This window comes from Mytilus edulis, chromosome 3 (assembly GCF_963676685.1).
Source record: "Mytilus edulis chromosome 3, xbMytEdul2.2, whole genome shotgun sequence".
In the NCBI taxonomy this organism is placed as follows: domain Eukaryota; kingdom Metazoa; phylum Mollusca; class Bivalvia; order Mytilida; family Mytilidae; genus Mytilus; species Mytilus edulis.
In genome coordinates, this window is record NC_092346.1 from 29,860,659 (window position 1) to 29,982,554 (window position 121,896).

The 121,896-nt window shown below is 31.3% G+C and overlaps 7 protein-coding genes across 13 annotated transcripts; 4 read left to right on the top strand and 3 right to left on the bottom strand.

Moving 5' to 3' along the window:
* The first annotated feature begins 7,507 nt into the window (after positions 1-7,507).
* LOC139516193 (uncharacterized) lies at positions 7,508-10,965 on the top strand. 4 transcript variants are annotated; one of them, XM_071306119.1, is made up of 2 exons: positions 7,508-7,616; positions 9,050-10,965. In XM_071306119.1, exon 2 carries the CDS (start codon positions 9,064-9,066, stop codon positions 10,876-10,878), a length of 1,815 nt encoding a protein of 604 aa, XP_071162220.1. In that variant the 5' UTR covers positions 7,508-7,616; positions 9,050-9,063; the 3' UTR covers positions 10,879-10,965. The 4 variants fall into 4 exon arrangements, with proteins under 4 accessions (XP_071162220.1, XP_071162219.1, XP_071162221.1 ...); XM_071306118.1 differs by lacking the exon at positions 7,508-7,616 and adding an exon at positions 7,666-7,771; XM_071306120.1 differs by lacking the exon at positions 7,508-7,616 and adding an exon at positions 7,757-7,836.
* A 217-nt stretch (positions 10,966-11,182) lies between these two features.
* Positions 11,183-22,550, bottom strand: LOC139516198 (probable inactive tRNA-specific adenosine deaminase-like protein 3). 2 transcript variants are annotated; one of them, XM_071306126.1, is made up of 9 exons: positions 22,497-22,550; positions 19,711-19,938; positions 19,443-19,497; positions 18,090-18,154; positions 16,421-16,625; positions 15,541-15,646; positions 14,921-15,077; positions 13,893-14,007; positions 11,183-11,667 (listed from the first exon to the last, which is right to left on the bottom strand). In XM_071306126.1, the coding sequence occupies exons 2-9, from the start codon at positions 19,844-19,846 to the stop codon at positions 11,487-11,489; spliced, it is 1,020 nt and encodes a 339-aa protein (XP_071162227.1). In that variant the 5' UTR covers positions 19,847-19,938; positions 22,497-22,550; the 3' UTR covers positions 11,183-11,486. The 2 variants fall into 2 exon arrangements, with proteins under 2 accessions (XP_071162227.1, XP_071162228.1); XM_071306127.1 differs by having other exon boundaries at positions 22,437-22,548.
* On the top strand, positions 20,554-30,204 carry LOC139516191 (kelch-like protein 21). Of its 2 annotated transcripts, none has more exons than XM_071306113.1 (4): positions 20,554-20,633; positions 25,203-25,350; positions 26,229-26,313; positions 27,809-30,204. In XM_071306113.1, exons 1-4 carry the CDS (start codon positions 20,569-20,571, stop codon positions 29,542-29,544), a joined length of 2,034 nt encoding a protein of 677 aa, XP_071162214.1. In that variant the 5' UTR covers positions 20,554-20,568; the 3' UTR covers positions 29,545-30,204. The 2 variants fall into 2 exon arrangements, with proteins under 2 accessions (XP_071162214.1, XP_071162215.1); XM_071306114.1 differs by lacking the exon at positions 20,554-20,633 and adding an exon at positions 22,621-22,734.
* A 5,516-nt stretch (positions 30,205-35,720) lies between these two features.
* Positions 35,721-45,777, bottom strand: LOC139516204 (calcineurin B homologous protein 1-like). Its single transcript, XM_071306140.1, has 7 exons — positions 45,465-45,777; positions 43,006-43,078; positions 42,383-42,463; positions 41,391-41,503; positions 40,237-40,340; positions 39,766-39,846; positions 35,721-38,989 (listed from the first exon to the last, which is right to left on the bottom strand). Exons 1-7 carry the CDS (start codon positions 45,529-45,531, stop codon positions 38,936-38,938), a joined length of 573 nt encoding a protein of 190 aa, XP_071162241.1. The 5' UTR covers positions 45,532-45,777; the 3' UTR covers positions 35,721-38,935.
* A 19-nt stretch (positions 45,778-45,796) lies between these two features.
* LOC139516200 (uncharacterized) lies at positions 45,797-54,134 on the top strand. Its single transcript, XM_071306130.1, has 4 exons — positions 45,797-46,190; positions 47,440-47,490; positions 49,918-50,706; positions 52,333-54,134. The coding sequence occupies exons 1-4, from the start codon at positions 45,921-45,923 to the stop codon at positions 52,381-52,383; spliced, it is 1,161 nt and encodes a 386-aa protein (XP_071162231.1). The 5' UTR covers positions 45,797-45,920; the 3' UTR covers positions 52,384-54,134.
* Positions 54,135-58,303: 4,169 nt separating this feature from the next.
* Positions 58,304-103,381, bottom strand: LOC139516188 (son of sevenless homolog 2-like). The gene is made up of 24 exons (XM_071306098.1): positions 102,980-103,381; positions 97,233-97,493; positions 95,432-95,515; positions 91,450-91,530; positions 90,060-90,254; positions 89,345-89,485; positions 88,489-88,599; positions 87,752-87,850; positions 87,165-87,292; positions 86,329-86,459; positions 85,458-85,649; positions 84,872-84,995; positions 78,520-78,603; positions 77,835-78,053; positions 75,751-75,876; positions 75,154-75,310; positions 74,263-74,364; positions 73,365-73,520; positions 72,298-72,480; positions 68,053-68,170; positions 66,101-66,273; positions 65,031-65,147; positions 63,974-64,214; positions 58,304-63,009 (listed from the first exon to the last, which is right to left on the bottom strand). The coding sequence occupies exons 1-24, from the start codon at positions 103,079-103,081 to the stop codon at positions 62,588-62,590; spliced, it is 3,747 nt and encodes a 1,248-aa protein (XP_071162199.1). The 5' UTR covers positions 103,082-103,381; the 3' UTR covers positions 58,304-62,587.
* Positions 103,382-103,415: 34 nt separating this feature from the next.
* LOC139516199 (axin interactor, dorsalization-associated protein-like) lies at positions 103,416-119,547 on the top strand. Of its 2 annotated transcripts, none has more exons than XM_071306129.1 (10): positions 103,416-103,684; positions 106,051-106,114; positions 107,131-107,184; positions 109,161-109,215; positions 110,536-110,626; positions 112,051-112,094; positions 112,874-113,002; positions 114,700-114,822; positions 115,837-115,954; positions 117,106-119,547. In XM_071306129.1, exons 1-10 carry the CDS (start codon positions 103,569-103,571, stop codon positions 117,197-117,199), a joined length of 888 nt encoding a protein of 295 aa, XP_071162230.1. In that variant the 5' UTR covers positions 103,416-103,568; the 3' UTR covers positions 117,200-119,547. The 2 variants fall into 2 exon arrangements, with proteins under 2 accessions (XP_071162230.1, XP_071162229.1); XM_071306128.1 differs by having other exon boundaries at positions 103,432-103,684; positions 112,847-113,002.
* Positions 119,548-121,896: the final 2,349 nt, after the last annotated feature.

The window sequence follows — 121,896 nt, forward strand, 5'->3', positions numbered from 1 at the left end:
AAAACAACAACAAAATCTGCCCCACATTATTTCTTCTATATTGAGATGTTTTAATTTGATCAAGATACACGTAAATGTGAGATATTTGGGAAAATGTTGATTACATTTTGGTCATTTACATGCCAGTTATATACATGTATAATTATTATAATTCCATGCAAACATATTTGTATCACAATTCCCATGGTTATTGGTTTATTAACTGTGATAGAAACAATAATTTATACGATGTCATTGCATTATTTAATGCGACAATATAACACTACAGGTACAAGCATTCTGTTCAGTCACCTTAAGTTTATAGCGTGCCATTCGATGGACCAATGGTCCGTGTTGAAGGTCGTACTAGTACTTTGACCTATAATTATTAAGATTTTACCAAGGTTTTGTATAGTAAGACAATACAAATCCTTGTTTTAACACGTTGTGACTTGGATCAAGGAACCATTTAAAATGGGACCAAGGTTAGATGATCACTGTCAGACAGGCATGCACACAGTTTAATAACATGTTTTAAATAGTTGACCTTTTTTCATATGGAGCATAAGAAACAAACTTAAACCAGGAAAAACTAAAGATTTATTAAAAATGCATTGAGCAATGAACCGGCAAGTAAAACATACCAGACATGTACATTTAAAGTATATTCATACACCAACTATAGTTGACCTATTGCACACATTATTAAAACAACAGACCAAAACACAAAAAACGGCTGAATCATGAAAATGAGGTCAGATCAGATCAGAGGACATCTGCCAGATGGCCATATACATACATTTACCTTAAAACCATTCCATACACCAAGTATAAAAGACCTTATACATACCGTATTAGAAAACTAGACCAAAACACTAAAACATAACTGTTCCCACTGAACCATGAAATAAGGTCAAGGTCAGATAAAACTTGCCAGTTGGACATGTAAACCTGACAATTATTTTATACTGTACACCAAATACAGGAGACATATTGCTTATAGCACCGACATATAGTATTTGAGTATTGATTTAAACTTGTTCACTGATCCATGAAATGAGGTCAAGGTCAAGTGAATACTGACTGACGGACACGAGGACTGTGACGTTACGCACGTTATTGCGTCAATACTGTGTAATCAATCAGTCCACACTAATAACAGCTTTTCTATAAAATCATAACCGCTAAGTTATATAAAACTTATATCCATAGACTAGATAGGTAAATACTATTCCGAAAAAAGTACAAATTGTTTCATCATATTTTACTATAGTCTAAAATAAGGACAACATATTGACAAAACGTCAAAAATATGTTTGTCAGACGTAACAGACTTAATACGCATAATAACTTTAGCAGGGGTGTTTGTGTTCTTCAAAACAGTATTATATCCAGGAAAATTCAACTGAATGATATGCTTATGTATAAAGTATTACAATATTACTGAATATGCGTTCCTGTAACGACCAACGCTATTTTTTTGGCAAAAACAAATAGTGTTCATTTATGGTCAGATTTTGTAAAATGTTAAGTTATCAAAATTTATAGGTTTTAACATATAAGATTATATGATATTTCGTTTGTGTAAATTATGCTGACAAAAGTACATATATATAGACCATACCAAGATCGAATTTTTGCAGCACTCACAGTACATATAAAAATGCAACGGCTTCTGGCAAATGTCTTGCAAGATAAAATTGAGAATGGAAATGGGGAATGTGTCAAAGAGACAACAACCCGCCCAAATAAAAAACAACAGCAGAGGGTCACCAACAGGTCTTCAATGTAGCGAGAAATTCCCGCACCCGGAGGCGTCCTTCAGCTGGCCCCTAAACAAATATATACTAGTCCAGTGATAATGAACGCCATACTAATTTCCAAATTGTACACAAGAAACTAAAATTAAAATAATACAAGACTAACAAAGGCCAGAGGCTCCTGACTTGGGACAGGCGCAAAAATGCGGCGGGGTTAAACATGTTTGTGAGATCTCAACCCCCCCCCCCCCCCCTATACCTCTAACCAATGTAGTAAAGTAAACGCATAACAATACGCACATTAAAATTCAGTTCAAGAGAAATCCGAGTCTGATGTCAGAAGATGTAACCAAAGAAAATAAACAAAATCACAATAATACATAAATAACAACAGACTACTAGCAGTTAACTGACATGCCAGCTCCAGACTTCAACTAAACTTCAAGATGTCCATTATCGGATTTCGATGCTTTTTACAAATATATTGTCATTTGCAACGTTATTAATTGAAAATTTAGATTAGTTGCATGCTAAATTGGGCTTTTCCGTAATTGTACTTTAACTTTACAAAACAGCTACATAGTTTTTGATAATTTGCGTAGTCAAAACGACTTCCTTTTCAAAGAAATAAAATGTCTTACAAGTTCACTGTGTATCATCGCCACCGGAAATTGGGTACTAACGAAGCGGAGAGAAATAGAAAAAAAAGTAAACAAGTTAAGAATTCATTCAATTTAGAGCATTTCCACTCATTGGATGAGGGTGCCGCTTAAGAAATGATTTTCTGATATATAATTCTTTAAATTATTAGGCAGATAAGTACAAAATTGATACAAGATTTTGTGTAATACTCCAAAACTTGCCACTTAGTACCGGAAAATTTCGAGGTCGATCGTCCTCTGTCGCCCCATTCTCAAGATATTGAACTGTTTTTCATTATTTTTCCAGACACGTTTTTAGATTATTATAGTGTGGCATCATATTTACTGAAATTTGTTGTCAAAAAGATGTATTTTAAAGAATATAGACCATGAAAAATAAAATCTAGTGTACGGCAACTTGCTCGTGTTGACAAATTTACTGTATGGCAACTTGTTTTTAGCTGTATGGCAACTTGCTAATTTTAGAATAGTTATTTACCGTCCTTTCAAAGAAAATAAAGTATTAAGTTCAAATATCTAAGGGGTGGGGGAGGGGGGGGGGGGTCCTTTTTAATTTAAACTGTTTTTGTCTTTTTCAAGGTTTTAATTTGTTTGAAACTGTTATTTGACTGATAAATTTAAAAACCCTTAACTGTTCGACCCACTGTCTGTAATCTGTTTTGTTAAAATTTGCAATGTTGTTAACTGTTTATTTGAAATTGAGATTCCAGTTATCTGTTACTTAATACTTAAGTGTTCACTGTTTTTGACATTATTTTCTCTGTTAACTGATCTTAACTGTAATTTACAAGAATCACATGCAAATTTGCTGTCCATTCCTTTTTTACGTTGCTTCCTCAAAGTAAAAAATCTTTGAGTATAGTAAATCCTTGATAAAATTGAGAATGGAAATGAGGAAAATGTCGACGAAACAGAAGCCCGACCAAATAGAAGAAACTACTCAACGCAACGAGAAGATTATTCACTAGGATGGGGTGTCAATTCACAGATAGGAAAAAACTTAGAATTGACACTCATAATTTTTAAACACCCTCTTTCACTTCCTTCCTAATAAATAAGGCTTACTATTTGAGTTATGCATGTGTATATTTATGGAAAGAGAATCGTCCATAGATTTAATTTCCAATAGTAATAATTGTGAAATATAATCTTTTTTTGTGTAACCATGGCAACAATCAGCATTTATTTGATACCAAATATTGCAAGATAGGGGGTTGAACATGTCACAAAGATCTCAAAAATTTGGTCCAAAGGAAAATGTCAATCAATAAGAGTGAAACCTTTCCTGAAACCATAGACATATATCTATCAAAAGGTAAAACAAAATATATGCATTTCTGCATTTTTTTCCATAAAATTGAATTGAAAAGATCGAGCGTCAAATCTTTGTTGAAAAACAATACAAATTTTTTAAATTTATGGCGGTACGGATAGGAACGTATGGACGTTCAAACTGTAAAATGGCTTCTAAAACATGTTAAAAACAATCTAAACGTTCATATAAACCCACTAGGAAGGCTATATTATTATTCAACTATCTAAAAATCAATTCAATTGTACAAAAACTTTCATATTTAGAAAATTCACCATGGCTATAATGCGAAACTAAACTTGTAACTGTGTATTGATATACCCGAAGCTGTCTCCTAAGTGAGCAATCATTTAACTACAAAAAGGGGGTAGAAGTTCAATGTTTGTTTCTTGAAACATATAAATGAACCAAAATTTAAAAAATGAAATAAATACAAGACTATATAAAAATGTAACAAAGGTTACAGACTCAAGTTGGGTCATGCAGGTGCAACAAATGCGGCAGTGTTAAACATGTTTAGAGATATATCGTACCCCTCTTTATACGTCTAACCAATGTAGTTATATCTGCCTTCTATTTGTTATGTATCAAAAATGTTAAAAGGAAAGGCCACTTCTTATCCAGCTAAAACCCTGGTCAGTCCTATGAAGAAAATAATTCAGAAGTATGTGGAATGTTTGATAAGTAATATTGACCCTGAGTACCTGGACGGAATCGTGAAATATAAAGTACCTTTACATTTTGCAATTCGTAAAATAACTGAACAGTGTGGCCTGGTAGAAGAGGCCGGAAAATGAGGACTTAGTTCTCAAATTGATGTCAAATTTGCTAGTCTAAGACTTCAGAAATGTAAAGATGGACCAAGGCTTTTTTTTATATCAGTTCAGAGTTCTTAGTTGCATGGGACTTGGAGATGAAAGAGCGCTTCAACTTGTGACACCTTACATGTTACTTTCTGATTTATACACTGGTTTTGATGATTTAAAATAAAAATGAGTAAACCTTCGTAATTCCTTTTAATAAAATCATGTAAGCAATGAGTCGTATGAATACCCTGACTGAGATGTAACCATAATTTAAAAGAGCTACCGCCATAAAAAAAAATTATGTTCACGCCCTATAGTATTCACTCATTCTAACTGTTTGTTACACTTTCCTACGTCATGATGATAACCCAAGTTTACTACGACTGATTGACATAAAACATTTACTCAACAATATACATAACCAGAAGAAGCCTCCCTTTTGCTGTTTGGAGCATTTTCGATTATTCATGACATAGTCCTTTTTCTTGGAGTCGATCACTCCGTCTGCTTTTCCATCCGTTCAATTGTCTGTCCATGTGTCAATAAAAAAAATATGGTACTTGCCACAGGCACTTGTTTCAGAAAAAAAAATTCCTATATACCTTAATACAGGAATTTTTTTTTCTGAGACAAGTGCCTGTGGTACTTGCATGTGATGGATAGTTATCTTATTTGCAATCATACCACATCTCCACTGTTTTTATCTAAAAAAAAAAAAAAGCTAGCACCAACAAAAGAGGAATGGACGGTTTATTTTATTGAACTTATACAATTCAACCTAACAACAAATAAGACAACAGTCGTTAGTAGCATAACGATATATAAATGTATTTAGGATAATATGGTTGAAAAAAACCATTTTGTACAAAATCGAAAAGTGGTACGCAACGAGGCCTTCTGAACTGAATTAACGGCATATATTTAATAATATTTGATAAGTAAGACATTTTGTATATTTGTAAGCCTGTAAAGCTTTGATATCAACAAAATATCGTCACTTGATATTATTTAAACAGTGATTAATTTCCTCTTAAAATTATAATATATTGCAAGACGCCGTACAGACAAAAGTTGTTATTTTGCAATTCGCCGTACAACGTTCTGCAATTCGCCGTACAACAAACAAACAATGTTTTTGTCCATATTCTTTAAAAAACATGTTTTTGACAATAAATTTCAGTAAATATGATGCCACACTATAATAATCTAAAAACGTGTCTGGAAAAATAATGAAAAACAGTTCAATATCTTGAGAATGGGGCGACAGAGGACGATCGACCTCGAAATTTTCCGGTACTAAGTGGCAAGTTTTGGAGTATTACACACAATCTTGTATTAATTTTGTACTTATCTGCCTAATAATTTAAAGAATTATATATCAGAAAATCATTTCTTAAGCGGCACCCTCATCCAATAAGTGGAAATGCTCTAAATTGAATGAATTCTTAACTTGTTTACTTTTTTTTCTATTTCTCTCCGCTTCGTTAGTACCCAATTTCCGGTGGCGATGATACACAGTGAAGTTTGTCCACTGGACGATTTTGATACGTTTTTAACGTTGTCGATTCGGGTACGCTATTTATGGTGGAACATCTGTATATATTTCCTCAGGTAGAATTTTCTTGATAGTTAGATATTATCAACAAGATCACAAAGTATAAAAAAAAATCCGATGACTTGGGTTGTTTGTTTCGATGAGGTTCTTAAGTTGTGAAAAAGTTTTGTATCACGGGAGGATAAAAAAATAATCTTTTTCAAATTTGAGAAGCGTAAAACTGAGATTTGTTTGTTTATTTCTCTGCAATAAGATTGTATAGAACTTGAAAGCGAAAATAAAATTGGGCCTAAAGCGTGGCTATATATATACCTCTCCACATCATACAAAGCTTTTAAACATGCGAGATGAATTATCCCAAATAATCATTAATCGCCGTAAAAGGTACGCACTTACCAAATATATTTATCCTCTTATTCATAAGAAGAAAGAAAATCGGAATATAAAAAATCTTAACTTTTTTCAAGCAGTCACTGAACCATGCATGGAAAAAGGGAAAAAAACAATGGACATCATGATAACAGACGAAAACTTCATAAAATAAGGCATCTATATACAAAGTATGGAGGATACAGATCTTCTGAAATATAAGTTTTGAAGAGGTTAGCTGACACCGCCGCCACCTGAATACTATCTCTATGTCGAGCTTTCTGCGACAAAAGTTGCAGGCTTGACATAATCGTTATCAAAGGGCTACAACACTCATGCCGAGAAGTCGAATTTCGAACATGCAGACTTATTTGAAGAACATGTCTAGCTGATCACGTTTATACAAAGACGTAAATATACGTCCTTGCGTTTACAATTTAAAGTTTCTTTCTATCTATTAAAGTTATCAAGATAATAGGCAAACATGAAGCAAATGGTAAAATGTGTTATTAAGGAAACTTGCCCCTATTAGAAGACGTCTGATAGTTTGACATATAAGGACAATTGATAAAGTTCACTTTCTAAACATTAGCCCGTGTCAAATATTGTCTATTTATACCAGTTTTCAAAATACATTGTGCGTAATAGGCAAAAATTGCATTTTATGATCTATTTTTAGCCAAATCAGCCATCTTAGTTAAGGGGTCATCGAACTGGATACCCCAATGGTGAATGTGGCCAAGTTACATTGAGGACAGTAGTTCGATTAGAACATTTTTGTAAAAGTCGACGACGACGGACGACGGACGCCAAGCGATATGAAAAACTTTTGGTTAGCTATAAAACGTTAAATTTAGAAAATGCTAGCAGAATAAATTGATACAACCGTTTTACCTTGAAACCATGGCAGATTTTTGTATACATAGATGAAGCTTACTAATTATACTATTCGTAATAGAAATACACTCTGATACGTATAGTCGTCTGGCATTTTTTATTACATAACCTGGAACTATTATACTTACTATAATAGTCCCAGACATAACTAAGACAACATGGTTATAACTGGGACACAATATTTTAGTTTAAGATCAGATCATGTTTATTATAGACTCAAAAGATCGATAAAAAATGTACATGACACAAACTATTTTGTTTAAGCAGAAAACAATGGTAAAATATTTACGTGGTTTGAATATAAAGGTTATTTAAAAGCTGAATCACAATTGTCAAAGGGAGATTGTCCTATTTAATTCGATCCACTTCAACGAATTCATGTTATGTGTAATTCATAAGAAAAGGAAAGTAGAATACTTAACATTATAAAGGTAAATATGCTAATGCATGCCAAAGTTGAAACGAAAGCTTATTTGGAAGGAAATAAAATAGCCCGGTAACAAAAAATTTAGTATACATCACATTTAAACAAATTAATGAGAAAAGGAGTTATACGTTAGCATTTTGCCAATATGGCTGTCATATTTATGATTACTGGTATCCAGGTAACAATAGATAGGTCTTCACCGGGGAAGTATGCATTTACCATATTTGTAGTTATTGGTAGGGGCCCATGCTAGTACTGCTTAGTAGGCCCTTATTATCATTTTGTTTTTTTACCTTTTTGTTTATTTTTTGTTGTTTGTTTTACCAGAGACATATATACTCATTAACAAATTTTCACTTGTATTTTTTTTTTAAAATGATGATTTAATCAATAAAATGAAGGTTCATCCAAGGATTTGTATACTAGTAGTACATCTTGGTTCATCCTAACAAAATTAATGAATGAACAAATATGATTGTATATACCTCAAAAGTCACACTCATCCAGATAAACCTGTGCAGATGGGAATATTCTAAACGGTCTACTAGTAGAATTTTTATTTTATTTTGTGAAAGCATTTAATTTCAACGTATGCATCATACGTTGAAATTAAATGCTTTCATAAAATAACAAAAATATTCAGAGGAAAATTCAAAACAGATGTCAATCCTGAAACAAATTGAAATAGCAAAATAAAAAGCTTTATAAACACACCAATTAAATGGATAACAGTTGTCATATTTCTGACTTGGTACAGACAGATATGTCTCTGGTACAGGCATTTTCTTATGTAGAAAATGATGGATTAAACATTGTTTTATAGCTAGCTAAACCTCTCACTTGTATGTCAAGACAATTTTTAGCAACACATTTATGCATTATTATCTATCTGCTGCTCGCTATTAACATTTTTCTGTTGCAAACGTTTGTTAGTATTCAGAGTAATTTTCTTGTTTGAAACAGAAGTTTATATAAAAAGAAGTTGGGTGGTATGATTGACAATTCTCTACAAGAGACCAAAATGACACAGACATTAAGAACTATAGGTCATCGTATGGCCTTCAACAATGAGCAGAGTCCATACCCCATAGTCAACTACAAAAGGCACTGAAATGACAATGTTGAACAATTCAAAGAGAAAACCAACATTGTTGACCAAAGGCCTAATTTATGTCTATTTGTTATGGTGAAACTTCAGATCTAGAACATAAATATGCTGTGTAGGAGTCGTATGTCCCACAATGACAGAAATCTTAAATTTGATATCCTTTATGTTTTGTAGTGACAAGTTACATAATGGCAAGTAATGTACCCCAATGTGAGCCATGTGCTGAAGATGGGTCATACCTTGAAGCAACGCGATGGTGCTGTGATTGTCAACAATGGTTTTGTGACAATTGTGGAAAATATCACAAACGTCTTGCTGTTACAAAAGCACATACTTTGCTATCAAAGTTAGAATATGAAAAACTTCCAAATATGACATCAGCAATCAGCAGAAAATGCCATAAACATTCCGATAAAGATCTTGAATTCTATTGTAATAGTCATGTAACTGCTATCTGCTTTTCTTGCATGAAAGAAGATCATTCATTGTGCAAAAGCGTTAACAAACTTAAAGATGTTGCAACAGGAATCAAATCATCTGCTGCAGTCACGGACGTCATGGCAACACTAGAAGATGTTGTTGATGTCTTTGAAAAGCTACACAAAGATAGAAAGACAAATAAGGACAACCTAAAAACAGCAAAAGATATTATTGATGCAAAAGTCGAGAACCTTCTTGATGAAAACCAAAAATATCTACAACAGCTAGCAGCTGACTTAAAATCAGAAGAACACAAAAAATATACCAAAGAAGCATCAGCTTTAGATTTAGAGATAGACACTTATAAAACAAAAAGGTCTGTTTTAGAAAAGAAATTATCTGATGTAAAAACAATGGTGGAGTATGCATCAAATGAACAGATGGTATTGTCTCTAGAAGACATTAATAGAGATGTTTCGAAACATGAAGAATACCTACAAAGTCTAGACGGACATGTTTTCACAAAAACACTTGCTGTTGATTTTAATTTGAATGCCCTGTGTTTGAAGGATACAGTGCGTTCCTTTGGACAGGTATCAGTTCAATCTGCAAAATGTCCAGTGAGGCTTACTGGTAAAAATAAAGCAATGGTGCCAACAAATATATTGCAAACAACAAAGTTAACAAATAAATCTTCGCTAGCGAAGGGTAACAATCCAGTCCGCAGCTCCTTCTCTCATGTACATGCACAAAAAAAATCTGAAACAAGATCATTTGATGACACTTTTGTTCAAGTACGTCAATTTGCCATTCCGCTACCGAAAGCACAGAAACAGAATGTTATAAGAGATATCAAATGCCTTCCTAATGGATACCTTGCAATGACTGATAGTGAAAATAATCGAGTTCTTATAATTAATCAAAATGGATCGACATTGTCAGAAGAATCTCTTCAAGGAAGCCCAAGATGTCTTACTTTCACAAAAGATGGGAGAATTGCAGTAACGATGTTTGATATGCAGAAAGTGCTCATATGGAACCCATATCAACCATCAAAAAAAGAAAGCATTGATGTCCATGACGAGTGTACTGGGATTGCATGTGTCAATAATATTTTGATCATTAACTGTCAAATGAGGGGTCTTCTGTTGTATAATGTAATAGACTCAAAAAGCAGAAGACTTACAGAGTACACTGGAAAAATGGACATACATGAGTTTGGTGAAGATAATGTTTGTATTTACAAGTCAAAAACTAACGACTTTATAACTTTGAACATAAATTCAGGAGTTGAAAATACATGTAGACGATTTAAAGTTTACTCTAAAATACCATCATGTCTAGCAAAAGATGATTCAGACAACTTCTTCATTATCGATTCTTCAAATGCTGTAAGAAAAATTGATAACAAATCATGTAAAAGTGAAATTGTTCTTGATGTGTCAAGTGGAATTAACAAACCACAGGCAGTAGCAACTTTTGTTGAAAAATCTAGAGGCATGGTGTTTAAAAGTGTCACCAAGTTTTACCTCTTTGTTGTTAACAATGATGGTAGTTCTATTTTAATGTTTCAAAAAAAGTAATAAATTTTGTGTTACATTTTGAATTAATGTTTGCTATCCTAGTCATAGCAAAAAAAAAAAAAGCAATAAAATTATGTTCTAAATGCACCATGGTTGGTAGTTCTATTTTATTGTTTCAAAAAAAGTAATTACTTTTGTCAGTGATATTTTGAATATTTGTTTGCCATCAGTCATAGCAAAAAAACTCATAACTTTATGTTCTAAATGCAACATGTTCGAGAAAACAACATCTTTGCACGCTAAGCTTGGTGTTTGTTTAAACCCTCCTACAGATTCAGGCAAAACTTTTTCTGAGACTATAAGGCATGGTGACCATTTCATTTATTCAAATAAATCTTTGTTCTTTAAATGTCTATTCATAAATAAAATTGTTCTTTACACAGCTGCTAAAACAGGAAACAATTTAATGTTTTTGTGGTTATCCTGAAAATATATTAACAAGCACATCCAAGTACTCTAAAACAACCATGATGTGAAATAATTATCACCCAATGTCAGATGATAAATTCTCACACCTGTGCTTGTGGACATCACTGAATTCCTACTTAGCAGATGACTTGTCGGAATTCCAACATTTAACAATATACTGGTGTAAATATATAAGTAGGTCAAGTTTTGTCACTCATCAGTTTGTGGCAGTGGTCCTGGAGGACACCACAGAATACGTCATAATGATGATTGATACCAGGCTGTACATGAAGTTTATATTTAGATCCTAAAGCACCCTCTGGATGTGGGCTTCCATAGAAAACCCTTGATATTCTGGAATGTACTAAAGCCATTGCACACCTAAAATAAAAATGATTTTGTCAACTATTTTTTAGGCCACACCAATTTAATTTCTTGTTCTACGGATTTTTGGACTCCAAAATTTGGGGTGAGCGAGCGATTTGAACATTTTAATAAAAAAATATTTAATTTGCAAATTTTTGAGGCGAAGCTTGAAAAGTAAAGGCGAGCAATTATAATTTTTTTTTGTAAACATAAAATAGTAGGTTTTGACAATATTAAAGCTTGATTTCTCACTTGTACTTTGACATTTCTTTAATTTCTGAAGTATTTTTTCCCTGTTCACCAAGAAATAATTAAATCTGGTCTATGTATGTGTGACTGACAATGAGACAATTCTCCATCCAAGTCATAATCAGTTTGGGGACAACCCCTTAATGTTATAAATATCCCTTTTACATGTTTTATGAGGGATCAATATAAGTTATAATATATTTGTTTGTACAAAAGGGCTCATATTTTCTCAAAGAACTATATTTCTATCTGGTATTAAATGGTCAAAACATGTCCAAGAATTTTGTAATATTCCTGGACTTGAACCATGTTAACACATTTACTTTAACAGTTTAATATTATTCAAAATAAGTGGACCCCTCTTTTAGAAAAAGTTGTTTAAAATATGATGTAACTCTCCTCTTTTTGAGTACAAAATTCTATGTTTTCCAAGGTTTTGTATAGAAGAACTATACAAATCCTTGGTATTTCTTTTTTCTTTTCTACATCAGTAAAATGACCCCTTGTCTGGGGAGGGTTGTTCTCAACCTGATAATAACAAACACAGGTCAAAGTACGGCCTTTTACACAGGGCTTTGATACAGATCAAACAGCAGGCTATAAAGGACCCCAAAATTATTAGCGTACACAATTCGAACAGGAAAACCAACGATCTAATTTATATATCATGTATATCCAAACGGGAAAATACCAATGAACAACATCAACAAACGATAACTGCTGAACGACAGGCCCCTCAATCAATCAGGACAGGTGCATAAACATGCAGCGGCTATGGATATTTTTGTTTCGCCAGCATACAATATAATTGCAGTTGAGGGCAAATCCTTCAGAAGTTCTTTGTACTTTATTCTAACAACGAACATTTTTTGATTGGGAATATAAGTAAGGGGGAAAGTAACCAATTTTTTGTTCTTTACAGGTATTCCCGCTGATATAAATTTATATCGGAGCACTCCCGCTTTAGATAAATAGGTTTCATGCTGAAACAAATATTCTCACAGATATTTACAAAGTGTGGTGGGGTGCTTTTATGTTTAAAATCGTTATATACAGATTAGACTGTGATTTTAAAAACAAATGTTGATATCTTTTTATAATATTTATAAAAAAACGGTGCGGGAAATGGACATGATTACATTTCCGGATGCGGGAAGCGGGAATATAAAAAAAATAAAAAAATTCTGTTTTGAAAAAAATAGGTGCGGGCGGGTCCGTCGAACAAGGAATCTAATTGGTGTGGCCTTATTGTATTTTGATTTGGACTGTTATTGTTCAATACTGACTTTGCTGTGTTTAATACTACATTTCTTAATTAGTCATCTGAAGGAATGCCCAGAACAATGCATTTAGATTTGAACTATAATTGTACAATACTTGGTTTGCTCTGTTCTTAATTTGACATCCTAAGAAACGCTCAGAGCCAAACAATTGAGTAGCTGAGTTATACCATTTAGGAATAATAAGGATCAACTTAAAAGCAGTTTCAGACTTATTTTTTTTTGTGTTAATCATAAAATTGAGTGATTAGTTGTCAAAATGTTTTTATTTTGGTTTCATAGATTTAAGGTTTAATTCTGCTTTCATGGAAGCATACGTTTGTGGCGTTGACCAATTCTGATTAAAATTGTATATTAAATTTGTATTTCATTTAATAGCATGGTTGTAAACTGAATTTCCCGATTACCCAAGGGCTGAGACCAATGAACATTCCACAGTAAGAAACCACCAAAATTACTAAGGAACATTAGATACCAGCAGTATTGACCCAATGGATGTAAAGCAATACCAAATTGGGCCTTTCAATGATTTTATTTATTAACTTTTATCAAGTCTTAATAAATAAACACAAATTTTGCCTTTATAAATTCAGTTTTAATTGGTGTTCTTTGTCATATAAACATGCATAAAAAATATCCATAGATTAAACATTTTTAAACAACTGGTACCTATATCATGTTCAGGCAACAAATCTATACTGTAACACTTACATAATGCATGGTTCAGCAGTTACATACAAATCATAACCAGTACACAAATAGGGGCCTGTTTTGTCTCCCTTCTCTATACGACAGGAATGTTTTTGCAAATTGTTGGAACTTTTATCTGCAAAGAAAACCAAATATCAGACTAAAAATCAAACAAAATTAGCTGTCAGAAGCCTAACTAGCTATTAGAAGCCTTCATGAAAGGGATGTGTAGACTTGATCATCAACTCCAATGGATGGTCAACTAACAAGCAGTGTGTCTTGTTTTCCAGGAAAATTAGAATACTATCCCATATTCCCATTATGTTTTTAATTTGCAATTCATAGTTATGAGCATGCTTGAATATAACAACGAAAGGATTTATTATATTCATGTATCATGGATTTATTGCTCAATCATAACAACAAAAATTATTTTTAATTTGATCAACCAGTTGAACAATTATCTCCCCTTTATTTTAACACTTGGTTTTTGCATGGACAATTCCTAAGGAACTGCACATTTGTGTCATTAAAATAATTTCAATTTTACTGTATTATTTCCTAAATCCTTATTACCATAACACATTGTTGCAATCATTCATATATAATCAGTGAAATGATTATCTCCCCTTTATTTAACATAAAGGATCAATTCCTTGGGATCTACACGTTTGTGTCATTAAAATAATTTCAATTTTACTATATTTCAAAAATCATTTTTATAAGTAAGTATGTCTATCCCTATTTATACATAATCAGTGCAATCTTTTCCAGCACAGGAATTCAGGGGGAAAAAAAACCAAAATGATTATCTCCCCTTTATTTCAACCCTGGATAGTATGGACGATTACTTAGGAATTGCACATTTTTGTCATTAAAATCATTTCAATTTTAATATATTATCAAATAAATCATTATCACCATAATTAAGTGTTGCAATCTTTATTCATACATAATCAGTGCAATCTTTTCCACCACAGGAATTCTGGGAAAAAATGTTAAGTAATTTGGTAAAACTCTTGAGAAATTCTGTTACTTTTAAAACATACCTGATAATTGCCACATTCCACCACCTTGTACTGTGGCCACCTGATCTATTGCAACCATAACAGCATGCTGAAGAGGGTGTTTTCCTTGTCGTAGGTCACATGACTTTGCTATTATTGTGTCAGACTTGGGATCTACTATCACAGCTCCTATATGTAACTTAAAAAAATAGTATACATGGCTTAAATCCTCATAAATTTGAAATGGAAAGCAGTTAGGAATAGTCCATTAAAATGTATGCGGGAGGGTAGGAAGGGACTTTAAAATATCCCTACAACCAAGAACTATTTTTTAGATAATTTTACATTTAATGGTAATAAGTGCATACAGAAAAAAGATCCATGAACCACATTCAATAATTAAACTTCCCTTCCTACCCTCTCTCATATGTTTAAATGGAATATCCCTAATAATAATATGAAAAATGTTTAATTAACTAAAAGAAAAAAGAACATGGTTAATCAAAAACTCAAACTGATGTACTAATTATTCAAAGGACAAAAATGTCATTGTGATAAATTATTGACGATGCTTTAAAGGTAAATCTGGAGTGACGTTAAAATTTTTGATTTATTTTTGTTTCCTCTCTAGAATCTGCATTGATATTGGTATAACAGTAAACCTTGTAAACTGAAGACTTGGCAACAGAAATAGCTTCTTCCATATTCTTGTGTATAAGATTCACTTCTTCAGTACTGAAAAAACTTCTGTTCAAAAGTCTGGTTATCCTGTAAAAAAAAAATTAATCTATTTAAAATGAATATTCTATTATGGTTCTTAATGATTGACAGATTCTTCATGGAAATATCATTTTAATTACAAATTAAAATTTTTGATTAAGCTCAAAATCAAGGAAAATATGAATTTCACAATATCATCATGATCATGGAAAGGTTAGTATTAATTCTTGTACATGTGTTTTGTCCTTTTTCATCTGTTTTTTTTCTCTTTCAATCATGGATTGTTATTTTGATTTATGATTTTTGAACTTTTCTAGCAAAGAGTGTTTGTGTAAATGAAAAGCTTGGTTTTTTTATTTGTGGGGAAAATTGTTGGTTTATGGATTAAATGTTAAAAGACTTCAATCATTTAATTGGTATCAAAATTCAGTTTTGACAAAAATTTAAAAACTGACAAATCCAAGGCCTTTTAAGGAAGTTTCTTAGGTGACGTCAACTGTAAAAACAATTCCATTATAATATTCTTATTTATTAACCAACTAAGTACATTATTGCCAACAATGACTGTTTATTATAAACCCTAAATGGGCTTAATACAGACAAACTGGGCATCAATACAGGGCCATTACAGAATAACAGGGCCATTACAGAAAAACAAGGCCATTACAGAAAAACAGGGCCATCAGTTACAGAAAAAACAGGGCCATTACAGAAAAACAGTGTTAATATCAAATATAATAAATGTAATATGGCCGTCGATTTCCAAAACGGATCGCCTCATTTAAAAAGTCACCATAATTTTATTCAATAGAAATATTATACCTTTTATCTTCATGGAAACTACATGGCCAATATTGTACTGCATTGTTATACTGTTGTCTGGTCAAGGGAGGTAATTTAGGTACTTTTACCAAATATGGTTTACTAACATGACAATAGACTGGATTCTTTTCACACAAATCAGACCAGGTATTATTCAAGAAATCTTCTTCATAATTCTCAGCAACAATTATCTGCAATTCATTGGCTGAAATATATTTAAACAACATAATCAACAGTTTTTCGCAAATTCCATAACCAATCTGTTCAAAATTGTTTTGAATATTTAGCATTTGTCTTTTCAGTTTCAAAGTAAATTCAACAAATTTCACATACAGGACTGAATATTTCATAAGATTATATGAGCAAGATGTTTTTTCTAAATTTTATTTTTAGGCAATTAAGAAATAAATTATATGAAACCAATATGGGGCCTTGGAGGCCGAATGGTCGCAGTAGTTACTACTGTAATCACTAGCCAGTCACCATTGAGGTTGTGGGTTCCAATCCCGATCGTGAGAGTGCACTTGACTCAAATCTCAATTAACTAGGATTGTCAGTTTTCTTATCAAAGGTCAGAGGCTTTCTCCAGGCACTCTGGCTTCAACCAGCAATAAAACTGGTCACCACAAAATAGCCTAAAGGTTTAAAAGTGGTGTTAAACACCAAAATATCAATCAATCAATATGAAACAAATAAACAATATTTCAGGGCCTTTAATGCTGACTATGCAGTATGTACAGGCCTTTGCTTATTGCTGAGGACTGTACAGTGACCTATAGCTGTTAATTTCTGAGTTATTTGGTCTTTTGTGGAGAGATGTCTCATTGACAATCATCTTCTTTTTTAAATATATATAATTTAATTTTGGATGTAACGCGTCTTCTGATTGGCTGACGTTATTTTGTTATGAGCCCATAGACATAATTTAGTCATGTGACCCTGACGTCATCAACCGTTTTTTCATGGTTTTCTACGGTTTAAAATGGAATTTAGAATTAAATTATAAGAAATGACTGTAATATTTTTTCTGTCTATTCGAAATAACATAAAAAATGTGGTGCACACTGTAAATAACCCGCTACGCGCGTTATTCAGTGTGCACCAAATTTTTTATGTTATTTCTTCATAGAAAGAAAAAATATTACAGTCATTCCTTAAATATACTATTTCTTTTAGTTCTGGGAATTTTCTGTCTCGTTAATATCCAATTTCTGTGTTTTTCCATCAATGAATAAATAAATATATTTATTACATTGGTTGCAACGAATTACATTGATTTCCCAGTCAAATAAAAACTGATAATTTCACATGTGAAATAAACGTGGTTATTTCACTCTCTGACGTCATACAACAATAGGCGTTGTCAAGACGTCGATAATGTCAGATCAAAACATGCGTAGGAAAAACAAATAGTTCCTTACATTTTCTACATTAATTTCATAAAAAAAAGAGCCATTTGCCAATGTAATAAGAAGAATAACTAATCAAAGAATTCAAATATCGAAAAATATTCAACTCGTGACCGAACAACACTGATAATTAACTCATGCACTACGCGCATTCGTGAATTAATGTGTTGTTCGGTAACTCGTTGAATATTTTTCTCTATTTGAATTCTTCGGTTAGTTATTCTATATATAACAATATTATCAATAAAACAATAGGGTACCTTGATTTGATCTGACTCTTTTCAGGTGAGATAACTTGTCCAAAGGTAAATGTTTACAAATGTTTCTGAAAATAAAATAAATACATATTTTTTTTAAAGAATACATAATTGTACCACCACTAAAAAAATCTACAAATAGAAAAACAGAAAGATAAAACTAACCAAGAATGTGTCCATAGTAGGTAAATGGATACGTCCCCATTTGTACTTCCATTTTCTTTGTTCAGTGAAGCGAGAAACTTGGATCAAAACTCAAATTTTGCATTAAAATTAAAAAGATCATATAGAGAAAATGTGTACTAATTTTCAAGTTGATTGGATTTAAACTTCATCATAAAACTTCCTTGACCAAAAACTTTAACCAAAAACTTAAACCTTTAGAGATACAGACAGAAGAACGAGCAATCAACGGACAAACAGACAAACAAATAGAAGCACAGACCAAAAAACATAACGCCCCCCAAAATGGGTTATTACAAATGGCTAAATGATAGTAATTTTCTAAAATATAGGAAACTATATGTGCTATTTCATCACTGAAAGAAAACACATTATAAACACTAACATACAACATATAGATATCCTGACATTGTTTAAGCAAAAAATGTGGTGGAGTTTTATTTTCATCAAAATAAAATCTAAATCCCATAATTAAAAGCATTTATTTTCAAAACTTCCCAGAATTTTGTTACTTTTTGATACATTGACATCAGCTGATTGACATGGTCTGTCCTACCTTCCACACCAAAAAAAGTAAAGTGTTTTTGAGATGCAAGTACATGATGGGTGCCACATGTGGAGCAGTATCTGCTTACCCTTCGCATAAGCATAGATCACCCCCAGACTTATTTTGGGTAAATGTTGCTTAGTCTTTAGTTTTCTATGTTGTGTTTAGTGTACTTTAGTTTGTCTGTTGGTTCTTTTCTTTTTTAGCTATGGCGTTATCAGTTTATTTTCAACTTCTGAGTTTTAATGTCTCTCTGGTATCTATCTCCTATCTTTTTGTATATTTAAAATTATTAAGTAACATTTCTTATAAGGAGGTGGTCTGTTAACTATTTCTCCCATGAAGATATATTTCTAGTAACACTTTCTGAGCTGTTAAATGAAACAGTGATATGAAAAATATTTCAATTTAATTGGCTTATCCATCATCATGAAATGATATTGTGACATTTTCATTGGCTATTTGTTAGGTCATTAATAAATTTCAAAGGTCAAATGATGTACATTTTCTCCATGGCAACAGATATATGTGATGTCTTCCATCATTCAATAAAACTGACACTTTTCACCTGAAATCATATCTTTAATCCTAATGTTCTACTTAATTTTTGGTTAAGTGCAACTTACTTCACTATTTCTGAGGTCTTCTTTTTGTCTTTTATTGTACACACAAATATGTCAACTGCAAAATTAATAAAGTTTCTTGGTGTCATATACAACTGTTTTTACATATATATATTTGTGTTGCACTTTTAAATCAGATGTTGTTTTTCTTTAAATAAAAAGTTATTTTTCCTAGAATATATATATACAAAAGAAAATCAAATCAAAATTATAAATTCTTTCCAAGGATGTTATCCATGAAAGAACAAAATGAGAATTTATTCATACTGACCTAACTCAAGTGAACGATAATAAACATCATCTAAAACTGCTTCAGGTTGTTTCATTAAAGTTGGTTCTCCAGTGAACTGTTTCTTTGAGCAGCTGGAACTTATATCATAATCATAGCAATTGCTCACTTCTTCCATGTTCTTGATCCAAAGTTCATCCCGTTAAGCCTTGACCTTTCATCTTAATCTACATCAGGATAGCGCACCTACTTTTGGTACTGAGTGCAGATCTAATAAAGAAAAGGTATAAGTATTACAGATTCTATTGAATAATAAAACATATTTCAATTTTGGTTAAATAATTCCCTTTGTCAAAAATATTAAGTTCTGTGCTTCTCCTTAAAACTTGAAAAGGTAATTACCTATTTGCATGACCTTGACTTTGAAGCCTATGACCTCAAAATCAGTATTACAGATTATATTTAATGATGAGAGATATTTGAAATTTGGTTAAATAATTCCCCTTGATTAATATGTTGAGTTCTGCACTTCTAAACAATTTTAAAAGATAATTACTTATTTTTATGACCTTGACTTTGAAGCTTATGACCTCAATTTTGTTTTGTTTTGTCAATTAGAGAACCAGACAATTTAAGACTACTGGTAACTCACACCTTACTTGTTTCTTTATTGTTATTAACAAAAGAATATACATGATAACAATTAGTGATTACATAATCAATGGATTAACATGATTACCAACTTAAGGATTATCACAGTTTTACCTGTTACTAGCTTTTATACATGTAATATCACTTAAAAAAACTAAATTCTGCACTTCCTACTTTAGATATGTTTCATTTATATTTCTTTGGTGTATAGAACAATATTTTTTTAGGGCAAGACCTTCAAATTCAGAAATGCTGGTTCATGGACTGGGGCACTGGGGTCCTGGAGACCCTTATAGTCATCTACAATATCATGAGTATGTATATATCTATAAATATATAAAAGTTGGTCTTCACCTATCAGACAGTTCTTCAAGAATTTATTATATATAATTCTAGCAATTCATTAATTTTAGATATTCATTGTGATGTGGAGAAAATTTTTAAAAGGTTCTTTTTATATTTATAGATTTTTTTTTGTATATACATACATTATGTAATTATGTCAGGAATGTTATTTTTAAATAATCAATGTGTCCTGAAACTATTACACTAATATATTAGTCTTACTAGGTGGAAAACTAAATATTCTTCTGAACTAGTTTTGAAACCAAGCATTTATTTCTCATCAGATTTTTGAAATGCATTTTGTGTGTTGGTCACTGATGATATCTGCGGACAGGTCCCAGGCCAAACCATAAATACTGGATATGGGGTTATTTCTCTTGACTCATAATTTTTTAGGGCCTAGTATATATATTCTATAATCTTTTAACCCTCTATTAAGACCCTTTGCCTTCATGGCCATTTAAAGTGCTCTTTTACTATCACTGGTTTTTTCACAAAAGATGAGATGCAATAATTGGAAAATAATCCGGTTATGGAGAACACACACAATTGATTATGATAATATTACATTGTACATGTACTTTTTTTGAATTTTTCAAAATTTAACAAATGTACATCTATACTGAATTAAATTCATGAATATTATGGATTTTTACCCCAACCCATGCATTAGGGTTGTAAATCCTAAAATGTACTTTCTCTGTTAGATGATAAAAATAATCTACTGATTTTGACGAAATAAATGGTAAAGATAATTATTTGAGACCACTGACCAGCTGATGAATCAGGATAAAGATATTTTAACTAATCCAGGTAAAATTTTAAACCAATTTGACATTAAAGGTAGCCGAAAATTACTGTTTGACGACTGACAGTTAAGAGCATTCCTTCCCTCTTACATGAACCTTTACTCTGCTGGCTAATGGTAAAAATTTAAAGTAAATTATATACAAAATATTTCGTGGGGCGCAGCTAGATTTGACAACAGAAGCCCAACCCTTAACTTTTTTTAATTTCAAGTTGCATATGACTTTAACCAAAAATATATTTCCATTTATTATTAAAAAATAGAAGGTAATTTAATCTTAAAAGTCATAATCATTATATTATATACTTATTCTGTATTCTGTATTCTGTAGGTGTCGCTGTTGACACTGGATTGTCTCCCTTGTAATTATTTAAATCTCTCGTGTATTTATATTTCACTCTGGTAAACAACTCACTTGTACTTTAAAATACATACTATTAGGTGGCAACTGTGCTTAACATATTTTTCCAAAAATTAAAAAATATATCTACATTTATTAATTAACATGAAAATTTAACGGAAAAGAAAGAAAAAAAAAAAAAATAAAGAAAAAAAAAATCAAAAAAAATCTAACATTACATTAATCAAACCGGCGCGACTCGCAAATAAAGTCACCCAACAATCGCATTAGTGTTTCATTAGAGACGGAGACATTGTCGTTTTTTTCTATTGACAATAAAAGTTCCAAATCAATATGTAACGATCCTGTGTTGAAGTATATCTCATGTATAAGTTTCTGTCTTGCCTCTTCATAATTTTCACAAAATAGTAAATAATGTTCCACAGTTTCTAATTGACCGCATTCACACTTTGGGTCTATATTTTGATTGATTTTGTTTTGATAATTTTTTAATATATACTTAGCATTAGCCAATATATGGCATAGGGTTTCTTTTTTAAAGAATGGAATATATCTGTCAACTCATGAAATGAAAAAGAATGTCCTTTGAAAGGTTTAACTAACTCTCTAACAGTGAGTATTCCTATACGATTTATAGCTTAGCCTTATGTAAGTTATGGAGACCTGATCAATATGAACTGCTTTAGTCTGTATATTGTAATTCTTAAACGGAAATGATTTCGGTTAGGGTTTGTCTTTTAGAAATTTGGGAGGAAAAAATATTAAACAACGTTCTATTGGCTGAAATTTTAGATTTAACCAATCAAATATTCTGTATTATGCCAATGTAATTGAGATGTGAGACGGGAGAGCTCGATGAGCTGAAGAATAATTTCGCAAATCACACTGTGATTAAACCACTGTAATTATCAAATTATTTATTTATTTGTACTGCCCTTAATTGCGTAAAGTATAGACTCGGAATGAAGCACTTCAATTGTTGATCAAGCCCTGTCAATGGCCTTGGACAGATCTCTTCTAAAGTTCTATTTCTGATCTCGAAATATTGAACAAACACAGACACTCTTCACTTAATGACTTATGTCACTAGTCATGCTAGTGAAGATGTTAACGAATACATACCTATATACCTTTACCAAGGATTTTTATGGTCTACAAATTATTGCCTTCACCTACTGACCTACATGTAGCCCACAAAATCATAATGTCTAGTCACAGGCACTAGACGTTCTGTCAATAGCAAGTCAAGCTAATTTGCAATTCAATTTTTTTTTTGCTTAGTTGCAGGAAGGTGTCAAAGCGAAAAAATAAAGTAGCAAGACAACATCAATGTGGGATAAAAACAGTCACAATAATAAAAAAAAAAAAAAACACGGCATGATATCGCTATTTGTCCGCCATTACTGGATATCACACAGGTTCCCGTATAATTTTGACGTCATAAAACAAAATATCTGAAGCCACAATGGAAAAGTGATTGTTGTTGACCTCAAAAGTTCAAGAGGCCGGGTCTGCCGGGATTAGCGATAAGGTGTATTATCTGGACTACTGTGACAAATGTAGGAAAATGTTTAGCAAAAATAAAAAATGAGCCTCTGTGGTTTTCCCTGAGGCTATTTTCATATTTTCAACGGCCCTGCTACATTTCCCATTGTGTGAAAAAAAATATTAGCTGTGCATATTAATTATTGAAGTTCATAATAACTTGACATAATGCTGGCGAAAGTGTAAAGCAAAATAATGTCCTATGAAATATTGTCCAACAAGACAATATATCATGACTATGTACTATGAAATTCTGTCCTCATCTATAAAATTATGTCTTGAGACGGACAAATTTTCATAGTGGAATTTGGTCTTGTTTGATTACAATAATTCACAGATGAATAGTATGAAATTTTGTCCTGCTAAAGGGAAGTAATCATTTGTTTATATTAAGACAATATTTCATAGACTGATTGTTATGAAATTTTGTCTTATGAAGGGGAGGTTATCATCATATATCATGATGGTTAAAAATATCATTAAAGTGTTTTCTTCAATTGACAATAACAAAAAAGAAAATAATAATAAATAGATACAGGTATAAACATGATAAATAGAAAACTAGTTTTGTAATCATGGATGGCAAGGAGTATAAAATACTTTTTGAGTTTCTCAGTCTAAAAGTTTCACTGGAAGGAATTTCAGAAAATCAGAAGAGAGTAATTAGAAGAAAGTCTAATTACTTTTGTATACAGAACAATGAAATTTATTTCAAAAGTGTTGATAAGAAATCAAATGAAGTTATGAAAAGACTTGTGATTCATAAAGACAAATTATAAAGAGTGATGTATCTATATAAATATATATATTAATAACCAAATTACAAAATATTTTGTTATTATTATTCAAAAATCTGCATGCTGCATGTTTGTGTAATATAACTTGTATTAATTTGAACAAGAATTTTTATTATGGACAGTATTCTATAGGGAAAATTAATATTATGCTGTTGACAAAATTTAATATAAAATATTGTTAGCAGACACGTTTTCATAATGATATATTGTCATCAGAGACATGTATGTGTATATATGTCTCTGTTGTCATTGACAGTATTTTATAGTGAAATATTGTCTTTAAGGCGGTGACAAAATTTCATGGACAAGCACAATATTTCATAATGAAATAGTGTCCTTGACAATATTTCATTATGAAATGGTGTCTTAAGACAATATTTCATGGAGGATAATATTTTATGTTACAAAAGCATGTGATGTGTTCTGAAACGTGACTAACTGGTAATTGTTAATACAATGAAATCGGCTGTTATTGTTTGAATGATAAAATTAGACAGAAGTCAAATCCATTCTGATGCACATCTCCTACATAACTTTCGAAAATCATTCCATTTGAATAATTTCAGTATGAAACTGCGCCAACTCAACACTGGAGATACATTGACATATGACATTGAGATTTAGGTTGATATTAAATATAAAAAAAAATCCCCTGATATTTCAAATATTTCAAAGCAAATATTGTGCTCCATCAGAAACAGTTGAAAAAACAATTAAAATCACAAATTTTGTCATGCTAATCAAAGATATCAATATTTTTTTCAGATTAGCCCATACGTTATGCTATTTTTGTGTTTTTATCAGACACTGTTTATTGATTATGTAAAAGAAAAGTATTACATCACTGATGCAAAGTTGAAATGAGTTATGGAAATTTATGCAATGGACTTTTGCATTGTAATTTTAGTGAAATTTCAGTTACTTGTTATTTGGAAGTGTAATTTGATAGTTTGTAGACCTACAGGAATTGGTTCTGAGTGCTGAATCTTATTATGTGATAGATTAAATTCATTTTTTCTGTTAACAGGTCTACAGCCAGCAAAATGGATTTTCAAGCATACCCCAGAAATATGGGGAATAAAAGTTCCCATGCATTGAAGTTGCAACAACATTTATATGATCAGATGTCATCTCAAACTGAATTCTGTGATGTCACCCTGATGGTTGGAGATATTGTAAGTACATGTAATATATTTAAAAGTTGAAACAAAGTCATCCAAGTAAGGGAGCTACCATTTGATTTTTACGGGGGGCTAAGATGAAATTTGAAAAAAATAGGCAGGACAGGAGTTTTGAGTTAAAAAAAAAGGCAGGATGAGACACTTGCAAAAAAAAAGTCAGGACGACAATTTAGGTAAAATAAAGTCGGGATAAACTAAAGAAAAAAAGGCAGGACCGAACAGAGTGAAAAATAAAAAGGCAGGACAGAGATTACAGCTTAAATAAAAATGTAGGACAAAATTTTTCATCCTAGCCCCCCCCATAAAAATCAAATGGTAGCTCCCTAATAATGTTATTACCCTGAAGTAAGTTCTGGTCCACGAATGTGGACGTGGGTTGAATCCAAAATCTGACACCATGTATCTTTATTCCTACGATATGAGGGCAATAAGAATTAAACACTAGTTTAGAGGGGGGATAGGACCTTTATTGGGACACCGGGATTGGGTGTTTTCATGATTTTCGGGATTGACCTTTTCGTGATGTCAGGATTTATTTTTTTATAATTCAGGACCTCAGGATTTCATGTTTTTAATCCCGGGATTTCGAGATCAAGACCCCTCCTACCCTCCCTCAGTTTAGGCACACAAGTATAATTGTAAACAGTGACATCATCTAAAGTGTACACATCATCAGTGCTTATCTATCGGGCGCATCATAAACATTTAAATATATATCGTTACAAAAGCCTTTCTTATTCATACCATAATTACTTGAACTAGCCATTTAAGTCTTTTATCAAATTAATTTTAAGAGAAAATGCTTGTGAATGTTTTCAAGTAGGTGATGTTTACATATTTGGATTTTTAATTATTAATGATTTTATTTTAAGGAAGTAAAGGCTCACTGGAATGTACTGGTATCATGTCCTTACTTTCAGTCCTTATATGATAGTGGGATGGATGAAAAAGTATCAGGTAAGGAAATTGTCTATATACAAACAGTTAAAACAGGAATAAGCAAAAACATAAATTCCTGTATGTTTAAAGAAATCGACTAACATCCTTTTAACTGCACAAAAAAAAATCAAATTTACAGTATTTTCAGCAGAGTTGTCACAAAATTGAACTCTGCTAACAAATTTGAAATTGTGTTGACAAACAAATTAAATAAATTCTCAACAAGTTAAACATGACTTCTTGTACATGCTTGAAATCTGTTGTTTGAAGATATAATTTAACACACTTTAGATGCACAAAACGAGCAAGGTTATGGTTTTAGCAGAGCTTTTACAAAGTTGAAATATGTTTATGATATGATGAATGTCTCTCTGGAATCTAAAAAAACCCTAATTTATAAGTTGTTATTTTCACAATTTCAATATGTAAACATGTAAATGGGAAGCTGACTTTTGTTGATTTATTATTCATGAATATATCTTGACATCTAAAACATGTTAATGTTTTATGACAATCTTCAACATTGTAAATTAGGACCTCAGGCCACAATTAAAAATATTTTGGTTCGCCCAAACCCTACCCAAAGGTTGAGACAGTGGGTAGGTACATGTAGGTAGGCATTTTCTTTTTTTTTTCTAAAAGAGAAATTGAAGTATCGATGTTTATTAGTCTTCATGCCTATCTGATTAAAAAAAACCTTCTTCAAATCAGGACAATAAAAGAATTTGAGTAGGCAGCTTTTTTCTGGGTAGGTAGGGTTTGGGCAAACAAACCTATTCTTTTTTATGGCCTCACAGAGTATTATAAAAGGCAATAGACAGAAGATAACATAGGGATTCTAAATTCATTTTTTGAATTGACTAAGGCCAAATAAAAATATATGTGTGGTTCCAGTTACCCTACCGTCCCTACTTTTTCGGCTTAAAAATAGCCTACCCTAAAGATTTTATTGTCATTTTTCATTAAGTACTGCTAAAGTCAGAATGTTGCTCCCATAGACTTAATGTAAAACAAAAACATAAAATATGAAAAAATCCCTACCTACCTACCCTAATTTTTTTTCAGATGTAACTGGAACCACACATACTTTTTTATTTGGACTAAGACAAAACCATGGAAAAAATAAAATAAATGAAATAAAAAACAACCTACAAAACACTACCTGGAAAATGAAAGCAACACAAAATCCACCAAAAACAGTAGTCATTGTAGGTGCTTCATGAGGGGTAGGCAGATCCTGCTCCACACATGGCATCTATCATGTCTATGGCATATTTCAGTCTGTCAACTCTTAAGGTTTTGTTTGAACCCAGCTCTTGCTAAGTTGTGTTTGAGCCAAATCTTAATTCACAAGGTTTGACAGAATCTTGGTCAAAGGTTGATGATTCTCTTATTTTCTTCACATATATATGCATATAAAGTGTCTACCATAATACAGCCATGAAGGATGCAGAAAGTGGTTTAAAATAGTTACACCAATTTGTTGGTAATCAATCTTGTTATTTCATTGTAGGTAAAGTGATACTGCATATAGGGAAATTAGCAGCTATTAGGTCAGCTATAGCTTTTCTTTATGTTGGAACTGTAGAAATTTCATATGAAAATGTGAGGGATTTACTAGAAGTGGCAGAATACTTCCAGATAAGTGACTTGAAACAAGCATGTCGTGATTACCTCTTCAGTGTGGAGGTCACTGTTGACAACTGTGTTCAAATATGTCTGCTGTGTAGTCAGTATGACCTTGACATTTACAACAAAACTTATGACTTTCTCAGGGGACATTTACCTGAGGTCATGAAGAAAGATGACATTTTAACACTTACCCATGATTCCATTCTGGCATTTATTATGGATCAGACCTTATCATACATTCCCCAGGAAGAATTCTTTAATTTTATAATCAGATGGGTAAAACATGATGAGGCAAATAGACTTCACTGTTTCAGTGAATTATTTTGTGCGTTAGATCTGATACAAATGTCTAAACAAGTGATAGAAACAATTCTGGAGAAAAACAATTTAGTAAGCAGACAAGAAGACTGTAAAGCTCACATTCTCCGAGCTAAATTGTCGAAAGACTTGACGTACCAAGAAACTGGACAGCGCGATGTTATACTCGTAGCAGGTGGTTGTAGTCACAGTGTGTATGTTAATAACTTTTTTCATCATTTTTCATCGATCATCAATTCCATAGCGGTCAGTAATATCTATGGATATGTGATTCAGGACCAAAGATGGACAGAAATAGCTCCCCTACCTCATCAGATGAGAAGGCCGTTGTTGACCTACGATAATTCAGGACATTTATACGTGTTCGATACAGAGCATACACATGATAGCACAATGTTTTACATTTACAAGTTCAGAATCAGTGACAAGAGTTGGACAAGTTTCAAAATTAATGTACCGGAGGCTTATCTGAATGCCTCACTTCAGAAAATTGTAGCATGTAACAACAAATTGTATGCTGTTATTTCGAGTCAGCAGGCTGCACTGTTAGAAGTGAAAGAGGATGGAAATGAAAGCGAAATAAAATGTCAGCTGTTCCACAGTAATCCTTCAACTCAGGTTAACGTTCATGTGACAAATAACTCGCACATATGTGTATTGGCATGGAAGCATGGCATTAAAGTCAAGAAAAGTCGTCATTATGCCAAATTTATTGTTTATGATGTGCGAAGTCAAAGAAGATTTGATCATTCTAAGGGTTCGATATTCGAAACCCATATGTTTTCCATTGGAAATGATATCACTGTTTGTAGAATGGGAAAGTTCCATGCTAGGAAGTTTAATTTAAATGACAGAAGATGGAAACCTATAGCTGATCAAGTCCTGCCATTCCCACCGGAAGACCCAGCAAGGACAGATTTCGCAAGCATTTCTGATGGAAACAATTTTTTCCTTTTTGGCGGGAAAGACCAATCCACAAAAAAACCTTTGGAAACTGCATACAAATATACATATAGAACAAAATCATGGACAAAATTAGAAGATATGCCACAAGCCTTAATGCAAAGTGCTATTTGTATTGCAAAGTTTCCAGTGACTGATGTTCGGTGCCATATTAAGTGTCCACATTGTTTGTACCATTCCCGACGTAGTCAGGCTTTGTACAATGTTGAGTATCCTCCTGATGAGGACGAGTGTACCGATTACTCAAATGACGATGACTACCTCTCGGACCATTGGGTTGATTACTATGATGACTATGAAGCTTTTGATGATCCTTTCGAACACTACTGGTACTGATTGTTGTCACTTTATGTCGAAAACATGAAAAAATAATTAAAATCTATTAAAACCTATTGCTAAAAGTGTAAATTATGTTTGTGTCCTAAAATGGCTCATCCTTCTGTTGTTATGTTTATGTTAAGTCTACAAAAATAGATTAGCTTGTTTTGCTTTTAGCTGTGCAAATTGTGACATTGAAAAATTTATTTATGGGGAACATTCAAGTTTTAAAAAAACTTACATTTACTTGTTTCGTAACTATCAGATGAAAAACTTGTAACCAATTAACATTATACATGAAGTGAATAGTTGATTTAACATGTTTAAAGTTTAAAAAAAAAAAAAGGTTGGACACAAGTGGGCAATAGAAAAGTATGAAAATGCTTCACAAGTACATGTATCATGTGTATACATTTGTACTACTTTTAATCTGGTGCTGTTTAAAGTATTCAGAAATGTACAGCTACCAGATACAGTTTTTTAGTTGAAAATTAGTATTTATACTAAATTATAGTTCAATTTTATATCAATATTTTGATGAAGGACATCTTTTGATATATTTATTTTTTTGTGCAGCTGTACAAATTTATAGACCAGTTATTGAGTTTATCATGTTTATGTACATTTGAATTGTAGTTAAACATATTTTTTAAGAAGAAGAAACATTCATTTACAAAATAAGTGTTTTGTTTAAATTATTTTGGATTTTTCTTCCGTACAAAACACAGTATCCACATTGCCATGAATGTTGTTCACTTTATAATCCCTTCTACTGGTTACTTTTCAAAGTGTAGAGAGGTGCTTGTTGGCAATTTTCTCTGTATTTTCAATAGATATTATGTAATAGGTTGTCATCAGGATTTATCACTGCATATCACAAAATATCACCATGTTTCAAACTATACTCTTAATTTCAAGTGTGAAGGTTAGCATTTTTGTAAAAAAAAAAATGAAAATTGATTAAATAAAAGGGACTTAAGTTAATTTATCAAATTCATATTCTCTGATTCGACTCAAATTTCATAAATACATTTTATAATGTAAAATTTGGCCTGGTCATGGTTAATTTGAGTAATGTATAACATTGTATTATAAAAGACAAATACAAAAAATGTATGGTGAAACCAAGGGGATAATAAAAAAAAGCAACACTAAGAGAAAAAGAAGTAATCAACAGTTGAGCAACTGAGCAAAAAAACAAAAGATTGAGCAACACACAGGGGCAGATTCAGCCATTTTAAAAGGGGGGGTTCCTAACCCAGAACAAATCGGGGGGGAGGGGGGGGGGTTGTTGTTGTTCCAACAACATGTCCCCATACAAATGCATTGATCGTCCAAAAAAAGGGGGGTTCCAACCCCCCGAACCTCCCCCTCTGGATCGTGCTTGACACAGTTTTCACCTCAAAACTAGTTTAACTGTGTTGGATAAGAGAGTCCACGGTTCCTGCCTCACTAGTGGTGTGAAAATGTTGCACTTGTATCTGATAAATCAAATTTGATTCTAATATAAAAAAAAAAGAAGTGGTATGATTGCCAATGAGACTTCTCTCCACAAAAGACCAAATGACACAGAAATTTACAGCTATAGGTCACCATACTTCCTTCAACAATGAGCAAGGCCCATACTGCATTGTTGGCTATAAAAGACCCCCAAAACCACAAATGTGAAACATTTGAAACGAAAACTTTTCGTTTCAGCCTTATTATTGTAAATAAGAAATAAATGAAAACAAATATGCAATACAGCAACAAATGGCAACCACTTAATTACTTTATAAGATAATGGATTTGGTGCTGTCTCTATTTAATCCTTGAACAAATTTACTTTATTTGTTGACTTTTTGTATTGGTGTTAACCTTTGAAATTGAAATACAGACAGTTTCAGGACTAGTCTGGACTATGCTAGACATGCTAGATAGAACAAGAATGTGTCCAAAGTACACGGATGCCCCACTCCCACTATCCTTTTCCATGTTCCTTGGACCGTGAAATTGGGTAATAATCTAATTTGGTATTAAAATTAGAAAGATTATACTATAGGGAACATATGTACTAAGTTTCGGGTTGATTGGACTTCAATTTTATCAAAAACTACCTTGACCAAAAACTTTAACCTGAAACTCCCACTTTCATTTTCTATGTTTAGTGGACCGTGAAATTGGGGTCAAAAGTCTAATTTGGCTTCAAAATTAAAAAGATTATATCATAAGCAACAAGTTTACTAAGTTTCAAGTTGATTGGACTTCAGTTTCACCAAAAACTACCTTGACCAAAAACTTTAACCTGAAACTCCCACTTTCATTTTCTATGTTCAGTGGACCGTGAAATTGGGGTCAAAAGTCTAATTTGGCTTTAAAATTAGAAAGATCATATCATAAGCAACAAGTCTACTAAGTTTCAAGTTGATTGGACTTCAGCTTCATCAAAAACTACCTTGACCAAAAACTTTAACCTGAACGGACGGACGCACAGACGGACGAACGGACAAACGGAGCCACAGACCAGAAAACATAATGCCATTCTACTATCGTAGGTGGGGCATAAAAACACACTGAATATTAAAATCTACAAAATAAAACACAGATCCAACTCCTCTAAAACAATGGTGGGGACTTTGGCGTTTAGGAAATGTAAGCAGCCTCTCCTCCGCAAGTGTCATCCTTTGTTTTGCTCATGAATCTAGTGATAAATCAAAATGGTAATGTTTCACCTTCTGAAAATTGAGGACATGATTGTTGCTACAACAAATTAAAAAAAAACAATATTAATGACTGGAATTTTCTAATCAGATTTTATTATTTAGGTGACTGTCAGCAGTCATATTTTTATACGACCGCAAACAAATTTTTGCGTCGTATAATGCTGTCAAGTCCTCGTCGTCTGCGCTGTCATCCGAAACACATTTAGTTGGACAATAACTTTAGTTTTAGTGAATGGATCTTTATAAATTTTTACCAGAAGGTTCAATACCACTAAAGGAAGGTTGGGATTGATTTTGGGGGTTATGGTCCTAATAGTTCAGGAATTAGGGGCCCAAATTAAGCATTTTTGTAGTTTTCAAACAATAACTTGTGTTAAGGTGGTACCTAACACTACAGGGAGATAACTCTGTAAAATCAGGTAAACGTTTTAATTACAATGTGTCGTTAATGGAATATTAAGCTTCTAAATGATCAAAACTAGTGTTTGTCAAACTGCTATGTAACCTGTGTAATTTTTCTGATAAAATGGTTGGTTCAAATTTTTTTTAATTTTTATATTTTTTTCAAAGGGTCAAAGTAAATGCTTTGTCAAAATTTTATGAAAATTAAACGAGCCAAATTAATTTAAGTGAAGGTGTTGGGAACCACCTTAATTGTATGAATCTCTCTGAAACAATACCACAAGTTTTCATACCATGAAGGGATGGTAAGTATTGACTTTTGGGGGTTATGGCTAAAATGTTTTTGAATTAGGGGCAAAAAAAGGGGAAAACTAGGTTTTTCTGGTCAATGGACAATTAAGACAATTTAAAAGCATTGTAAGGGAGGTAACTCAAAAACATTTAACATAGAGTGTTGGATATGCTTGGATTTACCTCCCTTACACTACTTGTAAATTATGTATAAAGAAATGTCAGGTTTTGATTAATTGCCAAAAAAAGGGAGGTGGTAACAGTTTTCAATTTTTTTTTCCAAATTTCTCAAAATCCAATTTTTTAAAAATTTTGAAGAATAAATCTTTAATTGCACAATAAATTTGTAAGATCTTGACATTTGTTTTGTGTCAAACTCATATTATGTAAAAAAATTTGATCACCATCCAAATTCAGAGCTGTATCGAGCTTGGATGTTGTGTCCATACTTTCCCCAACTGTTCAGGGTTCAACCTCCATGGTCTTTTAATCTGTGCCCTGAGAAGCACCTGGTTTGTATAATAGATACCTGATACTCATTATTTAAAGGAAGGATATGGGGTATCTGTCTATCCAAGACACAAAATCATTACATGGACAGCAAAAAACTCGCAAAAAGCAAAGGAACAGCTCTTTGATTACTGTTGTTTATCTAGAATTCACAGCGGGGCCTGTAACAGACCAAAATTTTTAAAAAAATAACTCACCTCGCTGCCAGTTAAAGACAACATCTAGCAGTTCAAGCAGAAAAGTTTACAAAATGATTTGGATAGACTTTGTGAGATTTATTTCCACCCAATACTGGAAAAGAGTTCATATAAAATAGTTCCTACACATTGATTTGTTTTCTTTAATAACTTTTATCAGGTACTTTAGAACACAGTATTTTGAAGCCACAATGTAAAGTAGAGGCTCTCAAGAGCCTGTATCGCTCTACTTGGGTTATTGATATAAAAAAAAGATAAAATTTGGCTACAAAGTTACAAAACTTGGTCAGCACGTCATAAGAGACATTCATGCTATGTAGGGTTTCATTCCATTCAGTGGTTCTCTAAAAGAAGACTTTTGTATGCATCTCCCCTAGGGTCCTATGTTAAACTAAACCCCCGCTGGTGGCCATCTTGGATGATGGATCGGCTACAAAGTAACAACACTCCGTCAGCATCTCATAAGAAACATTATTGCTATGTTTGATTTCATTCCATTCAGTGGTTCTCTAAAAGAAGAAATTTGAATCTATGTTAAACTAAGTCCCCCCACTTGCGCCATCTTGGATGTTTGATGGATGACAAAGTAACAACACTTGGTCAGCAACTCATTAGGAACATTCATGCTATGTTTTGTTTCATTCCATTCAATGGTTCACTAAAAGAAGTCATTTGTATGTACTTCCCATAGGGTCCTTTGTTAAACTAAGTCCCCTGCTGGCGGCCATCTTGGATGATGGATCGGCCACAAAGTAACAACACTTGGTCAGCACCTCATAAGGAATATTCATGCCATGTTTGGTTTCATTCGATTCAGTGGTTCTCTAAGAGAAGTCATTTGTATGCATTTCCTAAAGGGTCCTATGTTAAACTAAGTCCCCCCACTGGCGGCCATCTTGGATGATGGATGGGCTACAAAGTAACAAAAATTGGTCAGCACCTCATAAGGAATATTCATGCCATGTTTGGTTTCATTCCATTCATTGGTTCTCTTATAGAAGTCATTTGTATGCATTTCCCATAGGGTCCGATGTTAAACTAAGTCCCTCACTGATGGCCATCTTGGATAATGGATCAGCTACACAGTTTTATTATTATGTTTTTTCATACAGCTTCAAAAATTGATTTCTTCATGTTTCACAGCATAAAATAGTAAGGTGGAGGTACACCTACACTGTAAAATAAAGATTCGCCATATCAAAGAACCCCAATTATTCAATATATCAAAGTTTAATTTTGGACCCTTTTCCTAAACTGGTGCGAAAACCAAGAAAAATGCTTATTTGGGCCCCTTTTTGGCCCCTAATTCCTTAACTGTTGGGACCAAAACTCCCAAAATCAATCCCAACCTTCCGGTTGTGGTCATAAACCTTGTGTCATTAGTAATAGTGTGAAAACCAAGAAAATGCTTATTTGGGCCCCTAATTCCTAAACTGTTAGGACCAAAACTCCCCAAATCAATCCTTTTGTGGTCATAAACCTTGTGTTTAAATTTCATAGATTTCTATTCCCTATACTGCAATACTAAAGTTATAGTGCGAAAACCAAATGTCTTCGAACGATGACGATGACGAAGATGACACTACGTGATACCAATTTACGACCAAAAATTTTTTTGCGGTCGTATAAAAAGGGTCTCCTATATCAGTAAAGGTGAAATAAATCTATATTTAATTAGTTTTATATTGCATCCATATTGGCTTCTTCACAAAGGGGAACTCCAGTTATTCCTTCCTAAATCTGCAACTGGATTGTGTTCAACTAAACTAATATCATGTATCTGATATTATCTGTGAGGTGTGAATCTAAACAGTACTACAATGTTCTACAATGTACTTCATGTACATACCCATAGCCAGGGGGGTTCAGACGAACCCATGTACATACCCATAGCCAGGGGGGTTCAGACGAACCCATGTACATACCCATAGCCAGGATCCGAACCCCCCCTTGAAATCAAATAAGCACTGTTAAAGTCAACGTTTTGTTCAAATTGTGACTGTTAAAGTCGAGTTCATGAGTCCAACGAACCCCTCCTTGGAAATTCCTGGCTACGGGCCTGATGTAGCGTTATAAAAAATAACAAAGATGGTGCAGTTAAACATTTTAATGATATGCTTTCCCTCAAATACTCTTTTAACAACATGATAATGTGCTACATCCAGTGTATATGTTTTAATACTCTATCTAAATCCTTTTTTAAATTATACATATTCTAATTCACTTTTAACTATTTATAATTATTTAGGCCTAAATTGTTCTCTTGTATATTAGTTCTTGGTGTTTTGAAATAAGTTTAAATTTCTTTTGTCCTTTAATACAGACTTATTATTAAGGTCTTTCCTCATGTAGAGGAAAGACCTTAATAAGAAGTCTGTATTAATGATTTTCTCACGGTTGCTCATCTAGAATCTCCCTGTTAATAATCTAGAAAAGAATAATTTCTCAAAATGATAGACATAATTCTTTTCAATATCTATGACAGCACTTCATTCTGAATTAATCACACCATTTCATAACAAACAAAACATGTATCTGTAAACTTGTGATATGACTAGACAAGAAATAACTTTATGATGAAAACCTCTCTTATATAAACAATATTTCTTGTATGTGATTCATATAATTTGTTGAAATCAAGTAATATGTCAAGCTTGAGCCAATCTCAATCCACCTTTTACAGCTGATTTCCTAATGCTTGCAAAGTAAAACTTTGTTTGGCTTGCTTGCTTTGTTTGTATAATTGTTAATACAAGTTTTGTAAATGAAGATTGACATCTTTAAACAGATTATATAGGCATTGTTTAACCTGAATATATTATGTTTGAATTTAATTGGGTGTTATCCTACAGATTATACAATATAAAAACCAAGCAAGCAAGCTAACCAAAGTTTTGTTCTACATGCAGTAGGAAATTAGCTGTAAATATTTCTTAAACTAGTACATGACATGCACATGATGTGCATAGAGGTGAGATTTGAAATGATAAACTGAAACAATTTCATTAAAAACAAAAAAACAAATGGATTTAAACATTAGATATTCATCACAAGATTAAAATGCAACAAACCATTACATTGAAATTGTCAAAAAATTTCAAAAATGATTAAATGAAGCTTGATAAAAAAAACTTACAATTATCAATCTTTAACAATGATATAACAGATAGCATCTTGAGTTAACACCATTATCACCACATTCTTATCACTGAACAGAAACAATCTCAAAACAACTCAAACTACAGCTAACTAATATTGCTATAACAAATTCTTAAACATCACTGTTTACACATCATTCTGATTATTCAAATTATTTAACATATGAAAGACTAGATCCTAGAAATTATTTCTATTTAATACTATGTAGAATATTTTCTTTTAGTGTGTCTATACCATTATTCATGGTTACAGAAAGTTTTATAAGGGTTGTAAACAGGAACCCTACATTTAAATATTTTTCGTGTTTCATTTATTCTGAACAATTTGCGTCAACTTAAGTGTAAGAACCAATAAAAAGCAAAATCGTATCCACAATGTGTGTTGCAATTCATATCGAAAATGTGTGAAAGTATTGCAACACATATGGCTTTTCTCTCAAGGAATTTGAAATATTTAATATATACATAAAGCATATATCTTTATTCAGTAAATACTGATAAAAAACCTTTTAAGGTCAAGTGAGGATTTTTTTCTATCAATTACAATCAATACAACCTTTCATGATCACTAATACAATACTTGTAAATACTTAGGAAAAATTCAGTTAAAATGTTCTTTTTCAGTATTAAAAACTACTGTTCGAAATGTTATATTGAAGTGTTTTCTCCTCCATTTACTAAGCAAAAACTACCAAGTAATTTAGATTTTTTTTTGCACATAACAGGTTTTAGAAGGTAAGAAAATTTTAAAACACATCACTATAATTTTGTCAAAATATTTTGGAATGTTGAAATATATGTAGAATGTGAGTAGGTTTGAAAAGTATTTTATGTATTACATAAATGATCTATAAATTAAAATGATAACAATAATATAATAGCAAACCTTATAAATACAAGTATAAATGATAACAATGTCATATTCAGCAAGCACCAATGTTTATATTTACAATAAAGATTCAGCAAAAAAATAAAAAAAATATAAATCAACTATAATGGTTTTTTTCAAGATTTCTTGATGGTCTTTTCAAGAATTGTTAGATGTGGAAATCAAAATTGGAACTGCTTAGTTAAGGTTATTTACATTTAATTCACCGGAGTTCCACCACTGCAATTTTGATTATAACAACTAACAATTTCTTTAAAAGCCTAAAAATATCTTAATAGAACTGACAATTTGCAAGAAAATGTTGAACACTCTTATTAGGTTAATTCTGAAATACTATTTTTTATTGAAAGGTCAAAATCATATTTCATTTTATAAATATGCAATTAATAATATACAGCATACGAAAATTCAAAAGGAGATCAATAAATGAGATTATCGCTATTTTGTTCATTTTCCTTTGATCTTTTTTTGTGATAATTTTTCATATCATGCTACTTGCTTGAGATGGAAAATTATCGCTAGAAACTAAGGAGGCATGTGGCGTTGCTAATGAAATTGACAACGTCGTCATAGGTAAAATAGCGATAAACAGATTATCATTGGTCATCTCAACTCTGATTGCTTTTCTCGCTTTCGTCGTACCGGGTCAAGCAAGAAAATCAATCTCTTTGAGATGATCAACGATAATCTATAAATATACTTATATTAAAATTTATGGATCTCTCATTTGTTTTAAGTATACAATAAGCAGTTATATATGTAATCATATGAATTTGAAAAAATAAACAGCTGGTGATATGAATACAATTTTAGAGAAATAGAGAAAACAAATTTAACTCTTCAAAGAATTATATACTTGCTATATGCTAGCATACAGACTTTTGAAAAACCACACAATAAAATATCCATGAAAATATTTTTTTCCCCAAAATCCATTAAATTTGGTTCCGACAGTACTATGGATTTATTTTAAAACTTGATAAAAATCCAAACTAAAGGAGCCACATAAATCAGGAAAAATTGGCAAACATGTCAAATAAATCAGTCCACAGTAACCAGTTTATGCTGGTAAATCCATGTTACACCAAATTAAACCAAGGTGGGATAAAAATCATGACCAAAGATTTGGATGTATTAGAGACAGGTTATATTTTGTTATCACATGTAAATATGAACTGTAGATATTTCAAATATAGAAAAATCGAACTCTTCCTGATTGCAGTCCTCTTACAATTGTCAACGAACAGTTATTATATTTAATCAGTTCAGGAATCTTATACTCATTTTCTGTTCTACATCTACCTTTTCCATTGCCTGAAAAGAAAAAAAAACCAATTCTACATTTTATTCAATTTCCCATTGCCAGAAAAGAAAAAAAATCCATTGTCGGAAAAGAAAAAAGAATTCTAAATTTTATTCAACTACTCAAGCATTTAAATTTGAAAATGCCAAGTGGTTTAGCTGTTAGTTTATCTATTGTATAACTAGCCTGTCAACACATAAGGTTGTAAAATAACTGGGTGGGTGAGTTCCACTACAATCTTAATTGTACATGATTGCCAGTTTTCCTGCCAAAGGTCAAGGTTTCTCAGCAGAGAAATAAATTAATGCAATTGCAGCAAAACAGGTATATGTATCAGATATCAGAATGTGACTTTGTTTTATTGCAATACTCTTCAAGTCACATCATTTACATTAGTAGACACCTCACAATCATTTCTGAATTAACAGTAACCAGTTTATATTTTGTAATAATGTAATAGTTGTAATGCTGCATATACATTCAAGCTAGAAGCGGTGACCTATAATTGCTTTTATCATTGTCATTTAAACTCTGGTTGATAGCTGTTTCATTGGAAATCTTACCACATCTCCTTATTTTTATAAACGTAAGAACATACCAATGGGTCATTTAATACCAACACTAAAAGGATTATAAACATCTCCTTATTTTTATATAGGTCTAAACATACCAATGTGTCATTTAATACCAACACTAAAAGGATTATAAACATCTCCTTATTTTTATATAGGTCTAAACATACCAGTCTGTCATTTAATACCAACGCTAAAAGGATTATAATTTATACCTGTTTAAATTCATCAAAAGAGATCTGTTTATCACCATCTGTATCTGCTTCGTGTATTGTTCTATCTGCTATACTTCCTAGCTGTAAATGAAAAAAAATTAGTTTAAATTAAAAGTGTGTAATAGATATATATGTATGGCTTAATATTATAACATACGCAATGCAATTGATCAATTCATATAGTATACAATTTCTTTTCAATTGTGATAATTAATAAATTTGCATACAAATTGATGAATAAGGAACTTATATTTTAACTCAACAGATTTTGCTAACACTGTATTTAAAATAATCTAGATATAAGTATTCTCTTTTATAATAATCAATTAGTTACTTCCTTGATATAAACCAAAATTTGAAATCTCTGTTGAACCCATTTGCTGTTGTACCAGAAAACCAAAAAAATGTTTCATTATTTGCAATGGTGGACATACTTTAAATTTGTGTACATTCATGTAAAAATAAACAGACCTGTTCTTCTGATATATTGGCTCCAACCATCATATGTAAAACTGCTAATAATTCATCTCTAGATATTTTATCATCACCATCTAAATCATACATTCTAAAGGCAACTAAAATATAAAGGGCTTATTGTAATGGATTGTTGACAAATATGAAACATGAGAACCTAGCAAAACTTTTATTGTCAAAGGAACATGATGAGAGGGCAAAGCCAAATAATCTCCTTTGAAATATTTTATAGCCTTGGTTGTATAACAGTATAAGAGTATACTGCCTTTCTCATGTGCCCTGTAGTGGCAATGTTTATCTTAAGCATGTATTGTTGTTGAGTGCACATGAATACAGACATGCATCTGCATGATCAGATTTAATGGAAAAGCAATAGTCCTGATTCATTTAAAAATGATTAATATAATTATAAAAATATAGTATATATACCAATACACATAATTAACAGTGCCTGGTAACATCACCAGGCGCTGTTAATTATGTGTATTGGTATATATACTATATTTTTATGCTTTTACATTTTTCTCACTGATACACATAGTTAATATTGGCTTCTACTAACGAAAGCTGATGACAGAACAAGACCAAAACAAGCTGTCCGTATTCCATACTAAAAGTCTAAGAAGGATTCTGCGAATCTTTTGGCCACATAAAATTTCAAACGAGGACCTCTTCATCAGATGCCAACAACAAGATATAGCCACAACAATAATGAGAAGACGTTGGAGGTGGATTGGGCATGTCCTGCGGAAAGACCAGGAGGATATCACAAAGACAGCACTCCATTGGACCCCAGAAGGTAAAAGAAAGAGAGGAAGACCCAAAATGACATGGAGAAGAACTGTAGAGGCAGAGGCTAGTAAATACCAACAGACATGGGGCACACTACAGAAAACTGCCGACAGACAAAAGTGGAAAATCTTCGTTACTGCCCTACACGCCAATGGCGTACAAGGGCAGTAAGTAAGTAAGTAACGAAAGCTCCATTTGGAGTTAATGTGTTAAGAGACCACTTATGTCAGTACACCTTTCCTATATTGCCGATTAATATAATTATACTTTGTGATTAATTCAAATGTTTGTCTATCCTGCTACTTTTTTTAATCACATTGTTATGCATGAACATGATGTATGTGAATATCAAAACTTACATTTAAGTTTTTCTTCCCTGGTATTCAACTTATTCTTACTGATTTTAACTTTTGTAGGTCTAAATCTAGCCAGTACATTTATAAACTGTCTGAAATTAACTGTCTCATCATTGCTGAAAAAAATAAACAATTTAAAAAGTTTTTAATTATATTCTTGGATACTATTTCACACACACATGACAAATGAAGTTACAACTAGTATATACATGTATACACCAATGAAAGCCTATGAATCAGTGGCGGATCCAGAACTTTTCATAAGGTGGGGGGGCACTGACTGACCTAAGGGGGGCCGCTCCAGTCATGCTTCATTTATCTCGTATCTGATCAACCAAATTTTTCCCACAAAAAGGAGGGGGGAGGGCCTCCCCAGCCCCCCTGGATCTGCCTATGTGAATTGTAGGTACAATTTTCCTTTTACAATCACTGGAACATCAATGGATGGAATATGGGCAAGAAAAGCATGTTGTGAAAAGTTCTTCAAACTCATTTTATCACAGACTATCCTTAATCTGCTAATAAAATGACACCTATTCCAGTATAGCTCAATGCAAAACATATAGCAGCATTTCCAATGTCATATTAATTTTTTTATTCTTCGGAAAATGAAAAATAAATCAATTCTTAAATATCAAAATTTTAACATGTGCAATGTAGTAAAATAAGAATTTTCAAAAAATAGAAAAAAATAAATTTAAGGTGTGATAATTTAAGGTGATAATTTGTGAAATACTGGAAAAATTTACTGTATTATACAGAATCTACATGTAAATTGCCAGCAATATTACCAATGTGGATTTTATATAAACACAGTATAGCATGCTCCGTACCCTCGTCTTGGCCAATAATTGCATGTTTATGATAAAAACTTCAGCTGCTTTGGTCAAAAGTTTGAAGGGAAGACAGCCAAACAGTAGACCTTATGTATACATGTACTGGAACAGCCAGTTTTTCAATTCATTATAACATTCTGGTGACTTATCTGTACTTACCTTTCTTGGAAGAAAGCATGCACTATTCTGTCACCAAGTGGGTTGATGGCTAACTCTGGAATTCTAAGGAAATCTTCTCGACTAAAAATATCAAAATGATAATTGTTGGTAAGTGCCTTAAAGCAATTAGTGGTGTAGTATGAAGTATTATGTTTATTCATACATATTTTTTAAATTCTAAGTTTATAAAATTTAGTAATATTTGTATAAATAATTTAAAAAAAGAAGATATGGTATGATTGACAATGAGACAACTGTCCACAAGAGACCAAAATGACACAGACATTAACAATTATAGGTCACCATATGGCCTTCAACAATGAGTAAAGATTCCATAAAGCACAAATTTGTTTTTGATAGTTATGGGTTATCCAATTTTTACTTTTATTTTTGGTTTTGTTCCTTGATTTTTATACTATGAACATTTACCAAATTCTGTATGCAGTGCATCATTAAAGTGCTGAAAATACAGCCAACTTTGTGTTTTACATCTGATTTATCAACATTACAGTTGGTTTAAAGGCAAGTAAAAATCACAACCTGCAAATTATACATATGTATTAACGATTCACTTAATAAAAAATATCTTAGCTGTAATCATTTTAATGTAATCTATACTATACCTTAGAAATCCATTTCCACTTTTATCTAAACTTTCAAAGCGGCTATATAATCTAATAATTTGGTTTCTCGAGACTGAAAAATATTATACATAAATAAAATTCATGTATGCATTCAAGAAGGAATTGTATTCAGACTGAGTCAGAGTAACAAATAAATATTTGACCATTGGTTTGTGGAAGATTTAAAGTTGCTGAGAGAATTTTATTAAATTATATACATGATATATGGAATAATGGAAATTTTATTAACATAGTTAGGCCTAAAAAAAAAAAGTCCCTCGATCTTTTTATCACCCCAAAAGAAAACAACGCTAATTTTAAACTGGAGGCTTATTTTTAGAATGTACTGGAAAGTGGAATCTTCTTTGCTAATTATATATGCAGGAGCATGCGCAGTAGTTTTTTTCGTTTGTCAGTATTTGAACATGGCAACACAAAGCGTCCTATTCAATGTTCAACGCGGAAAGTGTGACCATTTCGTGGAGAAAAAAATATTTCTAAATTTTACAGAAAGTAACACCTTTTTTGACATTAGCAATGAGATTCATCTAATGTCTAACATCGATGAAAAAAAATACAAAACACAAATTTTGTGCTCGGCCACCGGCAAAAATGACTAGACCGAGATTGATGACAATAACACAACTGTTGGAACAATGCAATCTTTTGGAATTAAATTTATCAAATTTTCATGCCAGACCCTTCTTCAAAATGAACCTGATATTAATTCATCTGAAACTGGTCAGCCAATCAACGCTTTAAACATTCTAATGAAAAGCCACAGATGCTTTGCCAAAAGAAAGTGTCCTGCCAGGTACAGTGTATATAATATATTTGTCTATCTGTAGGTTTGGGATGATGTTTGGTTCATGTTCCTATAAATGAATCTGCCCCACATCTTCTCAATTTCTTTCTCTGACAATCCCAAACTTTTGGTCCTGAAATAGGGGAATTGGGTTTAAAAAGCTAATTTCCTAGGGGAAGTGCTGCCCAAATTTTTTTTAGGTTTGGACTTAGTTTTTTTTTCAGGGGTATTTTAAAAGGGGGTAAACTATTAAAGGCTGATGAAAACTCACACAATAATCTTGAAAATTGTCAAATGGTCTTAAGCAATGAACAAAGTGTCCATGCCTTTAAACAAAACCGAGACAGCAATGAAGCATAATATTCTAACATGAAGTCCTTCAAACGCTTTGAGTACACACCCATGGTAAAATATGAATATATTGCCAGTGCTGTTCCGATTGTACTCCCACGTCATATGCTTTTTTATGAATGAGATACCCGACGTCATAGAACAATGACGTTAGAATGTAAGCATTTTACGGGAAAATACACGCTTGTGAATCCGAAAATTATCACAAGGAAACATACACAAATGATGCTAAAATGTGGCAAAAGCCCTTTATTGTACATCATATAAGACATATAAATAAATTATCATTCAAATTCATCCAAAACTGTCTAAATACATTATTTTAAATAGTTTAAGCATGTCACTAATGCAGTTTGCTCCGTTCTTTTACGCTAGTTTATTAGTGCGTTTATTTATGGGAACGGCAAATATTTGCCTACACCTAGAGCGCTTCGATCCAAAAGAATTGCCGTATGTGTCCTATCAGAATCGAAATAATTCATGGGGGCTTGAATATATCTAGATTTTACCACGGGTTGTCCCTTTATGCCGATATTTTACCCCTCACTATCGCTCAGGGGTAAAATATTTGTCATAAAGGGCCAACCCGTGGTAAAATCACGATATATTCAAGCCCCCATGAATTATTTCTTAATTATAAAAAAAAAAAAAAAAAAAAAAAAAAAAAAAAAAAAAAAAAAAATCCCTACCTACCGTCCCTTCAAAATTTCAAGGGGGTTATCGGACACACAACATTTTTTTTTTAGGCCTCATGATAGTCTTTGTCATGTTTGTCTTAATGTTAAATAAATTTCCTATTCTGAAAAATTGTTAATTGGGATTATAATAAATTTGAAGTGGCAGAACACATGTTTGATACACAGCTGGCATCACTTTAAAACTAGATTGAATGATATTAATAGAAATTATTAGGATAATAGTGGGTACCATTTTAACACATGTCCATTTCTGTATCGTATTTTTATTAACTATGACCCGACGATAAATTTGGCTACATCAATATGTATGTTCCTGCTCAGAAGAACAATTATAATAAATATTTATCATATAAAACTAGATCAAATAAATCAGATATTTTTTGTCTGCAGGATTGTACAGGAATCAAGGTGAATTGACACAGATTCATCACATACACTCTGTTTTTAAAATAGTTTAAATAAAATATTCATCAATTTCATGCACAGAATGTTCTGAAAATATTGTATACACACTCAGGAATGTCATGACATGAGTAAACATGGTAAAATTTTAAATGTAAAAAAAAGATAAATTTTACAATTAAAAATAAATTATTATGACTTACATCCTGTTTCATTTTGTATTTCTTCAATCTCCTCGTCTTGCAGCTGTATAGATGCCCGAGCTCCCATGTTATCTGGTTATTACTAAACACACAACAAAACTGGTTATCAGAATTCCTGAAAGGTGCCCTTTCTGTTTACACTAGGAAGACAAAAGGTGAAGGTCAGAATCGATAGCACACATGAACATTAAATTAGAATACAAATAAATAGATATTAAAATTATTTCGTTCATTACTTCTAAATAAAATGATAAATTGATCAATTTATTCATAATATTTTTTCTATATTATTGTTGTCTCATTAATATTTCGTTTTCTTTCCGCGCTGTACATCAATTTTCTTTCGCAAATCTCGGAAGTCTTCAATCCAATCAGAGAATTTTGCCGCTGGGCTGTCAAAATTGTGTTCCTGAGTCACTTCCTTGTTTATCAAACAATATTCCGTTAATTGCAATTATGGATACAATTTCCGCTGCATATTTTGAATCTATAAACCCCCTTACACGTAAAATTGTTCAAGAAACGCAAATGGTTAAATCACTCTTCTCTGAAAACTGGGAAACATTTGATGAAAAAAAACAAGATCACATTCTTGATGATTACTTTGTCCATCCAGATGTCCGCGAGAAATATAAAGATTATGGTAAAGGGGATAATTACCCAATATCGTATCCAGTCCTTAAGGTTCAGATGGGGGAAAAGATTGTTGTTGATGAAACAAATGATGTAAGCACAAACATATGTATAGTGTGTCAGTTCGTCAGGTGATAATGACATTGTAAACAGGGTTCATTTGCTTTCGAGACGCGACAGCCATACTTCCATGACAGCAATAGGATGTGTCGGCCATACCGTCACACTGTCCATTGGACATATCAGCCACACATTGTGAGACGAATCGTCCACACTTTAAAAAAAAATTATGGAGGTTATAACATAAAATATAATAATTAAATAAGTATTTATTCATAAAAAAATACAGAAATACAAATATTTTATTGGCACAAACTCAATTATAATAATTGGCCATCACGTCCTGCATCGGTTTATTTTTCCTCAAATTGTGAAAGATCCCTGAAACCTTTTCTGCTCAATAGAGCCTTCAAACATTGACTTTGTTTTTCGAAATTTACCGATATCCTAATATATAATGAAAAAATTGGTAAATCTATCTGAAAATGAAGAAATCACTGTGATTAAATATAGACAAATGAATTCAATTAGAATAGGCTTTTTTTTTATTGAAAGTAATAACAGTGTACTTTAAGTGTTGTTACTCAGATTGATATAAATAAGAAGATGTGGTATGATTGCCAATGAGACAACTCTTTACCATTTTCACATTGTGAAATTCACAAGACACCAAATGAGTGAAATGACAGAAAAATGAACAACTATAGGTCACCATATGCCTTTAACAATGATCAAAGCCCACACCACATAGTCGTCTATAAAAGGCCCTCAAATGACAAATGTATAACAATTCAAACAGAAAACTAACTGCCTAATGTATGTACAAAAAATTAACGAAAAACAAATATGTAACACTTCAACAAATGAGTTTTCAATGACATCTGGCCCATTTTGAAAAATATTAAGAAAGTGTTAACTAGCAACTGTTACAATCAAACATTTTTTCAATATAAACCATGAAAACTTATAACATACATTAGAGATGTCCACACAACAATAAGGTTAGTAGTTCACTTCATCAAAAGTCTATTAATGTCTTACATACTTAAAAATGAAGCTGCTTTTCAGTTACTGGGACCTGAATTCTTGATTTTATAAGCTGTGCTAGAATCGTTAAAGGATCATATTCTCAGGGTATCGCAAACTTAAACAGCAATTAATGTTATTAATAATCTCATATCTTCCATTTGTAGCACATGTACTGTGTACAATGTAAATGTGCATTCCATCTTTTATAAAAAGGTTATGGCCTACTTTTAGTGAAAATTAATTTATTTTACAGTTTTGGACATGGCAAGATGAATTTTCTGGACCATTTTCTTGGAAAACTAAGGTTTGTATTCATGAATTATTAGAACTGCTAGGAATTTTGAAATATAATAGATGCAGGAAGATGTGGTGTGCATGGTGTGAGTGCCAATGAGACAACTCTCCATCCAAATAACAATTCATAAAAGTAAACCATTATAGGTCAACACGGAGCCTTGGCTCACACCGAACAAAAAGCTTTAAAGGGCCCCAAAATTACTAGTGTAAAACCATTCAAACGGGAAAAACAAATGGTCTAGTCTATATAAAAAACGAGAAACATGTATAAATTACATAAAGAAACGACAACTACTGCACATCAGATTCCTGACTTAGGACTGGTGCAAACATTTGCAGCGGGATTAAACGTTTTAATGGTACCAAACCTTCTCCTTTTATCTGAAACAATAGCATAACATCACAACATAGAAAACCACACAATAAAATATCAATTGGAAGGCTTACTCAATCAAAAAACGTAAATTAACACACTATGAACGAATACATTTGATAAGACTAAAAGACCACTTGTAATGACATACACAAATACATTTGGAGAATTCACTGCTTTCAGGGTTTTACTAAGGTGAGTCATTGAACTCTGGATTAATGACTCCTCATTTTCAAAACTGAATAGTCTGAAGATGGGTCAAGATTGAAAAATATTGTGTGAACTGCACATATATATACATATATACTAGAACACACCCTTGATATCACGGGTCCGTGAATGAATTCAAGTATATAACTATGCGCAAGCCTTATTTTAGTATTAGTATTGTCATCTGATAAAGTCATGTCGATTATAAGATACACAGTTTTTCTCAGCTTTCAAGTCTTTCTGTTTGAACCCGTTGAACCGGAACTTATCAGTTATTGGTAATATTAATTATTTGGAAAACAAAAGGCCCTGGAATGGAGTATTTTTTAATCAACAGCATTGTCCTATATAAGTTATAAATAAAGTTGAATTCTTTGCTTTGCTGTTTTACGTCATGCCCACTAACACATTGAAAACTGTACCTATACGCCTTATTTTTAGTCCAGATTTTTAGTATTCGTATTGTTATCTTAGAAAGTCTTACTGATTAAAATACTACAATAGGTAACAATTTGACAATTTAGTAGTGTCAACCCTGTGGTTATGACCCGTGTATATAGCATATTAGTCCTGAATACAACATTTGGTGGTGCGCCTGTCAGATGCGGAACGTACAGATAAGGTAATAGGTAACAGGTGAATATACTATTGGTATCGGTAGCGGACTCGACCCGGAACTTCTTAATTATTGGCAATATTAATTACGTGGAAAACAAAGGGGCCTGGAGTGGTGTAATTTTTAATCTACACCTTTGTGCTATATTTTATATATAAAGTTGAATTCTGTGATTCGTCGTTTTTACGTGATGACGGCTGACAAATTATAAGATACACAGTTTTTCTCTGCTTTAAAGTCTTTCTGTTTGAACCCGTTGAACTGGAACTTATCAGTTATTGGTAATATTAATTATTTGGAAAACAAAAGGTCCTGGAATGGAGTATTTTTTTTTATCAACAGCATTGTCCTATTAAAGTTATAAATAAAGTTGAATTCTTTGCTTTGCTGTTTTACATCATGCCCACTAACACATTGAAAACTGTACCTATACGCCTTATTTTTAGTCCAGATTTTTAGTATTCAATTGTTATCTTAGAAAGTCTTACTGATTAAAATCCTACAATAGGTAACAATTTGACAATTTAGTAGTGTCAACCCTGTGGTTATGACACGTGTATATAGCATATTAGTCCTGAATACAACGTTTGGTGGTGCGCCTGTCAGATGCGGAACGTACAGATAAGGTAATAGGTAACAGGTGAATATACTATTTGTATCGGTAGCGGACTCGACCCGGAACTTCTTAATTATTGGCAATATTAATTACGTGGAAAACAAAAGGGCCTGGAGTGGTGTAATTTTTAATCTACACCTTTGTACTATATTAGTTATATATAAAGTTGAATTCTGTGATTCGTCATTTTTACATGATGACGGCTGACAAATTGGACCTCGTAATTTTAGTATTATAGATATATATCATGTATATCATTTAATAGCCAAAGTTTTAAAAAAACACCATTTGTTTGCACTATTTTTAATGTTTTATAGTAGAGATTGAAATAATAATTTTAATTGCAATAAAAAAAATATTCTCCTTGTTTAACTCTTCATAGCCAAAAATGATGAGTCCTTGCATTAATTGGACCACACATTTAAAAAAAAAATCAGAAAAAAATCATTAGATGTATACATAGCAGTTTTACAAACACTTATTTAAACCATTGAGAAGCTTAATACAAATGTATATTCCTTAATACCTTAACAAAAGAACCTGATTAAAACAATCAGCTGATTTTTACAGAGTTATCTCCCTGTAGTGTTATGTACCACCTTAATACTTTATCATTTAGAGTCAACAAGATCTTACCTTATTAGACCTGGAACCAGAGCAGATGACAAGACAATCCAAAACAAGAAGACGAAGCTCCAAAGATTTGTCTGAGGAAGCATCACGAGAAGCCCCAAAAGAATTTGAAGTCATGGAACCAGGAAAAAGCTTGTGGAACTCTGAATTTCAAAACCTAAAAGATGTTGTCTTAACCAAAGCACACAATGAAAAGGCTGATACTGTAATACTCCTACCTCAGAAAAACATAAATATAAAGAACGATAATTCTCCAGAAGAAATTAATTATGCATTTAATAGAGACAGCTTTATTGAAACTGATGAACAAAATGATGAAAATGGTAAAACTGATTCAAATTACTATTCAAACCATACAGATAAGAAACCTGCTGAACAAGCAATAGCATCAAATGGATCTGTTTCTAAAAGAAAACACGATATTGAAATGTCTGTATTTGAAAATCCAATGATTTCACATGTAGTTGAGGACGAGGATAGCTTAAGTAGTGCAACAACTTCGCCATCGCATCGGCCATTATTGAAAGGTTTTAATGCAGATGGGTCACCTTCACGCAAACCATTATTGAAAGGGGACAGCCAGGAAAGTTATAGTTCCGGAAAATCTCAGTTGTACGAACCGCCAGCACAAAGTATTGATCATGAAGACAGATTAGATGGTAGAACTAATGATAAATCTCATCTAGTTTCGAATGTGGATTATGAAGATACTGAGTTGATAGCAGTTGATATGAACAAAGGGTCATACTCACTAAATGATTCACATGGTTCCATGGTAAGAGTATTTTGTATATAACTTTGAAATTGAAAAATATGACCACAATTAAAAACTGCTTGACAAAACTTGCAGTGTTTTAAAAAAAAAAGAGTAAACTGAATTGGTTGCAGAGAATTACTATGATTTCCTTTTCAAATAAAACCTATGAATTCATATGTGAAATAAATGCAACATTTCACACCTCTGACGTCAATAGTGTTTGCAAGAAGTTATCATAATGACTTTGCATCAAAATGAAGTTGAAAGTCCAGAAAGGAAAACGATTCCATTTTGTACTATATTTGCTAAAAATGTCAATGTAATAATAAGAATCATTATATTGCATTGTATAACTAATCCAAGAACTGACAAATTTAAAAAAAATAGTCAACTAATTACCGAAAAAGTGAAAGTGAATTACATCTATCACTGCAGTTAGGTAAGAGTTGATTTTTTTATGTTTGAAATCTTTGATTAACTGTTTTATACTATAAATGATTTATAATTGATTTCAATTTTCTCTATGAGTTTTTCTAATTAAAACCATTGGAATTGACATTGATCCCTAGTCAAATATGATAGTACCTGTCACAACAGATTTTGGATTCACGCTGTAATGGATAGCGCCCAAGTTGTAGATCTTTAACATGTTTAATGTAAACTGTTGAAATTAATTTAGACTTCTGTTTTTCTCAATAATCTAGGTGGAAATTTAGGTGAATTTTCTTACAAATATGTTTTCTAAAGAGTCAGTATTTTCATTTCCTTAACTTTTTTCATAAATTATTATAATAATAAATACATTTTACTTTTCTCCTTGGTTATAAGCATGACTTAAATATTTATTTATAAGATTCTTAATTATTTAAAACTTGTAGTCTTGAGTTTATAGGTGTAATTGTAAAAGCTTTTTCCTCTTTTCAATTTGATTCAATAAAATTACAACTTATAACAGTGTAGTATTAAACACTGTAGCTACATACATGCATAAAACTATGTTATATACTTTTTTCTTCACTTGCATATTTCAGGAATGTATAAAAGTGGATTCATTTATTTTTATATTAGGGTACCAATTTTCATGGATTGAGAAAAAAATGTATCATTGTGGATATTTTTATTTCTTTGCTTATTCAAACTTTGTTCACAAGTTTGTGATAACATGTTTACTTTGTTGAACATTTAAAATTGTGATCTATTTACAATGTAATTAATGAATTCCTCAAAACTGGTACCCCATGAATAATAATAATGAAACCACAGTATTTAAGCATAAGTTATTATTTGTATATATATTATGTATTTCTGATATTTTGACCTATTTTCTAATCAACCAGAAACCAACAATTTAAAAATTGTATTTACTAATCTATTAAAAAGACATAAAAAAAAGTCATGAATATGAATGCATTCAAGAAAGATTGAAAATTTGTCTTTCTATAATACATTTGTTAGTGAAGTAGAGATGTACTTGTTTATCATTTGTTGTCTGCATTTTGGCAAAAAACTTAGACATATTCAGCAATTTAAGCATTTATTTGATTTATACAAACATGACAAAAGAAAGGTAAAGTTTGAATTAAGATTTTTTTACATCATTCTATACACTACAATTCTAAATAAAATTAATTTCTCTAATTTCAGAGTTCACTAAATCTTCAGAAGACTGGATTTGATTTTCTGGATGAATGGTAGAGAGACACTCTTCGAGAAAAACAAAGCAGAGGGATCAGAAATGTTATCTTTTGTTAAAAGTTATCTATATTATCATGATTATGGTAGTATTTGCAATTTGTCAACCTTAAGTATGTTTGTTTCTCTTTCATCTTAATTAGAGAAGAAATTATCACACCTTACACTTTTTTTTAGCTGTTCAGATATATTGTGTAATTTGAAAAAAGAGAAAGTAAAATAAATTCATGGTTTGAAAAATTGATTAAAAATGTATATATATGTTATTTTCCCAAAAGATATATGTTAATTTTACATTTTACATGAGGAGATGTAAAGGATAATTTACCAAAGATTAAGAGGTAATATTTTACCACTTGTGTTCGGCTAAATCATAGTTCATATTTACATAGCATTAGGACAATAACTGTTTTGAATGTAGCATAATTTTTTTTCTAAGGAGGCTTGGTGACACAGCAATATTAAGCTGTTCATGTAGAGTGATTTCTTGCCTGTCAACTCCTGAAAATAAGATAATACATTACAGCTAATTTCCCAATGCATGTAGAACAAAACTTTGGTTAGCTTGCTTGCTTGGTTTTTATATTGTACAATCCATAGGATAACACCCAATTAAATTCAAATATAATATATTCAGGTTAAACAATGCCTATATATACTGTTTAAAGATGTCAATCTTATTTACAAAGCTTGTATTAACAATTATACAAACAAAGCAAGCAAGCCAAACAAAGTTTTACTTTGCAAACATTAGGAAATCAGCTGTAAATAATTATATATTTTAAATTTACATTATATCAATGTTTGATTATTTGCATCAAATGATGGGCAGACTGCAATAAGTTTGTATATAAACTGATACACATTTTACATTGTATTATATCCTGATTAAAATGCAAAAGCCATTCATGCTCTCCATAACAATGTTATAACATTGTGTATGAATATTTAAAAAAAAGAATAACATAAAATTTGATTTACTCATAATTTTCTGGTTTAGCATTCAAATGGTCATATGTAGTAACAAGAAAGGAATGCTTCTTTTTATAGGATTGTAAAAGTGTTGATTGTGCAGTCATTTTTAGTATGAATGAAATCAATGTGTGTTTCAATCAATGCTTTTACACCCAAATAAATATAAAACTGCTGAAAGAATCATTTAATTTCAGAAATAAAAAAGTATCTTCCCATCTTTTATATTTATGCAAGTTTGAGAATCTCTGTACATATTTTCTTGTCGCAATAATCTTGGGGGTATTATCCTAATATATTTTATTGTTTATTATTGACTGTATTTAGTTGAATTCCCCAATGTCATAGTTATGCTTGTAAAATCAAGTTTGTAGGTATTTTCCAACGTTATGGTATTTATGCTGTATGAACAGATTTTTTTTAAGAATACCTAGCAAGAACAACTCTCGTTCTATTTTGTAAAATAGTGAATTAACTAGTAAGATGCATTTATTTATTTACATGTATATTCAAATTAAATTCTTTGTTCATGTTTATTTTTGTTAAAGAGGAAAGTTGTGGGGGAGGGGTTACTTGTTATCTGCATCTCAATGAACGAATCAGTAGACATTTTTTACATCAATATTAAGTGTGCAATTACATAGATGATGTGTTTTTTTGTATATTAAATATTTTCATGTAATTTATAGGTTGTATATTTATTTATTATTTTTATATATGTAGTTTGTTATAATGTCTCAGTATATATACACAATAAATATTTCAATAAACATAAACTTAAACAGTAGTTGTTTTATGACATTTCTCAATTTTATTGTTGTCAGTTATACATATCTCTGTTTCTTTCTCACGCTTTCAGAAGATTAGTTAAAGAAAGGCAAACGATACAAAAGGGAAATTCAAAATCATAAATGAACAAGAATGTGTCCGCACGGGCGTGCGGGCGGGCGGGCGGCAATCAAATGTTGTCCGTGCATTAACTCATGAACCGTTCAATCAAAGCTTTTAAAATTTTAATATGTTGTTACTGACAACTAAATGAAGGTCAAGTTCAATAATGGCGATTTTGACTTTTACCGTTCAGGAGTTATGGTTCTTGAAAGATTGAAAAATGAAGTTTCCAGTAGTGTCCGTGCATTTACGCATGAACTGTTCTACTAAAGCTTCCCAAATTTTAATATGTTGTTACTGATGACAAAATGGAGGTCATGTTTAATAATGACGATTTTGACTTTTACCGGTCAGGAGTTATGGTTCTTGAAAGATTGAAAAATGGAGTTTCCAGTCTTGTCCATGCATTTACGCATGAACTGTTCTATCAAAGCTTCCCAAATTTTAATATGTTGTTACTGATGACAAAATAGATGTCAATTTTAATAAAGACGATTTTGACTTTTACCGTTCAGGAGTTATGGTTCTTGAAAGATTGAAAAATGGTGTTTCCAGTCGTGTCCAGGCATTTTCTCATGAACCATTCAACCAAAGCTTTTGAAATTTTTATATGTTGTTACTGATGGCAAAATAGAGGTCAAGTTCAATAATGACGATTTTGACTTTTACCGTTCAGGAGTTATGGTTCTTGAAAGATTGTAAAATGGCGTTTCCATTCACGTTGTTGCATTTACTCATGAACCATTCAATCTAAGCTTTTCAAATTTTAATATGTTGATACTGATGACAAAATGGAGGTCAAATTTGATATTGACGATTTTCACTTTCACCATTCATCAGTAATGGTTCTTGTGATATTGCCAGGACACAAATAAATATTAATAAATCTGGTTTGCTGTCGTTGTGACAGCCTCTTGTCTATGTTTAGTGGACCGTGAAATTGGAATAAATTCTCTAATTTGGCATTAAAATTAGAATGATCTCATCAAAGGGAACATGTATACTAAGTTTCAAGTTGATTGGACTTCAACTTCATCAAAAACTACCTTGACCAAAAACTTTAACCTGAAGCAGGACAGACGGACGAACGAACGGACGCACAGACCAGAAAACATAATGCCCCTCTACTATCGTAGGTGGGGCATAAAAAATAAAATGACAACACTATGGATAAAACAGAAAGATTCCAACAGTACACAAAACACAACATTTCAGAATGAAGAAGACCCGGATGCATCATACCTTGTATGCAAATACCTTATGTTACAAAGTTTCTGTCTGTCATGTCAATTGTCTTTGACCTTATTTTCATGGTACAGTGACTGCATGTACAATTATTACAGCTTTTTATAGTGTCATGTGATATACTCTATGATTATAAGATAACTATAGTTGGTATATGGCTTCCTTGCAAGGTCTACATGGGGTCCACCTGAAGTCAACCTTATTCTATGGATCATTGATCAAGGTTAAGTTTATACTGTCAAGTCCTTATCTTTAATTCTGTAAGCGATAGGTCAACTGTATTTGGTATATGTAATGATAGTTGGGTGAACATGTTAACCTGTCAGGTTTCATCTGTGTTTGACCTCATTTTCATGGTTTAGTGCACAATGTTTAGTTTTCGGAGTCTGAACTATATCAATGAAACTTTAAGCAAGATGGCATTGTACTTGTCTGTCTAACAGATTTCATATGAACTTGACCTCATTGTTAAGGTTCAATGGACAATGCTTAATGTTTGAAGTTTGGGTTATATCTCGTATACTATAAGCAATGAGGAAACTTTTTTGTGTATGGAATGATTATACAGGTGTACATGTCTGTCTGGCAGGATTTAAACAACCTTGACCTGATTTTCATGGATCATTGTATTGGTGAATGTTTGAAATCAGTGACCCATATTATAGTAAGTCATCATTTTGTTTGAAGTTCGTTTCAAAGACATCATCTAACTAGAACTGGATAGTAAGCATTAATATTTATTTCACAGCACTCACTTTATACTAACAACCTTTCACTTGGGCAATCTGCTAAAAATCTGACTGCAATTTGGTAAACTGTTATAGCCATTGCTACTTTGATACCACAAAGGTTCTGGATAAGCACAGTAACAATGCTTTATATTTAAGCATCAGAACAAGCAATTTGCACCCAAGACTGATCTTAGAATCAAGGTCAATGTAAACATTTTCACAGACCTAATATTCATTTCCTCTTGTTGATAGACAGAAGCCTGTGATTCAGTTGTTATCCCTTGTATTTTTTTTTGTGAATTGTTTTGTCATAAATAAGGCTGTTGATTTCCCCCTTTATATATATTGTTTCATATTTTGGCAAGCAATGGCATCATATATCTAACTATGCAGCATGGGTTCTGCTAGTTTTGTATGGCCTTACAGTAACCTATAGTTGCTCACATCCATGTCATTGGAACTTAGATGGATGATTTTCTCATTGACAATCATGATCAGACCACATGGCCTTATTTTTATAAAGGCATATATATAAGTATGTGTGATGTAAAAATAATGAATGGAACATGAAATTTAATGATCCCCACCATGTTTGCCACCTTATCAACATTAAATGGGCATCATTTACTATGGATTCATTATTATTTGTTGGAAACCAATTTTCATGGTTTTCTTGGTAACCTGGGAACCACAAATTCCAATGTCCAACAAATTACCAATTTTATTCAGGAACTTAAGCAGATTTTGGCCAAACCACAAAATCAAATATCCACAAGTTTTTCTCAATCCAGGAAGATTGATACCCACGAAAATAAATGAATCCACAGTATAGATTTCTCAAAAGTCAAAAACCTTTAGCCTTGAAGCTATGCTTTCCATCTGATCTAAGCTAAATGTTCATTTGTTGGGAAACTTCTTTAAATTAATCTTATGAAGCAAGGTTAAAACTGGTTACAGGGTTTTAATTGAAACTACATGACACCATTGTCTCTGACCAACATAAATTGATGATGGTTACATGTTCTACCCACTATTTCCTTTACAGCTGATTTCCTAATGCTTGCAAAGTAAAACTTTGTTTGGCTTGCTTGCTTTGTTTGTATAATTGTTAATACAAGTTTTGTAAATAAGATTGACATCTTTAAACAGATTATATAGGCATTGTTTAACCTGAATATATTATGTTTGAATTTAATTGGGTGTTATCCTACGGATTATATACAATATAAAAACCAAGCAAGCAAGCTACCCAAAGTTTTGTTCTACATGCATTAGGAAATTAGCTGTAAGTTTCAGAGAAGATTGGGTAATAAGAATAAAAGATTGACTCAGGTTTTAGTTTTGATTGAAACTTTTTACCCCATGACAAAACCTCAAATACTTTGTATCCTGCAAAACTCTGTACTGAAATAACTATTCAACAATCAATATTTTCAACACACTTTCGATAGAATGTATTTGTGATATAACTATAAAACTATGCAATAGGCATCTTTTCAATGATTAAAAACAAAATGTCAGCCATGTAGTTGAGAGAAAAAAAAAGAACTGAAGAAGGCCAATGGCCGAAACGTCTTGAAAAATTGGTTTATTTATACAATTATAAAACCTGATTTATATCAGACCAATAAGCCAAGCCTGATTGATGTAACAGCTTCCAGGTAACATTCCACAGGATATATGGAATACTTATTCTGTGTTAACCAGTCTTTTCTCTTTAACATGTAATACTTCTAAATGCTGCAGACTTATCTGATATTAAGGCTGGAGATGGTAATTTTTTAAGTCTCTACTTTTGACCCAGTTAAGATTAAGCCAAACAATGCATTAAGTCATAGCATGTGTCTTATAACCAGATTGTTATTCTGGTGCAACTTTGTGTAAAAATTTAACTGACAATCAAAATATAGTCTATAGAGCCAACATTTCCTCACAAAAACGATTGATATTAAGTTGATGGCTGCTAAAAGTTCAGCAACAAATATTACATGTATAGTCACTCTGACTCAGGACAATAACTCTTGTTGAAATATGACTGTACTCTGCTTCATACTAGACCTCTAACAAAGTAAACACATTAAGTCTTATTGATGTTGTGAAGAACTTTTATTGATATGAAACAATCACATAAGGCAGTCTTCAAAACATAAAAAAACCACTGCTGACATTACTGTGGCATTGCACTGGATAAATGTATCACACAAAATCATGTACCAGACTATGTCTTAGAATATTTATTACTGAAATGGAAGACCGTCCTTAATAGACGGGCACCTATGTACTTTGGTTAATAAGCAATTTGTCATGAGAATTTTTATAAAGAATGAAAAGAATGACCCACTGTCTTTCAGAAAATATGGACAAAATAATTGAAAATGTCAGAATAAAAAAAGAGGGTGACTAAAAAAATCAGCCATGTTTTTTTTTTTAATCTAAAAAGAACAAAGTGAGTAATTTTTGTGTACAAAATAATCATAGATGTATGTACATTTTTTAACTCCTGCGATAAATGATACTAAAGTTCATAAGGTCTCCACTTGCACATGAACAGTGAGGAAAATTCTTTGGCCATAAAATATATTATGCAATTTATGCTAGCTGGAATTAAATAGGCAAATCTTCTACTACAGTTATCAATTTGAGGTAAATCAAACATTTGCATCTTGGAAAAAATTGTTACATTGTTTTACAAGGGAGACAATCAGACATTATAATTTAACGAGTAAGTTAATCTTTATTTTAACAAGTCTTGAAAATTTAAAGAATGTTCAAGAAAAAAATATTCCCCAAAGATTTTGTTTGAAAGATTTAAGATGGAGTCTGGTACATATTTCTATAACATGACTTGTCACTAAACCAAATATATTTCAAAACCAGCTGTACTAGGAGTCCACATCAAAACAACTGACCAGTTTTTCATTATGACAAAATTTCATTGTATAAAATAAACTCCTACAAAAATGTAAAAGGAAATATGAAAATAACAATTAAGAAGGTAGACCTAAGTTAAGGGAAATAACTCTTAAAATTATCAGTACGTTTATGTCAAAAAATTTCATAAATATATTGTAAGCTTCCAGGTAACATAGATTATTTTCAATCTGATTTAGGTAAATGCTTAAAATATATTAATGAAACTTGGCTTTTACAAACGCATCACTGATTTTAATAGTTATCTCCCTGAAATAAGGTCTTCACCCTTAAATAAACATACAAAATATCAAAACAATTACTGTTCTTCCTGTCTACAGGTCTGAAGAAACTATAAATAAATTCGAATTGTTTTCTCAATACAAAATAATATTTTTGGCTTCACAAATTTTGTGTTCAAAATTGTTCAATATAAAACTTTATTAAAGACTAAATATATGGTAAAGCTAAATTTTGACATAGACTGTCTCAGAGTATTATAAAGAACTGTTAGAAAAATTTTGCAGCCTGGTTGATAATGTTGATTGTTGTTTGCAAAATGTTTCAAGTGGCAAATATTTTGTGCATAATCAGGAAGGGGTTGATGCTACCAACGACTTCCAACCAGTTTATATCCATCAATTATAAAGATTGTGGTTAAAACTTTGACTTTGTATTGTTGTCATGGGAACTGAACTAGCTCCTTTGTAGTATCGTGTGAATTTTTTTTATATTGGAAGACAATGTTGACATATAGATACAAATGGCGGTAAACTTAGTTTACCTGATAATATTTTTAAAAGTATTTCAAGTGAAGAATGAATTTCAATTGGTTGTTTTAAACCTAAAAGCAAATTGCGACTCATAATTAAGATGAAATTTTTTTATTTCTTTTCTTTCTCTTTAGCTTTTGTATTAGTTTGATCTGATGTTATGATTGGCTGATAATTTTCTCCCCCTGGAACCTATATTTAAGTTCATAAAACTATCTTATAGACAAATATATTTTGCTGTTTTTAAGAAGAGATATTTTAAAGCCTAAAATTAAGAAATGGTGACCTAATTGTCCTTAATGTTAACCTATATATCCATTAATATATCATGAAACCATGTAATGCAGTGCCCTTGACCCAATTAATTCAGTGAGCTATAGAACAGACATATGGCTATTAAACTTAGGACGTATGAAATATAGGTCACAGCAATCATTCTCCCTGACAGATGCTTTCTTCGGTCAAAAAAATGTCTATGCTTATATAAGAATATTCAGAACCTTAAATATGAAATCAGCATAATCTAATAGTAAATGAATGTTAATGTCGTTGGTAGCAAAAAATTTTCTATTTGTTGCATTATTTAAAATATATTAAACTGAAAGCAAAAAAAAATGTTAAAAAATAATATGGAAACAGTGACATCGCCAGCAGTTTAGCAGTAAACAATATCTATGCCAGACAGATTCTTATCAATAAAATAAACAACAAAGAGTTAAAAGCACTTTAAAATCATATCTATCACATTTTTCTGCTACAGAATAAAAATCTTTGGCAATAATCTTTGGCCATTTCTTGACGTGGACAAGCTGGTTCAACACTGTGGAAATATGGCATTGTACAATAAAGCTTAACAGTCAATTGCATTGAGTGTGAAGGTAAATGTAATATCTTAGGTTAGCTTGCTTGCTAGGTGAACCTTGAAGTCATTTTTAGGTTAGGTAAACCATCCTCATTCAAGAGTAGACTAGTCAGACAGATTACTCTAAGCTACTACAAAAGGAGGGTAGTATACCTTACCTAATAATGACTTCACCTTTCAGCTAGCAAGCAAGCTTACTAAACATATTACCTTTACCTACACACTCAATGCAATCAGCTGTAATATATTTACAAACAATCTTTAAATTCCTCACTTAACAGAATATTCACAAACAGGAAATGAAAATCTTTAATATGACTGTATCCATGATAACTGAAAAATATATGATTAAACAAAATGATTTTAAATAGGTAAAGATCATATCTTATCTTTATCTATATGCTGGTATTTTATTAACAGAAATTATTAACTGATGAACGAAAATGGAAGACATTGTGACAACTTGATTTTAAAACAATTACCCATATAAATGCCATATTTCCAGAGTAATATGACAATGATATCTTTTCTCCAATCAAAAAACATTTCTATATTGTTGCAACTCTTGTACATTCTAACACAAAATTGACAACAATCAACATAACAAAACTATTGCTTATTGCAGAAGGCATTAGTTTTTACCTAATTTTAACATTCTGATTTACAATTCATCTAATACATTACTATTCTTAATTCAACTGGCACATATTTCATACATATTCAGGTTGAGATCCTTTTATTAACATAACAAAATACTAATTAACAGCAAAAATCATTCAAGTGTCAATAAATTTTCTTGCAACTCTTCAGTTAAATCTGATATATAACTATTTAATCAATTGCTTGATATTGAAAGCAATAATGTTCAATTAAATTCTTGATTCATACGACTACCTTAGATTTTACCCAAGATGCACCTGATTTACTTTAGTGTCACAAATACCCTTTTTTGGTAAAACTAAACATTCTCTCAAAAAGCTTCATAAAAAATCTAAATAGACTAGACCGTTGAATAAAATTGGTTATCTTGTAGTTTCACTTTTAACTAGAAAGTATCCATGTGTTAATGGACAATTCTCTTTTAAATTTCACCAAGAGCAACTAGTATATAATTTGTTCAAGTTGTAGAGACCATATAAATCTAAGGCAAACCCACACAAATCTAGTCATTCACCATACAATATTAATCTCAATACCTAAATAACTTTTGACTACAAATGAAACTTATTGAGTTGCAAGAAATCAGTTCACACATGATTTGTTTTAACTGTACATGTAAATGTTTGCCTTCTGTAATAGTAAATTAACAATATACAAAGGAACTGAAGAAAAGATATCATTATCTAACAGTGCAAAGTGACATAGTACAACCCTTCCTTTCCATCACTCATTTTTTATCTACAAATGTTTTGCCATAAAAAGTTTCACCTGTGTATAACATATTTTCTATATTCCCATCCCTGAAATGTCCTTCATCATAGTCGTAATCAACATCACTCACACACGCACACAAGTGTATATTGCATTTCTTTTGTTGCTATAATAAGCAACGTCTGATTATCAAAGTTACTAGCTCAGGTAGCACTAGCTAAATGTATTTGGGTCAAAACACTGGAATACATCACAATGATTTGTATCATACGATGACACGTCTTATTTAAGCAAAGAAATTAGCAGCACAGCTGTTTTTTATATTCTGCCAGAGAATATCCCATATCAAACAGACACCATTCTTTGGTAAATTATTATCCAATCACTTTAATCCATGATAGAAACTTCATTCCATGCTCTCTGTAGATTTTGAAATGAAACAACAACATATTCTAGCTACTCTGTTGTCTAATGTGTTTATAAGTCTTTGGCGGCAGTTTAGGAGTAGTTGTCAATGAAATATTTTCCTCCCCGTTAAAGTTTATTGGTATTGTTGGTCTGTCCCTTTCCATGGCACTACACCGTGGTAATGTTGCATTTAAGTTTTGAAAATGACCAGATAAATGCCTCGTTGGCTGTTGTTGTGAAACACTTTGACAGCGTGTAAGTGAGCCAAACATTGAGTCTTTGCGAGGGGGAACGGGAGGCGGCAGACCCCTAGGAGGGATTTCTGGAGCATTGTCAATTCTTGGTGAACCGTCTTCACTATCACGATTTTTCCTCCTTGGCGGTAATGGTGGGGGTTGTATAAGTCCATCCATTGGTAATTCATTTTCTGGAAATTCATTATTTTGTGATGGATTTGTACTGTGGTCTACAAAGTAAAAATATTATCTCTATCAGGATTTTTAGTTCTATTTTTTTTTTAAACAGATTTTAAAAGAAAATAAAATTGAAAACAATAATTTGATTTCATTTGTGTACAACCAAGATGCAGACGTTCCATATTGAAAATGGATAACCTTTACTTCTCAGCTTAATGACCAATGTATTATTGATAGAATAAGCTATACTCCATAGTCAATAGAATTGTTTGGAAAATTTATATAAATGATACATAATATATAATACAGTAAACTAACCTAAAAAACATAGCTAAGTAATTTCTTCAATTTATTAACCAGTGTATTTATTTGTCATTTTTTGAATTTATAATCTTAGCTATAAATTATTTGTTATATAGACATCACCTTTTTTGTAATTATACAGAAAAATATACATGTATTGTTAATTTCCTTTATATAAGTTTTTGTTGTCTCATTAAAAAAAAGAAGAAGAAAAAAGTGTTCAAATGCATAATTTAATCAAATTGGACAATGAAAAGGTATAATGCATTGCCTGTATTCGTGTAAAGGTACATTTTAATAGAGGGACCTGATACCAGAGGAATTAAAAATTCTGCCTCAGTGGCAATAACATAACATATGGCCTGTTTGATTGTGATTAGAAACTTAGTGGTGAGAGCACACAATCCTAAATTGTAGTGACTTGATAGAAAGATAGTTGTTTGTTGATATGGTTAATAAATGTTTATCATTTTTTATATAGATTAGACCGTTGGTTTTCCTGTTTAAATTATTTTGCACTAGTCATTTCCGGGTCCTTTATATAGCTAGCTTGCTGTTGGGTGTGAGCCCACAATTTGACCTACAATTGTTTACTTTATCACACATTTAGACTTGGATGGAGAGTTGTCTCATAGGCACTCATACCACATCTTCTTATGATTGGGACTCTAAACAATTTAAAACATCTGCCTCCTTGGCTACCAACATTACCTATGCCTTGGCCGATTGTGACTGGTAAGAACACGTTGTCTCCATTATGTGGTGGTGACAGAGGTGTGGTAGGGGTTGATGGTGTTGTGTTATGGGGAGACGATGCTTCTATATCAGCTGCATCTTCTCTCATTGAACCAAATGTTGCGTTAAATGGAAATGATGCATGTTTCTGTGTTAAATGTTTTGCTGTAATGGGTCTGATTCCTGGTGACTTCAATGGAAATTCTGTTTTTCTTGCCTGAAACAAATTTTCAAAAGGTTGATATAAATTTTTTTAATTGGTATAAAAGTGTGAAAATATGATGACACATCCAGTGGCAAATAAAATGCATACTGTAGACCAACTTATTTTTCGCGGATACTTTATTTCGCGTTTTCCTCTTTCTAGTCAACTTCAGGGCTACTTAATTTCGCGATTTTCTAATTTACTTGATGTAGTTTGATAAGGATAGATCCAAGATTTATATAATCTGAGCCCTGCTTTGTACTTTATATTGACAAACTGGGTTTATTATTTTTTTCATCCTAGTTCACAATGTAATAGTCCAAAGGAAGACAAGTCATTGAACACTGACACATTATTTTGCCACAAGTTGGTCTCAAATCTTACTCTTTAGCGAAAAAGCATCAAATACCAATTTTTAAGTGTTTTGTTCGACCAAGCCATGGATTGAACCTACAAACTCTTGTATTATAAGAGAGCATTGTAACAGAGGCACATTATTGAAAAAAAATAACTTAAGAATAAGAATGTTTGGTAAAATCATCTCATTTGTATAACTGTAACTTCAGAAATTATTGTGTGCAATTTTTAAAACAATCAGTATAGATAATTATGAATTGAGTGTGTATAACGCTCACATCTGCATAATTTTATGAATGTATTGCCAATTTATAAGTACACCGCGAAAATACCCCGCTATACTGTATAACATAATCAATGTAATTATGATATCAGCTTGATAATTTATTTTTTTCTGTTACTGTTAAATCCTAGCTATTTCTAAGTGACCTGTTTACAACATAATGACTTGTTTTCAATTAATATACATACAAATTTTGGAGGCCTTGTACAGTTTCTTGGTTCTATATCTAATGATTTCTCATATAGGTAATCATTAAATTCCTTTTCTGACAATTCCTCACGAGGATTTAAACTTTCAAAATATTCCTGAAAAGATCAAATCATGCACATTATATTAAAAAAGCTGGAAAATGGGGTATTATATCAGATCTGTTCTAGAATTCATAAAGTGGTGTCCGAAAACATTAATTCTAAATTGATTGGTGATGATAGCCGAAATAATTATAGGAAAATGTCAATAATATTTCATTAATTGCCGGGTTGAATATAAATCTGCATTCAGATTCCCCTCAATCTTTTACATTAAATTCTGGAGTCTTTACAAAATTATAAATAAATATTTTTCAAAATCACGTTTTCTTACTTAAAAAATAATATAAATACACAATTATATTGGGTTAGATCCCATTCCATAACATACTATGTAATGCTGAGTTCACACGTAATTCGAATTCGATTCGCATTAACTAGTTCGAATAAGTTTATTTCGCGTTCGAAATGTTTTACGTCCTAACGTCAATTCTAATTCGAATTGCAATGCGCATCAAATTCGCTTTACTGTCCATTTTATTTTGTATTAACAAAAACGTATTTCTAATGCGAATTGGTTAATTCGAATTAAAAAAGAGTGTGTGAACGCAATTAGCGAATTCGATTTGAATTCAATTCGAATTAAATGTCCGTGTGAACGAGGCATTAATTAAGAAGTTGTGGTATGATTGACAATGAGAAGTATATATTTAGCAGAGTTCAAAATGAAGTGGATGTAAGCAATTAAAGGCAACCCTATGGCCTTCAACATATTGTTTATGTTGGTACTATTTGGTACTTATAATCGCCAGATCATATGTTTTTGTATATCATATAGATTCGTACTAAGCATGCTTTTTCAATGGAAATTGTGAGTTAATGCACTTTAAATAGCAGGAAAACACCCATAATATGAGGGTACTATGACATGATGTAGAAAATCAGGATAAAGTCTGTGTTTAATAATATTTGAAACACACAAGTTAAGATTGGCTAGTTAGTTAACTTACCCGAATTTCTGGCTGAATACTCAAACAATATGGTTGATTTTGATACTGTTGAATTTCACCAGTGATTTCAGCCACTTTCCGTCGCTTACTGAAATTGATTAACCCAGGAGGACGATTGGGTAAAAAATCTAAATTTCCTTCCTCAATCTTCAAAATATTTGTCAGATACATACCTACAAACAAACATCAATTTTACATTAAGTTTACATTATGAACATTAAAGTAATCAAAAAAACATTTGTTACAGTGTCAATTTTAGCAACCTCCGATTTCATAGCAACCAGAAGTATGGCCTCACATTTTGAAGTATTTAAGTAACATCTTCTTGCAAATGAAAGACAGTTATGAACATGGTCTTGTCTAAATGTAACATGGAACAGTACTTTATAGCCCACAAATAATCATTGAAAAATATTTCATTTCAGGAGTCTGTAAATAAACTCATCATAGATACCAGGACTAAATTTAGTATATATGCCAGACGCGCGTTTCGTCTACAAAAGACTCATCAGTGACCCTCGAATCCAAAAAAGTTAAAAGGCCAAATAAAGTACGAAGTTGAAGAGCATTGAGGACCAAAATTCCTAAAAGTTTTGCCAAATACAGCTAAGGTAATCTATGCCTGAGGTAGAAAAGCCTTAGTATTTCAAAAAATTCAAAAATTGGTTAACAGTAATTTTATAAATCAGTGGTCTTTGTTTGTTGCTGTGCGTCATATTTATTTTTTGGTCATTATTTGTACATAAATGATGCCATTAGTTTTCTTGTTAGAATTGTTTTACATTTGTCATTCTGGTTTGTTTATAGCTGACTTTTCAATAAGAGTTTTACTCATTATTAAAGGCATTATAGTGACCTATAATTGTTAACTTCTATGTTATTTGGTCTCTTGTGGAGAGTTGTATCATTGGCAATCATACCACATCTTCTTATGATTATAAACAGACTATGCAGTAAGGTATTTTTTCATGAGGACATCTTTAATTTAGTTCTATTTTATCACCTACATATTCAGAGATGATTTTGTTAATCAAACTTTAAGGCAGAAATGGCTGCATCTAAAACATTTCCTTAAGCATAATATACAAACCGTGATGAAGAAAATCCGGATAAAACCAATGAAAAAATCTGTTGACATCATTTGTGGATATCAAAAGTCTGACAATAAAATCTGAATGACAATTTTGTTGCAAAAGAATTTTCATCACTTGGGAGTTAAATTTTTGTTTAGCTATATTTGTCAATAAATGATTGGCTTTTGAAGTTTTCAAGAAGAAATTTAAAGGTACATTGAATAAAATCTAGAGAGAACAATAGCTACTGTATTCATACAATGGGACCAGTGGCGGATCCAGCCATTTTAAAAGGGGGGGTTCCCAACCCAGGACAAAGGGGGGTTCCAACTATATGTCCCCATTCAAATGCATTGATCGTCCAAAAAAAAGGGGGGGTTCCAACTCTCGGAACCCTCCTCTGGATCCGCCAATGGGGACAGAGGAACTTGCAAAAATTGACAAATAGGTATTGGCTGTTGTTTGCTCTATGGTCGGGTGGTTGTCGCTTTGACATATTCACCATTTCCTTTCTCAATTTTATTGGTTCTGTTGAAAGATTTCATTCCTTTTGCAATAATACTCATAAACCAGAATGTGTCCATAGTACACGGATGCCCCATCAGCACTATGATTTTCTATGTTCAGTGGACCCTGAAATTGGGGTAAAATCTCTAATTTGGCATTAAAATTAGCAAGATCATATCATAGGGAACGTGTTTACTAAGTTTCAAGTTGATTGGACTTCAACTTCATCAAAAACTATATTGACCAAAAACTTTAACCTGTAGCGGGACAGACGGACGGACGAACGAACAGACAGATGAACGGATGCACAGACCAGAAAACATAATGCCCATAAATGGGGCATAATAAATGGGGCGTAAAAAGACAACTTACCAAGGAAGGGAACACAAGGAGGATTTATGGATCTTAATTTTTCCATGTACTTTTTGCCATGATCCGAATTCAGTTGTCTAGCTTCTTCAAAAGCATTCATCAACCTATTAGGAACTGCCTGTAATATAAATCATAATCAGTACTTTGCCACTTATACATATTTCAAACATCACAGTCATTTTCATGTGTAACTCAATTCTATAAAGCATTATGCCTATGTGTCAACTTTCAGGGTTTCGGCTACTTTTGCATGTAAAAACCCAACCTTTCTTCAAATTCTTGGGCAGCAGCTGAACATGATAGGACTTATATAATTTTTGCATACGGTTAAATACATCAAAAAATTTGTAAGGGTTCCGCGGAACCCAGTGTCTCGCCTACTTTTGCTGAAATTCACAGGCTCAACAAAATGAGGAAAAAAATCAATAAAAATATTCCTCTTGATACTATCTTTTGATTTTAAGTAGCTTCTGTCCAAGTTTAGTAAAAATCCAGGATAGTTTATGAATCTAATAAATGTTTAAAAACTTTAACTGCAGACTGTATGTAATGTTAACTGGAAGAAAACTTAGTCCATTTATAAGTTAAATACAGATACACAGGTACAAAATATTATCAAAATTTCCTTCTAAACACTAGCTTATGATCTTAAACAAGCTTCTGTCTAAGTTTGGTACAAATTAAAAGTAGCAAAAGAAAGTTTTTTTTTTTTTTTAAATTAAACCACAGAGTGAACATGTTATTTCCTGGCAGAAAATCTAAGTCCATTTAAAAGTAAAATACAGAAAAAATGGATTTATTTTTTTACAAAATTTCCTTATGCATATTATCTTTTGATCATAAACTAGCTTCTGTCTAAGTTTGGTAAAAACCCAGGATAGTTTAAGAAAGTTATTAAAATTTTAAAAACTTGAACCACAGAGTGAATGTAATGTTTCCCCGCAGAAAAACTAAGTCCATTTATAAGTAAAATACGGAAAAAATGGAATTTTATTTTTACAAAATTAACATTTGGATACTATCTTTTGATCATAAACAAGCTTCTGTCCACGTTTGGAAGTAATCCAGTATAGTTTAAGAAAGTTATTAAAATTTCAAAAACTTTAACCACAGAGTGAATATAATGTTTCCCTGAAGAAAAACTAAGTCCATCTATAAGTAAAATACGGAAAAAAAGGAATTTTATTTTTACAAAATTTCCTTCTGGATACTATCTTATGATCATAAACAAGCTTCTGTCCACGTTTGGAAGTAATCCAGTATAGTTTAAGAAAGTTATTAAAATTTCAAAAACTTTAACCACAGAGTGAATATTTGTGGACGCCGCCGACGACGACGCCGACGGAATGTAGGATCGCTTAGTCTCGCTTTTTCGACAAAATGTACTTGTATTTCCTTATTCAGTATAAGTATACAAATAAAAATATAGCAATAAAGTTTAAAACAAAATCGCAGTTCAAAAGATACATAGTGTATATTTTTTGTTTAGGTCAACATCGTCAATGTTCAATTTCTATAATAAGTTTATGGTCTGTATATCATGTATATGCTACACAATTGAGAAAATGTTTTGAACTTGAAAATAAAGAACACAGAAAAATGGGGCAAAAATGAGGAAGAGAGAATAATGGTAGCTTAAATATTCAGAATAGAGAAAATTGGTATAAAAATAAATAATATAGAAAATGATCCCCCTTTCCAAGACCGTCTTAACTTTGCACTTTAACTGAAAAGCTCTCTTAATCCTAGAATCAGAAGTATGTAGACAGATCTTGCATAGGTTTTTCAATACAAGGAAAATTATAATTGAGTTATATTTCTTGTATTCAGGTGTGCTCCTACTTCTTCAGAGGATTATACACAGTAGAGGAGAATACAACAATCTTTGCCTGTTTTATCATTCTAATATCAAAAGTGAGCACAGAAAAAGACAAAGTATGTCAGAGATTATATTTTAAACTGAATTTCAGTAAAACAATTTTGCAATAAGTTTAGAATGGTTTTCCACTTTCTGTCAATTACATTTTTTAATTGGGTAGTTATATGAAAAATTTCTTACAAAATTAATATGCCAATTGACCAATTTGTAGATAATATCATTTTGGTCATCTTTACTGTTTTAAAGTTCTCTCTATCTGTTATAGTTTTCAAGATAAAACCCAAAACTGTGAAATTTGAAAAAAAAAATAAAAAATTCAGGAGCAATTTCTCTATTAAACAAAGGTACAACATTTTTTTTGAAAATTTTGCAGGAGACAGACCTTGACTGAATGATGGACTCAAAAAAAAAAGTGATGGCAATAGCTCAAAAGGCCTATTACATGATATTTGAAAGCTACTATCCATGAAAACAAAATTTTCTTCAATCTACGAAAATACTGCAACAAGCCTAAACAAGTCCACAGTATGATGATCATAGTACTCTGTGAACTTCACATTCTAATCCACAGGGCCAAGCATTCCAATCAATCAATCTATCAATGAATTGATCAATCCAATTGATCAATCAATCAATCAATCCATCAATCCATCTTTTCATTTCAAAATTGTGTGCAGTGTTTTTTATATTCAAGGTCAGCTTCAATTTCGGTATCTATACCAATTTAGTTGTTAAAAGTGCATCTTTATTGATGTGATTCTATCTACTCTTTTTAATCTTTCATGCCAATTTAAGTGACATAAACCGCCAATACACCTTTCTCTTATTGAAATCTTGGAAAAACACTAAACAACAATATATATGTATCATGAAAAAGTGGTACAGGTTTGAAGAAATAACTACATTTGCAGTCTTGTATATTTCTTTATACATCCTCATGCTTATAATAATTCAGAAATTTTTGCATTTATAATTATTGAATTCGCATAAATAAAGTTACATTTTCAATTTTGATAGCATTTCTTGAAGTCGCAACAACCATACATACCTTAATTAATTTCTGAAATTAGATTCCAAATTTTTCATTCATTCCTTAGGTTATCTTTGTAAAGTTTTGCAGCTGCCATTCTATTGGAATTACCCCAAAAAGCAAGAAAACAATGTTTTTTTCATTGAATTCACTAGAAAATCTGACATTTAATTCTGAACAAGAGTGCACACGCTGAAATGTCTCGCCTTCTATACTAATCATTGATATTATGTTGATAGTCCTAAGTATAAAGCTAAGCTTTATTACAACTGTCACATAAACTTAACATTAACCAAGATAACTAAACAAAGACCAATGAACCTTGAAAAAGAGGTCCAGGTCAGATGAACCATGCCAGGCAGACAGGTACAGCTAACAATGCTTCTATACAACATATATAGTTGACACATTACTTATAGTTTAAGAAAAATAGACCAAAACACAAAAACTTAACACTGTGCAATGAACTGTGAAAATGAGGTCACGGTTAAATAAAACCTGCTCGACTGACATAAAGATCATAAAATATTTCCATACACCAAATATAGTTGACCTACGGCAGATAAAAAGATCAAAACTCAAAAACTTAACTTTGACCACTGAACAATGAAAATGAGGTCAAGGTCACATGACATCTGCCCGCTAGACATGTACACTTAACAATCATTCCATACAACAAATATAGTAGACCTATTGCATATGGTATGAGAAAAACAGACCAAAACACAAAAATTTAACTATAACCACTGAACCATGAAAATGAGGTCAAGGTCAGATGACACCTGCCAGTTGGACATGTACACCTTACAGTCCTTCCATACACCGAATATACTAGCCCTATTGCTTATAGTATCTGAGATATGGACTTGACCACCAAAACTTAACCTTGTTCACTGATCCATGAAATGAGGTCGAGGTCAAGTGAAAACTGTCTGACAGACACGAGGACCTTGCAAGGTACGCACATATCAAATATAGTTATCCTATTACTTATAATAAGAGAGAATTCAACATTACAAAAAATTTGAACTTTTTTTTCAAGTGGTCACTGAACCATGAAAATGAGGTCAAGGACATTGGACATGTGACTGACAGAAACTTCGTAACATGAAGCATCTATATACAAAGTATGAAGCATCCAGGTCTTCCACCTTCTAAAATATAAAGCTTTTAAGAAGTGAGCTAACGCCGCCGCCGTAGCCGCCGGATCACTATCCCTATGTCGAGCTTTCTGCAACAAAAGTTGCAGGCTCGACAAAAATGCTATAACTTATAAGGGAAATGCTTTATAAAAACAACAATGGATGGCGATCAAAAGTACAATGACCACACTCACCTCAAAAGTTTTCTCCAGTCTGTAAACCGGAGCAGAATTTATTGCACTAACCACTTCTAGAACACCATTAAAATTGTTCAGTTCTTGAAATATTAACAAAATTTCTATAATTCTATGTACAACAGCAACTCTTTCTTCTAAATTTTCTGATTCAATAATACACTTCTCCAAAGAAAACGTAAACTGAAATATAAATAAATTTAAATTCAAACACCTGTTTTCCCAGTTGATGTGATGATCAGGATGGGTGGTAATAAAACTTTGGAGTTAAATTATCTTTTTTAGACTGAAGAGTTTAACCCATCCATATGTAGGATTTGGTGTTCCTAACATAAGTTTTTTGGAGTTAAATTATCTTTTTTAGACTGAAGAGTTTAACCCATCAATATGTAGGATTTGGTATTCCTAACATAAATCTTTTGGAGTTAAATTATCTTTTTTAGACTCAAGAGTTTAACCCATCAATATGTAGGATTTGGTGTTCCTAACATAAATCTTTTGGAGTTAAATTATCTTTTTTAGACTCAAGAGTTTAACCCATCAATATGTAGGATTTGGTGTTCCTAACATAAATTTTTTGGAGTTAAATTATCTTTTTTAGACTCAAGAGTTTAACCCATCAATATGTAGGATTTGGTGTTCCTAACATAAATTTTGTACTGAGTGAAGTTTTATGTCCAAGAGCCATGGTGTTGATGTTTACAAATTTATAAGAAACAAGTGAGTCAGCTATTTCAATTCCCATGGTAAGAATTTTTTTAATACCCTGGACATTAAACAAACAACAACAAATCAATTGTATCACTTAGCCTTCCATCATATAAACATCTTTAGTTTCTTTTATATATTTCAGAGTTAAGTATAATGTCCATTACCACTGAACTAGTATACATTTTTGTTCAGGGGCCAGCTAAAGCCTTAATCAGTATCCTTAAAACCTTTTACCAAATTTCAGATTTATCATTGATCTCTTTGATCTCTTCTCCCTATTTCTTACCATGCAATATGCAACTCCCAAATTTGATATAAGTAGCTTTTTCAGTAACATTTACATTTATTTTACTTACATTATTTGTAAAGCTGATCATTTTTAGAAGATTTGGAGCATTTTTATGTTTGGTTTGTTTCATCCACGCACAGCCTACCAATTCTGATGGCTGAACAGCTCTGTACAAATCAAATTCTAACAATGTAATCTGTCGAGCTATCTCTATAGGATGAAGCTAAAAATAAAAGATGTGATTGTAAAACTTATATCTCTGACAAGTGTTGACAAATTTAGTCTGTAAATGTTTTCTTTAAGTTGTACGGTTTTAGTCTAAATACTTCCAAAATCAGAAATTTTGCGCACTTTTATTATTAAGATTTTTTGAGAAATAAAAGACCTGTGAGATTATTTATTGGAATTTCAGTAAGGCACTGTATACAAATAATGCAAAAAATTAAAGTGCAAGTTTTATAATGCCTTTTTCTTTGCAATTTTCAATTATAAAAACATCTGCAAACATTCTTGTCTCACGTTTGATTATAGACAATGTGTATGGACTTTTTGCAAGGTGATTTGCATTTGGCTGTAAGTTCATTGTTATAGAACAGAACAGAACAGAACAGAACATATTTTATTTCCAATTAAGGGCCCACAAGGGGCATACAGAGTATACATGAATAAGGCAAAAGAATATTGATTTGCATAGATACATAGATACAAACAACTTTTTTTTTACATACAGTTACAATACAATGTTATAAGCATCTATCCTAAAATATAAACTTTTTTAAAACTTTATAAGGATTTGGTGTTATTGTTACTATTTATTTAAAACAATTGATGATATGAATTGTAGTTTAAAATTGAAATTTTCTTTAAATTGTCATTTGGTGATATTTAGTCTTTCTTTTTTTTTGACAAATATTTTTAGAATAATATCTATTGCTTTTAGTATCACATTTAAAGAAGTCACAAACCGTCATTAAATGAAACTCTTCTCTCTTTTTAGTTATATGCCATTCCACTGGAGGTGGCTGTTTTTGGAGAGTTAACTCCCTTTCTGTACTCATACTCTCAAACTGAAAATAGAAAGGCTTTGTTGAAACAGTCAAAAGAAGAGAAAAACAAGAATGTGTCCCAAGTACATGGATGCCCCACTCGCACTATCATTTTCTATGTTCAGTGGTATGTTCAGTGGACCATAAAATTGGGGTAAAAGCGGGACAAACGGACCCACAGACCAGAAAACATAATGCCCCTCTTCTATTGTAGGTGGGGCATAAAAAATACTTTGTTATAAATGTTTGATTGCGTTAATTTATCAGTGGGAAGTAAAATTAAATATTGCATGTCAATAAAGCACTGATTGTAGTTGATTAAGTTACAATTCTGGAAAATGGGAGATAATTCCAATTTTTAAAGATGACTTTAACAACGACATCATATATATTTTTAGAACAGATCTAAGATTCCTGCACCTTGCAAAAGTTATCTGAGCATATATTTACATTGATAAATTTCTGTAAATGTTCATGGATAAGATGTATAGAATGTTATGATCAATGCACTATATTTTGTGTATCAAAAAGGAAGTGATAAGCATTGGAAGATTTAGATATCAATTCATTAACATACGGTTTTAATTGTATTTCATGCAATCTTTACCCCAAAAAAAGGCTTTTTTTATTATCACTCAAAAAACTTAAGCCATTATTAGTAACTTAGTGCTATAATGGTAGACAAAAAAATCCTGTCTCTCACAAAAGTTTTAAAGACTTCACAAGCCATTTTGGAAAAGACATGCATTTACTAAGGGGTTTTCCGGAATCAATTGAATAGGGGGCCTTATTTTTATATAAAATACTTACTCGTCTGTGAATGACTTTAATTATGGATTCTGCCATTTTTTTCATGGCTTTTCCCTTCACATTACCAAGAAACTCCTTCAGTTTATGAATTAATGTAATGTCACGCTCAAAGTCATAATAATGGTGATCAACCCAATGTCGTAATACATTTACAACTCTAAAAATAAAAAATAAAAATGTTTAAAATCAAAACTTAGCTGTAATGAAATGGACAAAAGTAATTTGTATTAATCAATACAGCAAGAACACTCTATTTTTTATCTGAAATTGAAACCTATATTTTTGTTTTTTTGTTATTTTCTTGTTTTTAAGAGGGGGAGTAAAAAGCTAAGTCAAAGACATCTGTCATCAATTCCCACTCATAATGTGGCTTCTTAATTTTTTGAGTGCACATGTTCCAATTTTTGCTGAAGGAGAAACAAATGGTAATTCCATAGATTTAACAAAACTGCATACAAGGAAATTCTATTCTGTCCATCCATTAAAATTTCAATTATACAACAACATGAACAATGCCCACTGTGAATATTACCCAATTAATAAAGTGAATTTATATTACATTTACAAGAATAATTTTTCTCATAATTATGACATTACCTGAATTGAACAGGTTTAACATATTCTTTTCGGAATCTTTTCAGCATGTCGTTTCTGCTCTGAATCTTCACATCTTCATTATCTTTGGACTCAGTTTGATTTATATGGCTTTCAGGAATAGTAAACCTAAAAAGACATTTCAAAAATATGTTGTTAATTCAAGAAATATAAAATATTTCTCAAATAATGAAAAGAACACCATCAAAAATGATCTTCTAATAAAAACATTCCAAATTTTTCTAAATGCAAATGTAAGAATTTGTTTTGTATCAGAAAATTAAAAGCTGTTAGTCTGCAGTGTTCTCCCCAGAAATTTTGGATAGCATCACATTTGGCGTAAAAAAATAAATTGTATTTTTTTCAATGTTATTTGTTGCGTCGTGACAATGCTCTATTTCCTTTATGCTATATACGTTATTGTTTATTACAAAATGTATTATATTGTTTGTATGCTATAGACCCTTATTTGGTGAATAACATATTCTATTCCACCCTATTCTTTGAGTCATATTGTTGAATTCATAACTGAGAATACAATTAAACTATAACCATGATAACAGTATTTTCAGTTTAAGTTTTTTATATTTATTTATAGTTCCAGAATTATTTGTTTTCGCCAAATAAAAATATATGTGTGGTTCCTCAGTTACCCTACCTACCCAGCTAAATGTGAATGAATGGTTTATTATAGTGCAACCTGTATAGATACAATTGCACTAAATATGTAGGAAAAACCACTGTTCCTTAAAAAAAAAAAGGAAGAGAAAGTATCATATAGCAATAAAATTTAAATTAAAAAACTTTCTTTATCATGTCTATGAAATATATTGGTTCATGGTCCCAGTTGTTTCTTTTTATCAAAGTTATCTTAACAAATAGTATGTTAATGCTTAGTTTTCTGTCTACTGTGCCATTTGTGCATATGTAATTATTATCGTAAAATGCGGACTTTTGTCATATCTGGTCTGGTTCTGATCAGTAATTTACACTAAAATATTAAATGGCCGCCGAAGGCAATGAAAATACGAAAATAAACAATGTTTGACAAGAGATTGGGAATGAATATGGCGTTTTTAATGCATTAAATAGATAAAACATAAACTAAAGCCAATTCTAATCATTTTCTAAAGAAAGTACAAAACTTATTTAGCTCAAAATCTAAGTTTTCGCTCTCGATTTACAAAAGATAATAGGAAGAGATAGAAAGTAATACTAATATTTTGAAAGTCATAAAAAGATAAGACTCAACCTCTTTTTAAAAGAGAAAAAATGTTTGTTTCTTTGAATTTTCATTTTGCAAACATATTTCGATTTTTTTTGTGGTTTTGTGATTACTTTTTCTCCTTGTCCAAATTTGCGATTGCAGACCACCACATGGTATTATTTATGTCACAAGTGACAACTTGGGGTATTCTTATCCAAACAGTTATCACCCAAAGGGCAATTAACACCTATTTAATCACTCTAAAGTGCCTCTATTGTCCGACTTGAAGGGATTACAATATTTTTTTATGATCATAAGCTGTAATTAGATGAAAGTTCAAAATTTAGGACATGGCTTTGCCATATAGAAACGAGAAAAATTACATCCTGAAAATAATTATAGCGTCGCGGAAATTATTATAGAGTCACGGGAAGAAAATATAGCGTCGCAGTACTGCAATGCTAAAACAGCCTAGGGAGAACACTTTAGTCTGTATAATTGCTTTAAGAGTTCAGACCTGATAAAAAAATACATCTAAAAGGCTAAAACTTGCCATACTTGAAATGTGCTTGATTGCTTGATTTTAAACATATCCCAGTTTTCATCCTTAAATAAACTGTTGACACAGGAATATGTCTCTATCTTTGCAATTTTGAAAGAATAAAATGTTGAAATGCTAAATCTGACCTCAACACTAACTTATACATTTCTAGCTCTGCAGCAGCTGAAACCACCATCAACGTCATGCTACGTCTTGCATTTTCAACTTTGTCAAATTAGCTTTAATATTTGGACAAAAAAAGTCAAAGACACATCTATCTATATGTCAAAGGATTGAATATTTCCTTTCACATTTTCTAACACAAATTATTTATATTACCTTTCAACAAGAAGATCTAGGAGTTCATGAGGAGAACAGAATGATCTGTATGTAGTTAGGAATGTCCGAACAAACTTAGGTTCAGCATACATATGGTATGTTAACCGTTCTATCAATTTCAGCAGTGTTCCACCTTTGATTAATGGACTTTCTGTTGGATTATGTCTTTTTTCTTTATCTTCCATCACAATGTTAGATTCTGAATCTTTTTCACCAAATCTATTTAAAAAGTTAAGTGTGTTAGTTGTTGTTGCATGTTATTTTAGTTCAGGGTTTCAAAATTTAAAGGACCATGGGTAATAACATTGCTTGAACCCCAAAGTGAAAACAGTCACTTTATTGGTCGAATTCCAATTGTTTTGGATGTTGTAAGCCAATCAAATCGTATGCTTTTGAAAATATTATCCAGAATGCATTAGATTTTGAAAAGATGAAAAAAAAAATAACTTCCTGCTGCTCACAACAACATACTTTTTGTTTTCTTCCTGATGATTCATTATTAATAGGTAATTTACCAATTTTTCATGAATTTTTGCTGATTTTGTGAGTACAGGTGAATCACAAGTTCAATTTTTATCAAGTGCAAATTTTCTATAAACTTGTATGAAGACTCATACAAAACAATGAAGAAAAAAAATGTTTCTCCATTCAATGAAAATAAATGAATCTGTTGTATATCTGTTACCTGTAGATTTGTGGAGGAGGCAGTTGTAAGGGCTGCATAAGGTCCTCTTCTCTCAGAATACTGTCTAATCGTCTCTCCAACATACTGCAAAGACAAAATATTCATATCTTCAATTTTTCATGTTTTATTAGTATACTTTTAAGCAACAAATAAACATGCAAACCTCTCTCAACAAAGTCACTATTAACATACATGCACAAAGCTTGAAAAAGAACCTCTGTATAAAGGGCACCTGTTCATAAAAGGAACATAATTTTCTTCCCTTTACGAACTGGTTTCACTGTTTGGCTGCTAATTGAAACTTAAAAAGTATATTTCCAATTTATTTACTGTCCACATGTGATAGCTATAGACATGTAGATTTATGCCCTTGTTATCATGGTTGTTGATTGATCAAAATGGTTAACGTGATAAACACTGCTTCTTATTTTTCCTTGTTTTGAACCTAAAGAATAATATTAAATTATCTCCCTTGAAAATGATAAAGAATAATATTAAATTATCTCCCTTGAAAATATCAATAACAGTGAAATCTTAAATGAGGGCTATTCCAGTAAAAATTATCCAGGGAGGGTGGAACGCCACTTATTTTTTTACCCCCCACCTATGGAAAAGATTAAAAAAAAACACCCCCACCTAGAACATGTATTTTCTTCCAAGACCCCCTACCTAGAGAAAAAAAATAAAAGTTAGCTAGTTTTTTAAAGTATACAAAAATGTTGCATCCTGTCAAATAAATGTAAAATTTGTTGGTTTATCTATTTCAGTGCATCCAAAAAGGGGGACCCCCTGGCCCCCCCCTAAATCCGCCTCTGGTCTCAATGGCAATCATACCACATCTTCTTTTTTATACTAGCTATGTTGCTATTAAAATATAAAATGAAACATGTAACAATGTTATGGAGCAGCAGACGACAGATGCAACATGACGGCAATAGCTCACAGTGACCGAAAAAGGGGGGTGCGATTTTAATTATGGCCCATTTTATTTTTAAAACTCAGTGTTCTCCCCAGGCCTGATATGACGCTGCGGTACCGCAGCGCCTTCATAATATTTTCAAAGATCCCGCAGCGTCTTAATTGTCCGCTGTCCCTTAATACTTGTTAATTTTCACATTTTCATTATAAATGTTGGTTAAAATTGTCAAGTTGCTGATCACCGCTGAGAGGCCTTGTATTTACGCCTTGTGTGTGTGATCACTTGACCATTTAAATAACGAATTTTTTTATTGGTCGAGAAGAAGAATCTATTTTAACACGACCAATGAACGTGATGAATACACGTGATAAATTTGAATACACATTGCTAAAGATATTTACGATGAAAATTATGAATGAGAGTATTTGTAATTGAAAAAAATAAAATAAACTTTGATTAAAGATAAAGAGAAGTGATTTATTTTAATATAAAGTGAAAAAATGTTACTTGCAAGGTAAATTGTCTCAAACTGTCGTGTTTTTAGAAATAAAATGATCATTGAACATCGATTGTAAAAAGATATTTACGATGAAAATTATGAATGAGAGTATTTGTAATTGAAAAAAATAAAATAAACTTTGATTAAAGATAAAGAGAAGTGATTTATTTTAATATAAAGTGAAAAAATGTTACTTGCAAGGTAAATTGTCTCAAACTGTCGTGTTTTTAGAAATAAAATGATCATTGAACATCGATTGTAAAATTCCGTTCGTCGGTAAATATGTGACAATCAACACGGGTACGGAATTGCTGTAGCTTCTATATAATGTCACTAGTTGATAATTTCAATGGTCTTAACTTTAAAAAACTTGCAAAGTTTCGTTTATATCTACCTGCCAGAGATAGGTTTTAACAATAATACACACGGAATTGAAGCGTAATGTAAAACTACGGAAACGTGTCAGCTGTTCATTAACATATTTTTGTTTTAAAAAGTTGTATACCAAATATGATCAAATATCTTAACCATATTCGATTTTATTAATTCTGAATGAACATGTTCTCTGCAAATAACAAGAGTGACTTCTAAGCAAAAGGCAGATGATGGAAGTAGAAGTTTTTTTCCCCAGCCGCTAATGACTTCTAATGAAAAGGGGAATACACCTTCCTCTTCACTGTCAGTATAAGCAGATGTCATTGCTTCTCCTAATCCCAACATAGCTAAAGTTTTAGCAAGTGATAACAGCAAGCACCATGTTTCTGGTTTCAATAACAAGTGGCTGACTGAGTTTTCATGGCTTACAAATGTTAAAGGGGGTATAAGCAAAAGTTATTGTGAGAGGGGGTTTTAACCCTAAAGAGGATAAAGACAAAATTGAGGAACAGACTGTCCAACAAAATAACACTATCTTGAAAAATTATCCCTAGAAGAAGCAGAGAGTACAGAGATGAATATTTATATTTTGACTTACATGTGTATAAATAACTTTTGTGTTTAAAATCAATTTATTTCATATATATATATTCTTGTAATTCATTATTAAATACTCTGCATTATCAAACACATAACACAAAGCATTATAATTCATATTGCATGTCATTGATTAATGACTGATTGCTTCAGATCACAAAAGTTCACCTAAAAAAAAAAGAGTTACACGCCCTTGAATTTTGCGCCTTAAAAAAATCCTGGGGAGAACACTGAAACTGTCAATAACATTTTCAGGTACGACATATTCTTCAGGTGTGGAAACTGGTTGGCACCAACCATTTGATGTTTCAGAGTTTAGTTTGAGCCATAAAATATTTTTGGTAGGCACAATGTAATTCTTTTTTTATTTTTTGTATTTCTTATATACATTTTTTTTTTTCAATAGGCAAATGTTGAGGAAGATGATATACTCTCCTGTTTAACAAGGCCATATTTTTCCGCAAAAATTAGGCCATTTTTAGCTCACCTGGCCTAAAAGGCCATGTGAGCTTTTCTTATCACTTGGCGTCCGTCGTCGTCGTCGTCGTCGTCTGTCGTCGTTAACAATTTTTCAAACATCTTCTCCTCTGAAACTACTGAATGGATTTGAATGAAACTTAGCATGATTGTTCCTTAGAGTATCCTGCACAAAGTGTGCGCTTCGATTTTTGATCCGTCAAAAAACATGGCCGCCGTTACTTAAAATAGAACATAGGGGTCAAATGCAGTTTTTGGCTTATATCTCAAAAACGAAAGCATTTAGAGCAAATCTGACAAGGGTTAAAATGTTCATTAGGTCAAGATCTATCAGCCCTGAAATTTTCAGATGAATCAAACAAACCATTGTTGGGTTGCTGCCACTTAATTGGTAAATTTAATGAAATTTTTCAGTTTTTGGTCATTATCTTGAATATTATTATAGATAAAGATAAACTGTAAACAGCAAAAATGATCAGCAAAGTAAGATCTACAAATAAGTTAATATGACCAAAATTGTCAATTGACCCCTTAAGGGGTTATTGTCCTTTAATGGCAATTTTTCACAATTTGTTCATCATATTTGCTAACTTTAAAAAATCTTCTCCTCTGAAACTGCTGAATGGATTTGGATGAAACTTAGCATGATTGTTCCTTAGAGTATCCTGCACAAAGTGTGTGCTTAGATTTTTGATCCGTCAAAAAACATGGCCGCCGTTACTTAAAATAGAACATAGGGGTCAAATGCAGTTTTTGGCTTATATCTCAAAAACGAAAGCATTTAGAGCAAATCTGACATGGGGTAAAAATGTTCATTAGGTCAAGATCTATCAGCCCTGAAATTTTCAGATGAATCAAACAAACCATTGTTGGGTTGCTGCCACTTAATTGGTAATTTTAAGGAAATTTTGCAGTTTTTGGTCATTATCTTGAATATTATTATAGAAAAAGATAAACTGTAAACAGCAAAAATGATCAGCAAAGTAAGAATTACAAATAAGTCAATTTGACCAAAATTGTCAATTGACCTCTTAAGGAGTTATTGCCCTTTAAAAACTTTTTTCACAATTTGGTCATCATGTTGACTTACTTTAAAAAATCTTCTCCTTTGAAACTGCTGTATCAATTTCAGCCAAACTTAGGCTAAATGAGTTTCAGAGTTTCAGAGTATCTAGTATAAATTTTATATTTCATTTCCTTGTATGTCAAGAAACATAGCTCCTATGGCTAAAATAGAACATAGGAGAAATTGATTTTTTTTTTGGCTTTTGAAGAGAATAGGACGATTTAAAGAACATTTAAATAAATTGAAAAGCCAAAATAATCATTGATGAGAGATTAAACCAAAAAAATTCAGGTGAGCGATTCAGGCTCTTGAGAGCCTCTTGTTTTCCTTCAATACCACCCACGCAACATGCGCAATAAAAATCTAATTGTCTGTGCCAAATATAAATATTTTTTTATGGACCGCATAGTTTGGATGTCACCCACACATATTTTTTTGTGGGGAGACGGTATACAAGGGAAAGGGTACTTGAAGTTGTTATAAACTGTATGCAATAAAATATTATTTGGGACAAAAATTGCAAAGAATTGGCCAGTCCACCTTATTAAGGACATATTCTTTGCAAGGAAAGAGATTTAAGTACAGCAAATTCTGCCATTTCAATTTCAATGAATATACAATAACTTCTTCCAACCGCAACAATATTTAAGTTAACCTTTATTTACAATGTTTAAACTGGTACCTTGTTCATGTTCATGTTGGTTTTTTTTACATAAAAATTTGGGTCTTCATCGATACCATACTTATTCCAGACGTTCCGTATCAGAGGACGTTTCAGGCAATTCCTCTGCACTTCTTGTATCATTATATCTTCATCCAATGACAAGAATAACAGTATAGAGTACCATTAATTCATAGAACAAAACAACAAATCGCTGAAGAAGTCATGTTTACAAAATGTCAAAATGAGCCAAAGACCAAAAAATGACAAGGACAGTTAAGCGTCTTTTATGGAGACAAAAACTATATTCCTAAAAGTCTTTGGGGTTCTTCAATCGAAATAATAGCAAGCTAAACTAAATGAGATTATTATAAGGGCTAAATCTCGTCTGTACTAGCCAAATTTAACAAATTTAAAGTTGTTTATAAAAAAAATATATATTATGAATGATGGTTAATTACGTTTTTCGGGTAATCAGTTAGACCCATGGTTTTATTATTACAATAGGAAAACACCCGAGACGTGAAATCGCATGGTTCTATTATCATAGGTAAACATCCGAGACGTCCCAAAAATATATAGGTGCTCCTATTATTGGAGGAACATTACACAGTTGTGTACACACACATGGCGGCATGGAACACGATCGGAAATTCATTTGACGATATCTAAACGTTTCGAAACGAAGTGAAAAGTATCGTGCGCCACGTGGGCGCTTACATTTGTCACTGTATGCGCCATTTCTTGTCAATATGCGCTATAGGCGCAGGGGGCACGTCCTTCCCGATCACTGGTTTGACAAGAACACAAACGGACGCTTAAAATTAGTGGTCTGCCAACTTTATTTGCAGTCGGATGACCTTTTCAGGAGAATCTTCCTTCATAACAGGGGGAACAATATGTTTAACCTATCATTCAGAAACCCCCCACCAACAGAAATGAATTTAAATCGGGACCACCACCCTCCAGAATACAATTATGTTGATAACCCCCCACCTATGGAAAAAAATATCGTCGGCGTTCCGCCCCTCCTAGGTAAATTTTACTGGAATAGCCCTGAATATATAAGCCCTTTCAAAAGAATATTTCTAAATTCAACTGTATTTTATGTTACATGACTTTAGAATAAATAAATACTTGAAGGTACTGAATTTAAAAAACCTTTCTTTACATCATTTTTTTCATTTTGAAATATCTAAAGTTATCTACCCTGCTAACAATGCAATCACAAAAATATCTTTCAGTCAAGAACAGATTGACACTTTCTCCAATAGTAATTCAAAATAAATGAAGAAAGCATCCATTGAACACAGATACTTGTAAATATACAGCAAATTCCACAATTTTTCAATTTACAAACACAAACTCCAGAGCAGCAAAAGTGATTCAAACATTGTCTCTGGTAGGTGTTAATAAGCGCTGTGTACAAGATTATAATATTTAGTTCATGCAAACTCAACTCAGAGAACAGAAACTAATTTTGCGACGCATTAATGGACATACCGACTAAACAAGGGAAACAACAGAATATGAATATTGCACCTTAAGGTGGTACCTAACACTACAGGGAGATAACTGTAGTTGGTTCAAATGTTTTGAAATTTTTATATTTTTGTAAAAGGGTCAAAGTAAATACTTTGTCAAAATTTTAAGAAAATTAAACGAGCCAAATTAATTTTAGTTAAAGTGTTGGGTACCCCCTTAAAATCTAAAGATGCTATCAGCAATAATCCATTAGGTTATAGCCATTTAACTAACCTTCTTGTTTGTAAAGATATCAAAGCTGCCATCCAATTACTTTTTTCTTCAGCAGTTTTAGCCATAAGAAGAACACAGTGACTGGGACTATCTCTTGCCTGAAGTTCAAATCCATGCTTGCAATCTATAAATATAAGATGTATATTGTACTGACTGTGAGATATTGCTTACTAATTATAACTTTTGAATAGAATGATAGTACTATATTTTGCATAATCCTGTATATGTTTTTAAAACACCTTATTCATGTTATTTTTAACTTGATTGAAATATAACATAGTTATCATTTAAAACCATAGAATATCTTCCAAATGTAATCTTCTAGAAGTTGATCAAATTTAAACTTTAGCTTGTTTATGAACCTTGTTTTTGAACCTGCTAAAAACCAAAGCTACACATGCAGAACTTTAATTTCTTTTTAAGGTAATAAATTAATCAAGCTGTTCTGCATGAACAATTTGAATTTTACAAATTTTCAAATATCTTCTGCAAAACTTTGAAAAGATTTGGTATATTACTGAAAAAAGTATAAATTTCAATATTATATATATATATATATATATATATATATATATATATATCATACCATCTGAATCTTCTCGATCAACAACTTCCATTTTCCTGATTTGGAATTTTTCTTTCAATCGAAACTCTGGTTGTACTCCTGTGACTGAAGATCTCCGTATATTTTGTTTACACAGAACAATAAGTCCGTCAAATAAGAACACATATCTTTCTGTAGTTTTTGATCTTGTAGAGAACTTGTTCAATACACCATCTGTTGAAATAAATTTTACATGTAGCAAACTTGGTAATCTTGAATTTTTATGGAATAATTTTGAACACAAAAATAAGCATAAAATTCTCCCTCAAAACTGTTCCTTAGCAATACTCCAAGTCAACACCTCAATGTACATATTTTACTGATGGTTTACTTTTTATGGAAATTTATTTCAAATTAGTTTTTCATTCAAAGAAAGTTTATGCACAGTATATCATTAATAATAAGTAATAATATTTTTTTTAATGGATATGCTTTCATTCATTTCTGTTGCAACCTTTTGTTTACAAATCTACTGTTTTCCTTTCTTAAAACAACTAAATGTTATATTAATTTTGCCTTTATATAGTTGTTTGCCTCTTCATTGTTATCGCTTTTTGCCATTAATAGTCCTTTGATATCTTTTACCTCTTTTTTTATATACAGATGCTCCATATTATTGTTCTGAGATTTAAATCTAAGGGCTATTCCAGAAAAAAATGTATGGGGTTGGGGGGTTGGCAGGCAGTTTTTGTCAGAACCCGCCACCCAGACAATTGCAATTGAGAATATAATGCATTACAGTGTGAAAAGTTGCTCTGATACCCATCACCCATGTATTATTAATATATTGTGCCTTCCAACCCCCCTCATACATTTTTTTTCTGGAATAGCCCTAACTAAAATACAATCTTACCTAAAATGAATTCACTACAACTTTGCCAGATATCTTTTCCCTCCCATCCATCAATGCTCTTTTGTAATTCTGTCATTTTCTGTACTATTGCTTGTCTCCCGGTTCTGCCATGTAATCGTAATGATGTTTCCCTAAAATAACAAACATTTTCTTCATATTTCAAATTTTCAGCATATCATTCACAAACCAAAATTTCTTTAAGCTCAAAAACAATCTTTAGTGCAAAGTTTAAATACAATCATTGACATTGCATCTTTCCAATACGATTTCCTCTCTAAGATGTAAAACTAGTCAAAATTTCAGCATCCCATACACAATGACTAAGGGGAGATCCTTGATTATGGGAACAATCTTGCATAACTGCATTAACATGGGCTAAGTTATATCTTTACTTAGCCTTTAATCCTTGAATCTAGGACATTCTTGTTGCTTTTTCTGGTATACATTTTTTTTGTCACCAGTGACGTTAAGACATGGAAAGCAAGACAAAGGGATTGCTTTTCCAATGGTGGTTATTGATTGATTGGTGTTTGTTTTACTCTGCATGAGCACAAAAAGGCTATATTGCTGCAAGAGCTTATTGGAATATTTTTACTATACAGTTTTCTGCATTAGGTTGATAGGAACCACTTGTGATAGATCAATGATATTTTGTTTGAAGTTGCATTGCTATCAGTACATATCAGTTTGAAAACTCTTTCGAGGCCCTGTCCATTAGGTGGTCCAATGACTTTTAATTAATTAGTAAAGTTGCTGTCCATCAAACTGGTTTTTTTTTCTGAATTTAATACAGACAGAGGAAACATATCTCTATGTCAAATTTATCTCTCACATACCATGGCTTTTTCTTTGGCATATTTCCACTGAATTTTCTTTCAAGCATTGTTTTAAGTGCCATCAACAAGCCGTCTGCCTGCTTAAAACAATCTTCATCTTCTTCACTTGAACTGGCAGTCATCAGAGCCTTAAATAATTAAACAAGTGAAATTTTAAATGTGAAAAAATTGCAATATTTTAGGCATGCAACTGTCTCAATATACATAGATAAATATAAAAAGTTGATCTGTTACTGTGGATTCTGTTTATTCAAAAGATACTCTTTTTCTTTAAATTTCCTAGATAAATGAGAACTACAAATTTTAATGTTCAATGAATTACACATTTTCTATAAATATAGGCTTATATGCTGACTATCGCAAAACATTAGATATCCATAAACATGCAAATTTCCAAAACTAACATTTGAATGAGCAAATAAGCATTTCATTTGTAATTGATATAACCTAGGTAGTGTGAATTTTTGTAAGTCACTACAATTTAGAATGTTGAAAGTATGACCACATGGCGAAAAAATAGATCTTAAAATATATACAAATGTAAAAGAAAATACCTGAGATTTACAATAAAGAAACAAAGTACATACCTTTATGACTTCAAAATAATGTAAACAATGATAAATGGGTCCTAGTAAAAGTTTTGGCAAGACAAATTTCATGGCATCTTTAAATCCATGCCCCTCAACCTAAAAAAGAGAATACAAATAAAGATATACTTCTTGCCACATTGTTACAACAGACATTTTTATTTGAAAACTCTAAGGGCTAGTCCAGAACAAAATGTATGGGGGGGGGGGGGGGGGGGGGGGGGTTGGAAGGCAGTTTTTGTCAGCACCCGCCACCCAGACAATTGTAATTGAGAATTAAAGTGCATTAAAGTGTGAAAAGTTGCTCTGATACCCATCACCCATGTATTATTAATACAATGTGCCTTCCAACCCCCCCATACATTTTTTTCTGGAATAGCCCTAATCAAATCCCGATATTTTGCTTCAGTTGCATTATTCGAATGTTTCCTAGCTATTGAGGAAAATCTGCCAATCACATTTTTCATAACTTTTCGCTGCTCAAGTGAACTACAGTTAAATCAAATTTAACAAGCTGTTTCATCATAGCAAAATTCATTATGTAAATGTTTTTATTGATAAAAAAATTAATAAGCTAAGAAGTTGCAAAAAAAAATGTCAGAAAATAATAACATAGTAATGAATTCTGACATGGTATTTTTTGTATGTGTTTTCACCACTCTTTTATAACATGTATAAAAAGGTTTCAAAGCAAATTATCTTATGTGCAAAGAACAATGTATCCAAATTTGACTTACTTCTAATGTTTTACTGAGATCATCTCTTTTTAACAATATGTTGAGTCTCTCTTTCCCATGAGGGGCTAACATGTCATCAACATATTTCTCATACACGCTGAATTCTTCTGCCTAAAAGTAAATATTATATCCCACTTAAAAATACATTATTATTCATTTGACAGGGTGTATAAGATGTCTCTCTATAATACAGTTGAACTACCTATCTGATGATCAAATTTAGAGAGCAAAACTAGAGTCAGTTTTGGAAGTCTCAGAATTTGGCAACATGCATGTATTTGAATTATTATCAGTAATTGATAAATATCAGCATTGTGTTAAGATATGTTGTAATGTATTATAATTTTCAACTCATTACAACTTTTATGCTAATTTAATAGAATAATAATTACAGAACTGAAACCAATTTTGGGACGTACAGACAAGGTCAAAACTTAATGTCCCATCAGTCGGTCATATAAAAATTTCCCATGAACACAATAAAATGATTGCATAAAAGGGACATCAATAATGTAGCCATATCTGAGATTTCCCAAAAGGAGGCCATGGTTTGTGTTTTTATATAAGGACACAATTATCATCATCACTTGCAAAATAACAACATAAGGATATATAATCTAATTATTTGTTTGTCCATCACAAAGCATCTGCTTCTAAAGAATAATGCCAATATGAAAAAAAAAAAAAAAAAAAAAGTAAATCAAGAGTCAACATGATAACATTATTAAAAGTAATCCCCTCTAAAATATGTAAAAATCCTAATATCAATAATGTGATCATAGATTTCATTTAATCAAAAGACTTGACTTCACATCTTTTCTTTGAAACAACTGAGGCACAAGATGTTATTAATTACCTCAGCCATATCTTGAAAACAAATTCCAACTTCTGGTTTGGCATTTTCTGCAGCTAGTTCTACTTGTTCCTCCACAGAACTCAGTAAATTTGCTGTAAACTCATATATGTCCAAGATATTGCTGAAGATCACGTCTAAATCCTACAATATAAAATGTACATATATATATATTTAAATTAACAAGTTCTGAAATTTCACTTTACTTGTGTTGAGTTCAATCTTTTCTGCCCCAAAAAATTAAAAAAATTGCCGTCTTCCATTACATTTTTATATAAAAAAAGAATGAAGGATTATCAATGAAAATATTTGCACTGTTGTCAGAATTTAATTTAATTGTAAGGCTTAACAAATATTTTGTTTTATTTAATTCATCAATTTAAAGTAAACATAAAGATTTTAAAATTATTAAAATTAAAAAGTTCAATTTGTCAATGAAATGCTTGCGACTTCATTCATACAAACAAACATCTATTGTACAGTAAAAATAGTTTTATTAACTAACATTTTATTTCATATTCTCAGACAAAAAGCATATTGTTAAGACAAATTGCAGACATAGAGAATAATGGCATTTTATTTTTTCATACTGACTTCGTGAGCTTGAACATCAGCTCACCCTAGAGCTAACTTGATATTTTTGTTAAAAAAATCAGTATCAAAAACTAAAATGTAGTTATTCTATACATGCTATATGTATGAACTTTCAAACACTTACCTTACTTGTTGGAAAATGCTTAACAAACGGAGCTCTGAACACTTTAATAATCATATTTAAGTCTCTCATATACTGAGTCTCTTCAAAAATAAAATCTTTAACAATTTCTTCGTAAGTAAGAGATTCCAGTCTGATTGGTTCCTCTAACTCTGGCATGGAAACCTCCTCCTCTTGGGAAAACATATCCATCAGTACCTGTGGAAAAGAAAAAGTCAGAACTTATTGCAGACATACTTCCCGAATACTAATACATGTCAAAATAGGTCATGTGCACCTCTCAATTAGATAAAATTATTCTTAAAAGTTAAAGGCTACAACATGACCATAATCACAACTGTTGCAGATCAATTTTGGGTTAAAACAAGAATGTGTCCCTAGTACAGGGATGCCCGCCTCCCACTATCATTTTCTATGTTCAGTGGACCATGAAATTGGGGTCAGAACTCTAATTTGGCATTAAATTAGAAAGAACATATCATAAGGAACATGTATACTAAGTTTCAAGTTGATTGGACTTCAATTTCATCAAAAACTACCTTGACCAAAAACTATAACCTGAAGCAGACAGACAAATGAAGGAATGGATGGACGAACAGACGAACTGACACACAGATAAAAAAACATAATGCCCCTCTACTATTGCAGGTGGGGCATAAAAAGTACCAGCAATAAGAATATTTAAAATCTTGCACAATGACTTTTCTCTTGATACTGTAGCTACATTTAATTGTTCTCATTTTCACTCAATTTTTCACAATATTGATATAACAAACCTCCACTGCTTTAACTGCAAGATTTTAAATAAGAATGTACATACATGTATGTAATAAACTTGTGATGTGGTGTGTATGGTTGATTTTTGGTTGTTTATTTTATTTATAAGCTGGCAAGGATCACGACTGACAATTCAATCTGAGATTTGATACCCTATATATGCATAAAAGAAATTATTGCTGAAGACAGTTAGCTGCCCATCAATTGTCCTGTCCTTTTTGTGGGTATTTTTTTATGCCCCACCTATGATAGTAGAGGGGCATTATGTTTTCATGTCTGTACATCAGTTTGTCCGTCTGTCTGTTCGTTCGTCCGTATGTCTGTTCGTCCCGCTTAAGGTTAAAGTTTTTGGTCCAGGTAGTTTTTGATGAAGTTGAAGTCCAATCAACTTAAAACTTAGTACATATGTTCCCTATGATATGATCTTTCTAATTTTAATGCCAAATATAAGAGTTTTTACCCCAATTTCACGGTCCACTGAACATAGAAAATGAAAATGCGAGTGGGGCATCTGTGTCCTGGGGACATATTATTGTTTTATTATTTATTTAAGATTGTTGTCACATTGCATAGACTATATATCTTAATTCATATAAATGCAAAAATCATAACTGACCTGATCTGCACATATTGCTACTTTGATATCTTGTGATGTTATTTCCTTGTGCTTAATGTTCCGTACATAATTCCCTGTCAACTGAAATAAAAATAAAAACTTTTCTTAATGCATACATTCTGTACTTAAAAATTCTTAAATAAAGCAAAATTAACAGACGAGCAAGTTTCCTTGCATATAAAGTTTCTTATTACTCCATCAATATGCATGAAATCTTATCCACTGTATAATAGGCAAACAACACAAATTATTATCAAATTATTTGTTTGTTACATTTTCAGAAGTCTTGCATATTGGTCCCCTGATGGACTTTATCAATATTGATTGATTCATTGATGGTGTATAACGCCATGTTCAATACTAATTTGCTATCTTCATCGCAGTTAGTTTTTGTAAGCAGAAGATGCCAGAGAGAACCACTACCTTTGGTAAAAATACTATTGCAATAAAAAAGTATTTATGGTACATAATTTTTTGGGAGAAACAAAGGATTTATACTTTCAAACAAAGAATTGTATATAATTTACAGGTATTTTTTTTGATAGAATTGTGATTATGCAGTTAAATTTTTTTACCCAATGGAATATTAAATTCAGATTTTTTGTAAAAGTCTAATAGGCAGAAAAAAACCTAAACAAACAACAAATACCCCTCCCCCTCCCCCCCCCCCCCCAAAAAAAAAATAATAATTTGTGTTTACAATTTACAATCAACCTAATTTGTTGCTACTCAAAATATTTATTTCTTACTTTTTTAATTATTTTACCTATAAGTACATGTATCATATTTAGTAAATGTCCAGTGGCAAACATACCAAACATACTAAAGACAATAATTATAATCTGTATTTTATCAGAATGACCATGTAGTTCAATATAAAGTTGATATTTATAAAGATGAAGTTGCAACAGAATGTCTTAAAAGTCATAAGTTTTTGAAAAAAAGATTTTCCCAGTATTTCATGAGATGTTGCCTCATGTGATCTGTCTCATGGCCATGACTTAAATTTTTTTAAACTGTTAAAAAAATAACCTTGACCTATCCATGCTATATGAGGATAGGACTTTCTTTGCATTTTCAACAAAAAAAATGTGTCTTCAGGAAGATGCATAAGAAGCTGACATAAAAATAATATTTTAATGACCCCAAAATTTAAATATTTTTATTATCTAAAATAAATCAATAACAGTAAATATAACTCCCACGCAATTTGATCAACACTTATTGTTTGATCAAATAAGGAAAACAAAACTTGTTTATTGATAACACAGAGATATGACATCCTGTGAAAAAAGCAACAGGAAACTGCCGATGACTCAAAAATGAATCACTGAAAACTGGACAGAGAAGAACTCAATGGATTTTTCACAGTCAGACAATACAACATGTATCTCAATCAATGAAAATGTGAGAAGGCTAAAGGGGTAATTCCCAGGTAAGAAATTAATTGTTTTTATTGTCTTCCAGCAATTAAATATGAAGGATGATGTTGTCTTGGTTGTCTCATGACAAAGCAAAAATTTACTTTATAAAATTATTTCGTCATATCCTATATCTTGTCATGGGAAGGAAATATTGATCATGGAAATTATTAACTTTCTTAAAAATTGAAAGAATGAATTGTAATGGTAATAATAATCAAAGATGCCAAAAAATAAAAAATAAAAGTTTTCATAATCTTTTAAAAAAATACTCTTGATTCTTAAATTTTTCACATATATATATGTGCTTGAAAAAGTTTATTCATTCAAGTTCAAGAACTCATCATTAGGATATTGTGTTTACATGAAATTTTGTTGCTTCATAATTTAATCATTTCAATATTTTTGACAAAATAGAGCTAGGAAATGCAATTAAATTCAAATTATTTTAAAACGATTTGTTATTAGTTATCAAAGGTACCAGGATTACAATTTACTACGTCAGACGCGCATTTCCTCATCAGTGACACTCATATCAAAATATTTATAAAGTCAAACAAGTACAAAATTGAAGAGCATTGATTATCCAAATTTCCAAAAAGTTGTGCCAAATACGGCTAAGGTAATCTATGCCTGGGATAGTTGATACCACATTCTACAATCTTGATGCATCTTTGACACAAAATTATTCATCTGACATTGAATCATTGATAAATAAAAATGGCTAAATTAACTAATCATGTGTTCTTTTGGTCTTTAAGGCAATTGTTTTTTTATGCTACTAGCATGACTAGGGGTTTCCAAGTAGCCGGCAGCAAGCAGATTGAACACAGTGCAAGCTTTAACCACATTCAACTTTTTAATTTAAATATAAGCTTTTTAAAAGGGTATTATATTTTATTTTAAAATAAATTACCTTGCCGAGCACAGCTGGATACAACAGCAGATATCTAACCCGGAACCATAGGGGCAATTGGACAAAATATTCGCACTTGATACAGGTTTGAATTTGAATAGTAATTAAATAATTGACACATGTTAGCCCACCCTTTTTCCAAAAAAGATATTGTCATACACTTTATGCAAATTTCCATTGGAGTATGCAACCATAATTACCCATTTAAATAAATCATAAAAGTCATAACAAGAATGTGTCCAAAGTACACAGATGCCCCACTCGCACTATCATTTTCCATGTTCAATGGACCGTGAAATTGGGTAAATATAATTTGGCATTAAAATTAGAAAGATCATACCATAGGGAACATGTGTACTAAGTTTGAAGTTCATTGGACTTCAACTTCATCAAAAACTACCTTGACCAAAAAACTTTAACAAGAAACTCCCACTTTCATTTTCTATGTTCAGTGGACCGTGAAATTGGGGTCAAAAGTTTAATTTGGCTTTAAAATTAGAAAGATCATATCATAAGCAACAAGTGTGCTAAGTTTCAAGTTGATTGGACTTCAGCTTCATAAAAAACTACCTCGAACAGAAGGACGAACAAACAGACCCACAGACCAGAAAACATAATGCCCCTCTACTATTGTAGGTGGGGCATAAAAATATGATAGGATTACCTTTCTTACACTGCTTTTAAATTGTCTTAATTGTCCATTAACCAGGAAACCCTTGATTTTCCCCCTTTTTTGCCCCCAATTCCTAAACAGTTTGAGCAATTACCCCCCAAAGCCAATCCTAACCATCCCTTTGTTGTATGGAAATTTATGGTATAATTTCATAGAGATCCATACACTTTAACACAAGTTATTGTCTAGAAACTAGAAAAATGCTTATTTGGGTTTATTTTGGGCTTCTTATTCCTAAGCTGTTAGAACCATAAACACCAAATTCAATCCCAATCTTCCTTTTGTGGTTATAAACCTTGTGTTTAATTTTCATAGATTTTTATTTACTTATTGTCAGGAAACCAACTGTCTTTGGACAACGACGGCATGATACCAATATACGACTCTAAATTTTTTTGTGGTCGTATAATTACTTTTGTCAATTCCTTGCCTTTTGGTAAACAGTTAAGATTGTTTATAGATATTTCAAATCTTTGTTATATTCTATGGAAAATTTAGGTTACTCAAATTCAAATTTCTTATGAAGCTATAGCTAGTAACTGTACTATTAGAACATTGGTTTTCTTGTTTGAATGGTTTTACACTAGTTATTTTTGGGGCCTTTTATTGCTTGCTGTTTGGTGTGAGCCAAGGCTTGGTGTTGAAGGCTGTACCTTGACCTATAATGGTTTACTTTTATAAATTGTTACTTGGATGGAAAGATGGCTCATTGGCACTCATACCACATCTTTCTATATCTATATATCCTCATAAATCAATACATACATTTATTATTGAGAAAAACTGATTACTGGTAAAATTGCAAGATCTTATAAATGCGATAGTAAAAATTTCATAAAGGGAAATCAATACTTAAATCATGAATGCGAGTTTTTATTTTTGCAAATATGGTAATTTTGTTTTTCTCACAAAGTAAGTTTTTTTCTGTAATTCTTATATTTATGGAAAATTATGGCATGTTACATTACTTACCTTTAATATATCAGCAGCAATATATTCAAGAACAGCAACAATGTACACTGTCACCTGGAAGTCTATCTTATAACCAAGAACTTCCTAAAATAGAAAAAAATAAAGATGTAGCTTTCCATTACACCAACATGACCCATGATTTTTTCCTGTTTTAAACATAAATTGTATTTTAAATATAAAACTGCCTTCCTGATTCTGCCCACATTGCAATTTTACCAGCAATCAGTTTGTCCTTCAATGTCCTTCAATGTACTTGCGCATTACATGATAAAATAATAATGCAATAAGCATTGTGTTTTTTTTTATTAGGTTTTGATTTGTTTTATATAACTTTTTGAGAAATTTGAGATATATTCTAATTCTTTTTTAAATTAAAACTTACAGTGGAATCTCTATCTAAAAGGAATTTAACTTATAATGTTATAAAGAAATCTTCATCTTATTTTTCAAGTGGTTCTGCATCTTTATCATCTTTTTTATCTTTAATAAAACTAAAGCTCTACTGCCTGTACATCGATATCATGTACATAAATATAGGAAGATGTGGTATGAGTGCCAATGAGACAACTCTCCATCCAAATAACAATTTTTAAAAGTAAACCATTATAGGTTTATGCATTTTAGTTGCTCATGTAATATTTAGTATTCAGACAATGTCATTATGACATTTTGGTATTTTTGGTGTTCACCAGTTTATTTTATTGTAATTTGATATTTGTTGGTCATTCCTCTTTCATTTCGGCTGAATTACATGTATAAGGTCAATTAGATTTCATGGGGTCTAAGGTCAAAGCTTGAATGATCTAACCTTGCTGACAAACCACTTCCTCAATGGGCAATAAAAGTAAAATAGCAAAAATACTGCACAATTTGTTTGACTTAGTTTAGTTACAAAAATTTCTCAAGTGAATAAATAAGCCCAGAACACAAATAACTAAAATAGGGGCCATGGTCAGGGTCAGAGTGAACTGTTTTCAATATTTGACACATTCCAATTCGAGGATGCTTTTGCATACAAAGTTTTGTCAATCTAAGTGCTACAGTACAAAAGATATACATCTGAACATGAATCAGACAATGTTTTACTATTATAGGGTTCAATATGATACAACTCCATCCCATGATGCATCAGCATATTAAGTCTGATCAACCTTAGTTCTACTATACAACAGTTAGGCACAGGACATTTTAAGTTCTCCCAAAAATTATTAAACCTTTTTTTATTTACCAGTACACACATGGCAATCTTGTGTTAAATCCAGTTTAATATGAATCACAGAGAAACAGGGTTACTATTGGTGATAAACATATTTAAACACAATTTATTGTGAAAAATCACAACTAACAGTATTTTCAAATAGCACAATGGAACTGAAATAATACAATTTCCTTAAAATCATAGCACCAAATCTTGTATAGTTTTATGATAAAATCTATTCAGATAGCACCATGTTACTATACTGTTTTAATGCCCCTGTACTTTTTTTTATTGCCAATTTAAGGTGGTACCTAACACTACAGGGAGATAACTCTGTAAAGTCAGCTAAACGTTTTAATTACGTTGTGTTGTAAAGGGAATATTAAGCTTCTCAATGATCAAAATTGGTGTTTGTCAAACTGCTATATAACCAGTGTAATTTTTCTGACAAAACGGTTGGTTCAAAATTTTTAGAAATTTTTATATTTTTGTTAAAGGGTCAAAGTAAATGCATTGGCAAAGTTTTATGAAAGTTAAACGAGCCAAATTAATTGAAGTGAAAGTGTTTGGTACCACCTTAAATGTAAATTATGAAATATATACCCTGACTAAGAGCTGATGAATCTTATCAACAGGCAACACCAATGGACTATTTCTATTTCCTTTTTTTATGGCATTTTGTGCTTCCTTTATCGCCCACTTATCGATGGGATCAGGGAAGTTTTTGTGTACTCTGTCCTCCACATCTTGTTTTGTGTGTGGCTGTGATGCACATAAGCTGGACAACAAATTCAGTATCAAATTTTCTATATACTCTAAGGCATCATCTTTAGCACTAAGTGATGGATGAACTTGAAGCTGAACCTGCAATAGAAATAAATTTAAATCAGCATTTTTTCATAAATTGTAAATTCATATACATGTATACAACAACATGTATATAACAATCTGGGCTCTTGGTTATTAAACTTTATTATACTCAGTATTCTGTATACAAAATTTGTGCTAGTAACACAAAATCCAGTCTTTTGATTGGTTGATTCAGAGTCGTGCTCAAAAGTTTTAGGACCTGAAGGCCTGGATTTAGTTAAAGCCATGCAATATGGTGATAGGTTTCACATAACTGTCATGGTGTTTGTGGTGACATGCATGCCATTATATATATTGGCATGTACTTATATTGTACTTGCTCTTAATTTAGATTCATTATTATGCGTGGGATATCGCTAATTTTGTTACATTTCCTGGAAATAGGTGAACCACATGTTCTAGTGTTAATAAATAACAATTTTATATGTATATAGGCTAGTATTCATAATTTTGGAAAATCCACATTATCAAGTAGTCTATTAAAATACATGTAATTTTCCTATAAAACTCACTTTACCGGTTAATTGCTATCCACAAACATGACAAAAAAACAAATCAATCCGACAAATCATATCTGACACTGCGCGCGTTCTAGATAAGTTTAAAACACAGTAAACATTTTACAGCAGTATATATTTTCTTTTACAGATTCTGTTTGATTTTAGGACAATGTCAGACATATTTCATGGGGTATACAACAAGGCAAAGAAGTTGCTTTATAGTCTGAGTCAGTCTTTTTTGATTTATTGAAAGAATAAAATTAAAAATCTCTTTGCTCTTGTCACAGATGATTTTTCATTTTCACCAAGTCGATGCAACAGCAATTTTTGATTTATAAGATAAGAGATTTTACATATTTAAAGACATTGACAATTTTTTTTTTTTTTTTTTTTTTTATAAACAATCAGATATTTGGTTCCACTTTATCATGTTTATGTTTCAAAATTAAAATATTAGAGGAAATCAACTCATGCTCAGTTATAAACAAGAATAAGTAATCTAGTGACCACATACAAAAAAATTAAGGACAATTATAGGGCATACATTTGTAACTGTCAGATGTTTAAAAAATAAAAATCGAAACTGACCTGTATTTTATGGTTCATTTCAAATCAAAATGATGTGACTAGTGGACTGTTACAAAAGGTATAAAATGGCAATTGAAATGTTTTAGCTAAAAAATCAGCTTAAAAATTGTCAATGTACATGATGTACCTAAATGTTTATGCTAGGGCCAACATTAAAAATATCTTTGTTTCCCCTCCCCGACTGAGGTTATCAGGGTATGGGTAGGTAAATGTAGGTAGGCGAATTATTTTATTTTATTTCTTGATATAATTTTTCTATATTGAATTTTTACAAAATTCAACAGGTAAGATGATTCAAGAAAAGTGGGGTTTTCCCTGTATTCAGTGTACACCCCAGTTTTCTGATGTTAAAAACAGTATCCAGGGACCTCATTTTTCCTATTCATTTTATGGTATGAAATCTACAAAAGCACACATCCTTCATGTGATAACAAAGTGTAATGAAAGTAAGTGTTTAATTAGTTAAAAATCAAGCTTATTTCAAGTCTCATTTGATGCATAACTCACAACAAAACAATTCCTGTGTTCACCAATTCATACCTTGATCATCAATTATGAGATGACAAAAAGATATGTTAATGACTTGGGAATTAAAATTTAATGAATAAAAATTTTCAATAGAAGTGAACATAATTCAGTTATGTTCAGTTGCACCTGGATCATGCAGCTTGGTCAATTAATTGCTAAACAAAAGATTTGTATGTTTTTTTGAGTTCTAGAAAAAAACAAGGCTTTACTTATATGTTTTGTTGTTCCTAGAATACTTTAAGTATTTACAAATTCAACTGATGCAGTTATAATGTAAAACGTGCCTTTTTGTAAATTTCATGCCATAAACTGAAAAATAAAAACACGTTTAAACTGGTCTTGTTTACACAAGAGGTTAAAGCAGGGAATTCACGTATCCAACATTTTCTGACTTGTGCCCAACCTGTTCGAAGTCAAAGACAAAGTAGATTGTTTCAAAGCACGATTCAGACCATTTTTACACAAAGATTTTATCCTTTAAACAGGAACAGAGGTAAAAGACAAAGCCAATCAAGGTGCACTCAGTGGGTTGAAAGATGTTTCAGATTTTTTATTTTCAAATATCACCCTTGCACACAACACAAATTGTGTAGCAAGGCAGTTTGTTTTCCTTGATTCCGAATCATATAGACGCTTCAATGCAAAAATGCCTCAATTTAAAACGCTTGTTGATTACAGCATCGGAAAGGTATGACAAAAAACCAACTCACATTTACTACAGCATCGGAAAGATATCACCAAAAACCAACATAGCAAAAAAAAAAAATTTGGACAAGAATGGCCAATAAAATTTTCGAGTTGTGGCGATTCTACCGGATCATTGGTGGGAGGAGAAACAAACAATATTTTATTTTTGGCCTAGTACAAATGTTCATGTGTCATTGAAAAAACCCTGACATTTGTTAATTGAAAAAAAAAGAAACTAATAAATTTTCTGGCAGACGTCCTTCATAATCATAACTGTTGAAAACTATATATGTCCCTGCATCAATTACAGGATGAAAATTGTACAAAATTATCACAATTCAGAAATGAAAATAGGTCCTTATGAATTACAACGATCCTTCCTCAAGTTATCTCATTCACAAACAATAAGTTTGCTAACTTGTCATGTTGAACAAGTTACCAAGTCAATGTGGGTCTCATTGGGCTCTCATTGTGACGAAGAATTGCTGATTTTTTGTAAGTGTGACACGTGAAAGTCAAATTATTGTTCTGTGAAAACAGGAAATGAAGTCTAGCGGGACACTGGAAATTACAAAAAAATGAGAATTGCTTACCTACATAGTGTAAGCGGGATACAGGAATCTGACAAAACAGTAAGCAGGATCCGGGATCAGAACCCCCTAATGAGACCCCCATTAATTAACTTGTCACATCCAAATTTTTAGTTGGTATTAGGCAAGCTAATAAACATCTTTCACCAGAATTTCCTTTATTTATGCCATAAAAAATAAAATAACTGCTAATATAATGTCAAAAATTTTGTCCTTGAAGGAATTTGTTAATTTGAAATTTTATATTTTTAGTACAAGGGTAATGTTTGAATAATTTGATACCACAATAGGAAGGTTGGGATTGATTTGGGGGTTATTGTCGTAGCTCAGTAGTAATTTGTAACAAAAAAACAAGCATTTTTTCTGGTTCTTAGACAATAACTTTGGTATAAGTGTATGGATCACTATTAAATCACTGTTAACACGTACAAGTCTATGCTTCTAAAACAGTTTTCAAACACAATGAAAATGGTATTCATGATCTTTGTGTGTATGTTAGAATGATAAAAAGATAAGTATAGTTTCAACAATGACATATAAACAAACCAAAAAATCAAATTACAGCAGATTCTATTAGGTGTGTAGCCAAAGGCAATATCTTTGGTTAGCTTGCTTGTTAGCTGAACCGTGATCATGAAGTCATTGTTAACTTAGGTAAACTACCCTACTTTAAGAATAGACTAGTCCGACAGAAAACCAGTCTATCTGTCTGTTGGACTATGCTACTTTGGAAGGAGGGTAGTATACCTGACCTAATAATGACTTCACGGTTCAGCTGACAAGCAAGCTAACCAAAGATATTACCTTTTGCTACACACTCAATGGAATCCCCTGTAAAACTTGAGAAATTATATCATGACTTATATCAATTTCCAAGAGATGACCTATTTAGCGATTGTTATCCAAATGTAACAGTCATTTAGTTTTTATTCTTGAGAGCTCAGTCTGCACCACTAGCCACTAGTCCGATGCCCCAGACTAGTAAATATTGATTTTGACTAGTGAAAATTTTCAAATTTCACATAGTTATACAGCATGTATAGGGAAAAGTTTTAATATTCATTTTCCAAACTAGTAAGTAGATGTTTTTGGAACAGACTGGAGCTTCAAATAATAATGAACATCTCCTGTGTATCAATGCGATAACTGTATTGACAATCAAGGATCAAAGGCAAATAAATTGCAGAATATTCAATACTGTCAGGTGTCGAACAGTTATTTTCTGCTACTGTTATCATCAAATTGCTTAAATTTTTATCTCCAAAATATCCTTATTTGATTCATCTGAGGTATCCAATAAATAATGTATCGTTATGTTTGGCAAAATATAACATGTACATTTTATAATCATGCACCTAAACATAATATACTGTTAATGTCATTTGGCATGAATTTTTACTTTTATTCGTCATTCAGGTACCCACATGCATTAAGACCCTAATGTATGAGTTGGGAATAGCATTTCCACCCTCCTGAAGTGTTTTGTAGGCTTGTAAAAATGCATGTGTTTTCATTGATTTTAAAATTATAAAGCAGAGGTCAATTTAGCATTGTTTAGTGGTTCCTGTAGTTATATGTATGTATATTTACCTTAAGGATCTTATGCATTAATTTTGTATGCAAAAAATATTCAAAGTTGAACTATAGGTGATTTTCAATATGTTGGGCCTTAAAATCTTTACAGGAAATATGAACTTAAAATAGTCTCATTCAAAGATGAACTGCAGTACCACTTATAAGTTACGGCCTGGCATTTCAAATACAATAGACAAAGGGTGTGACGTCAATAATTTTAACATAAATTTAAAGGGACAGGGAGTCTAAGGAAATGTTGCAGGGCACCACACCCTCCCAAAACCTCCTGTAGGAAATACAATAAATCACGTTTTTACATCAACTTATTTTGGATCTCTAAGGATTTATCTTTATAAAGACATGTTTTTGATTATTTTTGACAGCTGGAGGATAATGTTGATGACACATGTAACAGGACTCAGTTAGTGTAACAGTGATAACTGTAACATGTCTTCGCATGCACCAGTTAAAAAAATGGCACAGACAAATAAAATCATGCATCTAAGACACATCAATATCACTACTGACTAGCCATGTCTTGTCAGTAATAATTTTGAAAATCAAAATGGTGTAATTATGTCCTTCACTTTTGATAAGCGATAACAAATATAAATAAATGCAATAAAGATACATTGTATTATTCAAATAATACATGACTTTAACATAAATATATTATGCTATGTAAATAAAAAATAATTGATAATATGCTTATGATTTCTGTATTGATTGGCAATAGGAAAGGTGACTTAACCACCTAATCATAAAGTTATCATAAAAGGTGTTATTAAAGTCAATAAGATTTTAAAAAAGTGATTAATTCAACAAGTGTGAAAATGTATTATTATTATGTATTCATGTATCATGTGTATTATTAGTCCAATTGATGATTACATTACTAAACTGATTGTGGAGAAACAAATACACGCTAGACATTCAGCTTTAAGAGCAGAACACTGTATGCATATCTTCAATACACAAATATAGACACCAAAATTAGTAAGGGTCTACTCACCTCTTGTAATGCATGCAGAAATTGCCCTTTCCATTTTGAAGCATTGTCATCAGACATAAAATTATAACCTAGATTTTCTTGTATTGATGGTGTACCAAACATCGCTATAATTCCTTAACTGTTTTATGTTACAAATTGTAATGCCATGATTGAATTTGTAATCGATGGACGTTTCGTAGTAAGAAGTTCAGCCATGACCTTCAAACTTTTGATAAATCTACATATTTGTATTGATAAAAAGTGTTCTATTTGACTGTATTTGTATACATTGTTAAGGGATTGAACGTCTTCAAGACATTGTAATGTTATGTGTGCACATATAAACAAAAATTAAGTTGTGTTGGTGTGTGCTTCCGCAAAAAATGATAACAGGAAGTTAATTGTTAAGAGATATTTACGCATGCGTATTAAGGAATATTTACAAGCCTCTGAAGGATTTTGATCAGAAAGCGTCAATTAGACACAGAGCAGAAAATAAACAAAAGTTCCCACGCTCATTTCCTCATGAAATTATTGAGTTTTTATACAAAGAAAAGACAGTGATACTCATTCTGTCACTATATTTACTTATTATGAGTGTTTATCCGTAATGTCTTTTCTTGACGATGAAGACAAATTGATAGCAGCATGGCATAAAGCGTTTGAAAGGTGCACCGATGTAGATTTGTGGGGTCAACCACTAGAAGCAATTGATGGATATCAGAGGTTAATCTAAGTAATATTGTAAAGAATTTTGTTTTTATTATGAGTCGGGTATAACCTGTGAAAAGGGGCTAAGTCAGCAAACCTTTAGAATACCTTTCGATATCCCATAAAATGATATTTATATACAGTATAGTGGAATCCCCTTTATCTGCCAGCCAGTGATAATATTAGGCAGGCATTACCTGTGAATGGGGACCTTTGTAAAGACAAGCTGCATCTTTAATTACCTTTGTAATAAGGTTGACTTCACATCGACTATGTTACCTTTAGCTTTAGCCTCTAGCAAGAAATGGAGGGGTGCCGCGCCCCTCTGTCTTTTATAAAGCGACCCTGCTCCCCTCTGTGCCCTTTTGAAAAAAGTTTAAAAACAATCTTTTTTCCTCAGACCCCTATCAACGTATATTTACGTAAATATACATTGTTAGGGGGTTTTCCAATGGATAGAAACAAGTGCCTATGAATGAAATCCATTTTGACAAACTTATTGATTTAATTAGATACGCTAAACATGAAATATACGGAGATACTTGTTGAATTGGCTCAAAAAGAGGAACATATAAGAAGCACAGGTAACATTACTGACCCACCTCAGTAGATTTTGACACTTAAGTCAGAGAGTGCTTTCTTAATGATATAATTGCTGACACAATCGATAAGTTGACCATTTTAGACCTTACAGGAACAGACAACATTGAAACAATGTATGGTTATACAGAGATAGAAGCTCTGGCAAATACATTTGACATGGACCCTGAAACTCTCCTTATTCAATGGCAGGATTTTTAAGCTCTTGTGTCATCAGGAGAACTTACAGATCGTTCCTTACCTAGTCTGCTAGAACTACTTCATTCACCTTGTGATTAGGATAAAAACCTTTTATCTATGTACGGTACATAGATAAAAGGTTTTTATCCCTGTTGTTGCAAAACTATTCTGAGTATTCAGTGTTGCAATAATACAATTACTCAGTACAGTAGAGGTGTAGAGAATATTCTCATGTGGGTCAAATTGATAAAGACAAGTTACAGGGCAAACTTGAAAACACAGACATTAACAAAAATATTAACTGTAAAATTAAACTGTGATGAATTAAATTTGAAAAAATTCTTGATCAATGTGTGACAACTTTCTTTAAAAAGAAAAACAGAAGACTTGTCAACGTTGTTTAATATTTATTTGCATTTGAACTCTTCTTTGGAAAAAATCTAGTTCTGAAGGAGAAATGAATATAGTAAATTAGTAATGTCTGTTAGTGCTCTCAGTTTGATTTTAACGTATATGTTCTAAATAAATGATTTTTAAACTTGTTTATAAAAGTATAGAGTATTTAACTTAGCTACATGCTTTCTAAAAATATGTCTGTATGTGGTAATATTAAGTATTTGATTTTTTTCAGTGAGAACATGTTTAAGTGCCCTTTTTTAAAAACGTGCTCCTCTTTTCTCAAACCTAGCTGGAACACTGATCTTATTAGAATTTGTTCCAACATTTATGGGGACGTGACCAGGATCATAAATGTTAGGATGATTTCTTATTATCTGACTCTAATATAACTGAACCAAAGCTATTCAGTTTGACATTTTACTTGTCAGTTTAACAATAGAGAAGCATGTATCTAAATCTCATATTTTCAGGCAATTAGAAGGCAAATGAATATCTTTGAAGAATATGCACACCTAAGCTGTTAAATGTTGATGTATTTAGTAGTGTTATTTTTTTTTCCTTGTTATTTAGCCTCGGCTAAAAAGTTTGAAGATGAAATATCACTTTCTGTCTGTGTAACTTGTACGGCTTCCATTATTTGTTTTAATTATATATATATATATATATATTGAATTTCAATTCCTTTTCTGCATCAAGTACTTTTGTATGCCCAAGAATGTTAAGAAGACCGTTGACTCAAATAACCTTTTATCCAACATTTTTTGTCCAAGGTCAACATCACATCTTCATCACTGCATCATTGCCTTAACTTTAGTTAGTAAAATGTTCTACATGAAACTCTGAAACATAAAAAATTAACTAAAATTTTAAAAGCACACACATTGACACAAGACTAACAATGGCTAGAGTCTGATAAAAGAATATATTAATGAAGAAACTAAGCATAATGTAATGTACATGTACCTTTGTTTGTGTTTCAATGAAATTCATAGATATAGACATTCATGAACAGGGTGCTTTCAAACAGTCACATATAGAAATTGTCTCTTGAGTAAATGAACATAAATAACTATTTTCCTGACTCTCCTTTGATGAAATGCAATGCCAGAGTATGAATGCATGTATACATTCAGTTTTTGAACTATATGTACAACATGTACATGTAGATTCATTTGTAGTTCAGATTTTTAATATATTTTCAGACTTTCAAAACAGCTCCAGCAATGTTCAAATGTGGACTGTCAAATTTTCACAGATGAACAAAAAGTAAGTTTACAACATGTACACTGTTACAACAAATGAAGGCTACTGCTATTAAACTACATGTACATGTATTGCCATGTATTAGCTGCTACCTCTGCTTCATTTATTTTTCAGTTGCTTTACAGATCAACCAAAAAAGAACATTGTCAGAGTTAAGATTTACATAAAGATGACTCTAAATGCAGATTGGATTTTCCCTCAGATCTTTTTACATTAAAGAATAAATATTAATAATTCTGTTTTAAATATATATTTATAATAAGGAATGAAATGAAAATAGACATATAGGGTTGTAAAGTAAATATAAGCGACTAGGCCACAATTAAAAATATTTTGGTTTGCCCAAACCCTACTCAAGGTTGAGACAGTGGGTAGGTAGCTATAGGTAGGCATTTTTTTTAATTATTTTTTTAAAGAAATTGAAGTATCGGATGTTTATTAGTCTTCATGCCTATACGATTAAAAAAAATACTTCTTCAAATCAGGACAATAAAAGAATTTGAGTAGGCAGCTTTTTTCTGGGTAGGTAGGGTTTTGGCAAACAAACCTATTCTTTTTTATGGCCCTATCAGACTAGCTTCCTGCATGGTATAAAAACAATGAGCAAACATTCACGTTAAAAAGTTAAGACCCCATATATTCAAGAGCAGAAGAGTATTTAAATATTCAAAATCTCTTCAGTTTTACGATACAATTTTGGACTTAAATTAGATATTTAGAAAGTAGACCATGAATGAATGTCTAATCCTTGACTTTGGAAAGGCACAATTTAATATAAAACACTATTTCATGTTGACTAGTTTTGCATACAGAATTAAAGTTTGAAACAAAAACAAACTAATTTAAAGAACGCTATGTCACGATTTAAGTTTCATATTGAATCAATTTTTTTTACAAGAGGCAGAAATGTCAGAAATAAATGGTTGTGGAAGATGCTATATATAGCTATTACAAACGTATACATAGTGTTTCATAGAATCAACTTACAAGTAATAACATAATTTGTATTTTCATTACAGAAAATACTTTCAAAGATATCTATTTGCTTGGATCTGAGATGTAAAGCATTGCAGGTTTGTGTGTTTTTTAAATTATAAATGGTTAGATATTCACATTAATTTTTGTCATGATTATGTATACAATTTTATAATCATAATGTCTAAGATAAAGTAATTTTTTTAAACATGAATTGATTCTGAAATTATTTATTCATACAAGTTACTTCCCTTCTAGCAATACAGAATTTAGGTAAACAGTTGAAAATAACATATACACAACCGTATCTATCCATTATTTCTAGCTTGATACTCAAGTTAGATTAAAAGCAATTAGATATAATTATGTTAAAACAAACCAAAATGTCACATTTTAACATGTAAATTCAGATATAAGCCTTTGATATGATAAATTCACCCTTAAACTCTGCATATTAAAGCTCATCTGAACTTCTGAAGGGAGGAAACATTTATCAATTTAGTTTTCCCAAGATTTATCTTGATTTTGCTGTAAGATTAATAAATGAAATTAATTTACTTATATTACATTTAAAATGGATTTTTAGCAAAATTCATGTAAGTTGTTAGACTGGTAGTCAGCTGTTTTTGAAAAAGGATTAGAGGTTAATTTAATGGTTTCCTTTGATTGGATAGCTGTTATAGTTTCCATAGAACTAAATTGCTGTCTTTGGTGATGGAATAGTCATCCCTTATAAACAATACTAACAAATAACCTTTTAGTGTCGTAAAAAAAAAATAAGTATTGAAGTTTAAAATGTTTGTAATATATTTTTAATAAGTGAACATATCATCTCATGTAAGAAGGCATATTTCGTCTTTTGGCATGTTAAAAGTTTCATAAAAGTAGGTCACCAGAGTGTTCACCATCAGAGTTCTGCTTGTACATGCTTGAAGTGAAAAATCATCTAACCACTTTAAAGAAAAGTAAATGTTTGTTTGGTTTTTTTTGGTACTAAATTCTATTTTAATTACTATGGTGGCAAGTTTATATTGGAGGAAGAAGCCAGTGTACCTGAAGATGACCATCGCAATTAACAAAAATACTTGTCAATTATGACCTTACCCCACTTGGCCAGCAAGGCCCTTAAAGAAAACTCAGGTCACATTTACCTACAAATCTTCTGTCAATGACTTGGGTTGAATTTTATTCAGGCAAAATAAAAAAGTATGTGTGGTTCCAGTTACATCTGAAAAAAAGTTAGGTAGGTAGGTAGGGATTTTTTTTTATTTATGTTTTTTTTTTTACATTGAGTCTATGGGAGCAACATTCTGACTTTAACAGTGCTTAATGAAAAATGACAATAAAATCTTTAGGGTAGGCTATTTTTAAGCCTAAAAAGTAGGGACGGTAGGGTTACTGGAACCACACATATATTTTTATTTGGCCTCATTTTTATCTGAACAGTGATACTACTCAAAACTAAAGATTAGAAATCTAAACATAGTAGAGTTACTTCATGTACAACAAATTAAGACCTATCAGGATAACATGAATTTAACAAAAAGGAGATCTTTTTAGTAATTCTGAAGTTTAATTCTCAGAATTTTCTTTATAACTATATAAAATAATGCAGCTACTGTTTCACCTGAGTTTTCAACTGTTGCTAGTTACACTACAACAACTTTTCAGCAGCATCCCATTTTATGTTAATCTGCAATATATTGAAAAGGCCTTGGGAAAATTCAACCAAACTTGCACACAAATTCTTATATAGAATATATGAAATTATGCGTCACCCATTCCAATTTATGATTTGATTGATTATTTATGGGCTTCCCATACCAAATCAAAGACTAAGCGGTTTCTGTTCATATCAATTTGTTTATCTGAAAATGCAGCTCCTTGAAAAGAACATGTCCGAATAAAGCAAAATGTGGCATGAAATTGTATAAATGCTATTTATTTTTATCCAAGTAAATTTGAAATAAGGTTTCCAATTACAAACCATAGACTTAGCCATTTCTGCTTATATTATTACAGGGAGACACCTCTTTCCATGAAGATTAACAAATTTTGATTTATAAATTTTCAGAATCCAGGAAGTATTGAGGGAATTTTATTGGATGATTTGAAAAAGATTGGAAATAGTAAGTGCTTCATTTTTCTTTTTCACATGTTTGTACTGTTTAAAACGTGAATGTCATTCAATAAATTCATCTTAAAGAAAAAGATCACCAGTTTTAGGCTAAAATATTTTATGATAGATTGATTCTATAACATCACTTCTATAGCAAAAACACAAGCAAGTGTAAGCCAAGTTTCTTGTTATTTGTCACTAGTTAGTTCTATTTGAGCAGTGATTGAAAATTTATGGCAAAAGTTAAACTAAGGTTGAATCAGTTAGTTACCTTAATCAATAAGTTTTGCTTAAATCACAATAAACAAGTGACTGATGAAAAATAATGTTATTCCAATTCTTGAACCAATGCATACAAATATCATAAACTTAGTCTTCTGTGCACGATTTAATCATTTTTTTCACATAAATCTTGTATAATTGTCAATTTTTTTTTCAATCAGTCAGTGTTGTTTTGAAAATATGGCAGGTAATTAAAGTTCGTGTTTTGAAGCCGAAGTTTAACGATTGTTACCTGTTTGTCAACAATCAACAAAAAAGCATGGATATTGAGCACCTGTTTAACATGTACAATCAGATAATAGTTTATTTTAAAGGACATCCATGCGTATTGCGATCACCGGATTTTTACGAAATGGGTCACACTAGGTCTTTGCATATGGAAAATATGTTGGGGAATTGCTTCCTGAAGGAAGCTAAAGGAAGCAATTAAAATAAAGTAAACTTCTTCTTACATGTCTTAATATAAACAAATTAAAAAAAGAAATCTTCATAAAAAAGTATATGTACATAAGTTTTATAATGAAAACTATTGAGTTATAAAAACATGTGCATATTTTTTTAATTCGAGGTTTCTTATGACTGTAAGCAATTTTAATAGCTAGAGCAAGCACGTTTTAGACATCTGTGACCACCTGTGATTTACCAACATGCAAAAAAAAAAAACAATAACACATGGTTTATGTATTAACATTGAAGTTTATAGTTACAAATATGAATTCAAGTGGAAATGAAAGAGTTTTTTTATTTTCAGAAAAAAATGGTTATTATATCATACGCTAAGAGTTTTTAATAGCTTATTTATTTTAGTATATTTTAGACATTCACACATTTTGTGTCAAATAAGGTTGTTTTATCCTTTTGATTACACCTGACCTTCCCTGATAGTCCAGAGAGAACGTTGGTATAGGACCCTTTTATCATATTTTAATTGTCAAACATTTTCATCAATTGATAAATTGAATATTATACTACAATTTTACAAATATTTATCATAAATACATGAAATTACAACAGTGGTATTTCATTTCAACTATTAAATATTTTGTAGCTTTACAGAATATTATAAATCAGAAAAGTAAAGATTTTCCAGTAGATGTGACAGCAGCCCAGATACAATCACAGACATTCAATGGAATCAAGTAGGTTTTTTTATGCACCACAGACCATAATACATTTATTACCTCCCATCATCTGTCATTTATCAAGTTAAAGTTTTAATTTTAAGATAAATCACTATGAAGTTCTGCTTTGTCAACTTGAAACTTAGTACATTTGAACACATATATAAAGAAGAAGATGTGGTATGAGTGCATACAAGATAATTCCTCACCCAACGGCAAGTTTATGTTCATGTTCATTATGATTCAAATATATATGCCATCTTGGATTCACGACAAGTTTTTTTTAAATTACCATGACTACCTATAATGGACATGCACGGTCGGCTATAGGGTTTATAATTCATTGTTCACTTCATTTGGAAATGTGATAGTTTGAGATAGACATTGCATCATATGGACCCACATTCATATGTGTGTTCTCGAATGCAATAACTTGACCATTGCTGTTAAATATAAATAAAAGGAGATGTGGAGAATATGTTACTGTAAATTTATAAATTATTGCGAAAAATGCAACCGAGTTGTAATCGCAATAATTTAAACATGCATTATGAAATATTTTATATAAATTAAATAGGATTAATATCACATTTAAGTCTAAAATGACAAAATTGCAATAATAAATGCATGCAATAATTTCTGAATTTACAGCAATTGGACAGTCATTAAGTATGATGGAATTAATTTGCAAATTCAACGTTGTCTTTACAAATTTTTGCAATAAAAAAATAGAAAGTTTTTAGTCTTTTATTTATTGTCCCTATTAAGGCCTTAAAATCATGAGTGCACTTTTGCAGAAATTTATATCATTTTGTTCCAACCATATCACAATGCATGTATCTGAACCTTAATTTATCATTTGATTATTTAAAAGACTCAGATGTTCTGTGCAAATGACATCTGTAAACATTGAAAACTTTAGCATCTCTTTCTTGAGAATGTTTGCTCCTCTATTTTTTGAATTTTTGCCCGATTTTCGGAATCCTCTGGTTTTATCCATGTATTAACATTAAAAAAAATTACCTACTAACCCCTACTTTTCTTTTCATATTTTTATCACATATAGTTTAAAAGGCCATATTTCAAAATCTTATAAAATCCTTGTTATTTTTTTTATGTTAAATGTAAGAAAAATCTAAAGAGAATTCTTTCCCGCAAAATTTTCAATGGCTTTTATCTCGTAAACAAGCACACGGACCCTCCATTTTTTTCTGCAGTTTTAGTTTCTTTATTTATATAATTTCAATTTATAACAGTTTTTAAAAAGCTTGTTATTTTTAAACAGAGTAGCAAACCTCCTTAAGGTATGAAATAATGTTTGATGCTCATCTAAAAAGATATAGATAGATATATATATCTTTTATAAGTTTTTAAATTCATGTAGATATTTTCGTTAAGCAAGTTTAATCAATTGAAATAACATCTTTATTCATGTATTATAGGACACAACACAGTTCTGACAATGAAGATGACAGACAAGAAAAAGGTAAATTTTACAAAATCACATTAAAATACTTGCGAGAATAACAGAACGTATCAAACAACCTCTGAAAAAAAACTCAAATGTACAAATAAAAACATCAACAATGAAAAAAATATGGCACTCCAGATAGCCTGACTCGGTACATGCACAACATGTACCAAAAAAAACCCCAGTTTTAGGTGCACACAAAATGATGCCTTTGTATCGGTTTAAGACTTAATCGTAGTGGCATTTGCATGGATATTTTATACAATGGATCCATTATCATTTGTGGGGAAAAAGAATTGTGGATTGTTGGTATAGTTAAATCACAAATTTAAATGTTTCACAAATACGCATGTACTCTTAGGTTTGTATGAAGATTTTACCAATTTGTGAAATCAAATATCCACAAAAATGCAAATTTTTCCTCAAGCCACAAAAATTGATACCTACGAAAAAGACTGAAAGTCAAAGGGCAATATAGCCAGTCAAGGTCATTTAAAACTTACATTGTTCTAGGAAAAAATAAATGAATACACAATATGTCTGATTAGATTTAACACCAGAATTCCTAGCCATTACTTTCCCTATGGAAAATATAAATAAGAAGATGTGGTATGAGTGCCAATGAGACAACTCTCTATCCAAGTTTCATTTTATAAAAGTAAACTATTATAGGTCAAAGTATGTCATGATTGAATATATCTATCTGCTTCATCACATGATATGTATTTTTCTGTTTCTTATTGTGATATTTGCCCTTTGGATTTTAGATGCCTTTTTTGTATATGATGTTTCAGTTAAAGGAAGTTTATTACCAAAGCCAGTTTCCTATGGAGGATTACCGATGCTTACTATCAGGGTAGAGAAGATTGGTCTGAAGGATGCTGTATCATACATTGACCCAGTCATCACTGTTTCTGTTAAAGGTTTGCAAATTAAAATTCTGTAAATTCAGAAATTATTGTATGAATTTATTATTGGGATTTTCTCATTTTACGATTTTAGTTTTTGCAATATTGAGAAAAAATACTGTTTAATTCATATAAAAAATTTCAAAATGCAAGTTTAAATTATTGCAATTATAAACCTTTTGCATTTTTCGCAATAATAAAAACATCACAATAATTTCTGATTTTACAGTAGTTGGGTCAACCTTGAACTCTTTTAAGGGTAAAGTGGGTTAGTAGAAAAAGGATGGGGAACCCCAGAATATTGAGATAAATCAGTAAATTCTTACAAAATTTGTATCTTGTCAGAAAAAATGGCATAGAAATTAAACTTCCTATTTGAATGTTTAAGGCATTTTGGCCCTGTTGACTAGTCAATAGTGTCATTAAATAATCACTCTGTCTGTCTGTCTGCACTTCAACAGGGTGTTAGAAATCATGTCTCAATGTATTATTTAAGAAATATTTCATGGCAACCGTAACTCTCAGGGTAAAATAATCAATTATAAATGCCCAACCCATCGTTGAATGAAAACAAATCTACAACTGCCATCATGCATGAATTATTTCGATTCTACTAGGACAAATTCGGTAATTTTGTTAACTGTGAAAGCCCAGTTTATATAGGATACTGTTTTGGCTGTTCCATTTTACCCAATTTTGATAATATAAGTAATATTAGATAATTCAATGATTATTTTTTTTATTCTTTAATCACATTTTTCACTTATATATTTTCTTTCAGTATAATTTTATTCGTTTTTAGGTGTACAAGAAGCTTTAAAATGCCCGGTATTTACATTTGATTTTTTGTTTACCGAAACATACTTGTGACGTCACCTTGTTTCTTTGCCATGCCAAGACAATAACATCATTTTGCGGAATTTTTGTTTTATAAAATTTTACCATGAAAAATAAATCCAAGTGGACTGATTTGTTTATTTTGCTGTAGAATAGAGATAAATATATTGTATCTGAATCTTAGACTACGTCAACTGGGGGTTTTGATTTCGAAAATTGAGAGTATTTGGTAGTAATAAAAAGTTGGTTGTAAGGCGGAACAGCCGTTTTGTGTATTACTGCTTTTGCGCTAAAGGTAGATATATTGTGATTATACTGGTTGGATAATAGGTTGTCATATTAGAATAAAGTGTTATGCATAGTGTTTGTTCCTTTTTTTTGGAGAAATTTAGACAAAAAAATTGTTTTTGATCTAATATGACAAATTTGGGAAACCTCTTTTTGTGCTAGAAGTTTAACAAAAATTGATATATAATTTTTAATATACTTATTAAATTTAGTTCCCACTGGAAAAAAATACTGTAATAATTTTGGGTTGAAATTTACTTTAAAAACTTTTACAATACCATGGTTGCAATACAATAATGTAAATTCCCAGTAATTATTAATATGTGAAATAAATCTGACGATTTCACTCATCAGGCAACAGTTGGTGCTGTCAAGACATTGTTGATGATGTTGAATTATGCTCCTTGCAATTTCTTTATTTTCATTATAAAGTCCATGGTCAATGATAAGAATTACTAATCCAACTCATGAATGAAAGGCACTGATTCATGCCTACACAATCTCAATAAATATTTTTTTAGCCACTCATTGAATATATTGATATATTTGAATTTTAAGATAAATAATTCTATAAATATTTATTTTAGATGCTAGTGGCAGTGATATGACAGCTCCACAGGACACACCTATTGCTATGAGCAAGGAAGGAAGTTATTTGATTTACAATGTTGATGTTTTTGTACAGAAATGTATTGATAGTTTGCCATTAGGTAATGGTCAAATGTAACACATATATACACTTTCCCCTTGTACTCTCATAATTGGCAATTCTGTATTTGATAGAAAGAGGATTATTGCATGCAGTGCTAGCAATGATTCCCTAAAACAAGTTTATTAATATTGGTTAAAACAAATAAGAATATGGACCAATTCAAGTACACCTTCTAGGGTGCGCTCAACTTTAGTGACTCAGCACAAGGTGTTTTGGATATTAAAGGTTGTCTAGGATTTTTTGTAAACAATAAACACTAGCTGATCATAGAAAAACAAGTGAGTAAACTATGTTTCAAATTTATAACAAAATTCTCTGTATTAAAGTCTGTGGATTTTCTACAAAATTCTTGATTTTATTTTCACCAAATTTCCTTTTTCTATTAAATGCAATGAAACTTTAAATCATTATGCTTTGCACGAAGTTTTCCCTTGGTACATGTACAAAATGGCTCATCTCTATTATGCATTGTCTTTGCTGTTTTGATACTATTGCAGTTTGAAAAGTTCATAGTTCATAGGCCACAGAAGGGGTCATGGGAATGTCAAATAATGCCTTTATCTAGAGCGCTTCGATCCAAAACAATTGCCGTATTTGTCCTATTAAAATCGAATCGAATAATTCATTGGGCTTGAATATATCGTGATTTTACCACAGGTTGTCCTTTTATGCCCATATTTTACCCCTTGCTATTGCTCTGGGTAAAATATATGTCATAAAGGGCCAACCTGTGGTAAAATCACGATATATATTCAAGCCCCCATGAATTATTTCTTAAATAATGTTGAAGTGATGGAGGAACCTGGAATAGTACACAGGAAAAACATCAACCTTTGGTATGAAAACCTAGTCAATTAAGATTGGAGTAAATGCACCTAGCCATAATTAGGGTTAGGGCTCATAACCTTAGTGTTTAAATTCTAGTAAACACTAGATAAATTGCTCAGACCACTGAGGTGCTGATGCAGATGCTTGTTTACGAATAAAATGCTTAACACAATATATTTTGTAGGTTTTGCAATATTTTTTGAATTGAAGCATTACAAACCAAAGAAAAAAGATGTTAGTACTAAGTGCTGGGCCTTTATGGAGAAAGATGAAATCAAAGAGGGACAAGCTGCCTTAGAACTGTATGTATTTCATCTTATGTTATGTATATAATTAGACATCATTGCAATGACACAAAATCTCCCATGAAATCTAGGAGGCAACATACAGCCTTCATTATAAATGTCTATACAATATGTCAAGTTCTAAATCTTCTGTCTTTTCGAGAAAACTTGTAAACTTTATTAGTGTTCCATCAGGTTTTTTTTAATTCCATAAATGAAAAAAAGATAATCCATGACAAAGTTCCAGTTCATGAGCATGAAACATTGAAAATAAGTGTTTTAATTATATATAAAACAAAAAAAATGTACAATTTCTTTTATTTTAAAAAATGGCAGTTAGAAGATTTGTCTTGACATCATCCTTATATTTATTCTAAATCATTTGTTTTCACACACAAATGTATTGCATTCTGGGAATTTTTTATTTGTATAACAAACTATCCCAGAAAATGTCATGCTATAAATCAAAAGAAAATTGAGAACGAAAATGAAGAAAGTGTCAAAGAGACAACAACCCGACCATAGAAAAAACAACAGCAGAAGGTCACCAACAGGTCTTCAATGTAGCAAGCATATTCAGGTTAAGAACAAATTAACAGTTAATACAATAGTAGGTTGTGCAAAGTAGTTGACCCCAATGAAAAGGCAAGAAATTTTAGACAACTATAAATGGAAGATGAGGGTTTAAAGGATAGGGGCAGAAAATTAGACATGCAACAGATCTTTAAACTCCTCAAAAAGTTGTTACAAGTGTTTTTAACTTGCAGAGAGAGAGGCAGTTTTCCCATAAAAAATAGTTAAAATTTACAAGTTAAAGAAAAAGGAAATTGCAGATCAATTGATGTGTCTTTTCACCTACCTTATTTGTTTGTAGGACAGAATAACTCCGTGATTGTTGGACATGCAATTTAATTTTTCCAGACTCCTTTTTAAGTTATTATAAATTCAGAAATATTTGTGTGCTTTTACTATTGCACTTGTAGAACAAAGCACACAAATAATTGCAATTTCAGAAAAATATTTCTTACAAATAGTGCAAGTTTTTACTGTTGTGAGACTGAAACATATCCCATCACAATTGCAATAATAAAAACATTGCAAAAATTGCTGAACCTTTATGATGTAAATCAATTAGTTGTTATCATTTGATGTTTTTGGTTCCCTTTCAGATATAAAAAACCAACAGATTTCAAAAGGAAGAAGCTCAATCTTTTGACAGTAAAACCTTTATATTTACACGTGAAGCTGTTAATTAATATCTAAATGTTTATTTACATTTAACTATATTATTATTTTATTATATATACATATCATTTTATATACAGATCTAATAAAGATTATTTTATTAACTTTTTTACAGTTTATTAAGTAGTATTTTTTGTATTATTCCTTTCTCATAACAGATTTAATCTGTCAGTAATATTTTTTTTTTAAAGTATTTTAAGTTTAATATAAGTATTATTTTTTGTTTTAATGGGAGATAACTGTTGATTGGACAAATGGATATAACTGCAATAAGTATTGTTATGTGTTATGTAAAACAGTTTGTATGGAATCCTAAGAACTATTATTATAGATGTAAAGCTATTAAGACTAAGTACTGTAAACCAACTTATTTTCACGGATACTTTATTTCGTGTTTTACTCTTTGTAGACCATTTCACGGCTATTTAATTTCACGATTTTCCGACTTACTTGATGAAGCTCAATAAGGAATGGTCCAAATTTTACAAATTCCAAAATTTGCGTTATTTTTCTACCCTCGAAAGTCGTGAAAATAAGTTGGTTAACAGTAATTGTCTGCTGAGGCTTAAATAATTCTTAAGTATTTTAGTTTAGATTTTTAGATGAGGCAATAGGACATTCTCTCTTCATCAAATTACTATATTGGATGTCATAAGTTTTGGAATTTTGGATCCTCAATGCTCTTCAACTTTATACTTGTTTTGGCTTTATAAATATTTTGATTAGAGCGTCACTGATGAGTCTTATGTAGACGAAACGCGCGTCTGGCATACTAAATTTTAATCCTGGTACCTTTGATAACTATTTTGACTGATATTTAATGAAAAGAAAACGATTGAAGAAAAACAAGTATCTGGGTTACATATTTTAATTTGTAGTCTTCAGTTGTGTTTTCAGTTTTTACTTCTTCTGTCAGTAAATCAGTGACTATTCCAATACATGAAGTTTCTGCAATAAAATGCCAGGAAGTTAACTTTAACCGCTTATGGAATCCAAATCTGAATAAAGGATATATTAAACTCATTTTTCAACTAAAAATATAGAATCTTTTAGTTTGTTAAACAGATGTGCATATATTGCAGATGTGCAATGTGGACAGGTTTTTAATTTTCTTCAGTTTAAACAAAAATACCAGTTGTTGATCTTAGTCAATTTTTTGGGAAAATTCTCATACATGTACAGGTCTACTACAGGGTTTTTCAGTAAATGTCCTCTTGAAGTTATAAGCTATACATTTGTAAATTTTCCTAATAAATTTTATAGATACAGGATATTCATGTCCGAAGGATTTCAATTTAGTTTTGAAATTGTCAATTTTGGTGCTAATTTTCTAGACGGTACATAGTATCATCTTACTCTTTGTTATGTTTTCAAGGCATTTTTCTTTGTAAACTGGTATTTTCATTTTGCCTCACAAACTTTTACCCAAGATTTTCTTAAGATGTGATATGTGAAGATATATGTAGAAAATTTATTCAAAATGAATTTAAAGTCATCTGCTGAGTTAAGGATTATAATATAGTGTTATTGATATTAAAAAAACAAAAACTTATGAATTTAAATTCCATTTAAAAAAAATGTGAAAGCTGTTTGTTAGTGAAATCATTTATTTTCTTACCTAGTTAGATTTTTATAGCTTTATATATTGTAAGTGTTCATAAGCATTGTTTGTTCAATCTTGTGGTGTTCATACCATTAAACTATCTGGTTGTAATAAAAAAAAATACCATAAATATCTAAAAATCAGATCATCAGAACTTCTGACATAAAAATGAGGTATTGATTTTTGCACAGTTCATGTTTATTCACAATTTCATATGGTTTCTGTTCAAAAGAGGAAATAAACCTTTTTGCCTTATAAATTGAAGCATTACAACAATTTATTATTAATAATTGATAGCTATGTATGAAAGGTAGTTGTAAGATTCTTAAGATATTATAAATATTTGTGGAGATTGGAAGAATGAAAGTTTAAATAGATTTAGATTTTATTTTAAAAATCGTCAAATTTCAGTGAAAATTTGGCCCATTGAAGGCCTATAATACACCTTATCTTATAATTTCCATTGTGCAAGTAAATTCATAGTAGTTAATTCAGCATTAAATAAAATTTCATTCAAATAATTAGTAAAATTTTAGTGAAAATTTTGGTAAAATATTACCCATAATACACCTTACCTTTTAATTTTCATTGCACAAGTCATAGTAGATAGTTCAGCATAAGCTATGTGTTCAATAGGCAGAAAATCATACTGAGTGATGTCTTCCATTAATATGTTCTTTATAATCTTGTGTTCTCTCTATTACATTGTAGTTTTATTGTAGCTCTAGTTATTGTTATACATAATAAAAATGTTTTATATTAATCTTTTGTTCTGTATGAAATTTATAGTACATGAGTTTTGTCTCATTGGCACTCATACCTCATCTTCTTATATCTATAGAAAACACTTTTGGAATTACATTTATGCAAAAAGCTTGGAATGCAAATATATTTGAAAAAAACAATCTGGGCAAAAAATTGAAAACTATTTAAAGGATGTTGGATGGTAGAAAAGGAACTCCAAAATCACCCCATAACCTTCATACCTTTGTTATGTAATTTTGCATACATCTAATAGACATACATTTATTGTCTCATTGGCAATCATACCACATCTTCTTTTATTATATACAACCATAAATGACCCGTAAACCTTGAAAAAAAAGAAAAAAAACTTCCCACATCCAGCTAAATCGAAAAGATCATTGGAGATACTTAAATTGAATAAAATTCAGTACTAGATGCATTAGACATACATATAAGGCATTTCTAATAAACAATGGCAGTTGGAACATGTTTTAAGGCATTTCTAATAAACAATGGCAATTGGAACATGTTTTAATTTTGACTTATCTCCCATTGATAGGTATCTTGAAGTCACACCAACTTAAAACTTAAAACACTTGTTCATTATAAAGTGAGCTTTTAGAAATATATCACATTCTTATTTTTAATGTATGCATGTATTATGGTATACCAATGTCCGACTTTTAGTACGTTTGACAAATTTGTTTTTACCAATTCTCATGAAATTTCATCACAACAATAGGATTGCTGGAAGAAAACTCCCTTTCGATTTGCAGTTTCAAATTGACAGGATTTTAAATATTTGATTGAAGTAATTTTTCACATATTTGAAAATAAACCTAGAACGCCTTGATTAATCTGCCCAACAATTTACACTATTGTTTTAGTAGATGAAAGGAAGTTTTTTTGCAATATTTTTTATTTAATTTTCATGATTTATTATTCCTGAGTTACAAAACTTTAATGGTCAGATTTAGGTAAAACTTTCATACTTAGTACTTCAACATTTTTAGTGGAAGAAGACGTCAAGTCTTCTGAAGACTTAAGGGGCTGACCATTGGCATTGAGTCTCCGTATGCCGCATTCATTTCGTGTATTACAATTTCAAAACAACTTAGATTCCTGACACCGATTTTTACACATGATTAGGCATCTGAATCATTTAATTTGTAAATTATAATTATAAAACAATCACTATCGTAAATATGACCCTTTTATTTATGTAAATTATTAGATTCCATCTCATCAACATGAACGATATTTGTTTACTTGTAACAGGATGTTTTTACTGTAGATATTTGTATTACGCATGCGTGAATTTGGTATCGGGACAACTCGCCCTGTTTACAAGTTCGCCCTTGAAGTTACGAATTTGCAATCCTGCAGACAAGAAGATTTTGTTTTTATATAAATAAAAAGGATATATAAAGTGTTGTCTTTATTCATGGTTTTCCTTTGTCATGTGAATTAGATGCCCTTCGTAACATACATGTGAACCTTCCGTTTAGGAGAAAAAACTCCCGTGTATGAAATTTTTCAGACGCCATATTTGATCATTTCTTACTACTGTACGGGTGTAATTGACACCTGTGTTAAATTTTACCTGAACATCAAAGAAGATGTATAATTATATGGCTTCACTTGACAGCTTGGGTGTTTAACATACTGGTAATCAACGATGTTTACCTCCGGCTAACTGCCGTTGTGTTATCAAAACGATGTGTATTGGGAATATTGAAATACTTTTTTGTTACTTCCCTTTGTTTTATCCTGTTTTCAGTTATTTTGCTTTTAAAAATGTAAATTGTAAAAAGACTATAAATGATTAATATTTTAATCATATAATCATAAAAGGATGTTGATTAAATGAATTTAAATGATTTTGGTCAAATAAAAAAATTAAAATTTATAAATTATTTTAGCAATCTAGACCTCCTTTCAAGGATAAAATTGAAGTTTATATCATAATTTTGTTTACAACAGAATGTTTTTTAGTTAATTTACGATGTTGCAAATATACATGTGGAGCTTATTTCTTTCTTATTTGTCTATACATTTACAAATGATAAGGAGATGAAGACATAAACAAAAATATATACAGATAAGATATATAAATATAATGATTCATTTGCTAGCAGTGAACAATCATTTGTCAAAAACAAAACAAAACAAAACAAGAAACAGATTCTTCTTATTATTTTATTTTATTCAAATAGAGAGGCAATAATGGAACTATAAACATTACAATTTGATGGAAATTTGAAGAAAAAACACAATATCTACATCATTTGGTTACATTTATGACAAAATTTATGTCGATAAAAAAACATGATGTTTTGACCATTCAGTACTTAACCCTTTCCTC

Excerpts from the sequence above, each read along its gene's own strand:
- LOC139516204 (XM_071306140.1), bottom strand. The coding sequence starts at position 45,531 with ATGGGAGCTCGGGCATCTATACAGCTGCAAGACGAGGAGATTGAAGAA. Across the intron at positions 39,847-40,236 it reads CCAATATATCAGAAGAACAG|CTAGGAAGTATAGCAGATAG; the intron begins GTCTGTTTATTT and ends TTTCATTTACAG. Across the intron at positions 38,990-39,765 it reads CTTTTGATGAATTTAAACAG|GCAATGGAAAAGGTAGATGT; the intron begins GTATAAATTATA and ends TTTTCTTTTCAG.
- LOC139516191 (XM_071306113.1), top strand. The coding sequence starts at position 20,569 with ATGCTGGTTCATGGACTGGGGCACTGGGGTCCTGGAGACCCTTATAGT. Across the intron at positions 25,351-26,228 it reads CCCTGATGGTTGGAGATATT|GAAGTAAAGGCTCACTGGAA; the intron begins GTAAGTACATGT and ends TTTTATTTTAAG. Across the intron at positions 26,314-27,808 it reads GATGGATGAAAAAGTATCAG|GTAAAGTGATACTGCATATA; the intron begins GTAAGGAAATTG and ends ATTTCATTGTAG.
- LOC139516198 (XM_071306126.1), bottom strand. The coding sequence starts at position 19,846 with ATGGAAGAAGTGAGCAATTGCTATGATTATGATATAAGTTCCAGCTGC. Across the intron at positions 18,155-19,442 it reads AAGACCTCAGAAATAGTGAA|AAACATTTGTAAACATTTAC; the intron begins GTAAGTTGCACT and ends TTTTATTTTCAG. Across the intron at positions 15,647-16,420 it reads AGTTTCCATGAAGATAAAAG|GATAACCAGACTTTTGAACA; the intron begins GTATAATATTTC and ends TTTTTTTTACAG.
- LOC139516199 (XM_071306128.1), top strand. The coding sequence starts at position 103,569 with ATGTCTTTTCTTGACGATGAAGACAAATTGATAGCAGCATGGCATAAA. Across the intron at positions 109,216-110,535 it reads TTTGAAAAAGATTGGAAATA|CTTTACAGAATATTATAAAT; the intron begins GTAAGTGCTTCA and ends AATATTTTGTAG. Across the intron at positions 113,003-114,699 it reads CATCACTGTTTCTGTTAAAG|ATGCTAGTGGCAGTGATATG; the intron begins GTTTGCAAATTA and ends TATTTATTTTAG.
- LOC139516200 (XM_071306130.1), top strand. The coding sequence starts at position 45,921 with ATGGATACAATTTCCGCTGCATATTTTGAATCTATAAACCCCCTTACA. Across the intron at positions 47,491-49,917 it reads CATTTTCTTGGAAAACTAAG|AGTCAACAAGATCTTACCTT; the intron begins GTTTGTATTCAT and ends TTTATCATTTAG. Across the intron at positions 50,707-52,332 it reads ATGATTCACATGGTTCCATG|AGTTCACTAAATCTTCAGAA; the intron begins GTAAGAGTATTT and ends CTCTAATTTCAG.
- LOC139516188 (XM_071306098.1), bottom strand. The coding sequence starts at position 103,081 with ATGTTTGGTACACCATCAATACAAGAAAATCTAGGTTATAATTTTATG. Across the intron at positions 88,600-89,344 it reads GTTTTCAAGATATGGCTGAG|GCAGAAGAATTCAGCGTGTA; the intron begins GTAATTAATAAC and ends ATTTACTTTTAG. Across the intron at positions 75,877-77,834 it reads CTAGATCTTCTTGTTGAAAG|GTTTACTATTCCTGAAAGCC; the intron begins GTAATATAAATA and ends ATGTCTTTTTAG.